The sequence below is a fragment of the Ranitomeya variabilis genome, chromosome 2 (assembly GCF_051348905.1).
Source record: "Ranitomeya variabilis isolate aRanVar5 chromosome 2, aRanVar5.hap1, whole genome shotgun sequence".
In the NCBI taxonomy this organism is placed as follows: Eukaryota; Metazoa; Chordata; class Amphibia; order Anura; family Dendrobatidae; genus Ranitomeya; species Ranitomeya variabilis.
Window position 1 is genome coordinate 936,445,480 of NC_135233.1, and position 119,753 is coordinate 936,565,232.

General features: G+C 44.8%; 2 protein-coding genes across 4 annotated transcripts; one reads left to right on the forward strand and one right to left on the reverse strand.

Annotated features, from left to right (window-relative positions):
• Nucleotides 1-828: 828 nt before the first annotated feature.
• Nucleotides 829-66,091, reverse strand: GMPS (guanine monophosphate synthase). The gene is made up of 16 exons (XM_077290700.1): nt 65,822-66,091; nt 59,901-60,082; nt 50,210-50,324; nt 27,700-27,797; nt 27,354-27,457; nt 25,796-25,989; nt 25,520-25,685; nt 24,047-24,198; nt 23,745-23,918; nt 12,927-13,032; nt 12,653-12,768; nt 11,106-11,231; nt 7,754-7,869; nt 7,492-7,622; nt 5,232-5,404; nt 829-1,415 (listed from the first exon to the last, which is right to left on the reverse strand). Exons 1-16 carry the CDS (start codon nt 65,846-65,848, stop codon nt 1,314-1,316), a joined length of 2,082 nt encoding a protein of 693 aa, XP_077146815.1. The 5' UTR covers nt 65,849-66,091; the 3' UTR covers nt 829-1,313.
• On the forward strand, nt 66,035-110,615 carry SLC33A1 (solute carrier family 33 member 1). 3 transcript variants are annotated; one of them, XR_013221912.1, is made up of 8 exons: nt 66,222-66,427; nt 77,179-77,949; nt 87,622-87,812; nt 101,278-101,462; nt 104,287-104,404; nt 104,984-105,199; nt 106,346-106,583; nt 106,697-110,615. XR_013221912.1 is itself a non-coding variant. In XM_077290702.1 (7 exons), the coding sequence occupies exons 2-7, from the start codon at nt 77,223-77,225 to the stop codon at nt 106,517-106,519; spliced, it is 1,611 nt and encodes a 536-aa protein (XP_077146817.1). In that variant the 5' UTR covers nt 66,035-66,172; nt 77,179-77,222; the 3' UTR covers nt 106,520-106,866. The 3 variants fall into 3 exon arrangements, 2 of the variants coding, with proteins under 2 accessions (XP_077146817.1, XP_077146816.1); XM_077290702.1 differs by lacking the exon at nt 66,222-66,427 and adding an exon at nt 66,035-66,172 and having other exon boundaries at nt 106,346-106,866; XM_077290701.1 differs by having other exon boundaries at nt 66,290-66,427; nt 106,346-106,867.
• The last annotated feature ends 9,138 nt before the right edge of the window (nt 110,616-119,753 follow it).

Genomic DNA, 119,753 nt, shown 5'->3' on the forward strand with positions numbered 1-119,753 from the left:
CCGCCCGGTTGTCAGCGCTTATAGCAAGTGAACAATTCTGCTACATACAGGCGATGATCAGATCGCCTGTATGTAGCAGAGCTGATCGAATTATGGTAGCTTCTAATCTCCCATGGAGACTAATGAAGCATGCAAAAAGTAAAAAAAAAAAAAAAAGTTTTTAAAAAAAGTTTTTAAAAAATATATGAAAGTTAAAATCACCCCATTTCGCCCCATTAAAAATAGAAAATCAAACAAATATACACACTTGGTTTTGCCCAATCTATCAACATTTAAAAAAAAAAAAAAAAAAGAAAAAGAATTAACCTCATTGTTAAACTGCGTAACGAGAAGGAGGTAATCGGATACAAGGACGGACCAGATGGGTGACAGAGGCGTGTTTTTCTGGACACAGCGCCGCTCTCTTTTTTTCATACCCCGGGTGCCTGCAGCTTGCTTCACTTATACCTTTCTGGTGAGGCGCCCCCTCACCTCTTCATCAGGACCACTCCCCCCACCATGTGCGGTGACCGCAGATTGCTCCGGACCTGCCCTATAAAACGACACCCAGCGTATAAGATGACCCCTGACTTTTGAGAAGATTTTCGGGGGTTAAAAAGTCGTATATACCAAGCTCTATATTTTAACTGGAAAAGTTAGGGGTCGTCTTACATGCCGGAAAATACGGTATATCTTTTCATTTATATTTCTGTGACATTCAGTTATGCACCTACAATTACACAAATCCTTCAGCAAATTTGTTTTCCGTTTTACCCAAATCTTAACTTCATCATCCATTTCCATAGTTGATTTCATAAAATGCTGTCAAAAATTTGTAAAACATCAGAGTCCATTTGGCAAAATATTTATTTATAATAAATCTGTTCAAAAGCAGTTGGTCACATCAGTTATTCATTGTACATTATTGGGCTATTACAATGGTATTGATAAACGTATATAAACGAACTGCTTTTTTTGTACATTTTACAAAAGGAAATTAGAAACAAAAGGAAAAAAAAAAAATCAAAGAAAAAAAAAAACAACAGAAACACATGGAAAAAAGAACAGGCGGATTCCGTTAAGACAAAAGGCAAAGCAGGATGAGTCATTTGCACTCAGGCAATTGCTGCCATTATTGTTACCCGTACAAGTCCTCTGCACCATCAACGCAACAAGGCTTTAGTTTAGGTGCAGGCTCTGAAGAACGGAATCAGATGTCATGTACAGCAGCAGCTCCGGTCAACTGAACAACAGTACTGTATGTCAACACTGGGAATGGTTTCTGATAGAATTTCAAGCTGCACACAGTACTTTATACATCAGAATAAAACACATTACTCCCATTCAGTAGTTCCTGGTGGCTTTGATGTCAAATCATACATTACTCGAGAAATTCCTGGGATCTTCTTAATTTCGGTCACCATTTTCAAAACAACCTACAAATAGTAAAAGTGGAAATAAACAGTTTAAAAAAAAAGTATATAATTTGGAGACAAGTCTTATATGCCAATTCATTGCTGGTTCAATTCTATTAAAATGGAAAGTTTTGTGAAATTTATTTTTGCATTATTATTGATTAGAGACTACATTTTAATACAAAATGACATGTACTGGTTTAACATGTATCTGTTTAATATTTTTTTTCTGCCACCGTTGGGGGCATCCATTTTTATCTGCGGTTTTATAAGTGTCTGAGCACGACACTAACACATACGGCAGCCCATAGATGTCTGGCCGTATCTGCTATGCTGTGACCTGGGCACATCCCCTGGGCTGTCCGGTTCTCATGTGTAGAAGGAGTTGTGTGCCATTTTATTGCAATTCAGAGCTAAATGACAATTTGCCCAGTCACCATTAACACAACATTCTGCAGTGAGCAGTTACAGGAGTGCGAGAGGAGTGGTGAATAGTGATGGAGAAGCGACTGCAGGTCAGGCAGCGGCAGTGACAAGAGCTCCGGCGGTGAGCACAGCTCAGGCTGCCTGGTATTTTACTACCAATACCAGGCTACCAAGCTATTTTCACTGCTGGAAGAAAAAAAAATCATTTAGATTAAAAAAAAATAAATAACGGGTTAGGGACAGTAAAAGTATACTGTATTAATTGTTGTCTACTTTGGTATTTTTTACTGAATTGAGTTTGTGTTCATGTCAGAGGAAAAAAAAAAAAGAAATTCACATCCGTGTGTCCGCAGTACAGCCGATCATCAGTGATCAGCCTGTCTTTTTTGTTATGTATGTAGAAGAGAAAAAAAACTAAGATTACAACTAGTGATGAGCGAGTGTACTCGTTGCTTGGGTTTTCCCGAGCGCGCTCGGGTGGTCTGAGTATTTGTGACTGCTCGGAGATTTAGTTGTTGTTGACACAGCTGCATGATTTACAGCTAATAGCCAGGCTGAGTACATGTGGGGGTTGCCTGGTTGCTAGGGAATCCCCACATGTAATCAAGCTGTCTAATGGCCGTAAATCATGCAGCTGCGGCAAGGAAAACTAAATCTCCGAGCACTAACAAATACTCGGAGACCACCAGGGCGTGCTCGGGAAAACCTGATCAACGAGTATACTTGCTCATCACTAATTACAACACAAAAATAAAAATTTGTTACACACCGCACACGTGAAAAAAATGTTGTCCTGCTCATCCCAAATACAGTTTCATTGAAGGAGGCATACGTTTCCATGCCTCAAACACTGACAGTGAGGGAGAGGATGCCACCTTCCTTTATTTTTAATCCTCTACCTGTAGCGATATTGAACCACGGCCCAGAACAGGAACTGAACCAGCACCCACCTAATAACATACTGACCCCGTATGGACTTTACCCCATGAAGATTATGGGCCTCTGATTCCAGATTTTGTGGTGAAATGAGGAATCAAACCAGCCTCACAGAAATTGACTTTCAATCTTTCTCTGAGGATTTTGTAAATCTCATGGTGGCTCAGATAAATTTGTAAAACCCAGCAATTTTTGTCAAAAAAACCTGTTCTTCATCGTTTTAGGGCCCGGTCCTTCACACTGCGAAAGTGAAGTAGCCAGAGCTTCGGAAATATTGGAATGTTGATGTTTTATATAACACTCCACTTTTCTGAATGGCTATGACCCGGAAACGTTTTGAGGCCATCCACAAATTCTTGCATTACAGTGATAAAGCATGGTGTCCTCCCAAGATGAACCCAACTTTTACATCTTTTCAAAGTTCGGCCAGTTATTGACCACTTCAGCGACAAGTTTCATGAGGTGTACGTGCCCCAAAGAAACATCTGTGTGGATGAAGCCCCAATCCATTTCAAGGGGAGGCTCAAAGTCCGCCAGTACCTGCCAGATAAGAGCAAGGTATGGAATTAAGCTCTACAAACTGTGCGAGAGTACCTCAGGGTACATCCACAAAGTTACGTGTTTAGGAAGGGAAGGACGCCCCCTGAATGCCCCTCTGTCCTGGGAGTGGGAAAATTGTGTGAGATTTAGTGCACCCACTGCTGGATCAAGATTATCACCTCTACGTAGATAACTTTTATACCACCAACCCACTCTTCAAGTCCCTCTCTGCCCAAGCTACCACAGCCTGCAGTACTGTCCACAAAAATCAGAGAGGCCTACCCAAGACACTATTTAGGCAGCTGCTCAGAAAGCATGAGAGCAGAGCCCAATGTAGCTACAACATGCTGGTGATCAAGTACAAGGAAAAGCGGAATGTCCTTTTCTTGACCACCATACATGATGATGGCAGCATCCCCAGTACTGTACGAGGTACCTCTACACAGGTGCACAAAAACTGTGTACTGGGGTATAACAAGTACATGGAGGGAGGGGGAGTTGATTTCTCTGATTAAGTCTTCCAGCCATACAGTGTGATGAGAAAAGCCAAGGTGCGGTACAAGAAGCTAGCCGTGCACATCGTACAGATGGCAATGTGCAATGGCTTTATGCTAACACAATGTGCAGGTCAGACCGATGTACGCTCAGTTCCAGGAGGTAGTAATCAAGGCCTTAATCTTTGGACACGAGGAAGGAGCGGGCCCCAGTACTTCCGGAACCGATGGTGATCGTATTGTAACCAGGCCAACATTTCCCTGGGAAGGTCCCTCGTACCACAAAAAAAAAAAAAAAAAAAAAAAATTTGTACATATGCCACTACATTATACAATTCACACACCAGATCAATTCCAAAATAGGGCCACCTGTGGGGGGTTCCACTGTTTACGCATATCAGGGTCTCTCCAAACGCGAGATGATGCCCACAGACCATTACATCAAAGTCTGCATTCCAAAACGTCACTCCTTCCCCTTATGAGCCTTGCCGTGCGCTCAAACAGTGGTTTTCCTCCACATATGGGGTACTGGCATACTCAGGAGAAATTGCACAACAGATTTTAGGATCCATTTTCTACAATCGTAAAGCAACTACTGTCTCCTTCCCCATTATCCTGTAGACCAAGTCCGCCAGGGCAGGGCCATCTCCGCTCTGTACCAGTCTGGCATTGTTAGTTTGCTCACCGTAATTTAGGTTTGTATTTTGTATGTAACAATGCCTCATAAACAGCAACAAGGAATCAATGGGGCTATAAAAATAAATTTCAGCTGGTCATTTTCTGCAGCAGACTTTTTTTTAGGTTTCATCTAGATGAGATTTCGTAAGATGTAGCAAATTTTCCAGATGGAAAATTTACTGCACAACCGCCTCGTGTACTCACCCTTTGAATGCTGCAAACTACAAGTCATTCATGGCTAATATGGAATTATTTGGTAGCTGCCCCAGTTTTTTGGAATGCACTGGCCCAGGTGATCCCACCAATACCTAGCTCATGCTTTTAAGTGGCCTTTAAAAACATCTCTAGACAGGTCTATCACCTTACTTCACTAATGTAACTGTCCTATTCCCTCTTTCTAAATTTTTCTCAGAATCTGCTCCCTCCTATTCATCTGTCTCCACATCCTCCAGGCACCCAATAGCAATTAGTAACTGCACTTAGATACTGGCCAAAAAGCTTTTTACTGTAACTGTTCACATTTTATGCCAAGTAAACTGTAAAATTACTCAGGTTATTACAGTTGTGTATACAAAAATTGTGTAGGTTTTTCGTTATATATGTACCAATATGTATTTGACAAGGAACAAAAAAATTGTATCATTGTGGGAGGTGAAATGAAAGACTTTGTGGCCTGGGCTTCATTTATTACAAATCTGCAGAAAAAAAAGAAAGATTACGTAAAAAAAACATGTAAATGATAGAAAAAAAAAAATAATAATACCTCTTCTGGAATCTCATTGCCGGGAGTAGCAGCAATGCCAGTCATAAAATCGCTGGTGATAAAAGTGCGGATAACCACAGACCTCTGACATGATGGCTGTTTTTGCAGAGGATCTCGATCAAAATGTAATGGTGTCAATATAACAGGCATCTGGCTTATCTTGCTGGCATAACCTGTGAAAATAAAGAGAAATTAATCACGGGTACAGGGCTGTATGGAAAACTATACTATATGGTACTATACCTAGTGGAGATGTAGCGAAATTAGACACATAGCAGTCAGGTTTGTATAGCAGGTTTGTATTTCACATACAAAACACAATTCTTTTAAAAATAAAAAACTAAAATATATCTTCCTTGATATTAATGAACTATCCTAATAAACAGGTCAATATCGGTTTGGTGGCAGTCCAACACCCCCACTGATCTGCTGTTATTAGCACTGCGGGAAGCTAGATGTAAAGACTGGATGGCCCGGTATAGCAGAGCCGTCAAGTACTACAAGTCCTAGTCCTGCCACCACTAGAGCTGACAATACTGGGGGTATCACATCCCCACCAATCAGATATTGATGACCTATGTTAGGATAGGTCATCAATATCATTTACCCGGAAAACCGCTTTAAAGGGTTAAACAAAAATATATATATAAAAGATCTAGTCAATTAAGAAAAAAAGAAGCGCGCAACTTCCTTGGTTCGTAGTCAGGTCTCGGGACCAGCTAACCACCTATTTAGACTCACTAGTAATATCGTGGTCACAATTCCAACTGCCTTATACTTTTTCGTCTCTCCCCTTGTCTCCAGAGTCGTGAAAAGGATAAAGGAAGAAGTGGTCCCTATATTCCTGATAGCTTCGGACCGGCCAAGAAGGGCCCGGTGAACATGTTCATGGACGTCCCCTGGAAGCTTACAGGCCATCCAGATCCTCGCCCTCTCAAGGTTCCGTCTTCCTCCAGATTTCATAGTCTGAGTTTAACAGCATGGCCGTTGAGGCCATAGTCCTAGAGAGGCTGTTTTTTTCCCCATCTGATCATTCAGGCCATGATTGGGGCCAAGAAACCAGCATCCTGGTGTATCTACTACAAATACTGAAAAGCCGCCTTCTAGTGGAGTATGGACTGGGGTTGGTCCCCATGTCCTTTTCTCTTCCTTTCATTCTCGGTTTTCTTCAAGGTGTGGCCCACCTGGTGCCACCTTATTGTCTTCCAATAGATCCATGGGTTTTTTATCCTCGTCTTTTACGCGCTGCAGCATTCCACTTTTGAGTCCATTCAAGACATCACATTTTTTCTCTTGTCTGGGACAGTTGTCTTCTTAGTTAAATTACGTCTATCAGGAGAGTTTCCGAGTTAGCGGCATTGTCCTGCCGTTCCCCACCCGATTCTATATCAGGACAAGGTAGTTCTCAGGCCTGTTCCTCTCTTTCTAACCGAGGTGGCCTTTTCATTTCTCATTAATGAAGACTTTGCCCTTCCTTCTGTGTCTCTCTGGTCCATCCCCTGGAGACGTCCCTCTACAACCTGGATCCCGTCACGGCTCTCCGAGTCTACTTTTCAAGGGCTGCTCCCTTTCGCCAATCTGATGCCCTGTTCGTCATCTCTGAAAGTTACCTTAATGGGCTCCTAGCTTCTAATTTCACTATTGACGTGAGGAATTCCGCGTTCAGGACAAACAGCCTTTTCCGGCGGTGCATGCTCTTCCGGGGGTGAAGGCTCACTCCGCTCTGCGGTGGGGGCCGCCTAGGTTTTTCGTTACCAGGTTTTTGCTTCCAGTTTGTAAGACCGCAACCTGGTCATCTTTACCCTCTTTTGCGAGTTTTTTGCGGGGTTCATACCCATGCCTCGTCTGATGCAGGCCTGGGAAGGAAGGTGCTGCAGGCTCTTTATTGGAGCCTTCATTGGGGGTCACAGCACCCTCCCTAACTGTACCATTATTTGGTCTATGTGCCTTCTTTGTTGGATTGGTACATATGTTGAGCTTTTGGTTGCTTCTCCTACTGCTTTAACACTAACTGAGGTACTTTGTGCCTGTCGGTGGGTGTATAATACGGAGGAGGAGCTAGTTTCCTTTTTTTGCATATTGTCAGCCTCCTTGCGACAGCAGCATACACCCATGGTTACCTGTGTCCCCCAATGAAGCGATAAATAAATTAATAATACCCCCTACTGGAAACTGCATACAGTCCCTTACATATACCAAATGTGGAGGACAAATAGGTGCATGCACCTAACCCAAGGAAAGTTTTCTACACGATCCTTACCAGATTCTCTTAAGATATTATGTGCCTCAAAGTCAGCTTGCCGCAATGTGCTGAGCACTCCTGTTGTTAAAAAGGTAGGAGTGACATCAGTGGGGGACTCTTTCACCGGTGGTCCAAACACATATACAACTCTGCAAACGAAAATGTACACAGCAGGTTAACAGAACCCCAAATAATCAGAAGGCAAAATATTGGGCATTTGAGGACATTGGAATACCACACAGTACGGTGCCCGCACAGACTAGACGAGTACGTGACTTACCTGTTAATGTTGTGGCACATGCGAGGAATTAGTCTGGATAAGTACATGAGAGACTCCCAGTCTGGGGCATCTTTACTGGAGATACCACAAACGTAGCTGTAAGAGCGACAGTCGCCCTACAAGAAAACAAGAACCTGTCTAATCACCTTGATACTGCCATACACAGAAAAATAATTCCACATTTCTTTATTTTTTTTTGCCTGCGGAAATCAGATAGCTTTCAAAATGATTGGTTGTTATGGTGCTGACAATTTTTGTTGGCACATTGTTGAGGTACGCAAGAACAGTTCTCATGTTCAGCCAGAAAAAGTTTAGAGTTTAATTTACGGGGGTCTTTTTAATAATGATACCCCATATGTGGGGGTAAACCACTGTTTGGGCACAAGTCAGGGCTCGGAAAGGAGGTAGTGACGTTTTGAAATGCAGGCTTTGATGGAGTGTTCTGCGTGCGTCACATTCCATTTGCAGAGCCCCTGATGTGCCTAAACAGTAGAAACCCCCCACAAGTGACCCCATTTTGGAAACTAGACCCCCCAAGAAACTTCTCTAGATATGTGGGGAGCACTATGAACCCCCAAGTGCTTCACAGAAGTTTACAACACAGAGCCGTGAAAATAAAAAATCATTTTTCATTCCTCTAAAATTATGTTTTAGCAAGCAATGTTTTATTTTCGCAAGGGTAACAGGAGAAATTGGACCCCAATAATTGTTGCCCAGTTTGTCCTGAGTATGCTGGTACCCCATATGTGGGGGTAAACCACTGTTTGGGCGCACGTCGGGGCTCGGAAGGGAGGAACACCATTTGACTTTTTGAACGCAAGGTTGGCTGGAATCAATGGTGGCGCCACGTTGCGTTTGGAGACCCCTGATGTGCCTAAACAGTGGAAACCCCTCAATTCTAACTCCAACACTAACCCCAACACACCCCTAACCCTAATCTCAACCCTAACCCCAACACACCCCTAACCCTAATCCCAACTCTAGCCATAACCCTAATCACAACCCAACCCCAACACACCCCTAACCACAACCCTAACCCTAATCCCAACCCTAACCCTAATCCCAACCCTAACCCCAACACACCCCTAACCACAAGCCTATTCTTAATCCTATTTCCAACCCTAGCCCTAATTCCAACCCTAACTCTAATTCCAACCCTAACCCTAAGGCTATGTGCCCACGTTGCGGATTCGTGTGAGATTTTTCCGCACCATTTTTGAAAAATCCGCAGGTAAAAGGCACTGCGTTTTACCTGCGGATTTACCGCAGATTTCCAGTGTTTTTTATGCAGATTTCACCTGCGGATTCCTATTGAGGAACAGCTGTAAAACGCTGCGAAATCCGCATAAAGAATTGACATGCTGCGGAAAATACAGCGCAGCATTTCCGCGCGGTATTTTCCGCACCATGGGTACAGCGGATTTGGTTTTCCATAGGTTTACATGGTACTGTAAACCTGATGGAACACTGCTATGAATCCGCAGCGGCCAATCCGCTGCGGATCCGCAGCCGCCAATCCGCTGCGGATCCGCAGCCGCCAATCCGCACCGTGTGCACATAGCCTAATTCTAACGCTAACCCTAGTTCTAACCCTAACCCTACCCCTAACTCTAACCCTAGTTCTAACCCTAGTGGAAAAAAAAAATATTTTCTTTATTTTATTATTGTCCCTACCTATGGGGGTGATAAAGGGGGGGGGGGGGGGGTCATTTACAATTTTTTTATTTTGATCACTGTGATAAGTTTACCACAGTGATCAAAATGTACATGGAACGCATCTGCCGGCCGGCAGATTCGGCGGGCGCACTGCGCATGCGCCCGCCATTTTGGAAGATGGCGGCGCCCAGGGAGAAGACGGACCGACTTCGGGAGGCTCGGTAAGTATGAGGGGGTGGTGGGGGGGTGGATCGGAGCACAGGGTGGAGGGATCGGAGGACGGGGGGAGCGGACAGGAGCACGGGGGAGCGGACAGGGGGACGGAGGGGGGTACCGGACAGAACGGAGTACTGGGGAGGAGATCGGGGGCGCAGAACATGATTTCCAGCCATGGCAGATGCTATTGCAGCATCGGCCATGGCTGGATTGCAATATTTCACCATTTTCATAGGCGAAATTTTGCAAATTGCTCTGATTGGCTGTTGAAAGTGCAAGAGCCAATCAGAGCGATCGTAGCCACGTGGGGGCAAAGCCACCCCCCCTGGGCTGAAGTACAACTCCCCCTCTCCCTGCAGATCGGGTGAAATAGGAGTTAACCCTTTCACCCGATCTGCAGGGGCGCGATCGTTCCATGACGCCACATAGGCGTCATGGGTCGGATTGGCACCGACCTACGTGGCGTCAAAGGTCGGGAAGGGGTTAAATGTACATGGTTCCCCGTGCAGCACAATATCCTTATTCTACAATCAACACTTATCTACCATCGACACGGTTGTAGGAGATGCTTTTCTTGAAGAATTGGACATCTCTTGGAGATATTCATTATAGTCACATAATATACTATATTTTTCTTTAAAGGGGTTGTCCAGTCTGAAACGACAAGTCTGAAGTCACTATGTGATTGCAGACTTGTGAATCCTTACAGCGCATGCACTGTGCTCTAAGGATTTGCTGGTGTCAGACCCGGGGACGGAGGTCACAGGACCACAAGTATGCAATATGCACACTCCGAGCCAGAATCAGACTGGATATTTGCCGGTGCAGTCAATGCAAAAATATTGTGAGAGGCCAGAAACAGTTGTCGTCAGATTCTGTCAAGGAGCATGCACAAAGCATAGTTGTGGTCACGTGACCGCCGTTCTCAGCGTCGACATCAATGAATCCTCAAGTACATGTGCTAGAGGAAATACCCTTTAAGTGTTACAGAAAAAAAAAAACAAAACAAAAAAAACACAAGTCTGATTGTTTTTTTTCATGACAGTAACTTTACGGTATAATGTGTTAACTTGAATTTTTCACAAAGTATGTGAACAAGAATCCATAATTATGGCCAAGTAAAAAGCTGAACACGTCGTTAGCGAGCAAATTTATCCATGAAATGGCGCACTTTTTGGCACTCCAATGAGCCATAGTGAACAAGCCACATGTTGCAGTGAGCATATGTGAGGACCCCATTTCTCAGTTATTTCCCCTGGTCAGTATGATGGAACAAACAAGTGACCCACTCATCACGTCGCTGCTTCATCCATGTTATGTTAGGTCGCTTTTATCTTATTTATACTTTAACTCAATATTTTTTTTCTTCAAATTACTAGGAAAAAGCTTGAGAATGGTAATCTTAACTGAGCACACAAACAAAATAACATTTTATATCCAACAGAAATACCAGAGTAACTGCACAAATACAAGTCCTGACCTGCACTCCAACAGTTTTGATAGGTAACAAGAAGGCATTCAGTGAATGTAGACTAGTGATGTGCATCAGTTTCTCCTGGTCCTCTTCTGTTGTACAAGCTTTGACTCTTTGAAGGAGAGTGTGAGGCTGCAGGGGTTAATAAAATACGTAAGAAACACATCATTACAGTATCAAAGCGGTGCAATGTGCAGGCCACTCAGGAGCATTTTCATACATACTATATACAGGACATCATTAATATATCTATGACATTTAATATATACAAACGTGTGTGTGTGTGTGTGTGTGTGTGTGTGTGTGTGTGTGTGTGTGTGTGTGTGTGTGTGTGTGTGTGTGTATATATATATATATATATATATATATATATATATGTATATATATATATGTATATATATATATATATATATATGTATATATATATATATATATATATATATATATATATATGTATATGTATGTATATATATATATATGTATATGTATATATGTATGTATATATGTATATATATATATATGTATATATATATATATATATATATATATATATATATATATATATATATATATATATATATATATATATATATATATATATATATATATATATATATATATATATATATATATATATATACACACACACACAGCATCATGGATTATACATGTATATACACACATATATATCTCTATTAGTGATGAGTGCACATGCTGGGATAAGGTATTATCCAAACATGATCGGGTGCCAACCAGGTATTTTCCGAGCACGCCGCATGTTTCGCGGCTGTTCGACACCCAGGACACATGAATGGATAGCCTATGTGTTAAGCAATCCCTGCATGTGTTCTGGTTGTTGAATAGCCACGAGACTTGCAGCCGCTAGGACTCGGACATATTATTCAAGCACGCCGAAGACACTGTTAGCACCAGGGCATGCTCAAATAACACCTTCTCTGAGCATGCTCGCTCATTACTAATCTCCATTTATATAAAACTACCAACACATATATTCTCACTGCCTGTCATGATGTATTAGATCTATCTATATCAGCGTTTCCCACATGTCATGTTTCCAGGATTTCCTTAGTACTGCACAGATGATGGCATTATTAGTAAGGTATCAGACATTGCCACGTTCTCTCACCTGTGCAATACCAGGGATATACCCAAAACATGATGTGATGAGGGCAATGAGGATGGGGTTTGGGATCTACACACACTAATTAAAAACGTGTTTTCTGGGAACTTCAAGTGATCCACAAATCCTAGTAGTCTGATGTTCTTGAATGAGCTGACCAACAGTACCAGGCACAGCTGCCCCTATGGACAAGCCACCACGTCTTAGTGCACATCGCAGGTGCAGGATTTTTGTTCCGATGGTCATGGGCTCTGACCACCTCAGATTACTCATTGATCGTCTACTAGGCCATTTTCTGTTTTTATGGAAATCACCCCTTAAAGTTTTACTGCTGGTCTACAATTTTAATACACGGTAAACAGGTGAACAAATACCTGATTAACCACAAGATTAACACAATTAGCACACGTACCTTTTTAACACTTGCTGAATAATCTGCAACTATTTTTAATATGTTGTTTGTTTCAGCAAAGTCTTTGCAGACATAAGGCTCTTCGGCACATATAACACGAATTGCTAATCCGGGACCTAAAAGGAAAATAATACTTTAAATTAAATGAAAAAATTGATTAGACGCATTTTACTCCAGAGTAACATTCATCAACCGCTCATCAAGACTGGCGCGCACAACACCAACGATACAGTCTCCTCCACTGCAGGTTTCTTTACTGCTTTTGCTTGCGTACCTGGGAAGGGATGTCTGCTCACAAGTTCCTCAGGAAGCCCAAGTTCTCTTCCCAATATACGAACTTCATCCTTGTGAAAATCTTTTAATGGCTCTATGACTTTTCCCTAAAGAAAAGGTAACAGTAGTAATCTTATGAATGTGGAGCACAGAAGTTGCTGAAAGGAAATTATTTTCTGTCTGCCATAAATTCTCCTACAAAATTACTGTATAAAATTTCTGAGATCCTATGACGTCAAGTCAATCTGAATTAAATTTTACTTCAAGGAGGTCCAATTTTTCCCCATTATCCCCTACAAAAATTAAATATTTGGGGCCAAAACAACATTTTAGCAGTGAAACGAATTATTCTTCCTTCACCGCCCAATGGAATAAAATTCTGTGAGGCACATGTGGTGTCAATATGCTCAATGAACCCCTAGAGGAATTCACTGAGAGGTGTAGTTTGTAAAATGAGGTGACTTGGGGGGGGGGGGGGGGTTCTGTTGTTCTGGCACCTCAGGGCTCTGCCAATGTTACATGGCACCCTCAAACCATTCCAGCAAATCTGAACTCCAATATGGCGCCTGTTCCCTTTTGAGCTTTGCTCTGTGCCTTAAAAGTAGTATTCCCCCACATATGGGATACTGGCGCACTCAGGAGAAACTGCACAAAAAAAAAAAAATTGTAAGGTGCATTTTCTCCGGATACCCTCGTGAAATTTGTGAAAATATAAAAAATTTGGTGCTAATAACATTTTTGTGGGAAAGATATATTTTTTTATTTTCACAGTTCTACCTTATAAACTTCTGTGAAGCACCTGGGGGGTTCAATGTTCTCACCGCCCATCTACATACATTCCTTGAGGGGTCTAGTTTCCAAAATGGGTTCACTTTTGGGGCGAGTTTCCACTGTTGAGGGACATATGGGACATTCCAAATGCGACATGGCATCCGCTGCTAACTATACTAGCCAATTTTGCACTCCAGAAGTCAAATGGCCCTCCTTTCATTCCAGCCCTGCTGTGCGCCAAAACAGTAATTTTCCTCCACATATTGGGTACCGCATACACAGGAGAAATTGCACAACAAATGTTAGGATCCGTTTTCTCCTGTTACTTTTGTGAAAATAAAAAAAAATTTGGGTCTAAAATTAACATTTTTGTAAAAAAAATAAATAAATGTAAAAATTTTCATTTTTCCTTCCACAGTGCATTAATTTCAGTGAAGCACCTGAAGGGTTAAGAAACGTCTTGAATGTGGTTTTGAGGAGCGCAGTTTTTAGAATGGTGTCGCTTTTGGGAACTTTCTGTCATATAGTGACTCAAAGTCACTTCAAATGTGATGTGGTCCCTAAAAAATGGTGGTTTTTTTTGGAAAAACGAGAAATTGCCCATCAACATTTAACTCTTCTAACTTCATAACAAATGTAAAAAAATTATGTTTCAAAAATTGTGCTGAAGTAAAGTAGATATGTGGAAAATGCTTCTTATTAACTATTTTGTGTGACATATCTCTTATGTCCTTAAATCGGAGAGTTAACAGTTTGAAAAGGTTGAAATCTTCAAAATTTTTGCTAAATTTCCAATATTTTCACACAAAAAACAAGTCACATCGAAGAAATGTTAAGGCTATAGTCAAGTACGATATATCATGAGAATACAATCTCAGAATCAGTGGGATACATTGAAGCGTTCCAGAGTTGTTACCTCAAAGTGACACCGGTCTGAGTTAAAAATTGAGGCCTGGTCATTAACCTACAAAGTTGTTTTTTTGTTTGTTTGTTTTTTTAAATCACACTACTTATAAAAAAAAAAAAAAAAAGTCAGTTCTATCAAAATGTAAAATTAAACACGAATCGTAAACATCGTAACGAGATTAAAAATCCATACACCAGAATTGTGGTTTTCTGGTTTACACACACAAAAAAGTGATAAATTTAGCTTGCCACAACAAAAACAAGCCGTCACACAGCTCCATTGATGGAAAAGTAAGAAATGTATGGGTCTCGGAAAATGGAGAGGGAATTTTATTTTCTGTTTCCTTTTACAAGTTTCTGAATTAATTTTTTCACCACTTAAATAAAAAAAAAAAAAAAAAATACAAGTTTCATTTTTACCATGCAATGAACACTTTAAAGACAAACTGAAAAATGCATATTTTTCACCATCCCCCCCCCCTCATTTCCATACACTGTATAGTCGTATAATAAAGTTAATAGTGTAATTCCAAACTGAAACTCACCCAGCAAAAAAAACAACACTAGTTCGTCAGAAAAATACAAAAAAACTTAGAGGTCTTGGACAAAGAGGAGGAAAAAAACGAAAGCGCATAGAAGAAATATTGCCTGGGAGTGGAATCCATATACAGGGATCAACCTAAACTATTTGTGGCCAAACAGAAGGTAAAGTGCACCCCCTTCACCCCCTGGCCCTTCTTCGTTTTTGCATTTGTTTTTTTGCTCTCCTTCTTAGAGCTATAACTTTTTATTTTTCCATTAATAAGGCCATGTGAGGACTTGTTTTTGGCGGGATGAGTTGTACTTTTAATTGACACTATTGGTACTGGAAAACGGGGGAAAAAATATCAAAGTGTGGGGAAACTGCAAAAAAAAAAAGTGCTATTCCCCATTTTTTTTTTTTTTTCTTTTACCATGTTGACCAAGCACTAAAACTGATCTGCCAAAATGATTGTCCAGGTCATTCTGAGTTTGTAGATACCAAACATGTATAGGTTACTTTTTTTTTTTATTTAAGTGGTGAAAAAAAAAATCCAATGTTTGCTAAAAAAAAAAAAAATTTGCTTCATTTTTCAAGACCTGTAGGGTCTCCGTTTTTCGGGATCTGGGGCTGGGTGAGGGCTTATTCTTTGCGTGCCGAGCTGATGTTTTTAATGATTCCATTTTGGAGTAGATACGATGTTTTGAGTGCCCATCATTGCATTTTAATGCAATGTTGCTGTGACCCAGAGAACATAATTCTGGCATTTTGACTGTCGTTACGCCGTTTACCAATCGGATTCTTTTCATAAATATTGATAGATTGGGAGATTCTGAATGCGGTGATTACCAAACGTGTATTTTTTTAATGGTTTTATTTATTTTGAATTGGGCAAAAGTGTGTGTGTGTGTGTGTGTGTGTGTGTGTGTGTGTGTGTGTGTGTGTGTGTGTGTGTGTGTGTGTGTGTGTGTGTGGTGGTCATCTAAACTTTTATACATGTTTATACATGTATGCATACATTCGGCAACCCACAGTCATGTGACTCCGGCACTGATGGGCGGGATTAGTGACGTACTTCCGGCGCGATCATGTAAAATGCCCCTGTCAGAGATTGACAGCGGCAGTCAACATCTTCACAGCCCAAGGATAAACAGTCGCACTCAAAGTTCTTTCAAAGTTTAGCCAAGCAAGTGGGTTTTTATTTTCAAAACACCAAAATTAAATAATTCACCGCAGTGGTGTAAGGTAACGTTTCGACCCGCTGGGTCTTTATCAAACCTTACTGTAAAAAAATGAAAAAATACATAGTGTCAATCTTGTGTGAGAAAATAAATTAAATATACAGTACGAAGATACAACAGCCCAATAAAAATAGTAAACAAACACGTATATACAATAATGGATGAGACCGCAGCAATCAGGGTCCCCTGGGTTCCATGATGGTACTCATCCAAGGCAGGATTGTAAGTATTTCGGATATCCTAAGTTGCAGTGATAATACAAATCGTCTCATGAGTAGTCCAGAGTTGCAGAGCAAGAAGAGAACAAAGGAATTGCTATAAATCAACACACTCGTGTGTGTGTGTATATGCGTACTACAGTATGTTCACTAAGATAACAATGAAGGAAGTCCACAAAATCATAGTAGTGCATCGATATCACATTGATGAGCCATAGAGCTCATTATGAGAGTAAAATGCAACGAAAAAGCCGGATTACTCACCGGTAATGCTCTTTTAATGAGTCCACGACAGCACCCCACATGAGAGAGAGGGGTCCGCCCATAGGAACAGGAAACCTACAGAATAAAAGGAAGCGGTCCCCTCTCCTCCTCAGTTTAGTTTACAGAGTATAAAAAGGGAACCGCAAAAGCTTTAGTATTAATTCTTATTCAGCAACATCAATTTCTTAAAACTCTATACAACCATTATTTGTGAATTAAAGTAAGAGCTGTGCATAATCAGGGAGAGTTGTAAATGGGTGCTGTCGTGGACTCATTAAAAGAGCATTACCGGTGAGTAATCCGGCTTTTTATCCTTCGCCACGACAGCACCCCACATGAGAGACTTTCAGAGAGTCATTATTCGGGTGGGATTACTGTACTAAGAACAGCTCTACCAAAGGTCAAATCAGAAGATGAAGATCAAGTCTATAATGGTTGTAAAAGGTAGAAGGTGTAGACCAAGTTGCGGCCTTACATATTAAATGGATCGGGACATCCGCTTGTTCCGCCCAGGAGGAAGCCATGGCTCGTGTTGAGTGTGCTTTAATACCCACTGGAGGAATCTCGCCTTTTGATGTATAGGCCAAGCAGATAGCATCTCTGATCCATCGTGATATGGTAGCTCTCGTGACCCCATGTCCTTTCTTGTGGCCCTGAAAGGAGATAAACAGAGCCCTACTCTCCCTCCATGTTTGACATCTTTCTATATAAGTCAGGATGGCTCTTCTGACATCTAAGGTGTGGAACTTATGTTGTTCTGGAGTTACAGGAGAATCAAAAAAGGAGGGGAGAAATATTTCCTGTGACCTGTGGAAGGTGGATGCTACCTTAGGGAGGTATGAGGGGTCTGGTTTTAGGACTATTCGATCATGGAATATCAGTAAGAATGGTGGGTCTACTGATAGGGCCTGGATGTCGCTAACACGTCTGGCTGAGGTCAGGGCTACCAAGAGGGCTACTTTATATGTGAGGACATTTAGAGGTATAGAATCTAGAGGCTCAAATGGGGAGCTGGTTAAGGCTTCTAGCACTAGATTTAAATCCCACGGAGGTAGACGGGGAATATGTACCGGGTTACTTCGTTCACAAGACTTAATGAATCTGGAGACCCATCTATCAGCGGCTATATTATATCCATATAGGGCTCCTAACGCTGATATCTGGACTCTTAAGGTGTTCACTGATAATCCTAATTCTCTACCTTTTTGTAGGAACTCTAGAATAGGAGTTATCGGAACCTGTTTAGTGAATGATATTGTATGAAAGTCTAAGAATTTTTTCCATACCCTACTATATATCAGGGTGGTAGATCTTTTTCTACTTAGTAGCAGGGTTTTTACTAGCTGTTCTGAAAAACCCCTTGAGCTTAGTAACTGCCGCTCAAGTTCCACGCCGTCAAGTGAAGCCCTTTCACTTGCGGGTGGAAAAACGGCCCCTGGAACAGTAGTTCCCTGTCCAATGGAAGAATCCATGGATCGCATAGACACATGTTCTGGAGGCAGGAGAACCACGGCCTCTTTGGCCAGAAGGGTGCAATGAGGATCACCCTTGCACGTTCCCTCCTGATCTTCCTGATCACTAGCGGAATTAGAGACATTGGAGGAAAGGCGTAAGCCAGTTTGAAGTTCCAAGGATGGTATAGGGAGTCCAGCATGTCTGGATGATCCATGGAGTTCAGGGAAGCGAATCTTTCTACCTGTCTGTTGCCTCTTGTGGCAAATAGATCTATCTGAGGCACTCCCCATGCTCTTGTTATTAGTCTGAACACGGTTCTGTTTAAGGACCATTCTCCCTGGCGCAGCCTGTTTCGACTGAGGTAGTCCGCTTTGGTATTCTCTATTCCTCTGATGTGTAGGGCTGTTAGGGATGCAAGATGAGTCTCTGCGAACTGGAAGATCTCCCCTGCGATGGTCATCAGACTTCCTGACCGTGTACCGCCCTGACGGTTTACATAGGCCACTGTGGTGGAGTTGTCTGAGAAAACTCTTACATCTGCTCATTGAATCTGTGGAAGAAAATAATTTAAGGCTTTCCCTACTGCTGTTAATTCTTTCCAATTTGACGAATATGATGATTGTGACTGATTCCAGGTATCCTGGACTATGTCATCCTCCATATGTGCACCCCATCCCGTAGGGCTGGCGTCTGTAGTAATTATTTTGGATGGATCTACTATCCAAGGTACACCCCCTGAAAGGTGTCCCATATCTAGCCACCAGGATAGAGATTCTATGACATCTCTAGAGAGAGTTAGTTTACTCTCTAGGTGTCCTTTCCGTCCCTGGGCTGACAGTACTTCGTACTGTAATTGGCGGGTATGGAATTGAGCCCATGGTACAGCCGGGATACATGAGGACAATGATCCTAATAAGGACATAGCCTTTCTTAGTGTCATGTAGGGTTTTTTTATTGCTTCTGACACCTTTGACTGTATAGTCATTTTCTTTGAATGCGGGAGGAAGCTTTTTTGACTTACGGAGTCTAGCTGGATCCCTAGAAACATTTGAGTAGTGTCTGGATTCAGTCTGGACTTTTCGAAGTTGATAATCCAACCTAACTCCTGCAGGGATGAGATTGTGTTAGACAACCGCAATTTACATTGAGCCACAGAATTTCCTATCACTAAAAAGTCATCCAGGTAGGGTATTATTAAAGTGTCCCATTGGCGTAGATGAGCCATCACCTCTAACATCACTTTTGTAAAGATGCGGGGGGCCATAGAAAGCCCAAATGGCATTGCTACATATTGGAAGTGACGAACCTGTCCCTCCAGGATGACCGCTACTCTTAGATACTGCTGGTGTTCGGCATGTATAGGAAGGTGATAGTAAGCATCTTTTAGGTCTATCCCGGCCATGACACACCTAGGGAACAAAAGCTTGATGGTAGAACTAATGGATTCCATTTTGAAAGTGTGGTTACGTAAAAAGGAATTTAGTTTTTGAGGTTTATGATGGTTCTGAATGAACCATCTGGTTTATTGATCAAGAATAAAGGGGAATAAAACCCCCTCCCTTCTTGATCTCGGGGAACCTCTATCAATACTTTTTTAGATAGAAGCGACAGGATCTCTGATTCTAGAGCTTCTTGTTGTTGTTGACCTATCGGAGATGTTACAATAAAAGAATCCCAAGGGATCCTATCAAATTCTAATTTTAATCCGTTTCCAATAATGTCCAGAATCCAAAGACTAGATGTTATCAGCTTCCATTTAGAAAAGAAATATTTCAATCTACCGCCCACTTCATAATTAACGGTACTTATTACGTTTTTGGTTATAGGATCCGGAAAACAGAGCACCTCTTTGTTTTGGATCCTTTGTCTCCCAGCGCTCCCTTTGTTCAGTAGGTTTGTTCCTGGTAAAGGGGCGTCTCCTGAAAGCTCTCCTGTAAGAGGGAAGGTACTGGTTAGGGAAGCCTTTCTTCCGCTCTCCTGCCTTATTTAAGAGCTCGTCCAGAGTTTTCCCAAATAGGAACTCACCCTGGCAGGGGATCGCACAAAGTTTTGCTTTGGCCTGTGCGTCCCCTTTCCAATTTTTCAACCAGAGTGCTCGCCGGGCTGTGTTTACTAGGCCGGCTGACCTGGCTGTTAGGCGTAGCGAATCCACCGACGCATCGGCTAGAAATGCTACTGCATCTTTCATTAGAGGGATTTTCGACAGAATTGTATTTCTCGAAGCTCCACTTCTAATTTGTTCCTCCAGCTGCTCTGTCCATACTAGCAGTGACCTTGCAGTACAGGTGCTAGAGATGGCTGGTCTGAATGCCCCTGTATTAGCCTCCCATGACCTTTTAAGTAAGGCTTCTGCTTTTCGGTCTAACGGATCAGTTAGAGTCCCTGAGTCCTCCACAGGCAAGACCGACTGTTTAGAAGTTGAAGCCACTGCAGCATCAACTTTTGGTATCTTTTGCCAGGAATTAAGTTCTTCATCACTGAAGGGGTAGCGTCTTTTAGCAGAGGATGGTAAGAATCCTCTTGTATATTGTTTCTCCCACTCTTTTTTAACCAGCTCCTTAATTGTGGGTATGGCGGGGAAGGACCTTCGTTTTCTTTGTCCTAACCCCGCAAACATGATGTCCTGCGCTGACTTCTTTCCCTTCTCATCTGGGCACCCCATCGTGCTCCTGACGGCTTTAATTAAACTGTCTACACTACTATTTGGTAGACAAAGCCCTCCTTCATATTTCGATGAACTTGGCTGGGACTCCTCTTCATCAGAGGATTTTTGTACTACCTCTGACTCCGAGCTTACTGGAGATCGGGACCTGCTAGGCTGACGGGTACTGGTGCTACTTGTATGCGCCAGACCCTGCATCTCTTCGCGAATTATGGCTCTAACGTCAGACGGAGTCATTACGTTTTCTTGCCGTAAGGTCAAAATGATGCAGTCTGCACACAATCTCTTAGTATATGAGTCCGGGAGGGGTTGCAAACATAAGGCACATTCTCTGTGTTTGGTTTTATGTGTCCTTTTCTTAGTCTAGAGGAAGGGGATATAGGAGGAACATATATCAGCATATGGGAAGAGACTCTTTAAAACTCACCCAGTGAAGCTGACAGGTACCGGTTCTGGAGGCGGATTCTTAGATGAAAGATCCTTCTGTTTGGTGGCAGATCGCTTTTCCTGGGATCGATCTCCACTTTTGGTGCTGCTCCTGGCGCTTGTCTCCTTACTGGGAGACCGCTCTGTTGCAGGCAAGTGCGCTACATCGGCCACTGAAGCCATACTTACACACACCGGCCGACGCTAGTGCTGCACTTTTAAATCTGGCGCCGAATCTCCTGCCTCCCCGGACCCAACCCGGAAGTGCTCCAGCGACTTCCGGGTTAGACGCGCCGCTCCTCCTTACCATGCGGCGGCTGCTGGATAAGAAGCCGGCCGCTGAGCGCGTGCGTCCTCATGGAGCCGGGCGGACCAGCGGCACCGAACCCGGACCATGGCGACGATCAGACGAGGGGGGAGGCTGCAAACAGTGGCTCCCCCGCCGCTGCCTCTGGTACCGCAGCCCCTGCCGTTCCCACAGAGACCGACGCAGGCGGGTGCATGGCCCAGGAATCCTCTTGAACTGCAGGTACTTCGGGTTCCCATAGAAACAGGAAACCTAAACTGAGGAGGAGAGGGGACCGCCTCCTTTTATTCTGTAGGTTTCCTGTTCCTATGGGCGGATCCCTCTCTCTCATGTGGGGTGCTGTCGTGGCGAAGGGTAAAAAACTGGTGATGGAAACATAATGCAGTTGAAAGGCAGTTGGTACTGACCTCATAATAAAAGGGACAGGTAGAGGACAAGTTCCCAAGAGAAGTACTGGAGTCCTGTTAGGGGCTGTAGGGAGGAAAGCCACAGAGGTAGTCACCGGTTTCTATCTCCATCTCAGGCAGCCCTCCCCCTTCTATTACCCAGCGCTGTAGCACAGTACATCACAGGCACACCTCTCTCTATACCAGCGCTCACACTAGGCCTGCACATAGATTTCAACTCCAAATGCGCTCCTACCAGCGCTCATACTGCGCCTGCGCATAAGCCTCAGATACGCTCCCTTCTCTCATATGGCATCTTTATACCGGCTCACACACTGCGCCTGCGCTTTAGAGCTCTCCTTCTTATATGCGGTCCAAGCCTCTTATTCACCGCACGCTACTGCGCATGCGCAAACTGCGCTTTCATTTCCGGTTGCCCTGCATATCTATGGCGCCTAACAACATGCTTTCACACACCACTGCAGACCCCAGATGCAGCACACCAGCAGGTCTGTAGGCGAACCGCTCCCTACTCCTCCCTGTTTTTCCCAGCTTGTCTCTACCTTATACTTACCTCTGTGGCTTTCCTCCCTACAGCCCCTAACAGGACTCCAGTACTTCTCTTAGGAACTTGTCCTCTACCTGTCCCTTTTATTATGAGGTCAGTACCAACTGCCTTTCAACTGCATTATGTTTCCACCACCAGTTTTTTCGTTGCGTTTTACTCTCATAATGAGCTCTATGGCTCACCAATGTGATATCGATGCACTACTATGATTCTGTGGACCTCCCTCAGTGTTATCGTAGTGAACATACTGTAGTACGCATATACACACACACACAAACACGAGTGTGTTGATTTATAGCAATTCCTTTGTTCTCTTCTTGCTCTGCAACTCTGTTAAACTAATCATGAGACAATTTGTATTATCGCTTTAGGATATCCGAAATACCTACAATCCTGCCTTGGATGAGTACCATCATGGAACCCAGGGGACCCTGATTGCTGCTGTCTCATCCATTATTGTATATACGTGTTTCTTTTCTATTTTTATTGGGCTGTTGTATCTTCGTACTGTATATTTAATTTATTTTCTCACACAAGATTGACACTATGTATTTTTTCATTTTTTTACAGTAAGGTTTGATAAAGACCCAGCGGGTCGAAACGTTACCTTACACCACTGCGGTGAATTATTTAATTTTGGTCTTTTGAAAATAAAAAACCACTTGCTTGGCTAAACTTTGAAAGAACTTTGAGTGCGACTGTTTATCCTTGGGACTACATTTTGGTGGAACATTTCCACGTCCAGTCAGCACCACCATATAGCAAGAGTGCACGTCTTTTCTCTTCTTTACATCTTCACAGCCACGGGTGGATCATAATCCCACACGCTGTTGTTTGGGGCACATGTCAGCTGCTGAAATCAGCTGACATGTGCCGGAAAAGATATGGGTTCAGCCCCAGCTCCCACATCAAAAGTGGAGACCCGATATGCGCCGTACATTTACAGCACAAGTCATGAAAGGGTTAAACAAATCTATTATGTCCCATAGGCACAGATTAACAAACAGCTGAAACTAATAACTATGCTTCTTGTAGACAAAGAATCTCATTAATAGCCTAAAATGAATTGATCATTTCCAGGTGCACGGACATTACCTCTTCTCTCAGCTTCCTGATGAGTTCTGTATCATTGTGATGAGTTTTAATAACTTCTGCTTTAACGCTGGCAATAAGAGACGCACTTTCAATCAGATCTGGTCGTAACGTGCCTTGTGCAAGGAAAACTTCATCAGGGTTAAGGTTCATTTCACCAATAACTTCATTGGCAATCTAGAATCAAAGTATAGTATGTATAGGTTACTGTACATATTAATGTCAGGGTTACAAGCTCATTAAAAGCTCGTTAAGATGTCTGCCAGTCTCTTACACTGATCTATAGGCCACCAACATATACACACCTTTACAAAGGTGTCTCCAATAATTTTCCTCTTCTCCTCTGGATTTGTCGTCATGTTAAGGGTTTTGCTGATTCTTTTACGTGGAGTCCTGTCCTCCTCGGATATTGGCAACGTTGTGGTACCATTGTAAAAGGAGTGTGCTGCGTTCACAACTGTGGAGAACACGAGGGATGAATGATTGTTTGCCATATAGGACATGAAGAACCAGGCTAGGTATGAGTCTGATCTAATTAACATGGTGATATACAGTAATTGCTACAGATTGACCTGCTGGCTAGGTGAATGTAGAATTAGACGACCATTATAGGAGTGTGTAATTAGGCCAGAGTAACTAACATGTAACCTGGTTCTTCATAAACATACCAATGTATCACCCAACTTAACTATGAGTGTGCGGCCAACTGCATTTTGTATTACCACTTCCACAAAAGGACGGACACGCAAGTTTCCGAGACTCAAAAACAAGGCAAACTTGTCATTTTACTTACAGCTTAAAACATGGAAAATGTATGTAGGATTTTAAAAAGGGTAAAGAAAAGCTATAGGCTCAATTCAGATTTTTTAATCATATTGTCGATACATTGCAATCTAAAAATGAGACCTTTTAAGTAAACAGACTTTTTATTTTTAGTTACTTTATGGGAAATTAAACTGTGCCCTAAAGGGAAAGACAAGTTTGATGCTAGAAAATGGTGTAACCCTGAACTGTGAATCAGATGTCAGAGCACTAACATCTCTCAAAAATCACCGTACAGCAGATAATGCCTGTTTGTTACCATCTTTTCAGTTAGCCATTAAAAGGTATCAACCACTGAGGATTCTCAATTCTAAACATCTTTCTGTGTACAGACTAGAAGATGTATGGAAACATCAGCATCAGTCAGACAAGGAGCAGCAGCTGACAATCCACAATTCCAAAAGCCTTTACCACCGTTGTGCCTGTAATTGGGCTACCCCAGAAGTGAGCGCATCCCCCGCTCATTTGTCTATGTTGTGGTAGGAGGCAGGGTGTCTTTTTTTGCAGCAACTATTATCTTCTGTTTTTAAAATGAAAACTCATTAAATGCTAAATTTCATATAAAAAGGTCATCCTGAAAGATTTTTTTTTTTTTTTTTTTAAAGTTCCAGCCTTATAGGCTCTAAAAAAATCTATTAATGCAGTTTGTATAAGGAAATTTGAAGACAGACGCTTTTAAGGCATTCTTTACTAAAAAATCCCAGTTACCTAAACTGCTGGTGAGAAGTAGCTGGCTGCTGATGTCCAGATCTGCCCTGGCTGTATATATACACTTATGGAGAACTATTAACATTTTGCACAATCGCACAGTAAATTTAACCTTTTACGACAACTCCTATATTGAAAATTTCTAAAATGTTCTGATTAAAAGGGGCATTTGCAGTCTACAACAGAACTCTGCAACTGGGGAAAACTAAATGCGGCATTGAAAAGACGTCCCATTAAAGGAGACAGACCTTTAACTTGGATCCCCAGCTTTTTCAATGCCTCCTCCACAGACTGACTCTCTCTTTTCCGCATAAATCCATTGTCTATATGAACGGCGATAACTTGGTCTTGGTTTAAGGCTTTGTTCAGCAGAGCGGTGCAGACTGTAGAATCCACTCCTCCACTTAACAGTACCTGGAGGGGACGATAACAAAACCTTTCCACGGCACTGCGTATGAATCCAACTACAAACTATTACCTCCGGCCATCTATATGACAATTACAAATGTGCACTTATTACTCACCAAGACCTTTGATGAACCGACTTTCTCCTTAATATCCCGTATACATTCAATCTCTCTATTCTGAACTGTGAAAGTGCCGCTACACCCAGCAACATCATACAAGAAATTCTTCAACATGACTTTGCCATTCTCAGTCAGGCCAACTTCTGGGTGGAACTGTACCCCATACAGCTTTTTGGATTCATTTGCTATGCCTTGGAGAAAAGGAAAATAAAAATAAAAAAAAGTGTAACAATTCTATGAATAAATCACATTTCATACTTGTCAAATTTTAAGAAATAGTATATTGTGTGATTAATAAATATTTTTTATTACTTCCTATTGTACCAACCACAGATACGTTCTAGCAGCGGTAGCCAAACATGTGCCGTGCTGATTTTCTATTGAGCTTGTGAGCTCTGCACGTAAACAGGCCAGGATTGCTGAAGCTGAATTTTAGCTTCCAATCCTAAAGAATCGTCATTTTAATTTTTAAAAAATAAATTAAAAAATTTTAAAAAAAGTACAAATGAAAAAGCAGTAACATTGTAACATATCTTTAAAAAAAAACCAAAAAAAAAACCCCGCTTCCTTCTCCTCCTGAACTGATCATTCATTCTCAATTCACAGATAAAAAGATAAAATTGGTCTTCAGTAGACACAGATTTTCACATTATTGCGAATGGAGATGTCTGCGTCTATTTCCTCCCTTCTCCATTGAATTTTAAAAGCACCAGCTGCCATCTCTTATGTCAGTAAGGTGGTTGTCTGCGTTCACTTGGTACAGATTTCATCCAAGAATTAAGAGTGAAAGATCAGTCCAGTAGTGGAAAGTAGTAGTTTTCCCTTCTAGGATATATTGCAAAGTTGCTTGTTTTCATATCTTTATTGATATAGGAAATAAAAATGTAAACGATGGCTACGCTTTAAAGAGAACCAGTCATCAGAACAAAGGCTATTAACCTGAAGATATGGGATTAATCTGCAGGTTACCAGCGTTATTAACTTGCACGGAGCCCGCACTTAGTCTAACACAGCGGGGAGAAAATTAACTGGTAATCTGGTAACACCCAGATGACAATTTACTTCTACATCTATGAGGAGCAACAGCACAACACAATGTCACAAGGAAACATGCTCATGAATTGTTATTTTCGGGTACTACAAGTACTTACTAAAACAGACGTGTCAGGAGACATGAAAGGTCCTCCTTAAATTGCAACTAGAAAGCACAGTGCAAATACAAGTAGCTTTTTGGGGGGGACACAGACATTGCCAATGGTAACATCAAAATATGACAAGAAACCCCAAGTGCACAAAAAAGAGCAGGCTGCGGCTACAGCTAGGAGTCTCAGCACTTGCTACATCCAGTGATAAGATGCAGGCTTCCATCTGGAGGATAGGTTGTTACCCCGGTAGGGTATATGTAAGCGTGGGACAGATCCATCCCTATAAATAGCACTTGTAAGAAGAAAAATCTGATCTGGCTATTACAGAGGAGTAAGAGTAAGAAGTCACTAGAAACAGACGTGCATGTACAATGACCCGGAATCACATGGCCATAGAGTCACATATATACCTGCCACTATGTTTCCAGATTGTGCTACCACCTTAAATCCGTCAGCAACCTTGTCCACGCTGTCTCCATGTGTCAGCAAAACGACCTCCTCCTTCTGCAGCCCCCTGCAAGCAAAGAGCAGAACTATTACAGAAGCCCAGACAGTTTCCATGAAACCTTATCGGCAAGGAGATAACATCACTGCGACTCGGAGGCCGGCCAAACACACCGTCACCAGCTCCACGGCTAGCTGGATTAGGTAAATTATCAAGCTAGAAAACAGGCAACATTACAACAAACCACTCAGTAATACATCTTAGACCACTAGGAAAGTGCGGAGATCATACAGTGATAGGACACCTCCTACCTGAACAGGGAACATGTATTGTCAATGCCGATGCTGAAAACGCCATCTTCCCTCACATTTTTCTTGTGGACAGTCCCTCCAAATACTTTATTCATCATCTGCAGGTGACAGGATAGAGTAGTTGTGTATGTATATAACGCAAGCAATACATTATTCTACTTTCATAAGGATTCGTCTTAAAGGGGTTACTGGGCGCCAATGAAATTATGACCCCACACCTGCTGATACAAGTGCATAGTGAAAACAAGATCTGGGCATGAAGACAATCGTGTCCTACAACCCCTGGCAAAAATGATGGAATCACCGGCCTTGGAGGATGTTCATTCAATTATTTAATTTTGTAGAAAAAAAAAAAAGCAGATCACAGACACAAAACTAAAGTAAATTTCAAATAGCAACTTTCTGGCTTTAAGAAACACTAAAAGAAATCAAGAACAAAAAATGTGGTAGTCAGTAATGGTTACTTTTTTTAACCAAGCATAGGGAAAAAGAATAAGGAATCACTCAATTCTGAGGGAAAAAAAATTATGGAATCACCCTGTAAATATTCATACCCAAAACTAACACCTCTACAGCATAGCCAGCCACTAATTATATAAAACTTAACATTTAATATATATACCTAAAACACACTTGTTTAAAAACATATAATCAATCTAGTGCTCATGATTAACAGTGCACACAGAAAAAAATGGCACAATCTCACGCAGTTGTCGCCTCTCGATCTGCTGAGGATTCCTGTAATCTCAAGATCCGTGAGGTTTCTTCTGGGGAGCTTAGAGAAGCATGGGGGGGGGGGGGGGGGGATACCACTAGGGTCTACTTTCCCTGTCGTGCCCAGTGCAGAAGACTCCCGCCCTTACAAGGGCAGTACCCAAGTTTGAGCCTGTTTTCGTGATGCCCTTGACACATATAGCCACCCTGGAAAATATGTCTCCCTTCTTCCCAACGCGTTTCCTCCCCTGTTCAGGGGGTTCATCAGGGGAAGTTGTGCAGGTTAAAGTTAAAGGGGTTATTCTTCAGTGGCAGACATAACCTCAATCAGTGTCACGTTCCTCAGTATGAGGGTAAATCAGTCTCCCTGCTTTTAGTCATAGTCGCCAATTATATAGTGGAGTGGGCGGAGCCTCTATTCGACGTCTGTCATCACTTCCTGGATCTCCCAATAATGGTTTACCTAATTGCATTCATAGTCGATGTCATTAAGGATGTAAATCTCTTTGTGAGGAAACTGAGGTGGCACAAATTTTTTAAGGATAAGGATCTAAAAACATGTCGGGAATATAACATTCCTCCGGACATGCTGTCTGATGTACAATGCCTAGCTAATTTAGATGAAACAATACCAGCGTCTGTAGGTCTGGGTCCGTTCACTCCTCTGAAAAATTCAAGTACAAAGATGCCACCAGGTGGAGGAGATGTATCAGTGATAGACGTTTTCCTCAATTTAGTCACAAAAGACATTAAGAATTTAGGGAAGGCACATGTACCACACAACCTATCAAAAGATCAGATGGAGGCATTATGTGATCTCGAAAGAGACCCCTCCATAATAATAAAACCCTCAGACAAAGGGGGAAATGTTGTCATCATGGATGTGGATCAATACAGGGACATGTGCCTCTCCTTACTACATGATTCCTCAACATACAAGGTGATTAGAGATAATCCAACAGAAACTTGTATTAATACACTCACAAAAATACTACTGAGAGCAAAAACCAGTCAATTGATTACTTACGATGAATTTTCTTTTCTTCTTCCTCAATACCCGGTCATGGCCACTTTTTATAGCCTCCCGAAAGTACATAAAGGCTGTACTCCTCTAAGAGGAAGGCCAATTGTATCGGGTATAGGAAGTATTTGCAATAACGTAGGAACATATGTCGACCACATCTTGAAACCATTTGTAAGCACATTGCCCTCATATATCCGGGATACAACCGACCTTCTCCAGAAATTGGAGGGAATACCCGTTGAGAATGGAACCATGTTGGCGAGTATTGATGTGGAAACATTATACTCCTCCATCCCTCATGAACATGGAATACAAGGGGTGAAGCACTTCCTTGGCTCAAGAGGGTGCCAATTCGAGAACCATAATCGGTTTGTTATAGAACTTCTAGAATTCTCTCTCCGAAATAATTTCTTTACCTTTGATAGAAGAACCTACCACCAGCTCAGGGGCACTGCAATGGGCAATCCGGCAGCACCAAGTTATGCAAACTTGTTCCTGGGCTGGTGGGAGGATACAATAGTCTTCTCAGAGGTATTGAATGAATTCACCAGGTTTATAGACCTGTGGGTAAGATTCATTTACAATGTTTTTATTCTGTGGAGTGGCACGGACATGTTTGAATCATTTGTAGGTGTTTTAAACATAAATGAAATCAGCCTTCGGTTTACCTCGGTCATTGAGACACACAGGCTACCTTTCTTGGATATATGCATTGGTAAAGAAACAGAAAAGGGGGTATTAATTACCTCCATTTTCCGTAAACCCACCGCAACAAATTCTTTGTTAAGGTGGGATAGTCACCATCCAATTGCACAGAAAAAAGGAATACCTAAAGGACAATATCTAAGAATGAAACGCAACTGCTCAGAGGAAGGATTTCAGATACTGGGCAAATGATCTAAGAGAGAGATTCCAGAAGAGGGGGTATCCAGATAGGGTCCTCAGGGAATCATTCCAGTTTGCACAATCCAAGCCCAGAGAGGACTTACTGAAAAACAAGATAAGAAATGAGGAGAATCAGGGAACTATTCGTTTAGTTACCACGTTTAATAATGGTGCGTCAGATGTACAGGATGTCCTCAGGCACTGGAATGTCCTCCTGATGGACCAGGATTTGGCTAAAGTAATTGGGGGGACACCTCAAATTACATACAAAAAAGGGAGATCCCTTAGGGACAGACTGGTACACAGTCATCTACACAAACCAGAGGTAAGGGGAACATGGCTACCCGAAAAACCTAAAGGATGTTATAAATGCGGGCGGTGTGTCGCTTGTGCGTCGATACAAATAGGAAAAGAGTTTATTAATGATACAACCCAAGAAAAATTCTTAATTAAACAATTCATCAATTGTAAAACAACAGGGGTCATCTACAAGGCTTCATATATATGTGGTAAATCCTATGTGGGAAAAACAACCAGGGAATTGAGGCAGAGGGTGGGAGAGCATCTAGGGGACATTCGTAATGACAGGGATACACCATTTTGGCAAAGCATGTAAATAGTTGCCATGGCTGAAATAGTGGTGTCATAAAATTTATGGGTATCGATCAAGTCAAAGCACCCATTAGAGGTGGCAATTATGACAAAATGGTTCTAAAAAGGGAATGCCGATGGATATACCGGCTGGATACCAAATATCCCCTAGGCCTTAATGAACAGCTTAATTATAGCTGTTTTCTATAGATCTCCCCACTCTCTTTTTCCCACTTTTTCTAAGTTTTTAAACATAAAGGTCCGGACTTTTGGGAGAGATATTAAACCAGTTCAGAAAAGGCAACCCCTGAGAGAGGTTAAACCAATACCGTTAAATTCGAGCCCTGGCTGTATTAAGGCAATTAGGGGGCATTTGGCTGCACTAAAAGTAACGGCGGGCATACATGAATCCTGAGTGAATAGCATTGCCCAATAGTGAGTCAAGTATGTGTGTACCGTAGAGCGGGTGTGTACAGAAAGAAATAGTGACCTTTTCACTCCTGGAGGTGATTTTACATACTGTATAATTATAACACTGCAATTGAATGGTGGCATATAAGGATGGCCGATCGACTAGTAAAACTCTTGTGGCTGCTGCATGCATCAAAGTAAGTAATAAGTCTGACGCAGAACGCAGACGCATACCGTCTGTGGGAGAGCGGCATCTGCTGGAACTGTAGTTCCTCCCTAGGAGGCGTCCAGAAAACCGCTAGACACAATAAGGGGCTTACGAATGCGCAGTGATCGACTGAGTGCTGGACTGGAAGTGCACGCGCATTTGATGGCGGGCGCTGGTTGCCGGCCAGGACCTAGAGTAAGAAGCGCACGCGCGGTTGGTAACAGGAACCTGTTACCAACCAGGACCTAAAATCATGTGACCGAAGGAGCCGGAAGACATGGAAACCTAGTAACTGTCTCGCGGCGACGATGATCAGGTTAATAACTGAGTGATGAGTGCGTACGCAGCTCAGAATACATTAATAGATGGGGTACATAGTACTTTATAAGTGGCCCCTGCCGCCGACTATGAATGCAATTAGGTAAACCATTATTGGGAGATCCAGGAAGTGATGACAGACGCCGAATAGAGGCTCCGCCCACTCCACTATATAATTGGCGACTATGACTAAAAGCAGGGAGACTGATTTACCCTCATACTGGAGGAACGTGACACTGATTGAGGTTATGTCTGCCACTGCAGAATAACCCCTTTAACTTTAACCTGGACAACTTCCCCTGATGAACCCCCTGAACAGGGGAGGAAACGCGTTGGGAAGAAGGGAGACATATTTTCCAGGGTGGCTATATGTGTCAAGGGCATCACGAAAACAGGCTCAAACTTGGGTACTGCCCTTGTAAGGGCGAGAGTCTTCTGCACTGGGCACGACAGGGAAAGTAGACCTAGTGGTATCCTCCCCCCCCCCCCCCATGCTTCTCTAAGCTCCCCAGAAAAAACCTCACGGATCTTGAGATTACAGGAATCCTCAGCAGATCGAGAGGCGACAACTGGGCGAGATTGTGCCATTTTTTTCTGTGTGCACTGTTAATCATGAGCACTAGATTGATTACATGTTTTTAAACAAGTGTGTTTTAGGTATATATATTAAATGTTAAGTTTTATATAATTAGTGGCTGGCTATGCTGTGTAGATTGAATATTTAGTAGTCAGATTGTCTAGGAGCGACACGTTCTAGTCTGAATTGCTGTCATATACCAAAACTAACACCTGCATCAAATTAGATCTGCTCGTTAGTCTGCATCTAAAAAGGAGTGATCACAGCTTGGAGAGCTGGTGCACCAAGTGGACTGACATGAATCCTGGCTCCAACACGAGAGATGTCAATTGAAACAAGGGAGAGGATTATCAAAGGGAACCTGTCACCCCCAAAATTGCGGGTGAGCTAAGCCCACCGGCATCAGGGGGTTATCTACAGCATTCTGGAATGCTGTAGATAAGCCCCGATGTATCCTAAAAGATGAGAAAAAGACGTTAGATTATACTCACCCAGGGGCGTTCCCGCTGCTGGTCCGGGTCCGGCGCTTCCCATCTTCATCAGATGACATCCTCTTCTGGTCTTCACGCTGCGGCTCCGGCGCAGGCGTACTTTGTCTGCCCTGTTGAGGGCAGAGCAAAGTACTGCAGTGAGCAGGTGCTGGGCCTCTCTGACCTTTCCCGGTGCCTGCGTCTTTTTCTCATCTTTTAGGATACATCGGGGGCTTATCTACAGCATTCCAGAATGCTGTACATAAGCCCCTGATGCCAGTGGGCTTACCTCACCCACGATTTTGGGGGTGACATGTTCCCTTCAAACTCTTAAAAGAGGGTAAATCATCACGCAATGTTGCAAAAGATGTTGGTTGTCCACAGTCCGCTGTGTCTAAAATCTGGACCAAATACAAACATGGGAAGGTTGTTAAAGGAAAACATACTGGTAGACCAAGGAAGACATCAAAGCGTCAAGACCGGAAACTTAAAGCACTATGTCTCCAAAACAGGAAATGCGCAACAAAACAAATGAGAAACGAATGGGTGGAAACTGGAGTCAACGTCTGTGACCGAACTGTAAGAAACCACCTGAAGGAAATGGGATTTACATACAGAAAAGCTAAACGAAAGCCATCATTAATAATAATAATCTTTATTTAGCGCTAACATATTCCGCAGCGCTTTACAGGTTGCACACATTATCATCACTGTCCCGTTGGGGCTCACAATCTAAATTCCCTATCAGTATGTCTTTGGAATGTGGGAGGAAACCGGAGTACCCGGAGGAAACCCACGCAAACACGGAGAGAACATACAAACGCCTTGCAGATGTTGTCCTTGGTGGGGTTTGAACCCCCATAAGATGCTCCATATTAAAATATGCCCATATAATGCTGCACAAAGGTTAATGATGGCCCCATAAGATGCTCCACAGCAGAATATGCCCCATATGCTGCTCCATAAAGGTTGATGGACCCATAAGATGCTCCATAGAATAATATGCCTCATATGCTGCGATTTAAAAAAAACAAAAAAAAACAAACAAAAAAAATTACATACTCACCTCTCATCGCTGAGGAAGAGGTGCCGGTGTCCTGAGCAAGCGGGGACACCGGCGCGCTGTGGGGGCCAGGTGCTGTAGTCACCGCTGGCTCAGGCCCCCGGCACTTGCGATATTCATCTGTCCCCGTTCCACCGCCGCTGTGTCTTCCGGCTTTCTGCAGTGACTGTTCAGATAGAGGGTGCGCACTAAACCCGTCATCGCGCCCTCTGACCTGAACGTCACAGCCAGAGGACGCAGAAGACACAGCGCGTCGGTGGAACGGGGACAGGTGCATATCGCATGGCTCACCCTCCCCCGTCATACTCACCCCCACCTGACGCGTCTCTGCAAGTCCCTGCTTCTCCGATGGTCTCCGGCAGCTTGTTCCTGTGTTCAGCGGTCACATGGTACCGCTCATATTAAAGTAATGAATATGCGCTCCACGCCAATGGGAGTGGAGTCGCGTACATATTCATTACTTGAATGAGCGGTACCACGTGACCGCTGAACACAGGAAGAGCTGCTGGCGCCGGAGACCATCTGAGAAGCAGGGACGTGCAGAGAAGCGTCAGGTGGAGGCGAGTATGATGTGACAGCCGCCGCTCCCGCTCCCCCGCCGTCCCCTGGGACAATGACTCGAGTGTAAGCCGAGAGGGGCACTTTCAGCCTAAAAAAAATGGGCTGAAAATCTCAGCTTATTCTCGAGTATATACGGTAGCTTGAAAAATTATTAAAAGAAAAAATTTAACATGACAGTTGGAGGTCTACTTAAGACCCCCATTGCAGTCATCTTGGTCTCCTTTTGAAACTCAGCCACAAGCTAAGCTTAAAAGGGAACCGGTCACCAGTTTTGGCCAATATAAGCTAAGGCCATCACCACTAAGCTAAGGCCACTGATATACAGCATTCTGTAATGATATATATCTGCCCCCAACCCAACCTGCAAGAGAAGAACTATTATACCCCCGTGCGTGGCAGTTTGGTCCGAGGGGTGTCGCTCTCCTTGGTCCGGCGCCTCCCATATGCTTATGATCACCACCCTCCTGCTTGCATGATCCATAACATTCTCCTTGGCACTGCGCTCCTGCACAGGTGTACTTCTCTGCCCTGTTGGAGGCCAAAGCAAAGTACTGCAGTACGCAGGTGCCAGGGCTCTTTGACCTTTTCCGGCAAAGAGGAAGGAGCGAGGAGGAGATTGTGGATGATGCAACGAGGAGTCATCCACACAAGCAAGCAGGAGGGCAGTATCACAAGTAGATGGGTGGATGCCACACACAATACTGAGCATCATTTCCTTGTCTTGAGGCATTTCCACTGAAGTTGGATTAGCCTGTAATTTGATTTTCCCCTTTGATTTTGAGTATCGTTCCAAATTCAGACCTCCATGGGATATTCATTTTGATTTACATTCATCACTTTTATATTTTATTGTTCTCAGGGCATTCCACTATGCATTGATAAACATTTACAACTGAAATATTTCAGTGATATCTAGGATGTTGCATTTAAGGCTGTGTGCACACGTTGCAGATTTTTCACTTTTTTTCGCTATAAAAACGCATACATTATGCATCCCATCATTTAGGATGCATTCTGCAATTTTTGTGCACAATGCGTTTTTTTTTTTTTCCACAAAAAAAAAAAAACACACCAAAAACACGGTAAAAATGAATGCGGATTTCTTGCAGAAAATGTCCGGTTTTCCACAGGAAATTTCTGCAAGAAATCCTGAACGTGTGCACATAGCCTTACTGTTCCCTTTATTTTTTTAGATCGATAAATGCACGCACAGTATGTTACAGAAGTGAGTACACCCCTCACATTTCTGTAAATATTTTATTATATCTTTGTCATGGAACAACACTGACGATCTGACACTTTGATACAATGTAGTAAGTGTTCAGCTTGAGGCTAAGTGCACATGTAGGAAATGTGGTGCAGAATTTTCTGCACTAAATCTGCATCTCCTGGCAGAATCCGCAGCTGCAGAATTTGTGCAGTTTTTGTTGCGGATTTTGTGCAGTTTTTGGGTATGTGCACACATTGCGGTTTTTGCTGCGGAGCAGTTATCCATGCGGTGTACAGCACCATGTTAACCTATGGAAAACAAAAACCGCTGTGCACATGCTGCGGGAAAAAACGTGCGGAAACACTGCGGTTTATTTTCCGCAGCATGTCAATTCTTTGTGTGGAATCCGCAGTGATTTTACACCTGCTCCATATTAAAAAAAACGCAGGTGTAAAACCGCAGAAGAATCCGCACAAAAACCGCGATAAATCCGCAGCAAAAACAATGTTTTTGCCCTGCGGATTAATCAAAATCAGTGCAGAAAAATCCGCACACCAGTCCGCAGCGTGTGCACATACCCTTTACCACTGCGGATTTTTATCATGGAGGGGTGCAGAAATGCTGCAGAACTGCACAAAAGTAGTGACATGCACTTAAATCTGCAGCAATTCCGCACTGATTTTTTTGCGCCATCTGCACAGCCTTTTTTTTTTTTTTTTTTTTTTACCATTGATTTACATTGTACTGTAAATCACAGTGCGGAACTGCACCTTTTCTGCGCAGAAAAATCCACTGCAGTTCTGCAGGAAATCTGCAACGTGTGCACATAGCCTTAATGACTATACATTTGTTGTGCCCTCTAAATAACTCACACAGCTATTAATGTCTAAACCACCAACAAAAGTCAGTACACCCTTAAGTTAAAATGGCCAAATTGTACCCAATTAGCTATTTTCGCTACCCGGTGTCAAGTGACTTATTAGTGATAAAAGGTCTCAAGTGTGAATGGGGAGCAGGTGTGTTAAATTTGGTGGCATCACTCACACTGATCACTAGAAGTTCAACATGGCACCTCATGCAAAGAACTCTCTGAGGATCTGAAAAAACGGTAATTAGACCTACCAGTAATTGTATTTCCAGGAATCCATCCTGACAGCACCATGGAGGACGTCCTTCTTATCCATAGTGGGACAGGAAACCACAAGAGATTAAAAGGACCCTCCCACTTCCACCCTTCAGTGATTTTCCAAAGTACCGTAACACCTCTGGATGGATGCAAAAAAGAATTTTATTTGAACATAACAATCATACAAATGTTACTTCACATAAGTATGCAGCATATCTGGAATAGGGAGGGAACGAACAGTGCTGTCAGGATGGATTCCTGGAAATACAAATACCGGTAGGTCTAATTACCGTTTTCCAGGTCACCACCTGACAGCACCATGGAGAAGTACCAAAGGAGATCTTTTTGGATCTAGGGCGGGACTACTGCATGAAGCACCTTCCTGCCATAGGCTAGCTGAGACGACACTACGTCTAGTTTGTAATGCTTAGAAAAGGTACTGAGACTAGACCAGGATGCAGCCCTGCAGATCTGATCTGCCGACGCACCACCTTTCTCTGCCCATGAAGTAGCTACCGCCCTGGATGAATGAGCTTTCAGGCTGCCTGGGGGACTCTTTCCCTGTGCCTCATATGCTATGCTAATAGTGGACCTAAACCATCTCGCGATGGTAGATTTTGATGCTTTTTTCCCCCTATTAGGGCCTCTAAAGAGAACAAATAGATTAGTATCCTGTCTCCAAACTCTAGTTGCCTCTAAGTACTTAAGTACGGTCTCCCTAACATCTAAGTTATGATAACATTTTTCCTTCTGGCTTTTGGGAAACTGACAAAATGATGGAAGCACTACCTCCTGATTCATATTTGAATCAGAGACCACCTTAGGAAGAAACCATGGGTCAAGTCTTCAGACTAGTCTATCATCAAATATTTGCAAATAGGGATTTTGAATGGACAGGGCCTGGAGTTCTCCCAGTCTCTTAGCTGAAGTAATGGCCACTAAAAAAGCTGCTTTGAGGGAAAGATTAGCAATGTCTATATCCTCAGCTAGGTCAAAAGGATTTTTGCACAATTCACTAAGGACTAAGTTAAGATCCCAAGGTGGGATGGTTCTCCTAATCAAGGGTCTTAGCCTCAGGACTGCCCTAGAAAAATCGAGCTATCCAGGGGTGGAAGGCTTTGGAAGAATCATAAAATACACTAAGGGCTGCCACTTGAACTCTCAGAATACTCAGCTTAAGACCTTTCTTAAATCCCTGCTGCAAAAATTCAAGGATCTTGGGAATGTTAGGGCGATCAAGATCAACCGTTGTGTCTCCACAAAAAACTGCAGAATTTCTTCCAAATTTTTAAATAAATTGCAGAAGTTACTGGCTTCCTACTTGCTTGGAGGATGGAGATGACTTATTCTGATAGACCTTTCGCTTTCAGGATCTGGCGTTCAGGATCCAAGCTGCTAATTGGAGGCTGTCTGGGTTCAGATGAAGAATCGGGCCCTGGAGGAGTAGATCCCTTCTTTTCGGAAGAAGAAAAGGTTCTTCTACAGCCAATTTTTTTAGTAAAGGAAACCAGCTCCTCTTGGGCCAGAACGGAACCACTAGGATGATCTGAGCTCTGTCCTCGAATATCTTCCTGAGGATTCTTATGATTAGTGCAAGAGGGGGGGAAGCATACAAAAGACCCCTGTTCCATGATTGGGAGAGCGTGTCCACTCCCGCCGGTCTTTCCCAAGGGTTCAGTGAATAAAAGGTTCTGACCTTCGCGTTCCGTCTGACGGCGAATAAGTCCACCTCTGGTGTTCCCCAGCATTGGCATAGCTCGCTGAAAACTTCGCTGTTTAGCTCCCACTCCGTGGCTGACAGCTTCTTCCTGCTCAGAAAATCCGCCACCTGGTTCTTCGAACCCTCCTGATGTACAGCTGAAATCGAGAGAACCGATCTCTCCGCCCCAAGTGAAGATCTGATCCGCTAGCTGTTGTAGTTTTGGATGTCTTGGACCACCCTGATGCCGAAGAAAGGCTACAGTTGTCGTGTTGTCCGAGAAAATCTTCAGGTGCTTGTTCTTTAGCAGAACTTGTGCCGAATAGAGGACCTTCCAAACTGCGTGTAGTTCTCTGTGATTCGAGGAATTCTTGCTGTCTTCTGAATTCCACTGTCCCTGATAGTATCTTCTGAGGACCTGACCACCCCAACCCTGTTGGCTTGCGTCTGTGGTCACCGTGACAGCTGGAAACAGGATCCACGGAACTCCAACCTGGAGATTTCTGGGAACAGTCCACCAGTGTAGGGATCGTCTGACCTGATGGGATAGACGGAACGCCCTGTCCAGAGAGGTCTGTCTTCTGTCCCAGGAAGCGAGAACTGCTCTCTGTAACTGACGGGAATGAGATTGGCTCCAGTTGACCCAAGGAATGCAGGTCGTCGTCAATCCAAGAATCTTCATTGCATCCCTGATGGAGACACGGCTTCTTGAAAAATGTCGAATTCTTATTATTATATCGGTCCTCTTCTCGTCCGGAAGAAAAGATTGTCTGACATTTGAGTCTAGGATTACTCCTAGAAACTTTATTCTTGGTTAGGGTGTCAGGTCTGACTTTGCAGAAATTAGGTTGGGTGGTCAACTGGTCAGAGTGGAGATCACCAGCTGACAATCGATCTTGAGCTGCCCTATGAAGTCTGCCACTATTAGGAAATCGTCTAAATAGGGTACTATCATGACGTCTCGATTTCTCAGATAAGCCACTATTTCTATGACAAGTTTCGTAAAAACTCTGGGCGCTGTTGCCAACCCGAAAGGGAGGCAGCAAAACTGGTAATGGTTGACTCTTCCTTCTTTTTCTACCGCAAATCTGAGGTATTTTTGGTGATCTGTACAGAATGGTACGTGATAATATGCACTCTTTAGATCTAGAGTGCACATTACCACGTCCTTTCCTAAGAGGGGAATTGTAGAGCGAATGGATTCCATTTTGAACCTCTTGTATTCTAGCCATTTGTTTAGGGGTTTGAGGTTTATTATTGTTCTGGATTCTCCGGAAGGCTTTTTTTTTTTTTTTATAGAGAAGAGGTCTGAGTAATGACCTCTTCCTATTTCCCCCTGAGGAACCGGGGATATTGCTGCCATTCGCAGAAGATCCTGGATGTCCGACCACATAGGGAAGACTGTAGAGAGATGGACGTTGGACACAAAAAAAATCTCTCTGGGCCAAGGGAGTTGAATTCTATCCTGTACCCGCGAGATATAACCTGGAGAACCCAAGGACTTCTGGTAATTTTCCCCCATTCTATCCGAAAGTTCAACAACCGCCCTCCTATTCTGTTGGCGTCATTTCTTTCGGAATTCTGATCTAGAAGTCGAGGGACCTGAATCTCTATTTTTGTTCCCATTTTCTCCCCCTTTTTGATAGCTCCATCTCCCTTGCTTTCCTTTACCCCTGTAGTCTGATCTTTGACTATAATAGGGCCTGCGAAAGAGCTGGTACTTCCTACGTTATTCCTCTGGAAACCCCTTTCTATCATCCAAAGCTTTTTCCAGGATATCATCCAAAATGGGTCCAAAGACCCTACCCCCTAAGAAAGGGATGGAGCACAGCTTATTTTTTAGAATGGGCATCACCTGACCAGTTTTTCAGCCATATGGCTCTCCTGGCTGCATTTGATAAAGACTGGCCTCTAGCTGTAAACCTAACCGACTCTGCAGTGGCATCTGCTAGAAAACCGGTTGCTAGTTTTAGTAGAGGAATTGCTTTAATAATGGTTTTTCTAGGGGTTCTAGCTAACAACTGATCTTTCAAGTCATCCATCCACAAATGCATAGCCTGCGCCACGGATGTTGCCGCTATATTTGTGCGGATTACCGCCGCTGAGCTTTCCCAGGCTCTTTTTAAGAGTCCATCCGCCTTACAACCCATCGGCTCCTTTAAGTTAGAGTCCTCAAATGGAATGGCGGTTCTCTTAGAAACCTTCGCAAGAGGAATGTCAATTTTTGGGATAAGGAGATTTTTGTGTACTCACCGTAAAATCTTTTTCTCCGAGCCACTCATTGGGGGACACAGGACCATGGGTGTTATGCTGCTGCCACTAGGAGGACACTAAGTAAACAGAAAGATTAACTCCTCCTCTGCAGTATACACCCCTTCACTGGCTACAATTTCCCAGTTCGGTAGTAAAGCAGTAGGAGCATGAACAATGACAACCTATGTCAAAAACGAAGAAGTAACAACAACAAGCCAAACAGGCTAACAGGGTGGGTGCTGTGTCCCCCAATGAGTGGCTCGGAGAAAAAGATTTTACGGTGAGTACACAAAAATCTCCTTTTCTCCTACGCCTCATTGGGGGACACAGGACCATGGGATGTACCAAAGCAGTCCCTGGGTGGGTAGCAATATGCTAATACCCCATGTACCACTGACTTACGGCTAAGGAACTGCCGCTTGCAGAATGCGCCTGCCAAGGGCGGCGTCTGCAGAAGAGAGAGAATGAATGTGGTAATGTTTGGTGAAAGTGTGCAAACTGGACCATGTCGCAGCCTTGCAGACCTGCTGTGCTGACGCCTGGTGCCGAATGGCCCACGAGGCGCCCACCGACCGAGTAGAATGGGCCTTGATCCCAGCCGGGATAGGCACACCCCGGACACGATAGGATTCTTGAATGGCTGACCGAATCCACTTAGCTAGAGTAGCTTTGGAAGCGGGAGAACCCTTCCTGGACCCTTCTGGAAGTACAAACAGGACATCCGACGTGCGGAAGGGAGCAGTCCTTGAGACGTACCGACGAAGAGCCCTCACCACATCAAGAGTGTGCAGAGCCTTTTCAATGAGATGGACTGGAGCCGGACAGAACGAAGGCAAAACAATCTCCTCATTGAGGTGGAAAGGAGAAACGACCTTGGGAAGAAAAACTGGAGAGGTTCTCAATACTGCCTTGTCCGGATGAAAAATTTGAAACAGAGGGCGGCAGGAAAGTGCCGCTAGCTCCGAGACCCGTCTGATGGACGTAATAGCCACTAGGAAAACTACCTTCCAAGAAAGGAAGGTCAGGGAAACGTCCGATAGCGGTTCGAAGGGAGTCTCTTGAAGAGCTCCGAGAACCAAATTAAGATCCCACGGATCCAAAGGCATCTTGTAGGGAGGCGCCACACGGGAAACTCCCTGGAAAAAAGTCCTGACCGGTAATCTATTGGCGATTTTTCACTGAAAGAGTACTGACAATGCCGAAACCTGACCTTTTAGAGAACTGAGAGCAAGTCCCGAGTCCAGGCCAGTTTGGAGAAACTCCAATATGGCAGGGACAGAAAATACTAGGGGAGATTGCCCCTGTGTGTCGCACCATGAGAAGAAAATTCGCCAGGTACGGTGATAACTGCGCATGGATACGGGTTTCCTAGCCCTGATCATGGTGGAAGACACCTTGGGGGTGAAACCCGCTTGGCCTAGAATCCAGGATTCAACGGCCAGGCCGTCAAAGACAGGGCCCCTGAGTTATGGTGGTAAATTGGGCCCTGTGAAAGGAGATCCACGTGATCTGGAAGACGCCAGGGGGCGTCGGCGACCAGCTGAACCAGTTCCACATACCATGCCCGACGCGGCCAATCCGGCGCGACGAGGATCACTGGTACCCCCCTCTGCTCTGATCTTCTTGATGACCCTCGGCAGCAGAGGAAGAGGGGGAAAAATGTACGGGAGGCAGAATTGGCGCCAAGGCAAGACCAGGGCGTCCACTCCGAGGGCCCGTGGGTCGAGGGACTGCGCAAAGAATTGTGGAACCTTGTTGTTCATTCTGGATGCCATGAGATCCACATCCGGGGTCCCCCAGCGATAACAAATCTGCTGGAAAACCTCCGGGTGAAGGGACCACTCGCCGGAAGCGAGACCCTGGCGGCTGAGGAAGTCCGCCGCCCAATTCTCCACACCTGGAATGTGGATCACTGAGATGGGCGAATGGTTGGACTCGGCCCAACGAAGAATGTGGGACACCTCGAGCATAGCCGTCTTGCTGCGGGTTCCCCCTTGGCGGTTGATGTACGCCACGGCCGTGGCGTTGTCGGACTGGATTCTGACTGGGTGACCAGCCAGAAGATGGTGAAACTGGAACAATGCTAGCCTGATAGCTCGTATTTCCAGGAGTTTGATGGGAAGACGGGACTCTCGAGTGGATCACCGTCCTTGAGCTGTGTGACGGTTGAAAACCGCCCCCCAGCCTATGAGGCTGGCATCGGTGGTCACCACCAGCCACTGCACCGGGAGAAAAGACCTTCCTAGGGATAGGGAGGACTTCAGCCTCCACCACCTGAGGGTTTTCCTGACCCGTGGGGACAGGAGGAATCGGCGGTCGAGGGAGAACGGATTGCCGTCCCATGCCGAGAGCAGCGCAAGTTGTAGGGGACAGAGATGAAATTGCGCGAATGGAACCGCTTCCATGGCAGCTACCATCTGCCCGAGAACGCGCACGATGAATCGAATGGAGTGGGAGACTCGGCGGGAAAGGCCCTGAGCTCCCCGCTGCAAGGCCAAGGCCTTGTCTAGAGGGAGGATGACCAGACCGCGAAAAGTGTCCAGTGTCATCCCAAGAAAAGAGATCCGTTGTGCCGGAACTGGAGAGGATTTTTGGAAGTTTATCTTCCAACCCAGGCGAGAGAGAGTATCCACCGTGAGAGCGACGGACTCCTCGCAGGCTAGGTAAGAAGAACCTTTTATCAGCAGGTCGTCCAGGTACGGCAGTACCACAACTCCCCTGGAATGAAGAATGGCCATGGCAGCCGCCATGACCTTCGTAAAGACTCTGGGAGCGGTGGCGAGACCGAAGGGCAAGGCCACAAATTGGAAGTGTTCTCCGCGAAATGCGAAGCGGAGGAACTGTTGGTGCGGAGGAAAGATTGGTATGTGCAGGTAAGCATCCTTGATGTCTATGGACGCCAGGAATTCTCCTTTTTCCATAGACGCGACCACAGAACGGAGAGATTCCATTCTGAAGTGTCGGATTTTGACGAATTTGTTTAGGAGTTTGAGGTCTAGGATCGGGCGTAGCGATCCGTCCTTTTTGGGGACCACGAATAGATTCGAACAGAAACCCTTGAATCTTTGTTCTAGGGGGACCGGAATGATGACTCCGTCCCTTTGTAGAGCCCGTATTGCCTGGAGGAACGCTGTGGCCTTTGACGTTTGCGGGCAAGACTGGAAGAAACGCATGGGTGGAGGGGAGGAAAATTCTATTTTGTATCCGGTGGACACCAGTTCCCTGACCCATCCGTCGGAAACGACTGAGAGCCAGGCTTGACGGAACAAGAGCAGGCGTCCGCCTACTTTGTTGGTGCCCTCCGGATGATGCAAGGAGTCATCGGGAGGATCTATGGGATGTGGATCCCTTAGACCCGTGTGGTCTCGGTCTGGGTTTCCAGTTACGGTTTGGTCTGTAAGAGACCTGGGCGCCTCGGCCACCGCGCGAACCGCGTCCTGATGCGGAGGCAGAGGATGTAGAAGACCAGTTGGCATTTTGACGAAAAGGCCGAAATGGAGGTTGCTGTTGGTACCGAAAAGGCCGGGTAGGCTTTTGCTGGGGGAGAAATTAACTTTTTCCCCCGGTGGCATCCGAGATCATCTGGTCTAATTTTTCTCCAAATAACCGACCAGCCTGGTAAGGCAGGGCTGTCAAAGAACGCTTGGAAGCCGAATCTGCTCGCCAATCCCTGAGCCACAGGGCTCTCCTGATGGAGATTGCATTGGCGGCTGCCTGTGCGGCGCAATTAGCTGCGTCTATTGAGGCGCTGACCATGAAGTCCCCGGCCTGGGCTATCTGGTTAGCCAGATTGATGGCTTCTGGAGATAAGTCACTAACTTGGATGGTCGAGGAAAGTGTCTCGGTCCAAGAGACCATAGCCTTAGCCACCCAAGAGGCGGCGAAGGAGGGGAAGAGAGGCTCCTGTGGCCTCAAAGACGGAGCGAGCCAGATAGTCAATCTGGCGGTCAGAGGGGTTCTTAACGGAGGAACCGTCAGAGAGAGACAGGATGGTTTTTGACGCGAGCTGTGACACAGCCGGGTCCACTGAAGGGGACTGCAGCCAGTCCTTGATCAGTTCCCGAGAAAAAGGATATTTGGCCTCGATGGACTTTTGTCCTATGAAGCGTTTATCTGGACAGTCCCTATGTTTTTGTATAATCTCCTTAAACTCAGGGTGAGTGACAAAAACCTTTTGGACACGTTTATTCTTTTTGAAAGACACCGCGTGTTCGGGTGCGGGTACAGAGTCCTCAGTCACCTTCAGGGTCTGGTTGACTGCCTCGATGAGAGAGTCGAGAGACTCTTGGGAGGGAGAGGATTCCTGAAAGTAGGAATTGTCAGACTCATATTCAGAGTTGTTTGGGTTTGGGGAAGGGGACCGGGAAGCAGAGCTTGCAGGCGCTGAAGGACCCGCCGACCTATGGTCAGGGGACGAAACGTGAACCCGTTTTCTAGAACCCCGGGTAGAAAGTGACAGGGTACGCCCCCTGCTGGAGGATGGATCGTCTGAATCCTCCGCGGTCTGACTTGGAGGGGGGCCCCGGAGGGAGTCAATTGCCCTAACCAGGGAAGCCACGGACCGTGACAGAGTAGCTGCCCACTCAGGGGGAATAGGCTCTACAGGATCGGCGGCTGCGGCCTCGGCGGCGATATCGGCGGCGGCGGGAGGAGGCTGCACAGAGGCTGTGACACAATCCGCACACAGCGGGCTGCTGTAAGCTCGGGGCAGCGCCGTATTGCAAGTGGCACAAACAGTGAAAAACACTGTGTGCTTCTTGTTACCCTTTTTGGTCTCCTTGGATTGAGACATAGTGTCTTTTAGAGACAGAGCGGGGTAGTATGCAGAGAAAGGGTTAAGCTTTCTTGAAGCAGCTTACCCACGATCCTGTGTCTGTGTCCCCGGGGAGGAATGAGTCGTGGCGGTTCTTGAGCTGCAGGTGGATACGTGGGCCACCTTGCAGAGAGGAAGAAATATGGCCCCCGAGAACTCCAGGGCGCCTCTCGTCCCAGACGAGAAGCGCCGAAAAGGGGGGCAGGGTTTTTGCGGCCGTGGGAGGTACCTGCCCACTGAGGCCTACTCGGGCCGAAAAGCCGGGGACTAAATTCCCGGCCTGCCCGGCGATGTGCGGCGGTGAGGCCGCAAAGGGAGTCGCTGACAGCGCAGGTCTCCGACCACCGGCGCCTCTCCCCAGGGACTCCCGCAGGTAACGCCGGCGCCCCCCTGAGCTTTGGGGGGCAGGAGGGATGTACTTACAGTGCCCTCCGGTAGCCGGTCCCCCTGACAGCTGTGCGTTGCACTTCCTCCCTTCTTCAAGATCCTCTTCAGCTTACACCTTCTGAAGTGTTGCAGGGCAATGGAATAACCCTGTGCAACGCCATAGTGGGCCTTGTCTTGGGGCCCCCGGAGAGGTACATCAGAGCGGACTCTGTGTGCTCGCCGCAGCAGGGGGGAAGGGAGATCGGGACCAAGTGGGAGCCGTCGCCCCGGTAAAATTGCCGTGCTCCAGCGTCGCAGGAGAGGGACGGGGAGGTATACTCGCCGTGCTCGCCTGTTGCTGGTTCGGGGGAGAGCGGGTCCTATAAAAAAGGATCCGTCGCCCCCTTCACTCCGTTAAATAAAAAATAAAAATTTACAGAAAATTAAAATAAAAATTAAAATAAGAAAATTGGGGTCTAGAAAATAGACCCAAGTGCTTCCTACAGACACTAAGCAAGAACTGGGAAATTGTAGCCAGTGAAGGGGTGTATACTGCAGAGGAGGAGTTAATCTTTCTGTTTACTTAGTGTCCTCCTAGTGGCAGCAGCATAACACCCATGGTCCTGTGTCCCCCAATGAGGCGTAGGAGAAATCCTCCCAGTCCTTGACTTCATGATCAAAAGGGAGGCGGAGTCTAAAGGCTTTAGAGATTGATAACATCCTTTCCGCTTCTGCCCATTCTTCTAATATCATAGAACGAATATGGACATTAACAGGAAAGACTTTTGAGGTCTGAGAACGCAGCCCTCCAAACATTTCATCCTGAACCGACAGAGTAGATGCGGGTTCTTCAATTTGCATAGTTTGTCTAACTGCTCTCAAAAGTTCCTCTATATGATTAGACGAAAATAGATATTTTTTCCCCCTCTCTGGAGGATCTCCGCTTAATTCTTCCTCTTACAGATCTGATTCAAAAGAGCTGTCCTCGGATGATGGATCCGATTCTCTCTGTCTTTTCTTGGATCTCGGTGGATCCTGGGGGTCATACTGGATGGGCTGGGGAAATGTGATGCCAGATATTGAGGCCTGCACCTCCTCTCTGACAATGGCCCTCATATTTCTCATCAGAGAGGCCTGTTCTTCTCCCATGATACGACTGGTGCATGACTCGCATAGGGACTTCTGCCAGGAGTCCTTAAGTTTAATGGCACAAATGGGACATTTCCTGCACTTACCGGATTTAATAGCTGCAGACGCCTATAACACATAATATATATGTAGAAATAAATGTCACATGGGCCTATACGTGATCAACAGACTGAGGGAGCAGGCCTCTGCCTGGAACTAACATGCACCTGGGCCTCCTGTATTATCTCGGGCTTTGTATTATCCTCCATATTGCTGGATAAGACCCCTCAGCCCACACATACCTTTTATATCGTTGCCGCCATGTCCCAGGCCTCCAAACGCTCAGGGAGCAGGAGGAGACGAAGACGCTGACCCCTGCTGTCGGCCGCGACCCGGTAGTGACGTGCGCGACAGCCGCGAACTGGAATTGACTCGCGCAGGAGCGCGATCCGGAAGCGAGCACGCGCCGTGCTCCCGGACTGCAGTCATGCCGATCCTCCCTCCGAAATGACCTGCGACCTCGTCTCCCGGATCCGCATGCTAGGATCTTACCCAGCAGAGGCGCTACTAGCAGGTACATCTGGGTCTTGCGTCAAGGGTCGAGAGCCCCCTTCAGGGTGAAGCGACCCTAAACCAGGAGCAGCGCTACACTGGTTGATGCTGAGGGACCCCATGACTCGGGTGTCAGCGCAGCAGAATCTTCTTAGTGGGAAGGAAGAGGCCGAGCCCCCCCGATCCTCACTTTCTGCACGGGACAGACGGACGAACTCTCGTCGTTCCCATCCACAGTGGGATAGGAAAAACACTGAAGGGTGGAAGTGGGAGGGTCCTTTTAAACTCATGGTTTCCTGTCCCACTATGGATAAGAAGGACGTCCTCCATGGTGCTGTCAGGTGGTGACCTGGAAAAAAAAATTCTTACTCTACATAAAGATGGCCGAGGCTATAAGAACATCGCCAAAACCCTGAGATTGAGGTGCAGCACAGTGGCCAAGACCATGCAGCGGTGTAACAAGTCATCTTCCATTCAGAACAGGCCTCGCCATGGTCGACCAAAGAAGTTGAGTGCATGTGCTCAGCGCCATATCCATAGGTCATCTTTTCAAAATAGATGTACGAGTGCTGCCAGCATTGCTGCAGAGGTTACAGGGGTGGGGGTCAGCCTGTCAGTGCTCAGACCATTCACCACACACTGCATCAAACTGGTCTGCATTTCTGTCATGCCAAAGGGAGCATCTTCTACAGATGATGCACAAAAAAACAAGCAGAGTAGTTTGCTGAAGACAAGCTGACTAATGACATGGACTATTGCAACCATGTCCTATGGTCTGATGACCAAGGTAAACTTATTTGGTACAGATGGTGTTAACCAGGTGAGGAGTACAAAACAGTGCAGGGCAGCATTTCAAGGTGATAACGATCCAAAACACACCTCCAAGACTACCACTGCCTTGCTAAAGAAACTGAGGATAAAGGTGCTGGCCTGGCCAAGCATGTCTCTAGACCTAAACCCTATTGAGCAGCTGTGGGGCATCTTCAAAAGGAAGGTGCAGGAGCGCAAGGTTTCCAACATCCACCAGGTCCTTGATGTCATCATGGAGGAGTGGACGAGAATTCCAGTGGCAACCTGTGACGCTCTACTGACCACCATGTTCACTAGAGTTTAAGCAATGCTGGAAAATAATGGTGGCCACACAAAATATTGACACAAGAGCACAATTTGCCCATTTAGGCCATGTGCACACGTTCAGTATTTTTCGCGTTTTTTTCGCTATAAAAACGCGAAAAAAACGCTTACATATGCCTCCCATTATTTTCAGTGTATTCCGCATTTCTTGTGCAAATGTTGCATTTTTTTTCCACAAAAAAAAAAAAAAAAAAAAATCGCATCGCGGAAAAAAAAGCAACATGTTCATTAAATTTGTGGAACTGCGGGGATTCCGCACACCTAGGAATGCATTGATCTGCTTACTTTCCGCATGTGGCTATGCACACCATGCGGGAAGTAAGCAGATCATGTGCGGTTGGTCCCCAGGGTGGAGGAGAGGAGACTCTCCTCCACGGACTGGGCACCATATAATTGGTAAAAAAAAAAAAAAAAAAATAGTCATATACTCACCTTCGATGGCCCCCGGAGTCTTCCCGACTCTCAGCGGTGCATGCTGCCACTTCCGTTCCTATAGATGGTGTCGTTCACGTGACCGCGACGTCATCGAAGGTCCTGCACGCACACACACACACACACACCATCTATAGGAACGGAAGCCGCTGAGGAGATCGGCTGTCTGCAGGTGAGTATAACCATTTTCTTTTTTTTTTTCTAATTATTTTTAAACATTCTATCTTTTACTATTGATGCTGCATAGGCTGCATCTATAGTAAAAAGTTGGTCACACTTGTCAAACACTATGTTTGACAAGTGTGACCAACCTGTCAATCAGTTCTCCAAGCGATGCTACAGATCGCTTGGAAAACTTTAGCATTCTGCAAGCTAATTACGCTTGCAAAATGCTAAAAAAAAACGCGAAAAAAACGGGGAAAAAAACGCAAAAAAAAAAAACTGCGGATTTCTTACAGAAAATTTCCGGTTTTCTTCAGGAAATTTCTGCAAGAAATCCCGACGTGTGCACATACCCTTACACTTAGGGGTGTACTCACTTTTGTTGTTAACAGTTTAGACATTAATGGCTGTGTGTTGAGTTATTTAGAGGGCACACTATATTTACATGGTTACAAAAGCCATACACGGACTACTTTACAGTAGTAAAGTGAGTGTACATGCATTACGTGCACACACTCCCACTTTCACCACCCACTTAAAAGGGGGAAAAAAAAAAAGGAGTCACATGCTTACATTTCCAGTAGTAAAAAAATATATATTATTTTATAGTAAATAGGGAAGAAAAAAAAATTGGCCAGGGAAGAAACTGGCAATGCAGGAGTACAGCACTGCTTGCTTTTATCGTTCAGATGGTGCACCGTGGAGGCAATGAAACCAGCTCACGTGATACCAGGTAGGAATTACACAGAAATTGATACCATGTATAACCCCTCTCGTAGATTGAGTTAAAGAAAAGCAACAATTTACAAATACCTGCATGCCATAGCAGATCCCAAGCACTGGCTTGCCAATGGTGAATATAGCAGAGTCAAACCATGGAGCATCTTCAGCATACACGGAGTTTGGTCCGCCAGATATGATGATCGCTCTATAAAAAAAAAAGTTTTCTATAAAAGATCAAATAAAAATTTAAATGTAAAAGAGTTTCATATTCTCTATCATATTTAATCAACAGCATATACTGATCAGAGAAGATGCAGCATTCTCACTAGTCAAGAAACGCATTGCCATTATTAAAGCACCACTCTGGTGTTTATTTTATTTAATGTAAATTCCATGCCCCTAGTATTATACTTAACAAAAGCCAAAGCCTTCTTTATCCAACACCACTCCGGTTCATCTCCAGCAGTTTGTGACCTGTGGAATTGTGCCATCGTTTACTGAGAGATCTGGAAGTCACAATTCAACGCAAGTCTAAGAGGCAGTACAAGGCTCTCAGACGTACATTGTGAGCTTGTGATAGTACCTCGGACTTTAAGTCAATCAGAAGTTGAGGTCACAAGTATGGAGCGCCAGACCAAAATGACCAAAAGTCATTATCTCAGTAAATTAGAATAATTAACAAAAACACCTGTAATGGCTTCCTAAGTGTTTAAAAATGTCCCTTAGTCTGTTTCAGTAGGCTCCACAATCATGGGGAAGACTGCCGACTCTACAGATGTCCAGAAGGCAGTCATTGACACACTCCAGAAGAAGGGTAAGCCACAAAATGTCATTGCTAAAGAAGCTGGCTGTTCACAGAGTGCTGTATCAAAGCATATTAATGAAAAGTTGAGGGGAAGAGAAAAAAAAAAAAAAAAAAGTGTAGTAGAAAAAGGTGCACAAGCAACCAGGATAACCTCAGCCTTGAAAGGATTGTTAAGAAAAGACCATTCAAAAATGTGTACACACACACACACACACACACACACACATACAGTATATGATAGATAGATAGATAGATAGATAGATAGATAGATAGATAGATAGATAGATAGATAGATAGATAGATAGAAGAAAAGCCACATAATGCCGCATAATGTAAAATCACAGCAGGAACCAACCGGATAGAATAGATGGATTACATACAGCAAATACACATAGAATAGGTAGATATACAGATGTCTGTGACAAATATAATTAGACAGTGTGCGCAGTTTACTGTACATTATTTAATAAAAGATTTATATTTTTTTTATTAAATGGCGTGGGCTCCCGCGTAATTTTTGTAACCAGCAAAGGGAAAGCCGACGGCTGGGAGCCGATGTTTATAGCCTGGGAAGGGGATAAGACCCATGGAGCTTCCCAGGCTATTAATATCAGCTCACAACTGTATACGTAGCTTTTACTGGCTATTAAAATTGGGGACCCTTAAAAAAAACACCTCAAAAAAAAACCTAACTTCACATTTCTGAAGTCAGCAGGAGCACGGTGGGAAACTCACCTTTCTGAATTTCCCATGGCGCTCCCGCTGACATCAATTAGGTGAAGGGAGTTCATTGGCTGTGAACTCGCAGGACCTGTCTGACAGTACCGCGAGCAGGAGAACTTTCTCACGCTCGCGGTGCCCTCAGACAGGGAATAGGAGTTCACATGGAGACAATGAGCACAAGCTGCTCAGTGTCTCTGCTGGACGACAGGCTATATGGTCGCATCATGCAACCATGAAGCCTGCCATCTAGATGTAGCAGAGCTAGACCCATCGTGGGACAAATGGATTAGCAGCATCTCTGCGGAAAGTTGAGGAATACTGTTGTTTATTTATTTATTTTTTTAACTCTTTTGCAGATGACAAGGGCGTCTCTAGAATGGGTGAGGTCATAAGTATGGTTTAATTAAGATTTATTAAAGGAGTCTGTGTCATTTTTTCAATTAAAGGACTTTTTTCTGTATGTGTGTTTTCATACAATGTGACTATGGCAGGGAATAGGTTTTCTGCCAAGGGCAATTTGGATATTTCTACCATCCTTCGGGGCCGTACAAGCTCCACCCACAAAGTACATCCTGATTCTGGCACTGGTGTCAGGACGTAATCTTTCATTGCATGCCCTTCAGGGTATATGCACACGTATTTTGGAGCTCTGCGGATTTTTCCGCAGCGGATTTCACTGCGTTTTACCTGCGGATTTACCGCGGTTTTTGTGCGGATTCCACCTGCAGTTTACACCTCCGGATTTCTATTGTGGAGCTTGTGGAAACTGCAGCGGACCCGCAGCTTCAGATCAGCTGCGGATCTGCAGCAAAATCCGCAACGTGTGCACATAGCCTCAATATTCGGTAGTGAACACTGCATGTGTGTGTGCTAACAGAGCAAGAAGAAATTAATGAGCTGGTTGTAATCAAAATACACCTCCCTGCCCAAGAATGCGGCCCCTAAGAATCTGCTCGGGGGCCTGATAAAAGGTCATCGAGGGCCGTAAATGGCCCTGGGGCCTGAGGTACCCACCCCTGGACTATGAGGTTAGTAATGGGGGAGTCTTATTGATGCCTCTCCATTACTAACTTTGAGGCTTGATGCCACCTGACAATACAAAGGTGACATCAACCCCCCCAACTATTGCCCCACATGCGACTGCTACAGGGCAAGTGGGAAGAGCAAGGCTAAGTGCCAGAATTGGTGCATTTTAGAGGTGCGCCTTTTCTGGGGAAGCTGAGAGCTGATGTTTTTAGCCGGGAGGGCAGTATCCATGGCCCCTTCCTAGGCTATTAATATCAGACCGCAGCTGTCAGTAAACCTTTGCTGGTTATTAATTATAGGGTGAGCCTACGTCATTTTTTTAGGGTCCCCCCCATTTTAATAGCCAGTAAAGGCTAACTATCCAGTTGTTAGCTGATATTAATAGCCTGGGAAGATCCATGGATATTACCCCCTTCCCAGGCTATAAAACATCACCCCCCAGCAGTCGGCTTTCCCTCAGCTGGTTGCAAAAATTACATGGAAGCCAGCCAACGTCATTTTTTTGCTGAAAAATCTTTTATTAATTAAATACATGTACAGTAAGCTGCACACACATTGTACCAATTGTATTTGTCACAGACATCTGTATATCTACCTATGCTAAACAGTTGTGGCCAAAAGTATTGACACCCCTGCAATTCTGTCAGATAATACTCAGTTTCTTCCTGAAAATGATTGCAAACACAAATTCTTTGGTATTATTATCTTCATTTAATTTGTCTTAACCCCTTTCTGACATCGGACGTACTATCCCGTCGAGGTGGGGTGGGCCCGTATGACCACCGACGGGATAGTACGTCCAGCGCGATCGGCGGCGCTCACGGGGGGAGCGCGGCCGAGTGTCAGCTGCCTATCGCAGCTGACATCCGGCACTATGTGCCAGGAGCGGTCACGGACCGCTCCCGGCACATTAACCCCCGGCACACCGCGATCAAACATGATCGCGATGTGCCGGCGGTGCAGGGAAGCATCGCGCAGGGAGGGGGCTCCCTGCGGGCTTCCCTGAGCCCCCCGCAGCAACGCGATGTGATCGCGTTGCTGCGAGGGTCTTACCTCCCTCCCTGCCTGCTCCAGACCCGGATCCAAGATGGCCGCGGATCCGGGTCCTGCAGGGAGGGAGGTGGCTTCACAGAAGCCTGCTCAGAGCAGGCACTGTGAAGCAGCCTGCACTTCTCTCAGATCGGTGATCTGTCAGAGTGCTATGCAAACTGGCAGATCACCGATCTGTATTGTCCCCCCCGGGGCAAAGTAAAAAAGTTAAAAAAAAAATGTTCCAAATGTGTAAAAAAAAAATTTAAAAATTTCTTTATCTAAATAAAAAAAAAAACAAAACAATAAAAGTACACATATTTAGTATCGCCGCGTCCGTAACGACCCGACCTATAAAACTGGCCCACTAGTTAACCCCTTCAGTAAACACCGTAAGAAAAAAAAAAAAAAAAAAAAAACAACGAGGCAAAAAACAACGCTTTATTATCATACCGCCGAACAAAAAGTGGAATAACACGCGATCAAAAAGACAGATATAAATAACCATGGTACCGCTGAAAGCGTCATCTTGTCCCGCAAATAACGAACCGCCATACAGCATGATCAGCAAAAAAATAAAAAAGTTATAGTCCTGAGAATAAAGCGATGCAAAAATAATTATTTTTTCCATAAAATAGTTTTTATCGTATAAAAGCGCCAAAACATAAAAAAATAATATAAATGAGGTATCGCTGTAATCGTACTGACCCGAAGAATAAAACTGCTTTATCAATTTTACCAAACGCGGAACTGTATAAAAGCCTCTCCCAAAAGAAATTCATGAATAGCTGGTTTTTGGTCATTCTGCCTCACAAAAATCGGAATAAAAAGCGATCAAAAAATGTGACGTGCCCAAAAAGTTACCAATAAAAACGTCAACTCGTCCCGCAAAAAACAAGACCTCACATGACTCTGTGGACCAAAATATGGAAAATTTATAGCTCTCAAAATGTGGTAACGCAAAAAATATTTTTTGCAATAAAAAGCGTCTTTCAGTGTGTGACGGCTGCCAATCATAAAAATCCGCTAAAAAACTCGCTATAAAAGTAAATCAAACCCCCCTTCATCACCCCCTTAGTTAGGGAAAAATAAAAAAAATGTATTTATTTCCATTTTCCCATTAGGGTTAGGGCTAGGGTTGGGGCTAGGGTTAAGGCTACAGTTAGGGTTGGGGCTAAAGTTAGGGTTAGGGTTGGGGCTAAAGTTACGGTTAGGGTTTAGATTACATTTACGGTTGGGAATAGGGTTGGGATTAGGGTTAGGGGTGTGTCAGGGTTAGAGGTGTGGTTAGGGTTACTGTTGGGATTAGGGTTAGGGGTGTGTTTGGATTAGGGTTTCAGTTATAATTGGGGGGTTTCCACTGTTTCGGCACATCAGGGGCTCTCCAAACGCGACATGGCGTCCGATCTCAATTCCAGCCAATTCTGCGTTGAAAAAGTAAAACAGTGCTCCTTCCCTTCCGAGCTCTCCCGTGTGCCCAAACAGGGGTTTACCCCAACATATGGGGTATCAGCGTACTCAGGACAAATAGGACAACATCCTTTGTGGTCCAATTTCTCCTGTTACCCCTGGGAAAATACAAAACTGGGGGCTAAAAAATAATTTTTGTGGGAAAAAAAAAGATTTTTTATTTTCACGGCTCTGCGTTATAAACTGTAGTGAAACACTTGGGGGTTCAAAGTTCTTACAACACATCTAGATAAGTTCCTTGGGGGGTCTAGTTTCCAAAATGGGGTCACTTGTGCGGGGCTTCTACTGTTTAGGTACATTAGGGGCTCTGCAAACGCAATGTGACGCCTGCAGACCATTCCATCTAAGTCTGCATTCCAAATGGCGCTCCTTCACTTCCGAGCCCTTCCATGCGTCCAAACGGTGGTTCCCCCCCACATATGGGTTATCAGCGCACTCAGGACAAATTGGACAACAAATTTTGGGGTCCAATTTCTCCTGCTACCCTCGGGAAAATACAAAACTGGGGGCTAAAAAAATAATTTTTGTGGGAAAAAAATTTTGTTTTATTTTTACGGCTCTGCATTATTAACTTCTGTGAAGCCCTTGGTGGGTCAAAGCGCTCAAAACACATCTAGATAAGTTCCTTAGGGGCTCTACTTTCCAAAATGGTGTCACTTGTGGGGGGTTTCAATGTTTAGGCACATCAGTGGCTCTCCAAACGCAACATGGCGTCCCATCTCAATTCCTGTCAATTTTGCATTGAAAAGTCAAACGGTGCTACTTCCCTTCCGAGCTCTCCCATGCGCCCAAACAGTGGTTTATCCCCACATATGGGGTATCAGCGTACTCAGGACAAATTGTACAACAACTTTTGGGGTCCAATTTCTTCTCTTACCCTTGGGAAAATAAAAAATTGGGGGCGAAAAATAATTTTTGTGAAAAAATATGATTTTTTATTTTTACGGTTCTGCATTATAAACTTCTGTGAAGCACTTGGTGGGTCAAAGTGCTCACCACACCTCTAGATAAGTTCCTTAGGGGGTCTACTTTCCAAAATGGTGTCACTTGTGGGGGGTTTCAATGTTTAGGCACATCAGGGGCTCCCCAAACACAACATGGCGTCCCATCTCAATTCCAGTCAATTTTGCATTGAAAAGTCAAATGGCGCTCCTTCGCTTCCGAGCTCTGTCATGCGCCCAAACAGTGGTTTACCCCCACATATGGGGTATCGGCGTACTCAGGACAAATTGTACAACAACTTTTGGGGTCCATTTTCTCCTGTTACCCTTGGTAAAATAAAACAAATTGGAGCTGAAGTAAATTTTTTGTGAAAAAAAGTTAAATGTTCATTTTTATTTAAACATTCCAAAAATTCCTGTGAAGCACCAGAAGGGTTAATAAACTTCTTGAAAATGGTTTTGAGCACCTTGAGGGGTGCAGTTTTTAGAATGGTGTCACACTTGGGTATTTTCTATCATATAGACCCCTCAAAATGACTTCAAATGAGATGTGGTCCCTAAAAAAAAATGGTGTTGTAAAAATGAGAAATTGCTGGTCAACTTTTAACCCTTATAACTCCCTAACAAAAAAAAATTTTGGTTCCAAAATTGTGCTGATGTAAAGTAGACATGTGGGAAATGTTACTTATTAAGTATTTTGTGTGACACATCTCTGTGATTTAAGGGCATAAAAATTCAAAGTTGGGAAATTGCAAAAGTTTCAAAATTTTCGCCAAATTTCCATTTTTTTTGCAAATAAACGCAGGTAATATCAAAGAAATTTTACCACTATCATGAAGTACAATATGTCACGAGAAAACAATGTCAGAATCGCCAAGATCCGTTGAAGCGTTCCAGAGTTATAACCTCATAAAGGGACAGTGGTCAGAATTGTAAAAATTGGCCCGGTCATTAACGTGCAAACCACCCTTGGGGGTGAAGGGGTTAAATGAAAAAACACAAAAAAATTGTCCTAAAGCCAAATTGGATATAATTCCACAACAAACATAAAAAGAGGGGGTGGACAAAAGTATTGGCACTGTTCGAAAAAATCATGTGATGCTTCACCAATTTGTGTAATTAACAGCACCTGTAACTTACCTGTGGCACCTAACAGGTGTTGGCAATAACGAAATCACACTTGCAGCCAGTTGACATGGATTAAAGTTGACTCAACCTCTGTCCTGTGTCCTTGTGTGTACCACATTGAGCATGGAGAAAACAAAGAAGACCAAAGAACTATCTGAGGACTTAAGAAACCAAATGGTGAGGAAGCATGAGCAATCTCAAGGCTACAAGTCCATCTCCAAAGACCTGAATGTTCCTGTGTCTACCGTGCGCAGTGTCATCAAGAAGTTTAAAGCCCATGGCACTATGGCTAACCTCCCTAGATGTGGACGGAAAATAAAAATGGACAAGATTTCAATGCAAGATTAAGCGGATGTTGGATAAAGAACCTCGACTAACATCCAAACAAGTTCAAGCTGCCCTGCAGTCCGAGGGTACAACAGTGTCAACCCGTACTATCCGTCGGCATCTACATGAAAAGGGACTGTATGGTAGGAGACGCAGGAAGACCCCACTTCTTACCCAGGCTGGAGTTTGCCAAAACTTACCTGAAAAAGCATAATAAGTTTTGGAAGAATGTTCTCTGGTCAGACGAGACAAAAGTAGAGCTTTTTGGGCAAAGGCATCAACATAGAGTTTACAGGAGAAAAAAAAGAGGCATTCAAAGAAAAGAACACGGTCCCTACAGTCAAACATGGCGGAGGTTCCCTGATGTTTTGGGGTTGCTTTGCTGCCTCTGGCACTGGACTGCTTGACCGTGTGCATGGCAATATGAAGTCTGAAGACTACCAACAAATTTTACAGCATAATGTAGGGCCCAGTGTGAGAAAGCTGGGTCTCCCTCAGAGGTCATGGGTCTTCCAGCAGGACAATGACCCAAAACACACTTCAAAAAGCACTAGAAAATGGTTTGAGAGAAAGCACTGGAGACTTCTAAGGTGGCCAGCAATGAGTCCAGACCTGAATCCCATAGAACACCTGTGGAGAGATCTAAAAATGGCAGTTTGGAGAAGGCACCCTTCAAATATCAGGGATTGGGAGCAGTTTGCCAAAGAAGAATGGTCTAAAATTCCAGCAGAGTATTGTAAGAAACTCATTGATGGTTACCGGAAGCGGTTGGTCGCAGTTATTTTGGCTAAAGGTTGTGCGACCAAGTATTAGGCTGAGGGTGCCAATACTTTTGTCTGGCCCATTTTTGGAGTTGTGTGAAATGATCAATGTTTTGCTTTTTGATTCATTCTCTTGTGTTTTTTCATTGAAGACAAATTAATTGAAGATAATAACAACAAATAATTTGTGATTGCAATCATTTTCAGGAAGAAACTGAGTATTATCTGACAGAATTACAGGGGTGTGTATACTTTTGGCCACAACTGTATGTATTTTACTGTATGTAAACCATCTATTCTATCCTATCGGCTCCTGCTGTGATTTTACACTAAGTGGCTGCTGAATTACCGGCTTTGCTTCTACAGTGCTGTGCAAATTAATTGGGACAAAGCACTTTTTAAGTAAAATTGTAAGTTGGTTACCAGTCAGTGATTCAAACCAGTTTTAATATATAATAAATAAATCTTGGTCAACTAACCAGTGGAAAAAGGTAATTTTCAGAATTAGTATGTAACAGTGCATTATAACATTTTATTTTTTTGCTTTGTCCCAATTAATTTGCACAGCACTGTATCTATGTAATATATATACACGTACGTACGTACGTACGTACGTGTGTGTGTGTGTGTGTGTGTGTCACTGACATCTATATATTCTGTGTGTAGAACTATTCTATTCTAACCTGTCACTCTGTGATTTTACTGTATGTGGCAGATGAATTGCTGGCTTTTCAAAGGACACCGATGAGTAAAAATCAAACAGCACCCGCATGGTCTGAGTGCTGTGCGATTTTTTATCACACCCATAGGCTTGCATTGGCGAGTCTCGGCCGAGTCTCAGTGACAATCGCAGCATGCTGCGGTTTTACATGCACGCCGAATACAGCTGAGAAAATAAACGCTGATGTGAGCTGCCCCATAGATTAACACTGTGCCGAGTGCTATGCAATGTTTTCTCGCATAGCACTGGGCCGTACTCTATGGTAGTGGGACTCCAGCCTTCCTATACAAATTAGATAGCCACACAAACATAACCTGATGAATTCATTTAACCAGTTATTTAGTGTAAAACATGAACGGTTTATATAAGTCAACAATGAAAAACTTGCCTGGTCATTGAGGCTGTTTCAGACTAAATATTTTCAAGATAAAAAGTCTATTTCTACAAAATAAGAAAAAAATGCTTTGCTGTTTTAACAGTAGGCGATTAAAAGAAAAAAAAAAAGTGATCTGATTTTCTGCAGGACTAGTTCCACCACCTACATTTTCATATTTTGGGTCTGGTGGGCAGGCATGGTGTTGGAAAATGAGCACTTTCTTGCATTTGTGGAGACAATTCTAGCTATCTCAGTCCATCAGATGTGAGATGAATGTAATCTCAGGACTGATATATGCAGGGGATGTGAACGAGACTCCTCCATAATCTTCCCATGAACCGATAATATAAAGTCTGTGTGGGAGAGAGTCTGTCTACATGGCACCGGCATCCTGCAGAATTCTTATATAGAAACATTTCAAGGTTATGTGAAAATCCAGATAGCAGAAGGAGTAAATGGCAGCGGGGCCCTTACCGGAATCCCTGCTCTCGGATAGCAAACGCCGGCGTCTCCAGAGGATAGATCTCCGACTGCACAAAGAACTCTCGCACCCGGCGGTCTATGACTTTCCCATACTGTGCGCCAGCGTCCAGAATCACCACGGCCCCCTCGTAGTGATGCTGGCCATCCTTTACTTCAGCTCCGGGCTTGGCAAGCTAAATAAAAGAAATGCACAGATATTAGGACAGCGCTCACAGGTCACACATTACCATTCATCCATGTGGATAGGACTGCAGGAAAATTAAAACTATATAAATCTGGACTTTGTGGAGTTTTTTTTACCTTGGCCATAACAGCCTAGGAATATGGGGCAGAGACCAGTCTAGTGCGTTGTTAGTGGGGTGACTTGCAGAGGGTCCAGTGATGACACTGAATGAGCAGAGCCCACGGCAGATTTTACCCGCACACACGTGACCACACACAGGAAGACATCAATGGCCGGAGGACAAGTTGCCGGGAGGACTAATTCTATTAAATGTTGTTGCTACAGCTCAATAGGAGGAGGGTGAGGAGCCATGCCTGGACCATGTGAGGGCATGGAGACGTTATCTGCACACATCCTGCTCATCAGCCTCACGCCGGAGAATCACAAGACTCCAAGTCATGAGTCTCGGCCATTCCAAATGGGAGAGCAGCAAAGTGGAGTGACGGCCCATAGCAACCACACACCGTCGTTTAGAAAATGGCAGCAGTAACCTCAGACGTCTTTATACACACGGGTGTAGCTGCTGAGCTTTCCCAAGAAGGCGACGCGTCAAGAAATGACAGAAGTTTTTTTTTCTTGGTTTTTTCATCGTTTTTGGCTGTCTGCAGGTTTTTTAGCCTTCCCATTGCCTTTTATTGTGAAGTATAGAGCATCTCCAGAGTGGCAGACACCTGAGGAACGGTCAGCTGCCATCTTTTAACCACTTGGTGTCTCTGGAAACATGAAGAGGTTAGAAGACACGAAAAAGACTGAACATGTGCACAGCAAGTCGTCTTTACATAGAAACACCATACATCTGCTCATTATTCAGGAGGGTTTCGGGGCAGACCCACCTGAAAAAGACATTGTGCACAAATCCTCATTGTCAGGTCGCAGTAGTAACCAATCTCCCTGATGGCCTTGTGTAGTTATTAGCTAAAATCCTCAGAAGACAGAGAAAAGGTTATGACGAGGCAAACTCCTCTAAGAGTAATAGATCTGAGCACTGTACACATCAGAATGACAATGGCCGGACCCACCGACTGCAGAAACAATTTCAACATGAGCAATCCTTCGTAATCAAAGAGGGGTTTCTGCCCCATCAAAAGCAGATTCACACTCGGACCAGGTGGGCATTCATATAAAAGGGGGCAGAAGAAGACGACAGCTGAATGGCATCTAAACGTGAAGTGGCAGACATGGGGCATCCACTTATCAAAACTGCAACTCGGAGCAATAGTGTTCATACAGGGAACTACCCGTACAAGTCCACCAAGAGGAATTACGGTATATTAGAATGAGCGACAAAGTATTAGATGAAACGTATCCAAATCCATCAGTTATGGTAGGACTAGGTGAATGGTGTGCAAGTTTACCCACACTTCCCAGTTAGCAGATGTTGGAGACCAGAAGAATGGGGCAAGATAAGTCTCCCGACTCCCTAATACACATGAACCCCAACAGAAATTCTGGCACATTTAGAAAGGCCAAAAAGGCGAGAATCATGAGCCTGTGTAAACAGGGCCCAATCAGCCAACAAGGGAGCAGAACGCTTATTTATTGGGTGAGAAAAGTCAACATCAGCAGCAGTGCATGGAGCCGTGAAAACAGGTGAGGTGCCGCCGCTGACATGATGCTGTATGGGGGCAGAACGATCGCATTAATGAGTCGGCTCCTGTCAGTTGTCATCGGCCTCTAAACACAACAATAAGTGAGCACCGGTAAAGTGACTATACACAGGTCTATCTACAATACCGGAGAACAAAACAATTTACTTGTTTGGGTCCAACACATCCAGAATACCACTGACCACCCTGATCTGATTCTGTGTAGTGTCGAAACATCCCCATACACTTTAGACATAGGCCGTATTGCTGAATTCACTGGCACTTAAATCCAAAAGTTATAAAAAAAAAAAAAAAAAAGTTGTTACCAGAAGTCAGACACACAGCAGAATTTCCACCCCAAAAATTTGATTCTTATTATAGAACCTGCAAGAAAGATGAAGTTTCATTAAAAAAAAAATCATTGGGAAATTAACTGTAAACCAATCAGTGCCCATTAATGGCCTGTTTAGACAATGCAACCCAAATTCTAGGCGCACAGAACGATTGCAAGTACCCATCTTGCGTCCATAGGATATTATGGGCAGCACGTCCCACTTCCAGAAGACAATCTGCTGTTAAGAATGATTATTTTTAAGCCTGTATAAAAATGATAGCAATTGACAAATGAGTATTTTGCTTGTGTGTTGGGCGATTGTCAGCCTGTTCAGATGGGCCGATAATCAGGAAAAGAACATTCCTATCAACGCTTGCTCCCCAGACGCCAGTCAGCTTCCGATCCTGACCAGCCGCACACCTTGGCAGCATGCCATCTGGCATATATAAGGCTACGTTCACATTTGCGTTGTTGGGCGCAGCGTCGGCGACGCAACCAACAACGCATGTACACAACGCAGCGTTTTGCGACGCATGCGTTGTCATAAGATAGTAAAGATCAGGAATTTCGGTGCAGGGAAAATGCTACAAGTAGCGTCCTCTGCGCCCTGTCTTGTGCGTCAATATGACGCATGCGTCGTAAAACGCATTACAACGCATACCGGCGAATGTCCATGCGCCCCCATTAAAGATAGGGGTGCATGACGCATGCGTCGGTATCCGTCGACGACACTGCGCCCAACAACGCAAATGTGAACGTAGCCTAAGCCTGTCAGTCAGCGTCTGACACCACGCCCCTGATGAAGCCTATCGCGAAACACACTTTGGGGTCTCTCTTTCCATGCCCAGGGAAGGTCGGTCCTCCTTGTCATTCTATGCCTAAGCATTAGCAGTTATCTGGTATACCCAGGTTAATGTTATACCTTACACATGCACTTTGAATAAGCTTTTCTCTATATGTATACCATGAATGTATGCTATGGGATTTAGCCCTGTTAATGGTTTTATAGAGTTGCCTATTCGTATTATTGCACTTTATACAATATAGAGTCGCTACCCTTGTATCGCCCTCTTGACTTGCTCCAGGCACATATATAGACTATTACATATTACCAGCTTGCCTGCACGTGGCATCTCGGTGTCGCCACCCTTTCTGTATTGCGTCTTATAACTGCCTTAACTTAAATGTCTTTATTTCTAAGATTTTCATATACCATATTTATACATCTTTTGAATCTTGCTTTGGCGTCCATTCCTTGCAGGTATTGCACAAGTCTATGAAGCACGGACTGTGCTCAGATCATCCACCAGATCTCCTCCACCAGATGTCCTGACAGTCACATATACACCCATGAGACAGGTCGGGCCGAGGACTGCAATCCAAACACGGACCGCTGACCAGAGCCCCAGTGCGGACCCTGGAGCACGGACATGTATGGGGTGGGGGGAAAATACCGTACACGAGCGAGCGTATGGCCAGACCAACACTAGACATAAGTAATAAATGCACAGGCTCTCTTGGATAACTTATGGACCATCTATAGTCTCGATAGACCACTGTAGGTGATCCCCTCATGTTTATAGAGACCCCCATACTGCAATTCCCACCATGTGCTCAGTTTGGGACCTGACTACTGCTCAATTATAGGATAGTTGTTATATCCTGGGAATGAGGGGGATGGGGAACATTAGGGTCTACACATGGGGGAAGGCAGGCATCTAAAGTTTACCTGCTTTTACTTATGTTCAAACCCCAAACAGGCAAAATGGGGTGAAAGCAAAGTGGTAAAGGGTAGTGGGGGTGACAAAACCGCACCCTCCCAGCCGCGCTGTTATTCTGTCTCATGAAAAAAACAACAAGAAAAAGATCATGCCCATATGTAAAGGAACACCTCCAAACAATTATAAATATCAAAAATATATACTTTTTATTGACAATGAACCTCAAGGACTGCATATACATGCATGCAAAGAACGATGACACAAAACACTTAAAAACATTTAAAATAGCAAAAAATGCAGAAACAACAACATGCCTATGCTGAAATGATTGTCAAATCCTATGATAGGGAAAATGACACTCCACAGAAAAAGTGCTTCTCTCAATGAAAATGATCAGAAAGATCTATCCACACAGTAAAAATGCAAGAGTAAATAACCACTCAATAGTGTGGTGTCAATGTTGCAATACCATAGCCACCAACATAAGGTGCATAATTCATGTGCAAAACAGCTGCAGTAATGTACACATCATGGTCATAAGATACAGAGAAAAAGCCCTGAAAAACATGTGCCAAAGATGGAGTCTGAGATATAGCTCAAAAAATAATAATAATTAGCAAATGAACACATGTGGCCTGCGAGGGGAAGGGAGAGGGAGAGCTACATAATGCAAAAGCCCAAAAAAGAAAACCTCAATCCCATGAAAAAACCCCATCATACCAATAGTCCAAAGCTATGACCATGGACAAAAAGTCTGTGTGAAATGGAGAAGCAACCTGTGGGTAGGCTCCCACGCGTATCGCCGCCCGGATGGCGGCTTCCTCAGGGAAAGAATATTGTGTTATTCTGTCTCATAGAAACTGCCCATTCCAAAATTATTCAACTGAATTTGGTTAAGAAGCAGTCGCCCCTGCTAGATCCGAGTACTGCTGAGCACACAGTGGCTCAGTGGTTAGCACTGCAGCGCTGGGATCCTGGGTTCTAATCCCACCTTGGACAACATCTGCAAGGAGTTTGTATGTTCTCCCCGTGTTTGTGTGGGTTTCCTCCCACATTCCAAAGACATACTGATAGGGAATCTAGATTGTGAGCCCCATCGGGGACAGCGACGATAATGTGTGCAACCTGTAAAGCGCTGCGGAATATGTTAGCGCTATATAAAGATTATTATTATTTAGGCTCTGGCATGGGGTCAGCACCAGATGACGCCACCACTGGGCCTCACTACACATGTCTGAGAGCAGCCGCAGGGCAGCACTACCCGGAACAACACCGGAGCCGGGCAGCACCAGCCACAGAGGATCACACACCTGTCCGGGCATCTGCAGCCACACGGACCACTGGGGCACGTCAGGCCCTCCTTGTACGCCCCCACACTGTCAGACACCATTATCACTACTGGACAGCACTTAAAGGGATTGTTTTTTGAGCCCTAAGGGCTACAGAGTCATAATTGAGTGAGGGGGAAGGGTCAAAGGTTCTGTCAGGATCCATTTAAGGTCCCTATTGAAATGAATGGGGAAAATGTGACTGGAAGTTGCATTTCCAGCACTGCGGAGACCCCATCCCTGCAGCACACGGGGGCCAGTAAGGCGCAGCCCCATCACACGTCAGCCCGGCCGTACAATCACCCCAGGACACTGGAAGGGTTCTCTTCATGTGCAGAAGATTTTGTGTGGCAGATTTTTGTTCCCCAGATTCCCGCACAGATTCCACATGGTCTGCTGCCCCTGGTCTCTTCCGCGGACGATCGCCTGCAGCGGAGGTGGCTGTAGTCGGATCTGAGGGGGATTTGGGAGCAGAATCCTGTCAAATCCGACCAGTGTGAACTGCGCCTAATTACAGGGACAGTGCCGATGTGTCCGGGCCCGGAGGCCGCTGCGGTACAGGAGCGGCTCCCGCGTGGCGCACACACATGCCGGCGGGCAGCCACCTGACAGCCCAGCACCGCCACCGCACACAAGGCCTCGGCGGTGCGGGCTCTGCCCCCCGGCTCAGTGCTGCCCCGTCTGTCCTCCCCCTCTCCCCCGCTGCGGCTCGTCACTGACCTTGGTGTCTCCGTTACATAGAGCCATGAGTGGCCGCGGGGTGAGCGGCAGGGCGGGATGTCTCTGAGCCTCGGCTTTGGCGCCGGAGAGAATGCTGGTAGAGAGTGTGTGATCCGCAGTCTCCCCGCCTCCTGCTCGTCCGCCACCAGGGGGCAGCTTAGAGCTTCAACTGAAAAACCGAGACGGACTCTCAAGACGCCATGTTATGTCCGGGAGAGACCCGCTTTATCGTTCGCTCGCGTTGGAGAAACCGTCACAGCTAACGTAAAGCAAGACACCGGGGTCCTCGCTGTACACCCGTGCTCCCAGCGCCTCGTTACTGACTGCTGCCACTAACTACAAGACCTGCAGGTAACGGCGTGCCCTCATTAAACATGGCGTCCGCGAAGTCTCGTCACGTGCGTGACATCTGTGGGAGCCAGGCCTCGCTCCCGGTACAGCGGGATTGGATTGGGAGGTTTCTGGCTCCGTAAAACATCTTCCCCAAGAAGCAAAATACCGAACACTCAGTTCCGGACAGGTTTCATGACTAGGAAATTGTTCTAGACCGGAAGGTATTACCAAGCTGGCCGGTGAGAGATGGTAGTGATGAGCTGTCAGTGCCAGGTAAGAGAAGACGGCTGGGGTATGGGCACACGAGACCCCCGGTGTCCACGTACGGGGTGGAGGGACAAGTGTGGGACTATCACTCCCAGCAAGTCTATACACTGCGGGAGTAGTACTAAGCACAGGCACAACAGTACACAGTGTGTACACAACACACGGGACAGTACACGGCGTAGACACATTACACACGGGACAGTACACGGCGTACACACATTACACACGGGACAGTACACGGCGTACACACATTACACACGGGACAGTACACGGCGTACACACATTACACACACGGGACAGTACACAGTGTACACACATTACACACGGGACAGTACACGGCGTACACACATTACACACGGGACAGTACACGGTGTACACACATTACACACGGGACAGTACACGGTGTACACACATTACACACACGGGACAGTACACGGCGTAGACACATTACACACGGGACAGAACACGGCGTACACACATTACACACACGGGACAGTACACGGCGTACACAACACACGGGACAGTACACGGTGTAGACACATTACACACGGGACAGTACACGGTGTAGACACATTACACACGGGACAGTACACGGTGTACACACATTACACACGGGACAGTACACGGTGTACACACATTACACACGGGACAGTACACGGCGTACACACATTACACACACGGGACAGTACACGGCGTACACACATTACACACGGGACAGTACACGGCGTACACAACACACGGGACAGTACACGGTGTAGACACATTACACACGGGACAGTACACAGTGTAGACACATTACACACGGGACAGTACACGGTGTACACACATTACACACGGGACAGTACACGGCGTACACACATTACACACACGGGACAGTACACGGCGTACACACATTACACACGGGACAGTACACGGCGTACACACATTACACACGGGACAGTACACGGTGTACACACATTACACACGGGACAGTACACGGCGTACACACATTACACACGGGACAGTACACGGTGTACACACATTACACACGGGACAGTACACGGCGTACACACATTACACACGGGACAGTACACGGTGTACACACATTACACACGGGACAGTACACGGCGTACACACATTACACACGGGACAGTACACGGTGTAGACACATTACACACGGGACAGTACACGGTGTACACACATTACACACGGGACAGTACACGGCGTACACACATTACACACGGGACAGTACACGGCGTACACACATTACACACGGGACAGTACACGGCGTACACACATTACACACGGGACAGTACACGGTGTACACACATTACACACGGGACAGTACACGGTGTACACACATTACACACGGGACAGTACACGGTGTACACACATTACACACGGGACAGTACACGGCGTACACACATTACACACACGGGACAGTACACGGCGTACACACATTACACACGGGACAGTACACGGTGTACACAACACACGGGACAGTACACGGTGTACACACATTACACACGGGACAGTACACGGTGTACACACATTACACACGGGACAGTACACGGTGTAGACACATTACACACACGGGACAGTACACGGTGTACACACATTACACACGGGACAGTACACGGTGTACACACATTACACACACGGGACAGTACACGGTGTACACACATTACACACGGGACAGTACACGGTGTACACACATTACACACGGGACAGTACACGGTGTACACAACACACGGGACAGTACACGGCGTACACAACACACGGGACAGTACACGGTGTACACACATTACACACGGGACAGTACACGGCGTACACAACACACGGGACAGTACACGGCGTACACACATTACACACGGGACAGTACACGGCGTACACACATTACACACGGGACAGTACACGGCGTACACACATTACACACGGGACAGTACACGGCGTACACAACACACGGGACAGTACACGGTGTACACACATTACACACGGGACAGTACACGGTGTACACACATTACACACGGGACAGTACACGGCGTACACACATTACACACGGGACAGTACACGGCGTACACAACACACGGGACAGTACACGGTGTACACACATTACACACGGGACAGTACACGGTGTACACACATTACACACGGGACAGTACACGGCGTACACACATTACACACGGGACAGTACACGGCGTACACACATTACACACGGGACAGTACACGGCGTACACAACACACGGGACAGTACACGGTGTACACACATTACACACGGGACAGTACACGGTGTACACACATTACACACGGGACAGTACACGGCGTACACAACACACGGGACAGTACACGGTGTACACACATTACACACGGGACAGTACACGGTGTACACACATTACACACGGGACAGTACACGGTGTACACACATTACACACGGGACAGTACACGGTGTACACACATTACACACACGGGACAGTACACGGCGTACACAACACACGGGACAGTACACGGTGTACACACATTACACACGGGACAGTACACGGTGTACACACATTACACACGGGACAGTACACGGTGTACACACATTACACACGGGACAGTACACGGTGTACACACATTACACACACGGGACAGTACACGGCGTACACACATTACACACACGGGACAGTACACGGTGTACACACATTACACACGGGACAGTACACGGTGTACACACATTACACACACGGGACAGTACACGGTGTACACACATTACACACGGGACAGTACACGGTGTACACACATTACACACGGGACAGTACACGGCGTACACACATTACACACGGGACAGCGCACACGGCGCACACACATTACACACGGGACAGCGCACACGGCGCACGCACACTACACACACGGGACGGCGCACGCACACTACACACACGGGACAGCGCACACGGCGCACGCACACTACACACACGGGACAGCGCACACGGCGCACGCACACTACACACACGGGACAGCGCACACGGCGCACGCACACTACACACACGGGACAGCGCACACGGCGCACGCACACTACACACACGGCGTACGCACACTACACACACGGGACAGCGCACACGGCGTACGCACACTACACACACGGGACAGCGCACACGGCGTACGCACGCTACACACACGGAACCACCTTCATCTACAATCTGAGTGTGGCAATCACCCACCCCAAGTCTAAGGCTACTTTCACACTAGCGTTAACTGCAATACGTCGCAAATGCGTCGTTTTGCCGAAACTACGCATCCAGCAAAAGTTCTTGCTGGATACGTTTTTTCGTCATAGACTAACATTAGCGACGCATTTGCGACGCATTGCCAAACGGTGCGTCCGTTTTGCGACGCTTGGGCGTGTGGTAGCGGACCGTCGGGAGAAAAAAACGTTACATGTAACGTTTTTTGCTCCCGACGGTCCGCTTTTTCCGACCGCGCATGCGCGGCCGGAACTCCGCCCCCACCTCCCCGCACTTCCCCGCACCTCACAATGGGGCAGCGGATGCGTGGGAAAAATGCATCCTCTGCCCCCGTTGTGCGGCGGAGACCACGCTAGCGTCGGGAACGTCGGCCCGACGCACGGCGACGGGTTGTTACCGACGCTAGTGTGAAAGTAGCCTAATAGTGCTGGATAACTCCTAGATATCATGGTGTCTTGTGGGTCATCAAGTTAATTGGGAGATTAAATAAATAAATAAATAAATAAATATATATATATATATATACATACACTGTGTTCCAAATTATTATGCACATATAGTTTAGGAGTGATAAGGTTAGAATTTTTTTGTTTGTCATTTAAACTCATTGATGGTGATGTGTGTCAGGGCTCTTTATATCACTGAAAGCAATTGCAGATACCTGTGCACATTAGTTTGGCAGGTGTGTCCAAATAAAGGCAAGACTATAAGAAGGCTGTTCCACATTATTAAGCAGCCTACATTTTTTGCCAAAATGGGAAAGAAAAGGGATGAGTTGGCTGCTGAGAAGCAACAAATTGTGGAGTATTTAGGTCAAGGCATGACTACAATCAACATTGCCAAGACACTTCATCGTGATCATCGCACAATCAAGAAGTATGTAGCTGATTCCCAGCACACACGTGTGCGTGCTGATAAGGAAAAATTGAGGACTCTTTCCAACAGGCAATTGCGTAAGGTTAAAAGAGCAGCTGCAAAAATGCCTTGTCATAGCAGCAGACAAGTTTTTGAAGCTGCTGGTGCCTCCAACGTCCCCAGAACAACAAGATGCAGGGTCCTTCAGAGGTGCGTAAGCCATCCTGTCGACCACCTCTATCCACTGCAACAAGCAGAAACGGCTCCAGTGGGCCAAACGATACATGAAGACTGACTTCCAAACTGTTTTGTTCACCGATGAGTGCCGTGCAACGCTCGATGGTCCAGATGGATGGAGTGGAGGATGGACACCCCATGAAAACACGGCTAAGGCGCGAACAAGGAGGAGGTGGAGTAATGTTTTGGGCTGGAATCATGGGGAGAGAGATTGTCGGCCCCTTTATGTTCCCTGAAGGGGTAAAGATGAACTCCATAATCTATGTGGAGTTTCTAAAACAACACTTCCTGCCATGGTTCAAGAGGAAGAACCGTGATTTCCGCAGCAAGATCATTTTCATGCATGATAATGCACCACCTCATGCTGCAAAAAACACATCTGCATCTCTGGCTGCTATGGGCATAAAAGAGGACAAACTTATGGTGTGGCCACCATCTTCCCCTGACCTCAACCCCATTGAGAACCTCTGGAGCATCATCAAAAGGAGTGTCTATGATGGCGGGAGGCAGATCACATCTAAGCAACAGCTCTGGGAGGCTATTCTGTCCACATGCAAAACAATTGAAGCAGAAACCATCCAAAAACTGACAAATTCAATGGACGAGAGAGTTCAGAAGCTTCTTTTGAACAAGGGGTCCTACGTGCAAATGTAACATCACCTAGAATAAAGTTTTCACTTGAAAACTGTTTGATTTCATTTTGTAATAAGCTGATAATGCTTATAACTTCACAATTTACCATTTTTTTGTTCAAAATAAAAAAAAAAGGTTGAAAACTCTGCTGTGCATAATAATTTGGAACATGCATTTTGAGTGTTTATTTTTTTAAAAAATATACTGTTTTCATAGGCAGTTTGTTCTAAAACATTGCAATTATACTAGAATAGTAGATGACTGGAAAATAACAATGACTGCAATTCAGATGGGTGATTTAGAGAAAATATGAGGAAATATTATTTGCATAATTTGGAACACAGTGTGTGTGTGTATGTGTATGTGTATATGTATATATATATATATATATATATATATATATATATATATATATATATATATATATATATATATATATATATATATATATATATATATATATATATATATATATATTTGTGGTAGAGCGGCTTACTCGGCTGGACACAGAGGTATAACCAGAACACTGTCCCTTTAAGAAAATGCTTTGTTTATTGAAGACATCATAAATCAAGCTTTGGAACGTAAACATAGCCTTCTGGGCACAACAGTAAGGCTACTTTCACACTAGCGTCGGGCTCGGCCCGTCGCGGTGCGTCGGGCCGAGGTTCCCGACGCTAACGTTGTCTCCGCCGCACAACGGGGGCAGCGGATGCATTTTTCCAGCGCATCCGCTGCCCCATTGTGAGGTGCGGGGAGGTGGGGGCGGAGTTCCGGCTGCGCATGCGCGGTCGGAAAAAGCGGACCGTCGGGAGCAAAAACGTCACATGTAACGTTTTTTGCTCCCGACGGTCCGCCACAGCACGGCGCAACCGTCGCACGACGGTTGCGACGTGTGTCATTGCGTCGCAAATGTGTCGCTAATGTTAGTCAATGCAGAAAAAACGCATCCTGCAAGCACTTTTGCAGGATGCGTTTTTTCGGCAAAACGACGCATTGCGACGTAATGCAGTTAACGCCAGTGTGAAAGTAGCCTAAAACAAAGAAACACGGTTCTTTTCCTAGCAGGCAACAATGTCCACTGTTCAGATGAGCACACACTTTCCTGTAGTCCTTTGTCTCCAGGCACCTCCTGAACACTGAAGGCTTTTGCAGTCAGCAATTTAATCCCAGACCTTGTGATTCCGCCATCATGCTGATCACATGATCCTGATATCACACAGGTCCTGTAAGGACACTGCAGGGGAGATACGTGGACCTCCTCCCACCCGCTCTATGGAAGTCCACTAAAACCAGCCCATCATATAACTTTATATATAACTTTTTTAATAAATTTGTAAAAAATACTACATTTCTGTTTTTTTTTTCCGTCAAGATAGGGTGCAGAGTGTATATTAATGAGAAAAAAAATGAACTTTTTCCTTTTTGAATTTACTAAATGGCTGCAATGAAACAGAGTGAAAAATGTAAAGGGGTCTGAATACTCTATGTGGGTCATTCCATGTCACGTGAACCAATGATTTTTACCACTATATTTTTAATTCTTTTGAGATTTTGTTATTTGGTGATAGTGTGTCAGAGAATGCAAAATGTGAAGAAAAAAAAATTCTAGATATTTTTTTTTATTGATTTTCAAAGTTCGGAAAAAGTGCGAATTTCGGTGTTGCCTGCCTTTACATTTCTCCCCATAACTCAGGCTAGAAAAGAGATAGAGAAACAAAATAAACACCATTCTACTCAGAACTGTACAGGCTTTCACCAGATATTTCACAAGAGTATCTTTAATATTTTACCTATGCGAACGCAAGCGCAAAACTTTAAAACGCATTTCCAAAAAAAAGTTTACCGTATTTTTTGGCATATAAGACGCACCGGACCATAAGACGCACCCCAAATTTGGGGTGAAAATTGCAGAAAAAAAGATTTTTTATAAGATAGGGGTCCGTCTTATTGTCCGAATTTACAGTATCTTACCTGTGGGCTGGTGGTGGCAGAGCAGGGTCACAGGGGGCATGGTGTCGGCAGAGGTGGGGTGAGGCGGTACGGCGTGCACCTGAGCAGGGTCCCTTCCTGCTTAGGTGGGCGACGCCACGGCCTGGTGTCCATGGGAGGGTGGCAGCAGTGGTTACCGGCAGAGGTGTTGGGATGAGGAGGCACAGTGAGAGGGGTCCCTTTCCCCGGTGAGGTGATGCAGCAGCCCGGTAATGCAGCAGAGCTGGGTGAATCCTGTTGTTACCGCGGTGGCAGAGGTGTGGAGACGAGGAGGCACAGTGAGCGGGGTCCCTTTCCCTGGTGAGGTGATGCAGCTGCCCCGATAATGCAGCAGAGCCGGGTGAATCCTGTTGTTACCGCGGTGGCAGAGGTGTGGAGATGAGGAGGTCCCTTTCCCCGGTGAGGTGATGCAGCAGCCCGGTAATGCAGCAGAGCCAGGTGAATCCTGTTGTTATCGGTGCGCGCGGCCATCTTCCTGAGGCCGCGCGTTCGCAGATGGAGCTCTGCTGCCCGGGGCTTCAGGAAAATGGCCGCCGCGATCCCCATCTGCGCACGCGCGGCATCCCGCGGCCATTTTCCTGAAGCCCCGGGCAGCAGAGACCTCCATCTGCGCACGCGCGGCCTCAGGAAGATGGCCGCGCGCACCGTTAACAACAGGATTCACGCGGCTCTGCTGCATTACCGGGGCTGCTGCATCACCTCACCGGGGAAAGGGACCCCGCTCACTGCGCCTCCTCATCTCCACACCTCTGCCGCCGCACCTCTGCCGCCACGGTCCACGGTAAGCCTGCATTGCGAATATAAGACGCACCCCCCATTTTCCCCCCTTTTTTTGGGGGGAAAAAGTGCGTCTTATATGCCAAAAAATACGGTAATTTAAAAATGTCAAAAACTGCACATGTGCCTGTTATGCTCCTAGCCACTTCTGCACCAAAAAACAAGCTGGGATCGTGATGGGATCATATTTTAAAAAATAAAACTATTACAGTGTCAGTTCAAAAATCTTGATTTCAGGTCTGTTCAGCCTGTGGTGTAGAAGTGTGGGGTCCATATTTACCAAATAATCCATGATTGTTAGATATTCCTGTATTATTTTATTATGTTAGCGCTTAGAAGCAGGAGAGGACAGAGGAGAAAGTTTTGTTAGGGCCCAACCTGAGATTGAACAGGGGTAGACGGTGACTGCAGAGCAGATGACCGGCCGGCAGCTCGGGCCTCCACAGACCGTATTCACACCAAATCTGAACACCCAGGCAACTCCTCAAATGGAGGGAGAAAAATACTCTTAACATCCAGTTCATGTATTGTACAAACCAGGACTACGAAGAGGAGGAGGAGAGATTGTTATAACATCGGTTACAGGAAGCAGAACCCATCACAGGGACTCAGCAATACCGGACTGTCATCCCATGTAGTGGCAATAAAGACAGTGACATCCATGAAGTGGTAGAAGGCGGCACAAGATCGGCAATGGATGACACAACTGGCTATGTGACCTGTGAATATGATTAGCGCTGACGGCTACTGGACTCTCCAAAGATTGTGAAAATGAAGAAGTGACTCTTCTGCACCTTCTGGTCCAGCGCCGTCCTTTGTGTATCCAAGAAAATCAGACATTGTAAAAGTGAACAAAAATCAGATATAACTCAGGTGGAGCCGAGCACCATGACAGCCGCACATACTCTGACACAGAAGGAAACGGCCACTGCTAGTGAGCGCTTATGGACAAGATGGCATTTCACCCTCTAGAAGGGACACATTGATGATAAAAGGCCAGTGTAACAACCTACTAATAATTGTTTGATTAGTTCATATTTTATAGTACGAGGATTTAACTACTGGACTATTCTTCTTAAACACTTCAGAAATGACATGTTTAGTGATATAGTAGAAAAAAAATTGTTCCATGTATAAATAGGTGGTAAAAATATTGGTTCTTTTAATCTTGTTTTTAACATAATTAGGACGAGACTATTTAGAAAACCACACTTGAGGATGTGATCACGTTTTTTCTTTTGGCTTGTTCAAGGAATTCAGGTTGAAAATGCTGAGCAAGTTGTTATGATGATTAAGATGTATTTATTCTGGCACTTCGGTATTTGTTTTTTGCGTTTCTTTATTGTTACATATAAATGTTGAATTCAATAAGTTGTAATTTGAAAAGAAAAAGGGAAGAAACTCACACAAACATAAAATCAGATGATTCAAGGCTTAAAAAAAAAATACAAATTTGATAGGTCCCAAGTTGAATCCCTGTACAAATATAAACAAGGACACAAGTAACACACATGCATGTTTTCACAATTTTAAAACATACGTTTTTTTCAGAATTGTGCATCAAAATGTTTCATTTGATTTCACCAAAACAAAATATAAAGAAACATAGTCTTGTGACATATCAAATGAAAGCCGGTACCGTTCTGAGAAAAATGATGCCTCTCCCGCCTCTATATCTTAATTCTAGCCCGAGATATGATAAAAAATGTAAAGCCATACCAGGCCAAAATCTGCGCTTTTTTAAAACTTTAAAAATCTGTAAAAAATTAACTGATGAAGAAAAAAATTCTAAACTTTTAATTTGTAATTAACTAAAGTTGTACTTCATAAAAACAAAAAAATAAAAATCTAAAGACGTCAGGAAAAAAAATATTCATATTTGGATCACTTGATATGGAATGACCCATATGTGTGTGTGTGTGTGTATATATATATATATATATATATATATATATATATATATATATATATATATATATATATATATATATATATATATATATATATATATATATATATATATATAATCCGAGACTACCCAGATGACATCTGACCAGTACCCGTTTGTTTGGGCTAAAAAATGTCTTATCATCTGGCTTCAATGGATTAACATAATATTGTTTGGGTTATTTTCCTGGCATGTACAGAGGATAGACCCATTGTGGTGCATCGTCGGTACCTGCCATATTCACCGATCAGCAGCAACATTTAACCTCAGTTATTCTGTGCCATGTGGTGTGGCATAAGTCACCAGTACCCAGGACAAGGGAAGTATTTTGAGCCCCTCCAACCATTGGACCGTCCAGTATCTCCCAAGTACATGTATTGTACTTTAAAGGAAATCTTTCTCCTTGGATAATACTATTAACCTGCAGATATAGGGTTAATCTATAGGTAAATAGTGTTACGAAGCTGCCCATCCACCTTACTGAAAGTGCGGATTCGGTAGAAAATTAACTTCTTTTCTCCTGGGAGCTGCCGGCTTTCAATCATGGAGATGTGCTTGGAGCGGCTACAGTCACCGCTGACAGCACAACACTGCTCTCTATACTGTGAGCGGGGCTGGCAGCATGCCCTGGCACTGTGATTGGCAGCTGGTTGTGCAGGGCGAGCTGTCAGTCCAGGTTCCTGGTTCTGCCTGCAGCTCTTGCTGACATTAGAGTGCGCATTAGAGAGCGCTCAGTTTAACTTGGATGTGAAAGGCATCTTTTTATCTGGGTCTAAAACCACTTTCATGGACTTATCTTCTGACTAGTGATGAGCGAATCTGCTCAGATAAGGTGTTATACGAGCATTCTTGTGTGCTAACTGAGGGTCTTCAGCATGCTTAAAAAATATGTTTGAGTCCCTGCGGCTCTTAGACAGCTGCAAAACATGCAGGGATTACCTAACTAACAGGAAATCCACGCATGTGTCGCGGCTGTCTAATAGCCACTCAAACATATCTTTCGAGCACGCTGAAGACCCTCGGTTAGCACCCGAGCATGCTCAGATAACATCTTATCTGAGCACATTCGTTCATCACTACTGATTTCTGACTTTGTCCTTTCTTTCTTTCCACAGATTTAACATTTCCAGAACGGAGATATCCAAAGACAGAATCAGAAATGACTCTCACCCAGAAAGATAGCAGACAGCGCCGCCAACATTTGCAGTTTTCTGGAATGAACAGTGACAACCAAAACTACCAAGATGAACTGGAGGAAGGAGACAGAGAGGCGTTGTTACAGGACTCAGAAGTGCCTGCACACAGAGGACTTTCCGGCCTCCGAGGAGAGCTGGGGAATATCCTCTTACTGCTCTTCCTGTATATTCTGCAGGGAATTCCTTTGGGACTGGCTGGTAGTATTCCTTTAATCCTACAGAGTAAAAATGTTAGTTACACGGACCAAGCCATTTTCAGCTTTGTATTTTGGCCTTTCAGCCTGAAGCTGCTGTGGGCACCATTGGTGGACTCTCTGTACATCAAGAGGTTTGGCCGCAGGAAATCCTGGTTAGTTCCTACACAGTACCTTATAGGGCTGTTCATGATGTACCTGTCCTTAACAGTCGATGACCTTCTCGGTGGAGAACATGGACCTGATATGTTGGCTTTAACCGCTACTTTCTTCCTGTTTGAATTTCTGGCTGCCACTCAGGACGTTGCTGTGGACGGCTGGGCCCTGACCATGCTCTCCAGGGAAAATGTAGGCTATGCATCTACATGTAACTCTGTAGGCCAGACGGCTGGATATTTCATGGGGAACGTTCTGTTCTTAGCTCTTGAATCTGCAGACTTTTGCAACAAATACTTAAGATCTACACCGCAGCCTAAGGGAATGGTGACACTTCCAGGTAGATTTTCTTTCACACTCGTTCTGGCTTATAGTGTTTATCAGTTCTTACGTATGTGAATTGTTTGTCCAAGTTCTAATGAACAAAAGTTTTCAAAGGATTCCCACCTTAGATCCACATTATATGCCATGTGTCTGATTGGGGTCTCGCCTATTGGAAGCATAGGGGTCTCCTTATCCTTGTGCTGCAAGTCAGGAAGGCCATGTCCAGTGGAGAGAGGTGATCACAGACATACACAACTCTCACTGTTGCAGTGTGTGGGAATTATAGTGTTTTTCTAGTTTCAGAAAACCCCTCGGCCTAACTGCAACTTGTTAGTGCTTTCCTCATCTTCCCTGCTGAGTCTCCACCGTTGCTCTTGCTGTCTGTTATTGTCTGTAGCTCCTGATGTTCTGAAAACAACGCTGCAGATAATCGTGAGCTCAGCGGCTCAGCTCAAGTAGACGGCACAAGCTGCTGAGAGCCGCGGAGCTCACTGATTGGCTGCACCACTGTTGACATAACGTCAGCTCTGCAGACATCAGAAGCAGCGGAGGAGACTCGCCTATTGATCTGGGGAAGATGAATCAGGGCTCATTCAGACGTCATTCATTTTTCTTGTATGCAAAAAAACGGTCTAGGCTTAGTCAGTGATTTTCATCTTTGTTTGGTCAGTCTGTTTTTTGCCATCTGTTTTACTCGTATGAAAAAAAAAAATGATGGAGGTTTCTTAACCCCTTAGCGACAGAGCCAATTTGGTACTTAACCCCTTCCTGACCTGTGACGCCACGTAGGCGTCATGAAAGTCGGTGCTAATCCAACCTGTGATGCCTGTGTGGCGTCATGGCAGGATCGCGGCCCTGCAGATCGGGTGAAAGGGTTAACTGAAATTTGACCCGACCTGCAGAGGCAGGGGGAGTGGTACTTGAGCCCGAGGGGGGTGGCTTCGCCCCCCCCCCCCCGTGGCTACGATCGCTCTGATTGGCTGTTGAAAGTGACGTTTAACTTTCAATCAGACTGAAAAAATGTGGTGCACACTGTATTCTTGGAGCGGAAAGTGCAGGCTGAACTAACAGTCACAATGTTAATGGAAAAATGGCCGCACACATAAAACTTGAAGGTCTATGCAAAAAGTATTCTTTTATTTGTGCGTACAGTCATCACCAGGTGCTCAATAGCATATAAAGGATTTGACGGACAGTAAGTTTTTAGGTTAACGTTTCAACCAAGGCTGGTCTTTGTCAAAACCTCTCTTTAAATAAAGGTAAAGGGTGTGCCAAGTGGAAAGAGTCCGGTCTGGGCGGTACATGTGGAGGTCCAGGAACGCTAAGTCCGTATCATTGGCGAAAGCCCTCACACTACCTCCCAGCTCCACTCTATTGCGGGACCGACTACCGAACACCCCTTGGGAGCAAGTGTAGCCACGCTAAAGCATCACTACAGACTGATTCAGTAAGTGCATGTGTGCTAAGTACTTCTCTGTTTAAGACATAGCGAAGGATCCCACTGTGACCGGCAATACTGTATTGTTCCCGGACTATTGGATTTGCATATCTTTGTTTTTTTTCCCCTTAGTGCGAGCAGCAATTTGTCATGTGTTTACTTTCACTTTCATTTACCAACGCACTATTATAGCGCAGGTGATAGCTCTTATACATTTATACCTCCAAAAATGATTTTTTATTTTCACGGCTCTGCGTTATAAACTTCTGTGAAGCACTTTGGGGTTCAAAGTGCTCACCACACATCTAGATAAGTTCCTTGGGGGGTCTAGTTTCCAAAATGGGGTCTCATGTGGTGGAGCTCCAATGCTTAGGCACACAAGGGCTCTCCAAACGCGACATGGTGACCGCTAACGATTGGAGCTAATTTTCCATTCAAAAAGTCAAATGGCGCTCCTTCCCTTCCGAGCCTTGCCGTGTACCCAAACAGTGGTTTACTCCCACATGTGAGGTATCGGTATACTCAGGAGAAATTGCCCAATAAATTTTAGGATCCATTTTATCCTGTTGCCCATGTGAAAATGAAAAAATTGAGGCTAAAAGAACTTTTTTGTGAAAAAAAGTACTGTTTCATTTTTACAGATCAATTTGTGAAGCACCTGGAGGTTCAAAGTGCACACTATGCATCTAGATAAGTTCCTTGGAGGGGTCTAGTTTCCAAAATGGGGTCACTTGTGGGGGAGGTCCAACGTTTAGGCACACAGGGTCTATCCAAACGCGACATGGTGTCTGCTAAAGATTGGAGCCAACTTTTCATTCAAAAAGTCAAATGGCGCTCCTTCACTTCCGAGCCCTGTCGTGCACCCAAACAGTGGTTTTCCCCCACATATGGGGTTTCGGCATACTCAGGACAAATTAGACCACAACTTTCGGGGTCCAGTTTCTCCTTTTACCCTTGGTAAAATAAAAAAAAAACTGTTGCTAAAAGATCATTTTTGTGACTAAAAAGTTAAATGTTCATTTTTTCCTTCCATGTTGCTTCTGCTACTGTGAAACACCTGAAGGGTTAATAAACTTCTTGAATGTGGTTTTGGGCACCTTGAGGGGTGCAGTTTTTAGAATGGTATCACTTTTGGGTATTTTCAGCCATATAGACCCCTCAAACTGACTTCAAATGTTAGGTGTTCCCTAAAAAAAAAAGGTTTTGTAAATTTTGCTGTAAAAATGAGAACTCACTGGTCAAATTTTAACCCTTATAACTTCCTAGCATGAGATCAAAAAAATCCGGCACTCAAATATCTGCAATAAGGTTTATTTAGATAACGCAATCCCAAGATTCATAACGTTTCGGCCCAACAATTGGACCTTCATCAGACTGGGATTGAAAACAAAACAAATGAGTCAACATATAAACCAATCATGTTACAAAAGAGATTTCCATACAGCGTCACATTAAGGCCCCGTCACACTTAGCGACGCTAAAGCGATCCCGACAACGATACGACCTGTCAGGGATCGTTGCTGCGTCGCTATGTGGTCGCTGGTGAGATGTCAAACAGTGAGATCTTCCAACGATCGCAGCTGCGATCTCACTGTTTGACATCTCACCAGCGACCTGTAGCGACCTGTACAACGATCTCACATGGGAGCTATTATGACGATTCAGTGTCTGAGTCGTCAACGAGGTCGTTGGTAAGGTGTCAAACACAGCGATGTGTGCTACCCAGCGGGACCTCAACGATCAAAAAAAGGTCCAGGCCATTCCGACACAACCAGCGATCTCACAGCAGGGGCCTGGTCGCTGCTACGTGTCACACATAGCGAGATTGCAACTGAGGTCGCTGTTGCGTCACAAAATTTGTGACTCAGCAGCAATCTCGCTAGCGATCTCGCTTAGTGAGACGGGGGCTTTAGGTAGCCATACATGATAAACGGTAGTATATGAAATGTATTTAAAGCACAAATGCACTAGAGAAAAAAAAAATTTTTTAAACATTATTGGTGGTTTCATAAGACGCACATTCGATGAGAATATAAATTTGATAGATCCAGTGAAATGTCACTAACAGTAGCCATAACACATATAAAAAATACGTAATTTCATGAGAATATGGATAAATTACAATAAGTGCAATATCACTGAAGATAGCTATCACATATAAAGATTCCATAATATGTGAAAAAATACGTAATTTTTTAAAACAATAGATTCCATGCAACAAGTGCAATGTCCCTGTAGATAACTGCAACACCTATAGAAATAATTATAATTATGCAGCATGTGGGTTATTGGAGGTAAAAATGAAAAAACCTTTTGAAAAAACTCTAGAAAAAATAAGTAAACAAACGTAAAAAAAGGTTTCCTTTAGAAGGGAAAGTGAGAGATGCCCACATTGTGTATATGTGAGAGATGCCTACAGTGTGTATATTTTCATATTATATAGGATAATACTGCTGTGGAAATATAGAACGTACCATAGGCAGTGCAAGATATGCGCTGCCTATGGTACGTTCTATATTTCCACAGCAATCCGGTAAGCATATCTTATATCCAGCGGTATCTTTATATGTGCTTTATGTATTTTGTCTATCCTATATACTATGAAAATGTACACACTGTGGGCATCTCTCACTTTCCCTTCCAAAGGAAACGTTTTTTTACGTTTTTTTACTTATTTTTTAACCTAAGGGTGAAAATTTGACCAGCGATTTCGCATTTTTTCCAACAAAATTTACAAAACCATTTGTTTTAGGGACCACCTCACATTTGAAGTGAGTTTGGGGGGTCAATATAACAGAAAATACCCAAAAGTGACACCATTCTAAAAATATCACCCCTCAAGGTGCACAAAACCATATTAAAGAAGCTTATTAACCCTTCAGGTGCTTCACGAGAACTAAAGCAATGTGGAAGGAAAAAAATGAACATTTTACTTTTTTCACAAAAAATTTACTTTGGAACCAAACTTTTTTTATTTTCACAAGGGTATCAGGAGAAAATGGAACATAAAATTTGTTGTGCATTTTCTCCTGAGTACACGGATACCCCATATGTGGGGGGAAAGCCACTGTTTGGGTGCATGGCAGGGCTCAGAAGGGAGGGAGCACCGTTCAAACTTTTTGAACGCAAAACTGGCTGAAATCAATGGTGGACCCATGTTGCGTTTGGCGACCCCACCCCGATGTACCTAAACAGTGGAATCCCCCCCCCCCCCCCCCAAAATCTAACTCCAACCCTAACCCCAGCACACCCCTAACCATAACCCTAACCCCAACACACCCCTAACCCTAATTCCAACCCTAAACGTACTTCAAACCATAACCAAACCCCTAAGTTTAGCTCAACCCTAATCCTGATGGAAAAATGGAAATAAATACTTTTTTTAAATTATTTTTACCTAACTAAGGGGGGTGATAAAGGGGGAGTTTGCTTTACTATTTTTTTTTTTATTTTGATCACAGTGATGAAAATGAACCAATAGGAAAAATTTCTTATTGGTGCCGGCCGGCAGATCTCGGCGGGCGCACTACACATGCGCCCGCCATTTTCTCCCAGACACCGGCAGCCCGGGGGACTTCACAGGAGGGATGCAGGGAAAACGGAGGTACATCAGAGGAGAGAGAAATTAAATACAAAATTGGACTTTTGTTTTTGCGGTCACTGTTATTTCGTTAATAATGGCGATCGCAACACTTGGGTCGGTATAAACCATCACGAATCATGTTCTTCGGGGTCTCAGCTACCCCCGGTAGCCGAGACCCTGAAGAAATCCCGACTCTGGGGGGCGCTATACACTTATTTCTCAGCACAGTTAAAAGGCGTATCTGCAGATGTTAAGGGGTTAAGCTTCTCATACCAGTCTTTGAAAAATGGATATCACATGGATGGCAACCAAGTGCTTCCTGGTTCCCCCCTCCCCCCCATGGACCCATACACTTGTATGGGAAATTTTGATCTATGAATCATACCAGAATGGGACATGTCTTAGGCCATGTTCACACAGTGCGTTTTTTACCGCGGAACCGCGGCGGTTTTGCCGCTGCGGTTCCGCAGCTGTTTTCCATGCAGGGTACAGTACACTGTACCCTATGGAAAACAGGACACACTGTGCACATGGTCCGGAAATTTAAAAAAAAAGCCGCGCTGAATAGCTCCCGGAAAAAAGAAGGAGCATGTCAATTCTTCTTCCTGAACCGCAGCGGTTCTGCACCCATAGACCTCCATTGTGAGGTCAAAATCGCAGTAAAACACGCAGATCAAAAATATATCTGCGGGTTTTACTGCGGTTTGATGTGCAGAACCGCAGCTGCAGGAAGTGCGGGGAAGCCGGCGGAAGTGCGGGGCCGGAAGTGCGTGGGCGGAGTGTCGTTCCTGAAGACTGTCATGTCATCATGGAGGCATACCGTCGCATGGGGATCGATGTCGGGCGTCTGATTGATCTGGTATGTCTGTGTGTCCCCATGCGACGATAGTGCCTCCATTGTGCCAAGTCGCCGTATGGGACTACTACTCCCATCCGGTATTAGGATGGAGAGTTGTCCCTGTGTCCGGCGACTTAGCACAATGGTAAAGTTACACAAAACACACACAATACACATACATGACACACAGTACATACAACACATAACACAGAGTATATACTCACCAACAGCACACTTGTAGGCGAAGCCCTCGATCCTCCAGGAAAAAATCACAAAATAAAAAATCAAATCCATACTCCCTGTCCGCAGAATCCATAAAACGAGTGTCCCACGCCGATCGGCTGCTCTCCGGCGATACACTGCCAGGAGCTAAGCTCCTAGCAGTGTATCGCGTACTGTTCCGGAGTTCAATGACTCCGGCGTCTCGGTTAACGGCAGTACAGCTGCGTTGAACTTTCCCACGCAGCACTGCCGTTAAGCGAGAGAGCCGGGGTCAATGACCGCCGGTTAACTCGCTCGCGCATGCGCAGTGACACACCGACAGGAACTATGGCTCCTGTCAGTGTGTTGCTGCAGCCGTGGAGAGCAGACATATCTCTGGATGTGTCTGTTCTCCATGGAAAATCTTCGTGGGATACGTGGCACTTAAATACGTGACACGTGTCACTTATACGTGATACGTGTCACTTAAATACGTGACACGTGTCACTTATACGTGATACGTGTCACTTAAATACGTGACACGTGTCACTTATACGTGTCACTTAAATACGTGATACGTGTCACTTAAATACGTGGCACGTGTCACTTATACGTGATACGTGGCACTGAAATACGTGGCACTGAAATACGTGGCACGTGGCACTTATATTGTGGCACGTGGCACTGAAATACGTGGCACGTGGCACTGAAATACGTGGCACGTGGCACTGAAATACGTGGCACGTGGCACTGAAATACGTGGCACGTGGCACTGAAATACGTGGCACTGAAATACGTGGCACTGAAATACGTGGCACGTGGCACTGAAATACGTGGCACGTGGCACTGAAATACGTGGCACATGGCACTGAAATACGTGGCACGTGGCACTGAAATACGTGGCACGTGGCACTGAAATACGTGGCACGTGGCACTGAAATACGTGGCACTGAAATACGTGGCACTGAAATACGTGGCACTGAAATACGTGGCACGTGGCACTTAAATACGTGGCACGTGGCACTGAAATACGTGGCACGTGGCACTTAAATACGTGGCACGTGGCACTGAAATACGTGGCACGTGGCACGTGGCACTGAAATACGTGGCACTTAGGCTATGTTCACATTTGCGTTGTGCGCCGCAGCGTCGGCGCCGCAACACACAACGCAAAGTAAAACGCAGCAAAACGCATGCACAACGCTGCGTTTTGCACCGCATGCGTCCTTTTTTTGATTGATTTTGGACGCAGCAAAAATGCAACTTGCTGCGTCCTCTGCGCCCGGATGCGTGCGCTGCAGTGACGCATGCGGCGCAAAACGCGGAGCGCTGTCATTCAAAACACGTCCACTCATTTTGGTGTTTAGTCCCAAAATGGAGGATGGAAGAAGAAAAGGGTTGGACAAGGAAATGACATCATTTCTTTTTTTTTTTTCCCCCCCCCCCACTGCAGTAAACTTTATTTCTGTCAAACACAGACAATCTGCAGACAAAACTGCATCAAAAAACGCACTAAAAAACGCACTAAAAAACGCACCAAAAACGCACCAAAAAACGCACCTGCGTTTTCTGCAGAGACCTGCAGTTTCAGTCAGGAAAAAAAAAGGATGGAAATCCTGAACGTGTGAACATAGCCTAACAGCTACGAGTTCTATTTATGAAAATACACAGAACCTGTCTGTGAAAAACTGATGTTATCGGTCTTGTGATGCAGCAACACAAAGGAACAAGGCCTTAAAGGGAATCTGTCAGTAAGTTTTTGCTATGCAATCTGAGAAAAACTTCATAGAAAAACCACAAAAAAGAGAGACTAAAAATCCTCCAAAAATTCAAGAAATAATACAGCACAAAGGGACTGCAGTGCTTACCTGTCCAGGTCTTCCTTCATATATGTAATCTGAGAGCCTGATTCCAGCTATGCCACTTACTGGGGTATCACCACACCACTGGCAGCTTCCAGTGTCCATTGTCAGATCAGCTGGACTGGCCTGCATGTGAGACCTAGTCAGGATGTAAAAATCTCTTGCTAGTAAAACACACAAACCTGCTGACAGATTACCTTTCAGACACAAATTTTGGGTCAGTGTGCTGTGGGTGTGCAAAAAAGATGGCACAGGAACATCAGGATAACTATTATTAGTCAATGTGTTAGTGGACATGAGGTCTGCCTGGGGAATAAAATCATAGTGTGCGATCATGGACGAGGCGGTCCGGTTCAGATGTCTGACCGCTCCTGCACAGGCACACACTATGAGTGTGAACTCGTCCTAACACTGGTTTCCAGGAATAAATGGTTCCATTATTATGGTAAGCAGGACTCTTGAATATTGTGGGGAATTAAAATGCAATTTATATGGTAAAGCTATACTACATTTTTTTTGCATGACCATTAATCTTTATTTAGTACAGACATGAATCCTTTTTCCAGTTCACCTGTAGTCAGACCTGAAAATTCACTGTCATTTACTTTAGGTGAGCCTTTATAATGCAGGACACATGTAAAACAAAATGTATTCATTAGTAAGTCTTTGGATTTTAGCGATTATTTATTTGAAGTTTTCAGAATTGAAAGGGGTTGTCCACTACTGGACAAACACTGATTAATAAATTCAGGGCCCCACAGAAGATATAAAAAATCTATACTCTCCTCCCGCGACTGTGTCATTTCAACAATTTTGGCACTAGCTCTTGGTGTGACTTGACCGCTGCAGGCAATCAGAGGTGGCTGTTCGGCTGCAGCTCATCGATATTCCATCTAGAGCAGCAGTGGCCTATAGATTGTGGTGTTGTGACCAATGCAGGTAATGTCATGTTACCCACCGGGAACTGCCCTGCCGACATCGCTGGAGCAGGGCAGCTGCGGAGGTGAAAATACATTGTTTTTATTGTCGACTGAGCCCTGAAGTGATTAAGTAGTGGTCGTCCAGTTGGACAATTCCTGTAAAAAACTAAGACACCTATTCTGATTTGACAACTTGCTCGTCCACTTGGGAAATACTGCACAGCACTCTACTACTCCAGTTATACACTAGTGTGAACCTGGGTGTTAAAGTGATGGCGATTCTGGACAATAAATGAATATTAGATTATTCACGATGGCTATTTCTGCTTAGCCTTTATGTAGACTGAGAACGTTAAAGGGGTTTTCTACCTTTAGGGACAAAATGCTTGTGTTTGGGGCTAAGATTAATTGCCTTCTATAACATCTGTATTGCACTGTCTAGTGCTGGCTGCAGAATGAGGTAACTGAGAATCTGTCAGCTGGCTATGATGGGGGAGTATGTATCTCTTTTGTGTGTCTTTTTTCTGAACTCCTCAACTGATTTATGACCATGGATCACATCAACATTGTATGTGAAGGAAACAAAGTGACTGTAAAAGCAAAACAGTGCAACAACCCAATTGTATAAAGTGATTTTTATCCCCAAATACATACATTTAGGTAAACAAATCTCCCCCAAAGGTGGCTAGCCCCTTTCAGGCAGTATGACTTATCCATGCATTGTAATGCCATGTAAGCGATTCCTCTTCTGCTTCTGACTGCACTTCTTGTCCTGTCCTCTGACTGCTCGGTGTTATATCCGGGATTATGGTAGCAGATGTATAATCCTTGCTTCTGGTCTTGCAGACTTCCTGTTCTTCTGGGGAGCAGTATTTCTCGTCACCACAACCTTAGTGGCGGTGCTGAAGAAGGAACACACAAGTAACAGAGTTAGCAGAGAAGAGACGGAAAGTGTGAAAGAGGCGTATGGCTTACTGCTGAGCATAGTGAGGATGCCGGCTGTCCAGAAATTCTGCCTCATGATCCTAACGGCCAAAGTGAGTACCTCACATGTATCTCATTGTACATTTAGGCCAACTCCACACATTTGAGTTTCAGGCACCGTATACAGACGGCGGTCATAGATCTCCTAACCCATACTAAACAAGACCCCCGGCTGGTCTGCACATCACACTCTGTACACAGACTAGGTAATGCAGACTTGTAAAGCCACCTTAAACGGGTTGTCCATGATCTTTATATTTTTATGAAGGCTGGGAATGCTTTAAAATTAATATTTAAAAAAAAAAATCACTTACATATTTAATCTGCCATCTCTCTCTGGTTGTCCCACCATTAAAACTGATCATTGATTAGTTACTATGGACAACAAGGACTTTGTCTTAGGGTACTGTCACACATTGGCACTTTGATCGCTACGACGGTACGATCCGTGACGTTCCAGCGATATCCATACAATATCGCTGTGTCTGACACACAGCAGCGATCAGGGACCCTGTTGAGAATCGTACATCGTAGCAGATCGTTTGGAACTTTCTTTCGTCGCTGGATCTCCCGCTGTCATCGCTGGATCGTTGTGTGTGACAGCGATCCAGCGATGCGTTCGCTTGTAACCAGGGTAAACATCGGGTTACTAAGCGCAGGGCCACGCTTAGTAACCCGATGTTTACCGTGGTTACCAGCGTAAAAGTAAAAAAAAAAAAAAACAATACATACTTACATTCCGGTGTCTGTCCCCCGGCGTTCTGCTTCTCTGCACTGTGATCGCCGGCCAGCCAGAAAGCGAGCACAGCGGTGACGCAGTGACGTCACCCCTGTGCTTTCCGGCTGGCGCAGACACAGTGGAGAGAAGCTGAACGCTGGGGGACAGACACCGGAATGTGAGTATGTACGGTTTGGTTTTTTTTACTTTTACGCTGGTAACCAGGGTAAACATCGGGTTACTAAGCGCGGCCCTGCGCTTAGTAACCCGATGTTTACCCTGGTTACCCGGGGACTTCGGCATCGTTGGTCGCTGGAGAGCTGACTGTGTGACAGCTCCCCAGCGACCACACAACCACTTACCAACGATCACGTCCAGGTCGTATCGCTGGTCGTGATCGTTGGTAAATCGTTTAGTGTGACAGTACCCTTAGACAGTTCTGAGGCCAATAGTGTGTAGGTAAACCTTCACATCAAGAGCTCTATGGACTGCATACTGTATTTGTTTGGAGTGTAAGATGCACTTCTTGGCAATAAAAATCTTACTGAAAAGTGTGTGTGTCCAGAGGCAGCCCTTACCATGCAGTCTGACGTGGGAGTGTGGTCAGAAAGCTGCTCCTCCCCGGTCACGTAAATCACAGCGATGGCCTCTCCCTGCAGGATACTGACCTGTCTGATCAGTGCAGGGTAGGAGACATGTGGTTCGGTCTGCCAGCCACCCCTCCGCTCCAGCGCTGGGCTCTCGCATACATCTCTGGCCGGCGGGTCCTCCTTTATCCTCTGCTCCAGGTGTGAAAGGGAAAGTGCAGAGGTGACAGATGCCGACAGGGATTCTGTGTAGGAGCTGTAGTAAAGCAAGCTGGCAGTTTTGTTACTTTGTGCCACAAGATGTAGATAGTATGTGATTTCATGCGACGGCTCAGATCTGCTACATCTGTCCAGCACCTAATTCAGCTGTTGCTGTGCATTCTCTCAAGTCTAGCTACAGCAACCCTCGACCTACTGTCTCCTTCCCCACCATCCTGTAGAATGTAAGCCCGCGAGGGCAGGGTCCTCTTCCCTCTGTATCAGTCTGTCATTGTTAGTTTTGTTTACTGTAAGTGATATTTGTATTTTGATGTAACCCCTTCTCATGTACAGCACCATGGAATTAATAGTGCTATATAAATAAATAATAATAAAGTCACAGTAGACAGCCTGAAAGACGTTTATGCAAATGTTCATGCAAAGATATCACCTAGCCATAAAGCAGCCGAGGCCTGCAGTAATGTTTGTGCGGTTACAATAACAAACGGTGCAGTTTGAAGTGCAATACTGACTGTATTTCTATAGTAATTTAGTTGGCATTTTGCCACGTTCTTTTATCCCTTTGCATTTTTACCACAGTATTTTACAGTACCAGCAAAGTGACAAATCTTTCTGGAATCTCATGCTGCTTATTTTTTTCCTTGCCGATTTGCAAGTGCTTTTTCTTAATATTCATACTAAGTCCTTTTCTTTGCACTAGAGGAGAGCATGGCTCACACCATCCCGCCTGATAAGGATGAAGGACATGTTCGCTTTGTGCTGTTGAAGGCTACAGCAGAGTTTGTCCTTTCATAGCTTTAATAGGGTTAAAAAGTCATAGAATCATAGAATGTTAGAGTTAGAAGGGACCTCCTGGGTCATCTGGTCCAACCCCCTGCTCAAAGCAGGATTCACTAAATCATACCAGACAGATGTCTGTCCAGCCTCTGTTTGAAGACTTCCATTGAAGGAGAACTCACCACCTCTCGTGGCAGCCTGTTCCACTCATTGATCACCCTAACTGTCAAAAACAAAATTCTAATATCTAATGTGTCTCCTCCCATTCAGTTTCATCCCATTACTTCTAGTCTTTCCTTGTGCAAATGAGAATAAAGATGATCCTTCTACAATGTGACAGCCCTTGAGATATTTGTAGACAGCTATTAAGTCTCCTCTCAGCCTTCTTTTTTGCAAGCTAAACGTTCTTAATAGAACATAATTTGCAGACCAGTCACCATTCTGGTCGCTCTTCTCTGAACTTGCTCCAGTTTGTTGATGTCTTTTTTAAAATGTGGTGCACAAAACTGGACACAGTATTCCAGATGAGGTCTGACCAAAGAGGAGTAGAGGGGGATAATTACTTCACGTGATCTAGACTGTATGCTTCTGTTAATACATCCCAGAATTGTATTTGCTTTTTTTGCTGCTGCATCACGCTGTTGACTCATGTTCAGTCTGTGATCTATTAGTATACCCAAGTCTTTTCCACATGTGCTGTAGCTTAGCCCTATTCCTTCAGATCTGTATATGCTTTTTTCATTTTTATTACCCAGATGCAGCACTTTGCATTTTTCCTTGTTAAAAACCATTCTGTTAGTTGCTGCCCACTGCTCCAGTTTATTTATACATTTTTGAATCCTCTCTCTCTCTTCTCTAGTATTAGCTATCCCTCCTAGCTTTGTGTCATCAGCAAATTTAGTCAGTGTATCCTCAATTCCTTCATCTAAATCATTGATAAATATGTTGAACAATACAGCGCCCAAGACAGAGCCCTGTGGTAGCCCACTTGAGACATTCTTCCAACTGGATGTTCAGCCATTTACAACCACTCTTTGGGTCTGATCACTAAGCCAGTTATGAATCCACCTAACAGTTGCCTTGTCCATTCCATACTTAGTCATTTTTTCTTTTAGAATGGGGTGAGATACTTCAAATGCTTTGCTGAAGTCAAGATATACTATACAGCATTTCCCTGATCCACCCAGTCAGTGATTCTGTCATAGAAGGAAATTACCGTATATACTCGAGTATAAGCCGAGATTTTCAGCCCATTTTATTAGGCTGAAAGTGCCCCTCTCGGCTTATACGTGAATCATTTTCCCAGGGGGGTCGGCGGGGGAGGGGCGATTGTGACATACTCACCTGCTCCTGGCGAGGTCCCTGCTTCTCCGGGCGCTGATAGCTTCTTCCAGCGTTGAGCAGTCACATGGTACCGCTCATTACAGTAATGAATATGGACCCGACTCCACTCCCATAGGGGTGGAGCCGCATATTCATTACTGTAATGAGCGGTAACGGTGACCGCTCAACGCTGGAAGAAGCTGTCAGCGCCCGAAGAACCAGGGATGTGCAGGGACCGCGCCGGGAGCAGGTGAGTATAATGGGGAGGGGGAGCACTGCGTGATATTCACCTGTCCTCGTTCCGGGCGCCGCTCCGTCTTCCGCGTCCTCTGCAGTGACGCTCAGGTCAGAGGGCGTGATGACGTGGTTAGTCCGCACCCTCTGCCTGAACGTTAGTGCAGAGGACGCTGAAGACGGAGCGGCGCCCGGAGCGAGGACAGGTGAATATTGCAAGTGACGGGGGCCTGAGCGACGAGAGGTGAGTATGTCATTTTTTTTATTTATTTTTTTAATCGTAGCAACAGCATATGGGGCAAATATGTCTATGGAGCATCTTATGGGGCCATAATCGCCATTTGTGGAGCATTATATGGGGCAAATATCTTAATGGAGCATCTTATGGGGCCATAATCACCATTTGTGGAGCACTATATGGGGCAAATATCTTTATGGAGCATCTTATGGGGCCCATAATCACCATTTGTGGAGCATTATATGGTGCAAATATCTTAATGGAGCATCTTATGGGGCCATAATCACCATTTGTGCTGCATTATATGGGGCAAACATCTTTATGGAGCATCTTATGGGGCCATAATCGCCATTTGTGGAGCATTATATGGGGCAAATATCTTAATGGAGCATCTTATGGGGCCATAATCACCATTTGTGGAGCACTATATGGGGCAAACATCTTTATGGAGCATCTTATGGGGCAATAATCACCATTTATGGAGCATTATATGGGGCAAATATCTTTATGGCGCATCTTATGGGGCCATAATCACCATTTGTGCTGCATTATATGGGGCAAATGTCTCTATGGAGCATCTTATGGGGCCATAATCAGCATTTGTGCAGCATTGTATCGGGCAATTGTCTGTATGGAGCATCTTATGGGGCCATAATCAACGTTTGTGCAGCATTATATTGGGCAAATGTCTCTATGGGGCCATTATTAACCTTTGTGCAGCATTATGTGGGGCGTGTTTTAATATGGAGCAACTTATGGGGCCCATCATGAACTGTATGGAGCATCTTATGGGGCGTATTTTGTATGGAGCATCTTATGGAACCCATCATTTACTGTATGAAGCATTAAATGGAGCTCCAGATTCAATATGGATATTCAAAAACACTTAACCTACTGATATCTCAATTAATTTTACTTTTATTGGTACCTATTTTTATTTTTGAAATTTACCGGTAGCTGCTGCATTTTCCACCTTAGGCTTATACTCGAGTGATTAACTTTTCCCAGTTTTTTTGTGGCAAAATTAGGGGGGTCGGCTTATTCTCGGGTCGGCTTATTCTCGGGTATATACGGTAAGTTAGTCTGACATGACTTATTAGTTACAAACCCATGCTGGCTCTGGTTAATCAATTCATTCTTATCCAGGTACTTTCATGCATGTTGTTTAATAATTTGTTCAAAGGTCTTTCCTGGTATGGAAGTCAGACTCACTGGCCTATAGTTCCCTGGGTCAATCTTCTTCCCCTTTTTGAAGATAGGAACAATATTTGCTCTTCTCCAGTCTTCTGGGACTTCTCCTGTTCTCCAAAAATTTTCAAAGATTATGGAGAGTGGTTCAAAAATTTCTTCTGCGATCTCCTTCAGTACTCTGGGGTGTAATTCATCTGGACCTGGAGACTTGAATTCATTTATGTTAGCTAAGTGTTTCCTCACTATCTGTTTATAGATATCCTGGATTCTTCTATTCCTTTAATATGACAGTGAAGATCAGTTTATGCTACATTTCCTTCCTGAGAGAAAAAACAGATGCAAAATAGGAAATTAAAAGTTCACCTTCTCAACATCCTTTCTTACCATTTGATCATTTTCATCCTGTAAAAATCCTATAGCATCTTTGACTTTTCTTTTTACTTTTGACATATCCCCAAAATCCTTTTTTTATTCCTTTTGACGTCTCTTGCAAGCCCTATCTCATTGTCAGCTTTAGTTATCTGATTCGTGCCCTGCAGGTTCTGCAGATACCATTATATTCTTTAGATATGCCTCCCTCTTTCCATTTGATAAACATTTTTTTCTTCATTTTTAGCATGTGGCTAAAAAAATGATAAACTAACATTGAGGTCTATTCCATTCAACAGTAATCAGTGAAAAATAAAATATACATATTTTACAATGTCATCCCTTCCAATCTGTAGACAGCACAAAATAGGGGAAAGACCCCACAGTTTCAGCACTGTCACTCACTGGACAACTTATACTTTTCATAAATTCAGCTTTACCTGCGGCAGATCTGCAGCTCTGTAACAACCCCATCCACAACTTTGCTAGCTTTCTTTCAACATTGGGTATATGCAGAAAGTTGCCACTAATGATGGGAGGGGGGGATTGCCATAGATCATGAGTTTGAGGACTACAGAGAAGGGGCTCAACACTTGGAGAGCTAGCAGCACTGTAGCATATAAAAGTCTTTTACCAAAACTACAGTAGGAAACCAGTTAGGTGACCCAGTGTTGGAATCGGAGTCATTGCCCTTAATTTATGCTGTTCTCAGATGGAGCAGGAAAAAACAGATAACAGAGTCTGTCTTAGGGTACCGTTACACCGTGCAATTACGATCGCTACGACGGCACGATCCGTGACGTCGCAGCATCGTATGGCTATCGCTCCAGCGTCGTAGACTGCGGTCACACTTTGCAATCACGGCGCTGGAGCGATGCCGAGGTTCGCTGGTAACCAGGGTAAACATCGGGTTACTAAGCGCAGGGCCGCGCTTAGTAACCCGATGTTTACCGTGGTTACCAACGTAAAAGTAAAAAAAAACAAACAGTACATACTGACCATCTGATGTCCGTCAGGTCCCTTGCAGTCTGCTTCCTGCTCTGACAGTGCCGGCCGTACACTGAGAGCAGAGCGCAGCGGTGACGTCACCGCTGTGATCTGCTCTCACTTTCCGGCCGGCGCTCACAGTCAGAGCGGGAAGCAGACTGCAAGGGACCTGACGGACATCAGATGGTCAGTATGTACGGTTTGTTTTTTTTTACTTTTACGCTGGTAACCACGGTAAACATCGGGTTACTAAGCGCGGCCCTGCGCTAAGTTACCCGATGTTTACCCTGGTTACCAGCGAACTCATCGCTGGATCGCTGTCACACACAACGATCCAGCGATGACAGCGGGAGATCCAGCGACGAAAGAAAGTTTCAAACGATCTGATACGACGTACGATTCTCAGCAGGGTCCCTGATCGCTGCTGCGTGTCAGACACTGCGATATCGTATGGATATCGCTAGAACGTCACGAATCGTACCGTCGTAGCGTTCAAAATTGCACTGTGTGACGGTACCCTAAGGCTCTGTGCACACATTGCGGATTTGCCTCTGGAATTTTTTGTGTGGATTCTGCATCTCTTGGCAGAAAACGCAGGTGCGGATTTGATACATTTTTTGTGCGGATTTGCTGTGGATTTTCTGCGAACTTCTTATGTTTTTACCCCTGCTGATTTCTATAATGGAATGAGTACAAAAACTGCAGATCCGCACAAAAGAAGTGACATGCTACTTCTTTTAATCCGCAGCGTTTCCGCGCGGAATTTTCTGCACCATTAGCACAGCATTTTTTTTTTCATTGATTTACATTGTACTGTAAATCACTTGCGGATCTGCAGTGTTTCTGCACGGTAAAAAACGCTACGGATCCACTGGAAATCCGCAACATGTGCACATAGCCTTAAATGGGTTACTCAGCCTTTTAGAATGGATAGCTTGTCCTTAAGGCCCCGTCTCACATAGCAAGATCGCTAGCGAGATCGCTGCTGAGTCACAAGTTTTCTGACGCAACAGCGACCTCAGTTGCGATCTCGCTATGTTTGACACGTAGCAGCGACCAGGCCCCTGCTGCGAGATCGCTGGTCGTGTCGGAATGGCCTGGACCTTTTTTTGGTCGTTGAGGTCCCACTGACATCGCTGAATCGGTGTGTGTGACACGGATTCAGCGATGTCTTCACTGGTAACCAGGGTAAACATCGGGTTACTAAGCGCAGGGCCGCGCTTAGTAACCCGATGTTTACCCTGGTTACCATCGTAAATGTAAAAACAAACAAACAGTACATACTCACATTCCGGTGTCCGTCAGGTCCCTTGCCGTCTTGCTTCCCGCACTGACTGAGATCCGGCCGTAAAGTGAAAGTACAGCACAGCGGTGACGTCACCGCTCTGCTGTTAGGGCCGGCGCTCAGTCAATGCAGGAAGCGGACGCCGGGGGACGCGAAGGTGAGTATGTACTGTTTGTTTTTTTTACTTTTACGCTGGTAACCAGGGTAAACATCGGGTTACTAAGTGCGGCCCTGCGCTTAGCAACCCGATGTTTACCCTGGTTACCCGGGGACCTCGGCATCGTTGGTCGCTGGAGAGCGGTCTGTGTGACAGCTCCCCAGCGACCACACAGCGACTAAACAGCGACGCTGCAGCAATCAGCATCGTTGTCTGTATCGCTGCAGCGTCGCTATGTGTGACGGGGCCTTTAGGGCAGGCCATCAGTATCAAATCAGTGGGGGTCCGCTTATCAGCCCCTCACCCACTCAACTGTTTACAAAGGCAGCAAGGCTCAGTGTTAACAGCAGCTTGCAGGCTGGCACATACTTTCCTGCGCTGTACCCTTCACACTGCTGATGCCGGTATGGCAGCGTTGTCTTAGTTACTTCAGTGGAACAATAATGCAATATCTTGTACATCGCAGGCAAATACAAACCGGCCTGCAAGCTGCTGTACGCATTCATGAGGTTGTGCAGTTTCTTCATACAGCTGAGGGGAGGGTATGCCGATGTTTCTCACACACATTAATATTGATGGCATGGGGTAAGTTGTCAATTTTCAAATAATCTTTTTAAATGGATTACATAAATGTGATATGAATAGAGACTAAGTGGGTCTGAATTCACACATGCAATTTTTGATGCAGAAAAGACTTGTCCCTTCTGTTCTATACGTTCATGTGTTGTCAGGTGGGAATGCGCCATAAAGTGATCCCCTGTGTACTGCAGATCATCCATCTTGACCAGTTATGTAATCCAGTCCCAGTAATAATATTCACCCTGCGGATCCCCTGTGTACAGCAGATCATCCATGCTGATCAGTTATGTAATCCAGTCCCAGTAATGAGATTCGCTTTGCGGATCCTCTGTGTACAGTCTGTGGCAGGATTTGTGTGCTCACATCTTCTGTGATGGCTGATTTGTTTACTCAATAGTTCTTATGCCAACACTCTCCAAATGATCTGGAGAAGCAAATAAGAAGAGTAATTAGAGGTGTAGTAATGTCTCTGCAGGAGCTGCTGTCATTCTCTGCAGTAGACCTTCTTGGTGTATTTCCTACTTTCCTCAATCATTTTGTTTAGAAGGTAAGTGTCCGCAGGTTCATGCTGCCCTGACCATGTTGATGGCATCCCTGATTACACCAGGCTATGTTTTACTCTGGTGTGCTATACTTTTCTTAAACAAAAACATAGGTTTAAAATGTGCTTGACTTGGGGAGGAATGTCCACTGGGGGCTCCACTGGGCTTTCTTCTAACCAGTCTAAGCCTGATTGACATATCCCTATTTGTGTATGGGGGAAGATTTGTTACTCCAGCTCATCTGGGTAGGGAGAAGCCTCAGTGAAGCTGCCTACCCCTGTCACTCCAGCACAGCTGATCAGGGAGAAGCCTCAGTGAAGCTGCCCACCCCCTGTCACTCCAGCTCAGCTGGGCAGGAAGAAGCCTCAGTGAAGCTGGCCACCACCTGTCACTCCAGCTCAGCTGGGCAGGGAGAACCTTCAGTGAAGCTGCCCACCCCTTCACTCCAGCTCATCTGGGTAGGGAGAAGCCTCAGTGAAGCTGCCCACCCCCGTCACTCCAGCTCAGCTGGGTAGGGAGAAGCCTCAGTGAAGCTGCCCACCCCCTGTCACTCCAGCTGAGCTGGGTAGGGAGAAGCCTCAGTGAAGCTGCCTACCCCCTGTCACTCCAGCTCATCTGGGTAGGGAGAAGCCTCAGTGAAGCTGCCCACCCCGTCACTCCAGCTCAGCTGGGTAGGGAGAAGCCTCAGTGAAGCTGCCCACCACCTGTCACTCCAGCTCATCTGGGTAGGGAGAAGCATCAGTGAAGCTGCCTACCCCCTGTCACTCCAGCTCATCTGGGCAGGGAGAAGCCTCAGTGAAGCTGCCCACCCCATCACTCCAGCTCAGCTGGGTAGGGAGAAGCCTCAATGAAGCTGACCACCCCCTGTCACTCCAGCTCATCTGGGTAGGGAGAAGCCTCAGTGAAGCTGCCTACCCCCTGTCACTCCAGCTCAGCTGGGCAGGGAGAAGCCTCAGTGAAGCTGCCCACCCGGTCACTCCAGCTCAGCTGGGCAGGGAGAAGCCTCAGTGAAGCTGCCCACCCGGTCACTCCAGCTCAGCTGGGCAGGGAGAAGCCTAAGTGAAGCTTTCCACTGGATACTGAGTCCAGTCTGGCACTTCTTAAAACAATATGTTGCTGTCCTCCTCTACAACTAGTTAAAACTGCTTTTGGTGCACATACCAGTCTACTGTGTTGAGGAACCATCTTGATTTTCTTGCTGTTTTACATTTCCATTCACTGTTCATGGGTCTCCTGACGTAAGCTAACAGTCTAATTTATGCCTATGCCTAATTTGGAGCTGTAATTTGCAACAGGCACAAGTTAGGTAGAAAAGCCTCAGTGACATGGCACATGTACAGAGTTTTGTTGTGCATTTTTGTATTCATGAATGCTTAGGGTTAAGTGAAAAAACAAAAGATGCAATGATGAAAGCAATGTGCTCCGCCTTTTGAAGGGTTGTCCCATCCAAATCGAAAAGTCTGCAGTCACTCTGTGGGTATTCTCTGGTTTCTGAGTCTGGACCAGTGGGTATGTACAAGTTATAATGAAAGGGGAGAGAGGTCAGCTTACCAACTTGAATCTTCTAGGTGCAAGGAACTCCGTTCTGATCACATGTGTAACAACAGAAGAGGATGTTCCAGCTCCAGGATGAATTAAACAAATTGTATTATTTTGTATTATTTTAGCTCTTACTAAATAAACAAGCATGTCACTAGGCATAGTAACACAGAGGAAAAAAGCAATGCGTTTCAACTCCATACACTTGTATTACACACTCCCGGCCAGAGCCCCGTCCAGTGGGTGCGGCCTCGCTCCATACACTTGTGTCACACACTCCCGGCCAGTGGGTGCGGCCTCGCTCCATACACTTGTGTCACACACTCCCAGCCAGAGCCCCGTCCAGTGGGTGTGACCTCGCTCCATACACTTGTATTACACACTCCCAGCCAGAGCCCCGTCCAGTGGGTGTGACCTCGCTCCATACACTTGTATTACACACTCCCAGCCAGAGCCCCGTCCAGTCGGTGCGGCCTCGCTCCATACACTTGTATTACACACTCCCAGCCAGTGGGTGCGGCCTCGCTCCATACACTTGTGTCACACACTCCCAGCCAGTGGGTGCGGCCTCGCTCCATACACTTGTGTCACACACTCCCAGCCAGTGGGTGCGGCCTCGCTCCATACACTTGTGTCACACACTCCCGGCCAGTGGGTGCGACCTCGCTCCATACACTTGTGTCTCACACTCCCAGCCAGAGCCCCGTCCAGTGGGTGTGACCTCGCTCCATACACTTGTATTACACACTCCCAGCCAGAGCCCTGTCCAGTCGGTGCGGCCTCGCTCCATACACTTGTATTACACACTCCCGGCCAGTGGGTGCGACCTCGCTCCATACACTTGTGTCACACACTCCCAGCCAGTGGGTGCGGCCTTGCTCCATACACTTGTATTACACTCTCCCGGCCAGTGGGTGCGACCTCGCTCCATACACTTGTATTACACACTCCCAGCCAGAGCCCCTTCCAGTGGGTGCGGCTGTGCTCCATACACTTGTATTACACTCTCCCGGCCAGTGGGTGCGGCCTCGCTCCATACACTTGTATTACACACTCACAGCCAGAGCCCAGCCAGTGGGTGCGGCCTCACTCCATACACTTGTATTACACACTCCCGGCCAGAGCCCCATCCAGTGTGTGCGGCCTCGCTCCATACACTTGTATTACACACTCCCGGCCAGAGCCCCATCCAGTGTGTGCGGCCTCGCTCCATACACTTGTATTACACACTCCCGGCCAGAGCCCCGTCCACTGGGTGCGGCCTCGCTCCATACACTTGTATTACACACTCCCGGACAGTGGGGGCAGCCTCGCTCCATACACTTGTATTACACACTCCCGGCTAGAGCCCGGCCAGTGGGTGCGGCTTTGCTCCATACACTTGTATTACACGCTCCCTGCCAGTGGGTGCTGCCTCGCTCCATACTTTTGTATTACACACTCCCGGCCAGTGGGTGCGGTCTCGCTCTATACACTTGTGTTACACACTCCCTGCCAGTGGGTGCGACCTCGCTCCATACACTTGTATTACACACTCCCGGCCAGTGGGTGCGACCTCGCTCCATACACTTGTATTAGACGCTCCCTGCCAGTGGGTGCGACCTCGCTCCATACACTTGTATTACACGCTCCCTGCCAGTGGGTGCGACCTCGCTCCATACACTTATATTACACGCTCCCTGCCAGTGGGTGCGACCTCGCTCCATACACTTGTATTACACGCTCCCTGCCAGTGGGTGCGACCTCGCTCCATACAGTTGTATTACACACTCCCGGCCAGTGGGTGCGGTCTCGCTCCATACACTTTTATTACACGCTCCCTGCCAGTGGGTGCAATCTCGCTCCATACAGTTGTATTACACACTCCCGGCCACTTGGTGCGGCCTCGCTCCATACACTTGTGTTACACACTCCTGGCCAGTGGTTGCAGCCTCGCTCCATACACTTGTGTTACACACTCCTGGCCAGTGGGTACGGCCTTGCTTCATACACTTGTATTACACACTCCTGGCCAGTGGGTGCGGCCTCGCTCCATACACTTGTATAGAGCAAGGCCGCGCCAGTCTAGTTATTCGGCCGGGCAGTGGGCCTGGCTGAGTAGAGGCTGTGGCCTCTCTCCATTCAAGTGAGTGGAACAGGGCCGCACCCACTAGACAGACCCTGGCCTGGAGTATGTATAACACATACATAGCCTCTGGTCCCTGACTCCAAAAATGGCGAATTCCTGCAGCACACAGTGCGTGCAATGGGGGATTCATAAGTCTGCAGTCATACGGAGTGACTGCAGACTTATCGATTTGGACCTGTCAACCCTTTAATGTTTTTCTTACAGATTAGGAAATTAGGTTAAATTAGGTTAGGCATTTCTTATGGTGTGAATAGTCACCACAGCGTCCTAACAAATGCACAGCCATGTATGTTGTTTACATGTCCTATGGATGTTTTCAGCCCATCATTGCTCATAATGGCAGGTCAGTTTTAGCATTTCGTGAATATGGTAGATAAAAAACAAAGGTGAAAGTGCACTTTTGTTTTGCAATTTCTCTCTAGTTGGAATTTTTTTCCCGTTTTCCAGTACACTATATGATAAAATCAATAGTGTCATTCAAAAGTACATCTCCTCTCACAAAAAACAAGCCCTCACATGGCCATATTGCTGCAAAATAAAAAAAAAAAGTTATGGCTCTGGGAAGAAGGGGAGCAAAAACCAAATGCAAAAAATGTAGACTCGCAAGTTGGTGAAGAGGTTAACTGTTATCCATGTCTTTTCCAGATTGGATTTTCAGCTGCTGATGCCGTTACTGGACTTAAACTGGTAGAAAGGGGGGTTCCCAAAGAACACCTGGCCCTTCTGGCAGTGCCAATGGTTCCTTTACAAATATTACTGCCGCTGGTAATCAGCAAATACACTGCTGGGCCCAAGCCTCTCAATGTCTTCCACAAAGCCATGCCATTCAGGTGAGTGTGTGCGGAAACGTACAATATTCTAGGGCTAGTGATGTATCAATCAGGCACTGAGATATTTTCATTATGTGAAGAAAAGTATTGATTTACTCATACCAGAACACAGATTTAAAACCAATATGGTAATTTAGTGTTTAAGTTCTCTGGATGTGCACTACAATAAGTCACTGGATGAGATTTAAAAGCTCCCACTAAATTATTCACACTTCATTACATTTTTGAGGTATTGATGGGGATCTCAAGATGCTGACCACCGTCACCTTGGAGGACATGATGGGTTGTGCTTATCATTAAAAAATAAAATGATAGACAGCTCCTTAACGGGACTCTGTCATCCGTGTTATCCTTCCCTTTCTGAGTAAAATAAAAATGAATTTTATCAGACCTGCAACCTATGAAGTGATACAGTGCTTCAAACAGGGTCTGTTATCAGATTTTTTGTTATATAGTTTCAGACGCCCCCTCCTATCAACGCTTTATCCTCTTTATATATGACAGTCATATATAGAGCCCTGTGTGTACTTATAATTACTCATTTTTCCTTTCTGCCCAGTTAATTCTTCTGTTTTCTCTACTCTATAAAGAAATATAGAAACAGGAAGTCTCTTGTCCTGTATTTTCATTCTCCTCTTCACCTCCTGACCCAGCTGCTTCCATTGACTTTTGCAGTGATTGAGGAGTCATACAGGGAAAAGAGACCTCCTTTTCTACATAGAGCTTAGAAGGATTCAGCTGGACAGTTTTTAACCCCTTCTTGATATGCGCCGTACATGTACTGCTCATGTCGTGCCCCTCCCTCTGATGTGGGCTCTGGCGCTGAGCCCACATCTTTCCCCGCATATGTCAGCTGTTTTGAACAGCTGACCTATGCCCCGAACAGCCGCCTGTGGAATCGCGATCCACCCGCGTCTGTTAACCCGTTAAATGCCACCGTCAATCTCTGACAGAGGCATTTAATGTGATTGCTCTGGAAGCGTGTCACTATTCCCACTCATTGGCGCCCATGTCACATGACCACGGCTCGCCATGACAACCTGGGGTCTGCAGGAGACCCCTGTGGCTGTCATTGCCAGATTGCTATGAGCACTCATAGCGAGTGAGCATTTCTGCTACTCACAGGCAATCTGATCATCGCCTGTGTGTAGCAGAGGCGATTGGACAACTGCAGCTTCTAGTCTCCCATGGAGACTACTGAAACATGCAGAAAGCAAAAAAAAAAAAAAAATGTAATATTAAAAAAAAATATAAAAGTTCAAATCACCCCCCTCCATTCACCCCATTCAAAATAAAACAATAATTAAAAAAATACACATTTGGTATCACCGTGTTAAGAATTGCTCTATCTATTAAGCTATAAAAAGAATTAATCTGATCAGTAAACGGTGTAGCAAAGAAAAAAAAAAAAAAGTAAAAACGCCAGAGTTAATTTTTTTTGGTCACCGCAAAATTGCATTAACATGCAATAACGGGAGATCAAAAGATCATATCCACACCAAAATGGTATCATTACAAAACGTCAGCGCAGAGAGCAAAAAATAAGCCTTCACCCAGCCCGAGATCACGAAAAATGGAGACGCTACGGGTCTTGGAATATGATGCTTTTCTTTCACCATATAAATAAAAATCAACCTATACATGTTAGGTATCTACGAACACTTAATGACCTGGAGAATCATAACGGCAGGTCAGTTTTAGCATTTGGTATATCTCACAGGTTCCTTCTCTGGTACCACACAATCAACAGAGCCAGCGAAGAGTGAACAATCCCAAGACCTTTATTTAGGCAAAGATACGAAAGGTCCATATATACGATCCACCACACTGAGGATACAGTAGTCCAGAACACGAATGCAGTTCAGTAACAGGATAAAAGTCCAACAATCCAGCAGACAGAGGATAAACATGGTCCATATGCTTCCCCTTCTCTCTGATGTGCTGTGTTCACCTCATTCCACACAAGACTGATCTCTGTCTCACCTCCCTGATATTTACAAGTCTCCCTCCTCATTCACAGGTTAGGGGGGAGGGTCGCAGGGGCTCATTGTTTCAATAAGCTAGGTCAACATGTCATTAGCATATCAGCAAACAACATTATTCACTGACCCTGTGGAGAGATAACAATACAGAAATGTGGGGAGAATATCAGATGGCAAACAACAACTCATCCTACAAGAGAACACCATGAAAATAAGTAAAATAGAAATATACACAAAATGATACCCACATAACATATCCCACCATCACAGTATACACAGCAAAAATAAAATCCCAAAAAAACAGTTGTGGAATTGGACTTTTTTTTTTGCTATTTCACCACACTTGGAATTTTTTTTTTCCCGTTTTCGAGTACTCAATATGGTAAAACCAATGGTGTTGTTCAAAAGTACAACTCGTCCTCCAAAAAAACAAGCCCTCACATGGACATACCAACGGAAAAATAAAAAAGTTATGGTTCTGGGAAGAAGGATAGTGAAAAACGGGTGCACAAACTAAAAAGGGCTCGGGGGTGAAGGTGTTAATAATGTGATGTCCAGAAGAATTAGCTGGGAAAGGGCAAAATAATCAATTGTAAGTACACAGGGCTGTATAATGTGATCACTGCAATTTATTAGGAGGATAAATATTTGGATGGGAGGATGAGTGCTTCTTTTAGTGGTAAGTAATAAAAAAAATGATTATTTTTAGCATATACTAAAAGTCCATATATAAATTCCTTTCTTTCAGGTCAGTAGGTAATGGTATTACAGACAAAAGACATGGCACTGTAGAAAACTTACTGCTTATTAATACTTTCTCACCTTTACTATATACTTTGAAGGTTACTTATGGGCCTGGAATTTGCCTTCTTAGTTTGGTGGACCCCACATGTAAGCCACGAAGGAGGGTTCCCTCTATACTACTACTTCACTCTACTGCTGAGCTACGCGTTACATCAGGTGACTATATACTTCTCGCTCAGATAATAGAGACATAATCTCTCTTCATACATCAGCACTGTGTGCACAAGACCGTACAGTACTGTGCAAACATTAGACAGGTGTGGGGAAATGCTACAAAGCCATAGTTTGTATTACGTTAGTTGATAAATGTAAAGCGAATGAACAAAAGAGAAAGCGAAAATCAATATTCAGTGTGACCGCCCTTTAACTTTAAAGCCTGCGCCTTCTCCCTATCACAGTGAGAGGGAGAGAAATGTAAACCGCCTGCGTCAGTCAGTGCTGATGTGATCTAAGGGGGTATAAAGGCATTTTCTGTGGCCCAATGCCTGAAGAAGGCGTTGTGTGCACGTAACCTGTGCCTCCACTGACGTGAGACTGCACGTTGGATGGCATGGGTGCCAAGGCAATATGTGACGCCCTGTGCAGGATACTCGCCAGCAGGCTGTTTCGGCTCTGTACACAAGAGTATCAGTGGGGTACTATCGGCGGTGGAAGGGGGATAACAGTGTGTTCATCCTGTAAACTCCTGTATAATATCAGGCTCCTGGATTTTTATGGTTTCTTCTTGTTTTCCAGGTTGCCCTGTACAGTATGTTTGTTGCAATCATGGCTTTTAATGCCAAAGTTAGTGACCCCCTTATTGGAGGGACATATATGACACTTTTAAACACGGTTTCTAATCTTGGAGGGAACTGGCCGGCTACAATGGCTCTTTGGTTTGTAGACCACCTAACAAGTAAAGAATGTGTTGGAGCTGATGGACAGAGCTGTGCAGACCATGACGCCTCGGAGGTAAAGCTGTGTTCAGGAGTCTAACAGAATAATAACTTTCTATCATATTCCTATATTTGTACATTATGATATTGTAAAAAAAGCAAAAGCCTTCTGTTTAATTAGTCATATTAATGACAAATATCTTATTACATGAGTAAAGTTTGTGGCGTTTATTATACAATTGTTTAGATTGGTCGCTACTACAATCATTTATTTTTAATGGTGAGAATTATGTACGGTAGTTTTCTCCATACTTTCTGTTTACTAGGTATTGTTCCTGTATTAAAGGGAATGTGTCAGCAGAAAATGACCTATTGTTTTAATCAGATATTTATGATAACATTTTTTTATATTGTTACTTTTGCAATTTTTACCCTTGTTACTAGGTTTAATATTAGGCCAAGATCGCATTAGCATATAGCATCGGATGCCATCGTGAGCCGAGTGTCAGTGCTGCAATCTCTTGCATGAGAATCATAACACGGGGGTGGAGGAGACAGAAAAAGTGATTTCTCCATCTCCTCCATTGCTGGCGTCCACAGTAACCGCACCGCACTGGGATGACATTCGAGTGCAGCCCGTTGGTTCACACGCGCACAGACTTGTATGGGTGAGAGCGCTCCGATTCTCTGAGGCACTCGCAGAATGCCGAAGCAGCATGAGAAAATATTCTCAGATGGGAGCTGCCCCATAGAATAACACTGGGCCGAGTGCTGTCCAGTGTTTTATCGCATAGCACTCAGCCGTGCTATACACTCGTGTCAGCGAGGCCTTAGGCTCATTCTTCGTGTTTTCAGCAGTCTCATGCACTACTGTAGACTGAGTTTTCCAGGCATAATATGATTTGGGCAAAGGTTATACTGAAGGAGTGGGAGCAGGGAAAGCTGTGATATCACCTATTGTGAATGGTGGATCCTGTGTTATCTACTGTATATAGAGGTGTTGTCACTGTAAATCTGTCTGTGATGATAATGAGACTGCTGAAATACTGTGAAGAACAGAAACTAAGAGTCTAGCATTAGTTTTAATGCGAAAATTGCAAGATTTCTGATAAGTATTCTGAATCCAAAAATTCAACCTCAATGTTTCACTGTTCGTGCGTGCCAATGAAAATATCACATGAAGCATGATATTAACCAATATAATTTTTTTTTTTTTTTCCAGTTGTGTACAAAATTGGGTGGCTCCTGTGTTACCATCTTAGATGGCTATTTTATAGAATCGGTAATATGTGTAGTCATTGGATTCTGCTGGTGGCTATTTCTGGGACCTGCATTTAAGAAACTACAGGATGAAGGCCAGACTTCATGGAAGTGTCGGCGGAGAAGCTTCTGTTAGTGAACCTCTTTCTGCCACAGCGGTGGATCTCAAAGTGTTTCCTTCCATTATCAGAGAGAACAGAGTAAGGGCTACCATCTACATTACAACCACAAACTGCGCCACCATTTGGTCTGTGGATGGATGTGTATTATTTCTCTAGATGCTTCAACTAATTTTCTGTGCATTTCCCTGCAGTACCTTCCTTATGGGCAAAGCACATGTCGACCACTGAGAGAAGAGCGTGCATACAGACTGGTTATTACCGATATGATGAATGCTCATCCTTCATTGTTGATGCTTTAAAATGGAAATTACTTGACACAAGAAGGTTTATGTGAAGGGGATAAATATATATCCGCTCTCTTGACGTGTGTTGTAGTTATTGCTGGTGTTCCCAAAGAAATATCAATTTCTTACAACTGAGCATTGTGCTGTTCCCATTATTCCTCCTAGAAATATATGAATAAATTATAAACTGGGGGTTACTATTTAATGTGTCCCTGCTCAGTCTTAACACCCACAACACTGACTGGACACATCCACAACTAGTAACACCCAGCTGTCAGTTTCTTCCTAAATTTCGTGAGAGAATAATAGATGATTGGCACAGTGCAGAATTATAGGAAAAGATGCTTTGGAATTGTTGTTTAATAGGGAATACAAGTATTTATGAAATTATACATGTCAATCAACAGTTGCTCTTTAAAGGGAACCTGGCACCTCCAGAAAGGCTATTTACCTGCAGATGTTAGGGTAATCTGCAGGTAAATAGCATCAAAATCTTACCTGTCTTACTGGAGCAGCAGATACAAGGAAACAATGAGCTTAAATCCTCCTTGTAGCTGCTCCGTTCTAGTCATCGGCGCGATTGGTCGCCACTCACTACATAGTGTGCGCCGTTGTAAACACTCCCCGGTACATTGACAGCGTATGTGTACCGAGCAGGCTTTCAATGTGCTGGAGAGTGATTTCAGCCATGCACACTGTGTAGTGAGTGGTGAATGTAGCCGCCTCCTGGCACCATCCCCTGTGACTGAGAGCGAGCGGGCACATGGAGAATATAAGCTCATTTTCTCCCTCTAGCCGCTGCCGCAGTAAGACAGGCAGGCACAAATTTAATGCTGTTCATGTTCAGATAAACTTTTTATCTGCAAATAGCATTTCTGGACGTGATACTTTCCCTTTGAAGTAAAATTTGTGTAAGAGAAAAAACTAAAATTATAATTGTACGTATCAAAGTTTATCTGCATAGAACTTTGCACCTAAACCTTGATAAAATGTGGGTTATATTTTTAAGGTAAAAGGTAAAGACAGATTTTGTTTGTTTGTTTTATTGCAAGACACCAGCATTTTATAATTTGGAGTTTTTGTTTTTTAATAGTATCGATAATGCTAAAGTGCTCTGTTTCTTCGATACTGGGCTCTGTGCCCGCACACATGGGCTGGTCAGTATGCGGCTTCTACTAGCCTGACTTGTGGCAGTAGGTACTCCCATATTTCTACAGATTATATTATCTGATTCATCAAAGCTTTCACATCAGAATTCTGGCGCTAAAGCTTTATAAAGTTGCAAAATTTAGGTACAACTCAGAGTTGCGCCTAAAGTTTGCGACTTTGTGATTACACACCAGTTTCTCCCAGATCTGCTAAAATAGGCAAAGCTGGGCGGAAGTAGGGCAGGATGTCACAGCCCATCGAATTCATGACGAGGTGTAGTGTTCCATATTCCAGAAATCTCCCTCCAGTCCCTATCTGGAGTAAGATTTCTGGGGTGGTGCACTGAGGTACACGCCACTTGGCAGACGCTCTAGATTCATGAAGAGGCATGCAACTCTTCATGAATTGGCAACGTCTGGCTCCAGCACACCTCCTCGTCAAGACTGGTATGAAGAACAGTCTTGATTAATCAGCCAATAGTTTGAAGAAACTGCTAAAATATAGGCATACCATAGTCTTATCTTATCTAATAATATAACAATCAATCTACCTAATTTATAAGAATTCATATGTAAAGAAATATGGCAAGGACTCATGAAAAATAAATATTATTCGTTGAAAGGTCAACCAAAGAAGACAACCTTTTGTGAAGAAGGTGAGTGTTAAAGTGAACTGTTGTCGAGTTCCCACCATGCATTCTGGCATGAAAATAATTCTCCAGAGAGTATCTCTTGTTGTCTAATAACCTGGGATAAATAGAATAAAAGGGGTTTGTAAAGCTCCACAACACAGTATGTAAGCCACCTATTGAAATCACACTAACCGGACGCTTTTCTTATGATTGGTGGATGACTTCTCCTACGTGTGCCACTCGCCTCTGGACATAATTGCCGAACAGCCGAAGACTGGAGCAGGCGCTGTTATAGGCAGAAGAATCAATGGTCCTGATGCGACTTCCAGGTCATCGGCTTCATCATTCCCTGCTGCGACATCTCTGCCTTTAATGAGGCGTGCGCTCGGAAGTGATTACTCTCCCCAGATTATGGAAAAATAAACCACACATGTGCCTGTCATATGCTGCACTGCAGAGCGTTCGAGCAGCATCCCGATGCTATAGGGGGCATCATTTACATCAGTCAAGGAAAGAGAGGCTGGCTTAGCACGATTTCAAAGGGCATATTACATGGTCCAGACTTGCCCAGCTGACACTTGTGACCCACGTGGCATACAGCACGGAAGACTGAAGTAGTTTCAGGGTTACTGAGCATTACAACATATTAGTTTGGGAAGGTATTTTCAAGCCAAAATGCATGCTGGGAACAGTTCAGTAGAGTAAAACCTAAGGACAGGTACGTCAAATCGTTGCATTTCTTTCCAGAAGTGTTCTGCTGCTCTCATAATGTGACAGTACCATATGGCCATGTTTACATGGGGTATATTGACTGCTGATTTCCTGCATCAGACATACAGTACAATACACGTGAGCGCATGATGCAGATTATAGAATCCAGAGAATGCTCTGTTCTGCCACGGATTTACCACAGATTTCTCCTACATTACTATAAAGGTGAAATCTGCTGTAAAATCTTCTTGCAAATACACATCAATACATTCCAGTTAATGAGCGTTTCCAGGAATAAGTGTCTTCTGCCTATCGGTTTGTGCTAGCTTAGCCTAATAGAAAAGAACTGTTACTTCTCCGCTGCTCTGGCTACATCTCCCCACTGCTACTCTGGCCTTTGATGATTGGCTGCAGCGGTGACGTCACGACTATAGCACACTTCACACTGCTGCAGTCATGCCCTAAACTCAGGGGGCCCATGTGTTCTACATCAGCAGAGCTACCGTGCTCAGAGATTGGATGCAGTGATGCTATTTGCTGTAGTTCTGATGTCACCGCTGCAGCCAATCAAAAAAGCTGGAGCAGCAGAAGATGAGTAATGGCTTTTTACTATTTTAGCCTTGTGCAGTTATAAGATATCTGCCTTGCCTGATGGTACAGATGATTTTACTCTCAGATTTTCATTGTTATTTCAAAATGACTGTGAAACGGTTCTAAATCCTAAACATTGTATGCACCATATAATAGAAAAGTCATGTAGATTGTGTAGCCCTTGGCATGTGCAGGAGCACCTGAGCTCAGGAGCACCTGAGCTCAGGAGCTGCGGCCTATGCACATGTGCTGGTATATACAACATACAGAGTGGGACATATAGTGCTGTCATATTGACAGCTGATAACAATAACTCTAGTATTTCAGCACAAGGAGGTCAATTCTTCTTACAAGAACTGAATTGTAAACACGTTGCATAAAGCCTTTCCTATTTCTACGATTATACATCACGACTAGTAGCCTCGGTTGTACATATTTTACTCTTCCGTACTCCTCTACGGGCTGGGACCAGAAAATCCAAAGGTTATTTTACTATCATTTCTGTGTTTTTGTTTTTTATGCTTTTTAAATGTTTGTAAAATAAATCAATTATCTATAGTCTGACGTCAGCCGGACATGATTATCTTTGAAATAATTATCAAAAGAAAGTTTTTGTATAAACTGGAATTACTTATATGATCTATTTTCCTAAATTGCTTGATTGATCACAAACAGGAAATTGCCGAGGGTGAATTTTTGTTAAAATAAATATATATAAATATTAAAGACAAAGATTATTGATTGTATGTATCGTGTGTATTATTATTTTTATTAGTGTATAGGCATAAAGTGGCATGTCCTCCATCTAATTCTATTGTAAAAAGAAAAAAAAATTTCACATGATGATTTCTGCATAGAAAAAGCATAGTTGACCACACAAAAAAGTAAAGTGAAAAAACAACGTATTCTGTCCCGACATAGGCCAAAAGAACACTTGTCAGGAAAATATAGCCCTATGAATACACTTTATGTATGCAGCGGTCTCAGTAGATACCCAGATATAGACCATTACAGCATGTGGAGAGAGCCTGAGACTTTACCATTTTTTGCCTTCTTTTAGAGGTAGGGTGATTTTAATCACAAACCTAACCTAGTCTTAGGCCTCATTCAGATGTCTGTGTTGCACATACGTGTTGTATCCTTTTAATCCCATCATAATCTATGACGCTGTTCTCCTGTCTGTGCAAAACTCGAGCCGTGTTCGTTTATCACAGGTAGAAAGGGCCAATACAAGTCTGAGTCCAATAAAAACACGTACAGAACATGGGTGGCATTCATGTGCTGTCTGTATTTAGCATTGCAAAGAATAGCTTTGTCATTCATTTATGAAAAACTCTGATGACACACTGATGGTAAAAACGGACACATGGAGCATACACTGATCCATAACCCTGACACTGGTACCATTTTTTTTCACGTATGTGTTTAATAAACAAGGACATGTGTAAAGGGAACACGAAAATACCACATCCTAGATATCACTGAATTAAATATTAAAGTTGAAAATCTTTAATCATTTCATAGTGGAATTCAGAACAGTAAAACATAAAAATGATCAATGTAAATCAAAATTAATATCCCATGGAGGAATGGGAAGTGACCAAAATAGCCAAAAAGGATGAGAACAGAGAAATGGTCTGTGGTCACCCCCTCAAAAATACTCCTATATAGGGGTTGTCTTGCTAATTGCCTATAATTTCTACTTGTTGTCTGTTCCATTTGCACAACAGCAGGAAAAATTGATTTACAATCTGTGTTGCTTCATGACTGGACCGCTTGATTTCCAGAAGTCTGATTGACTTGGAGTTACATTGTGTTGTTAGTGTTCCCTTTTTTTTAGCAGTGTATCCTCCTCTCCTCTCTTTCTTTCTCATAAAATATATGGTAGAACGTTGTTTTCCCAGACTTCAGGAAGGTTTGGGCTGTCAATCACAGTGCTTGGATGGGAGGGAGGAGAGGACACTGGATATTGCCGAACCACCCCTTAACACGATTTACGTATTTGACAGGAAAAGAAGCATGGAAGGAATCTAGAAACATTTCACCAAGCACTGTGGGTCCTTAATGAAGCTGATACTATGGTGTAATTTGATGGAATAGTTGTTCTAGTGACATCCACTTCAAAGAGGACCTGTCCCTTCAGAAACTGAGTTAAATACCTTGTAAATACAGTGCCTTGCGAAAGTATTCGGCCCCCTGAAACTTTTCAACCTTTTCCCACATATCATGCTTCAAACATAAAGATACCAAATGTAAATTTTTGGTGAAGAATCAACAAGTGGAACACAATTGTGAAGTTGAACGAAATTTATTGGTTATTTTAAATTTTTGTGGAAATTCATAAACTGAAAAGTGGGGAGTGCAATATTATTCGGCCCCTTTAACTTAATACTTTGTTTAACCACGTTTTGCTGCGATTACAGCTGGAAGTCGCTTGGGGTATGTCTCTATCAGTTTTGTACATCGAGAGACTGAAATTCTTGCCCATTCTTCGAAACCTTCAAAAAGAATCTGAAGACCCACCTCTTCCGACAAGCCTACAACCTGCAGTAACCACCGATCAACCAACCGCTGCACGATCAGCTCTATCCTCACCTACTGTATTCTCACCCATCCCTTGTAGATTGTGAGCCCTCGCGGGCAGGGTCCTCACTCCTCCTGTACCAGTTATGACTTGTATTGTTCAAGATTATTGCACTTGTTTTTATTATGTATACCCCTCCTCACTTGTAAAGCGCCATGGAATAAATGGCGCTATAACAATAAATAATAATAATAATTCTTCCCTGGCAAACAGCTCGAGCTCAGTGAGGTTTGATGGAGATTGTTTGTGAACAACAGTTTTCAGCTCTTTCCATAGATTCTCGATTAGATTGAGGTCTGGACTTTGACTTGGCCATTCTAACACCTGGATATGTTTATTTGTGAACCATTCCATTGTAGATTTTGCTTTATGTTTGGTATCATTGTCTTGTTGGAAGACAAATCTCCGTCCCAGTCTCAGGTCTTTTGCAGACTCCAACAGATTTTCTTCAAGAATAGTCCTGTATTTGGCTCCATCCATTTTCCCATCATTTTTAATCATCTTCCCTGTCCCTGCTGAAGAAAAGCAGGCCCAAACCATGATGCTGCCACCACCATGTTTGACAGTGGGGATGGTGTGTTCAGGGTGATAAGCTGTGTTGCCTTTACGCCAAACATATCGTTTGGCATTGTTGCCAAAAATTTTCAATTTTGGTTTCATGTGACCAGAGCACCTTCTTCCACAAGTTTGGTGTGTCTTCCATGTGGCTTGTTGCAAGCTTTAAATTACACTTTTTATGGCTATCTTTGAGAAATGCCTTCCTTCTTGCCACTCTTCCATAAAGGCCTGATTTGAGCAGCGTATGACTGATTGTTGTCCTATGGACAGACTGTCCCACCTCAGCTGTAGATCTCTGCAGTTCATCCAGAGTGATCATGGGCCTCTTGGCTGCATCGCTGATCAGTCTTCTCCTTCTTTGAGATGAAAGTTTAGAGGGACGGCCGGGTCTTGGTAGATTTGCAGTGGTATGATACTCCTTCCATTTCAATATGATCGCTTGCACAGTGCTCCTTGGGATGTTTAAAGTTTTGGAAATCATTTTGTATCCAAATCCGACTTGAAACTTCTCCACAACAGTATCACGGACCTGCCTGTTGTGTTCCTTGGTCTTCATGATGCTCTCTGTGCTTCAAACAGATCCCTGAAACTATCACAGAGCAGGTGCATTTATACGGAGACTTGATTACACACAGGTGGATTATATTTATCATCATCAGGCATTTAGGACAACATTGGATCATTCAGGCATCCACAATGAACTTCTGGAGTGAGTTTGCTGCACTGAAAGTAAAGGGGCCAAATAATATTGCACGCCCCACTTTTCAGTTTTTGAATTTCCACAAAATGTTAAAATAACCAATAAATTTTGTTCAACTGCACAATTGTGTTCCACTTGTTGTTGATTCTTCACCAAAAATTTACATTTGGTATCTTTGTTTGAAGCATGATATGTGGGAAAAGGTTGAAAAGTTCCAGGGAGCCGAATACTTTCGCAAGGCACTGTATCTCTGAGCTCCACTGATTCTTCTGCTTTTTTCCCATTTTGCATTTCAAAGCTAAATGGCAGAGATATTCTGCAATGTGTTGCTTTTGTAGGACAGCATGTCAAATCTGTGTGCCGTCCAACTGTATGTTGTCAATCTTTTCTGGAGGTATGTGCTTTCACTCCTCCCAGACTCTGCCAATTCCAGCTCTGCAGCTGATCTAGCAGACTAGTAGTCTTAAGGTACCTTCACACTGAACGACGCTGCAACGTCACGGATCGCTAGCGATATCGTTGAGTTTGACAGGCAGCAGCGATCAGGATCCTGCTTTGCCATCGTTGGTCGGAGCAGAAAGGCCAGAACTTTATTTTGTCGCTGGATCTCCCGTAGACATCGCTGAATCGGCGTGTGTGACGCTGATTCAGCAATGTCTTCACTGGTAACCAGGGTAAACATCGGGTTACTAAGCGCAGGGCCGCTTTTGCTGGATGCGTATTTTCGGCAAAACGACGCATTTGCGACGTATTGCAGTTAACGCTAGTGTGAAAGTAGCCTTACCTGACTTCTGCACACTTCACCTGACATGCGCTGAGTGCCGACTCTTTTACACAGCTGACACCTGCCAGTAACTGCAGCTGTTGGAGCTAGCGCAGAAGTTTAATCCTTTAAATGCCATTGTGAACAGCAACCATGGCATCTTAGTGGCTAGACCAGGGGTGGGGAACCTCAGGCCGCAGGGCCATTTACGGCCCTCGATCACCTTTTATCAGGCCCCCGAGCAGATTCTCAGGGACCGCATTCTTGGGCAGGGAGGTGTATTTTGATTGCCACAAGCTCATTAATTTCTTCTTGCTCTGTTAGCACACACACGCAGTGTTCACTACTGAACATGAAGGGCATGCAATGAAAGATTACGTCCTGACATCAGTGCCAGAATCAGGATGTACTCTGTGGGCGGAGGTTGTACGGCCCGAAGGATGGTATAAATATCCAAATGGCCCTTGGCAGAAAAAAGATTCCCCACCCCTGGGCTAGACTGTCAATGCCATTCAGCCTCCACTGTTACTGGCAGAGAAAGGAGGAGGGTGGACGGGAGGGAGTGGGGGAAACACAGGCGTCCCTAAGAGGTGAAAAAAAAATTGCAAGGAAAAACTTATTTGCTTATGTCACCATATTCTGAGAAGCGTAGCGTCTCCATTTTTCTAGGACTGGGTGAGGGCTTATTTTGTGCTCCCCGAGCTGATGCTTTTATTGATACTGTTTTGGGGTAGATTCAATGTTTTGGTTCCCTGTTAATTGCATTTTATTGCAATGTTGCGACCATCAAAAAAACGTCTTAAATTTTTTTCTCATGTTGTTTATCGATTGAATTTATCGATTAATTTACTTTAGATTTTGATAGATCGGACTTTTCTGAACGCAGTGATGCAAAATATGTAATTTTTATTGTTTTATCTTCAATGAGGCAAAAGGGGAGTGATTTGAACTTGTTTTTTTTTATAACTTTTTTTTTACTTTTTAATTGCTTTAATAGACTTGAATCTGTGATCTTCCTATCTCTTGTGCTATATATAGCAGGGCTTCAGCTCTGCTATGTGTAGCAAAAATCACGATCTATGAATGCCGACCATGAGTCGAGGTTCCCAGGAGATTTACAATGACAGACACGGGGGTCTAATGTAGACTGCCGGCTGTCATGACAACCCATTGGCCCCTCACTATCATGTGACAGGGGCGCCAGTGGGTGGGGTTAGTGACGCACTTCCAGTCGGCGCGTCTTAAATGCCGCTGTCGATGATTGACAACAGCATTTAATTGGTTAACAGCTGCAGGTGGTAATTGGTTAACAGCTGCAGGTGGATCTCTGATCCACCCACGGCTGTTAGAGGCACTTGATGGCTGATTAAATCAGCTGTCATGTGCAGAAAAGATTCAAACTCCGCATCAGACCCCACATCAAAGGCATGGAGACGACCTTTGATGTACCTATAGGTCAAAGGTTGTAGAGGGGTTGTCATGTCTAAAGCTACAAGTCTGCAGGCACTCTAGGTCACTGAAGACTTGTGAATCCTCACATAGCGCACGCTGTGAGAATTTTTCAGTGCTGGGAGCAGGCGGTCATGTAACCATAAGTATACGCTATGCATAGGCCCAGCCACATTCTGACTAGACTGTTTGCAGCCTTGATTAATACACTTGTATTGAGTAAGACCACACACGTCTAGTCGGAATGTGGCCGGGACTATGCATAGCGTATACTTATGGTCACATGATCGCCTGCTCCCAGCACCGGAAAATCCTCACAGCGTGCGCTATGTGAGGATTCACAAGTCTTCAGTCATATATCATGACCTGTCCATTCTTCTGACGGTTTCTGCTCTGAAGACGCTCTGTATTTTGCAATAAAAGTCAATGGAAAACCTCAAAAGATGTCAGGAAGACACCAGAATGTTTTTTTTTTTTTTTTTTTTTTTGTAGCGTTTTGCCCTTGTTTTTGCTTAAAAATCTGCCAACAATTTCTTCAATATACTATAGAGTGAAAAAAAAAAACAACTTAAAAATTAGAAGAAAAAAGATGATAAAAGAATGTAACAAAGAACGTTGGAAAAATACTCAGGAAATGATAAAAACACACTCGACATGTCAGGAAAAAATTGCAGTTTCTTGACGCATATTGTGATCGAAAAACGCGGCAGGTTCCCATGTTTTAAAAGAGGTTTTGCAGCACATTGTCTGGTGAATTCTGGACAGAAGCCACCTGAAAAGGACGCTGTGTGCACAATCCCTTAAAGGGAACCTGTCACCCCCAAAATGGAAGTTGAGCTAAGCCCAGCAGCATCAGGGGCTTATCTACAACATTCTGGAATGCTGTAGATAAGCCCCCAATGTAATCTGAAAGATAAGAAAAAGAGGTTAGGCTGGTTTCACACTTGCGTTTTGATCTGCAGCGTTTTTTTTAAAAAACCGCATGTGGTGAAAAAACGCATGTAAACGCGGCAAAACGCCGCGTTTTTTAGACGCATGCGTTTTTGCATGCAGAAAAAAACGCGGCGTTTTGATGCGTTTTTTCCTGCGTTTGGGTTTTTTAAACGCATGCTGAGAAGTGTGTGACAGCTGCCAATCATCAAAATCAACTAGAAAACCCGCTAAAAACAGAAATAGCTAGGGTTAGGATCCCTAGTAACCCTAGGGATCCTAACCCTACCCCTAACCCTAGGGATCCTAACCCTAACCCTAGGGACCCTAACCCTAAGGGTTAGGATCGTAACCCTAACCCTAAGGGTTAGGGTTAGGATCCCTAGGGTTAGGGTTTTCTTGTTTTTTCTTGTGTTTAGGGTTAGGGTTTTCTTGTTTTTTCTTGTGTTTTTCTATAAAAACGCATGCGTTTTTAACGCAAGCAAACACATGTGCTTAAAAACGCATGCGTTTACATAGACAGCAATGCATTTTTTTGCTGCAAAAAAACGCCGCTAGAAATTACTACATGTTGCATTTCTGCAAATGTAAAGCATATAGAAAAAGAAAAGAGTAGGCCTAACAAAGTGGGAGTCACCACCATATAAATAACAGGATAACAACTTTATTTCACACATATGCAAGAGACAGAACATTTAAAAACATTAAAAAACAAAGGGATGTGACATATCCCTGTATGAACAAAAAGGCCCATAATACGGCCACAGCACCGCACCACCCTCAACAGGGTATAATTTACACATGCCCAAGATAATAAATAGCCTGTATAGAAAATAGTTTGATGGCTTGAAATAATGGCTGAAAATAACCGACTACCCCAATGCTCACCAACATCAAATTGCAGAGGTAAGGTACATGCCTAATGATGACATGCAATCTGGAAAGAGACAAAAAATGCACATAATCCTAAGCTTTATATGTAACCAGACTTGGACAGCATTCAATAAGCTGACATGGATGAAATACCCACCAGAGAATAAAGGACCATGACCTGGAGCACGAGGGTAAATAGAGCAGCCAAAAGATTCCACAGAGTGCCTACACGGGCATGTGCACCCTAAAGGAGGTTAAGTGCGGGCAGCAGACACCCAACGCGTGTCGCCACACTGCGGTGGCTTCGTCAGGGGTGATGTCTGCATGCCCTGCCTCCAGCTTAAATACAAGTCACAAATGACTTACCAATATACAGCTGTGTGGGCCGCCAGAAGGGCCGCATGGAGCAGCGGTGATGGAGTCTGTTTACCTGCCGGGCCCGGCATGTGGTAACTGCGCACGCGCCGGCGTCCCAGAGCGGAAGTGTGAACTCCGCTCCTGGTCGCCGTAGCAACGCGTACACAGCGGTAAAGAGCGCTTGCGCTAGGGGACTGAAATAAGGACAAAACTGTAAAAACAGCAAGGGCCTGCCTAACATAATAACTAGCAGCGGAAAATCCTACCACTGCTTGGCAGACCAAGAAGCCATGAATAGCCTTAATAGATAGAAGGAGAAAGGAGGAGTGCATGAAAATGAAAACACAGCCCCCGACAGGGGAAACAAAGGGTGGGAAGGAAGGGGGGGGGGGGCGGAGCCGACTATTCATGATTGTAATTGATCGGCCCCACGTGACCGCATACAGTAGGAGGCGCGGCCAGACCAGGAAGGAGCGACAGCCGACGGGGGACCCGGATAAGTATTTTCTGACCAGCGGGGGGGCGCACAGGGGGTGGGGGGGCGGCGGACACCTAAATCTTTATTTTTAACACTATTCTTCATATTTTCTCTATAGCAAACGCTGCTACAGGGAAGATATGAATACCGGCTTCAGCACCATGTGGGGGGGACAGCGCTTACTGTAGCGCTGTCTCCTGCACGCACACGGACCCCAGACGGAGAATGTCCGTGTGAGGTGCGTGTTTTACGCGGACCCATTGACTCTATTGGGTCCGTGTAAAACGTGCGCTCCCACGAACACTGACATGTCTCCGTGTTTGGCACACGGAGACACGGTCCGCAAAAAATCAATGACATCTGAACAGATGCATTGATTTTTATGGGTCTACGTGTGTCAGTGTCTCCGGTACGTGAGGAAACTGTCACCTCACGTACTGGAGCCACTGACGTGTGAAACCGGCCTTAAGGCTACTTTCACACTAGCGTTAACTGCATTCCGTCACAATGCGTCGTTTTGCCGAAAAAACGCATCCTGCAAAAGTGTTTGCAGGATGCGTTTTTTCACCATTGATTAACATGAAGCGACGCATTGTGACGGATTACTACACGTCGCACCCGTCGTGCGACGAATGCGTCGTGCAGTGGCGGACCGTCGGGAGCAAAAAACGCTACATGTAACGTTTTTTGCTCACGACGGTCCGCTTTTTCCGACCGCGCATGCGCGGCCGGAACTCCGCCCCCACCTCCCCGCACCTCACAATGGGGCAGCGGATGCGCTGGAAAAATACATCCGCTGCCCCCGTTGTGTGGCGGAGACAACGCTAGTGTGAAAGAAGCCTAAGCCAGGTTAACACGGTCAGTATCTCACATCAGTATTTTACCTCAGTATTTATAAGTCAAAACCAGGAGTGGGTGATAAATACAGAAGCGGTGACTTGTTTCTATTATACTTTTCCTCTGATTGTTCCACTCCTGGTTTTGGCTTACAGATACTGAGGTAAAATACTGATCAAAGAGTGACCATGTGAACGCCGCCTTATGGTGTGTTCACACTGTTGTCTTGTTGAGCTTTTGGAGCAGAAACTGAGCAAAAACTCCCAAATTTGTAAGGATTTGGGACCTTTCAGTGTGCTCACAAGTGCAAATTTGACATTTAATTGCTTCATTAGTCGCATCAGAAATCCGAA

Excerpts from the sequence above, each read along its gene's own strand:
- GMPS (XM_077290700.1), bottom strand. The coding sequence starts at position 65,848 with ATGGCTCTATGTAACGGAGACACCAAG. Across the intron at positions 50,325-59,900 it reads ATCCGAGAGCAGGGATTCCG|AGCGATCATCATATCTGGCG; the intron begins GTAAGGGCCCCG and ends TTTTTTTTATAG. Across the intron at positions 13,033-23,744 it reads TCAGGAAGCTGAGAGAAGAG|GGAAAAGTCATAGAGCCATT; the intron begins GTAATGTCCGTG and ends CCTTTTCTTTAG.
- SLC33A1 (XM_077290702.1), top strand. The coding sequence starts at position 77,223 with ATGACTCTCACCCAGAAAGATAGCAGACAGCGCCGCCAACATTTGCAG. Across the intron at positions 77,950-87,621 it reads GGGAATGGTGACACTTCCAG|ACTTCCTGTTCTTCTGGGGA; the intron begins GTAGATTTTCTT and ends CTGGTCTTGCAG. Across the intron at positions 101,463-104,286 it reads CACAAAGCCATGCCATTCAG|GTTACTTATGGGCCTGGAAT; the intron begins GTGAGTGTGTGC and ends TATACTTTGAAG.